Raw genomic sequence first — 144,179 nt, forward strand, 5'->3', positions numbered from 1 at the left:
TAAGTTTTCCCAAGGATACGAAACTAAAAAAGATTTCCATCCCATTATTAACCACACTACTTTTCATGAAGCGGTCGGGAAATGGGTCTATACTCCAAAATCAAGGTGATTGGAAGAATAGTGTGACGAGCTAGAAAACAAAGATTCTATCGATTGGGGGTGAACATCTCAATATATTTTAAATTGTTTGAGCCTGTTCTTTTTAAAATGACTAAAGTATGTGTCCTGGAAGCCATATTATAACCTTTGTCAGCGTCATGTTAGAATCACATTTGGCAGTGATTACAGCTGTGAGTGTTTAAGGGGTAAATCTCTAAGAGATTTGCATACCTGTATTGTACAATACTTTCCCATTACTCTTTTTTTAATTCTTTAAGCTCTGTCAAGTTGGTTGTTGGTCATTGCTAGACAGGCATTTTCAAGTCCTGTCATAGATTTTCAAGACGATTTAAGTCAAAACTGTAACTAGGCTATTTAGAAACATTCAATGTCATCTTGGTAAGCAACTCCAGCGTATATTTGTAATTTTAGGTTATTGTCCTGCTGAAAGGTGAATTTGACTCCCAGTGTCTGTTGGAAACTAAACTGAACCAGTTTGTCCTTTAGGATTTTGCCTGTGCTTAGATCTATTATGTTTCTTTTCATCCTAAATAACTCTGTAGTTCTTGACAATCACAAGCATAACCATAACCTGATGCAGCCACCACTATACTTGAAAATATGAAGAGTGGTACTCAGTGATGTGTTGTTGGATTTGCCATGACCATAACACTTTTTATTCAGGACAAAAAGTTAATTTCTTTGCCACATTTCTTGCAGCATTACTTTAGTGCCTTATTGCGAACAGGGTGCATGTTTCTGAATATTGTACAGGCTTCCTTCTTTTCACTCTGTCAATTGCATCAGTATTGTGGAGTAACTACAATGTTATTGATCCATCCTCAGTTTTCTGTCAGTTATTTAGGTTAGTATTGTGGAGCATTGATACACCATCCAAAGTGTAATGAATAACTTTACCATGCTCAAAGGGATATTCAGTGTCTGCTTTTTTAATTTTTCACCCTGTCTACCAATAGGTGCCTTTCTTTGCAAGGCATTGGACAACCTCCCTGGTCTTTGTGGTTAAATCTGTGTTTGAAATTCACGACTGAGGGACCTTACAAATAATGTTATGTGTGTGGTACAGAGATGGGGTAGTCATTAAAAAATCATGTTAACTACTATTACTGCACCCTGAGTGAGTCCATGAAATGTATTATGTGACTTGTTAAGCAAGTCTTGTTAGTCCTGTACTTACAGTGCCTTGCGAAAGTATTCGGCCCCCTTGAACTTTGCGACCTTTTGCCACATTTCAGGCTTCAAACATAAAGATATAAAACTGTATTTTTTTGTGAAGAATCAACAACAAGTGGGACACAATCATGAAGTGGAACGACATTTATTGGATATTTCAAACATTTTTAACAAATCAAAAACTGAAAAATTGGGCATGCAAGGAAACTTCCTTAATTTTGTTAACAAGTAGGTATGTTTGTGGCAACATCCAAACTTTTTTCCAACAGATATTATCAATAAAACCATTCCAATAAGGCATGACATAAGGTATAGATACAACATCCTGCTGAAACAAGGATCGTATCGCTCTGTTGTTGAATGGACCAAAAGAGAAACAAATCTTTCCTACTGATGAGTCAACAGGGTCAATAGAAGCTAGGTTCTGAGGGTCAGGTCTTGACATGTTCCTGAATAACATAGCAACACCTGAGGGAATGGCATCTAAAACAATTGCAAAATCTTTAGGTGTTACAGGGACCTTGTAAAGTGATAAGAATTCTTTATAACTGAGTAAAAGACCCTCTGCATTTACCAGTTGGCTCACCAATAGGATATTATTTCTGAACCAATATTCTAAAAACAGAGAGGTATTTTTATACAATATATCCCGATTATTCCATATATAATATCTGTGTGGAGAAAAATTGTGTTTATAAATTAAGGACCATGTCAAGAAAACCTGCTGATGAAAAGCAGAAAGTTTCACTGGAACTTTGTCAATATTATAATTGCAAAACAACATGAAGTTGAGGCCACCAAAAGTAGAGAAGACATGATGAGGAATAAAATTCCAGATAGAAGTGGGTTTTCTTAGGAATTGTTTTATCCAATTGATCTTGAAAGTATTATTTAAAGTAGTAAAATCCAGAAAATTCAGTCCACCATTCTCGTAAGTGTTCATTACAACAGTTTTCCTAATGTAATGGGTACGGTTTCTCCAAAGAAAGTTGAAAAGCATCTGGTCTATCTCCTTGCTTATTTTACGGTCAAGATATAAAGATAGAGCACCATATGTTAGTCTAGAGATACCTTCAGCCTTGGTTATTAGGACTCTACCTTTTAAAGATAAGTCCCTCTGTAGCCATTGATTTAGTTTCTTCTGGGTTTTTTTAATAAGAGGGTTCAAATTTAGTAAGCCTCTAGACTTCTGATCCTTTGTAATGGTTATGCCTAAATATATAAGTTCTTCTTTTACTGGAATACCATAATATGAAGGTGTCACACAATCTTTGACAGCCATGAGTTCACATTTATTAATGTTAAGATATAGACCAGACGCTTTGGAAAAGGATTGTATCACATTGATCGATATGGGAATTTGGTTAGCGTCTTTCAGAAAAAGTGTAGTATCGTCAGCCAGCTGGCTTATAATAATTTCTTTACCAGCTATGGAAATACCTTGTACAGGACTATTATTTAAAGAATTTGCAAGAAGTTGGGTGATTAATAAAAACAGGTATGGAGAGATAGGACAACCTTGCCTAATTCCTCTCTTTAACTCAAATCTAGGTGAGGTGCCATATTTCAATTTGATAGAGCTGTTACCATTTGCATAGAGAGTCTTAATAGCCTTACAGAAAAAATCCCCAAAGCCAAGTCTCTCAAGGGAGTGGAAGAGAAACTGATGCTCTACTGTGTCAAATGCTTTATAAAAATCTAAAAATAATATGAAGCTATCCTCAGTTATTAGGTCTGAGTAGTCAAGTACGTCTAATACTTGTCTGACATTGTTAGAAATATGTCTGTTCCTCATGAAGCCAGACTGTGTTTCATCAATGATTGCATCCAGAACTTCTTTAATTCTTCTTGCAAGTAGTGAGGCTAATATCTTATAGTCATTATTAAGAAGACAAATTGGACGCCAGTTATCGATGAGCAGCACTTCTTTTTTAGGCTTAGGTATCAGTGTTATTAACCCCTGACTCATTGTAGGAGGGAGAACATTGTTATTAATACTCTCTAAAAAGACTTCGAATAGGAAGGGAGCTACTTGTTCAGAAAATAATTTGTAAAATTCTGATGTAATTCCATCAACACCTGGTGATTTATTGTTCTTTAGATGTTTGATAGACTCTATAATCTCTTCAACTTTGATGGGTTCATCACACTGTTTAGATTCTATATCACTGATAGAGTGAACATTATTCAGTGAGTTAAAAAACATATCTGTGGATTCCTGACAGTACGTAGAGCTATACAATTATCTGTAAAAATTGCTGCAGTATTTAGCGATTAATTTTTGGTCATCTGTAATAACACCATCAATGTTTAACTTATGGATAGTGTTATTTTTAGAGTGAAATTTCTCAAGTCTAAAGAAATAGGATGAATTCTGTTCTCCCTCCTCAATCCATTTTTTCCTAGATCTAATAAAGGCTCCTTCTGCTTTTAATTTATATATATTATCCAGTTTATTTTGTAACTCAATTAGTTCCATCTTCTCCTCCCCCAAGAGGTCAGCTGGGGACCTCTGAGAAAGGGAAGTTATCTTAATGATCACCTTTTCCTCCTCAGCTCCTCTGGTCTTAGCAAGATTACTACCATATTTTCTAAGATATTTGGACACCTCAAATTTAAAGAGCTCCCAGTTCTTGCAATAAGATTTTTCTTCACAAGCCCTTTCCCAAAAGTGTGAGAGCAGATCTTTAACCTCAAATGTATATCATTATTTAATAATGAGCTATTTAGCTTCCAGTAGGATGCTCTACCAAGGTTTGTATCAGGGGTAAATATTTTGATATCAATGTAAATAGCCTTATGGTCTGTGAGGGGAGTAGTACAAATATTTGTAGTAACACACTCACTATCAATACATTTGGATATAAGCCAAAAATCTATTCTGGATTGTCTGGAGCCTGTTTTGTTACTCCAAGTGAATGATCTGTCGGCCGGAAACCTCTCTCTCCATATATCAGTAAGATCAACCCTGGAAACCATTGTGACGATGCACCTGGCATCAATTATTACGCGCACCTGCACTTTATCATGAGGCACACCTGGACTCCATTACCTCACTCATTACCTCCCCTTTATTTGGTACTCGGGACGCTACTCCTATGTTGTATTGTTCCATGTTCATTGTCGTATTAAACTTACCACCTGCACCTGCTTCTCGACTCAAGGCAAAAGGTGGTAACTATCCGTGGTTCTAAATCAATAGTAGTAGTCTATAATAGTAGTAGTCAATAGTAGTCTGAAAATGTCAAAAACATTAACTTGCTTGACCATGCTGTAGGTCATGTAACGGTTTGTTGCTTTTGGACTTCACTAGACAGAGGTTGTTCTCTGGTTTTGTGATGAGCCACTGTGTCTTATTGTCTCGGCCTTAGACGTTTATATACCTGTCGCAAGAGAACTGAACTAACAGGTTATAGAGCAAACACAATTATTACAACACATGGGCTGTAATATGACTTTTTCCCCTGGCTTCCCCAGTGATTTTACCTAAGCACCGCTACTGCTCATCAAGTGATCATATTTGTACCCATCAGACTATTCTCAATTTAATCCTGTCTTTACTAATATGTAAAATGAGTTTCAAACGGCCCGTTATGAAATGGGCAGGAACAGGGGCAGGGGAAAATAGACATGTCATCCGTATGCACTCAAATAGCGAATGGAGGCATTTTAAAATATTTTCATAATTAATTGGGTGACAGATTACCTTTAGATATACAAAATATCTCACCACCATGAGTTTCCATCTCCTCCTCTCTCTCCCATTTATTCATTTTACGAGCATGCAGAGGGGCTGTCAACAGTTTAGTGAAATATGTTTTGTTGCGAAAACATGTTACTATCGATGTTCCCGAACAGATTTCACTTGGTTTCCCAAATTAAGGGAAGCTACAGGAACAGGGTTGGAGAGCCCATGGCACACAGAGTTTGGGTGGATTATCACCTGTCCCTGGAACATATGCACTTGGTGTTAGGAAGCAGGTGCAGAAGGTATGTTTAATGAACAGAGAAGCAGGTAAACAAAACAGGAGAAATGTACTGAACATGAACAAAAACCAATACTGCCTAATGACAGACGCTACTGAACTCTAAATAAAGGGAGAGAAATAAAGGGAGAGTAATCAAGGTGATGATGAGGTCCAGGTGTGCGTAATGATGGGGAGCAGGTGTGCACAGTGATGGAGCCAGGGCTGGTGGTTATTAGACCTGCAGTAGGCATGACAGTCGTGCAATGAGCGCATGCTCCTTAAATAGCTATGGTTAATGCATGGAGTAAAATAAGTGTTCTAAGATTTATTTCTTAGCTGCTCATATTAAGCACAGCTCAGCTATAAAGCCGAAGTAGCCTATCCAGCATCTTTCCAGACAGTCCATTTTTCAAAGATGCGGGTCCATTTTGTTGTGTTGCGCTTTGAAACAACATCCACATCGACCATGTTTTACGCTCAGTTTCAACCTGCTGTTCAAATTTATCATCACAGTGTGGTGAGTTTTAAAGGCATGATACTGTTTTGATGATAAGTGACTGATGTGAATCCCGATTGCATTTGCATTGATGTCAGTGGTTAGAGGGACAATAGAGCCCTGAGTACCAGGCCATGAGGACTTGATGGTCGTTAGCAAGTTGGGTAATACCAACATATGTCCAGAGTGCATAAGAGGAGATTACCGGTAGGTGTGGCAGTAATACGATCCCGCAACAGCCTGAGGTGGGGCCTTACCCTAGATCAGCACTCCTACTCTTGTGGCGCATGTCCATACAGGATTTACCTCAATGTTTTATCCAAAAGGATTTTGATTATGCAAAGAACCACCGGCCAGGCTGTATCACATCCGGCCTTAATTGGGAGTCCCATAGGGCGGCCCACAATTGGCCCAGCGTCGTCCGGGTTTGCCGGAGTATGCCATCATTGTAAATAAGAATTTGTTCTTACCTGACTTGCCTAGTAAAATAAAGGTTAATTCTGCTTGAAAATCTATGGCAAGAGCTGAAAATGGTTGTCTAGCTATGATCAACAACCAATTTGACAGAGCTTGAATAATATTTTAAAGAATAATGGTATTGACTCGGGGGGTTGTGATAGATCGGTTAAATGAATAATTTTTCTATTTGATATTAATGGTAACAATTAATATTCAACTAATAGTAAGACAATTCTGTCCTACTAGTGTCTGTGTTTTCATGGACGCCACTTTAGTTCCATGCAGCTAATCTGGGCGTATGGTCACTGGAGATGGCTTGAGCTGACAAATGAGTTAAGTCAAAACTGTAACTCGGCTACTCAGGAACATTCACTGTCTTCTTGGTAATCAAGTCAACTGTAGATGTGGCCTAGTTTTTTTAGCTTATTGTCCTGATGAAAGGTGAATTTGTCTCCCACTATGATTTTGCCTGTGCTTAGCTCTATTCTGTTTCTTTTTATCCTAAAAAACTATCTAGTCCTTGCCAATGACAAGCATACCCATTACATGATGAAGCCACTATTATTTAGTGATGTTATATGTTGAATTTGCCCCAAACATAACACTTTGTATTCAGGACATTCATTTAATTTCGTTGGCACACTTTTGCAGTTTTACTTTAGTGTCGTATTGCAAACACGTCACATGATATTGAATATTTTTTATTCTGTACAGGCTTCCTTCTTTTGACTCTGTCATTTAGGTAGGTATTGTGGAGTAACTACAATGTCGTTGATCCAACCTCAGTTTTCTCCCATTAAATTATGTAACTGTTTTAACGTCACCATTGTCCTCATGGTGAAATCCATGAGCGGTTTCCTGCCTCTCCAGCAACTGAGTTAGGAAGGAGGACTGTAGCTTTGTAGTGACTGGGTGTACTGATACACTATCCAAAGTGTAATTAATATCTTCATCATGCTCAAATGGTAAAGTATGCTTTCAAAAAATAAATTACACATCTGTAACGTGTATGCTAGGAGTCGGGAAACAAATTTAATAAATAAACGAACATGGACAAAACAATAAACATGAGTAGCGTACAAACATGAAACACAGAAAAAATAACACCTAGGGAAAGAACCAAAGGGAGTGACATATATAGGGAAGGTAATCAGGCAGGTGATTGAGTCCAGGTGAGTCTGAGGCGCCGATGCACATAACGATGGTGACAGGTGTGCATAATAATGAGCAGCCTGATGACCTCGAGCGCCGGAGAGGGAGTATATGTGACAGTACCCCCTCCCTGATGTTCAGCTCCAGCTGCAGGACGCCGACCAGAGGGACGGTCCCGAGGACCAGGAGCGGGCCGGTCGCTTCTGCTGAGGCGTGGGGGCCTGACAAGCCGGCTGAGGCGCAGGGGCCTGATGAGGCTTGTTGCTTCCCTTTGGTGAGGCGTTATTGATCCTGTTCCAGTGTTATATGTCTGTACACTACTTGTGTTTCTTGTTTTGTTCCTTGTGTTATTTATTATTCCCTGAACTTGCTTCCTGACTCCCAGCGTACACGTTACAAAATAACACCTCACCAAAGGGGAGCATCAGGGAGTGTTTTTTTGTTTTTTGTTAGTGTATGTGACGTCAGGCCCGGGTGCCGCAACTGGGGATACCTCAGCTGGCTCGTCAGGCTTCCATGCCTCAGCCGGCTTGTCAGGTTTACAAGACCCGGTTGACCCATCAAAAGTCTGTTGCCGAGTCTACTGAGGATGCCTCAGCTAGCTCGTCAAGCTCCCATGCCTCAGCTGGTGTGACAGGCTTCCAAGACTTGTTTGGCTTGGCAGGCTCCCCATGCCTCAGCCGGTTCGTCAGGCTCCCCATGCCTCAGCCGGTTCATCAGACTCCCACGCCTCAGCGGGCTCGTCAGGTTCCTGCACCTCTGCCGGCTCGACAGGTTCCTGCTCCTCAGCAGAAGTGACTGGCCTGCAACTCGGGACCGTCCCTCTGGTTGGCAACCTGCGGCTGGTGCCACGCATCAGGGAGGGGTACTGTCACGTATACTCCTTCTCCGGCACTCAAGGTTGTCAGGCTGCTCATTATTACGCACACCTGTCACCATCGTTACGCGCATCAGCACCTCCTCAGACTTTCCCTAGGCTTTAAAGTCTGTGTTTCATGTCTGTACACTATTTGTGCTTTTTATTTATAATACCGCCGAAGGAGACGGCTGCCGTTTTATGATCCTGTAACCAATTATGCTATTGTGTATGTTTTCCACATTTTTTGTAACTTATTTTGTACATAATGTTTCTGCCACCATGTCTTATGACCGAAAAGAGCTTATTGATATCAGGGCAGCGATTACTCACCCCGTACTGGAGGAATTCTTCTTCAACGACTCGGACGGGAAAGATTTACTTAGGACGCCGACAGGGCCCTCATCCCCGCCATTCGCAAGAGGAAAAGATGGAGATATTGTGGACGACAGTCCGGGTGCCTTATAAGGACCCGTCGCTGAGAGGGAAATCTACCTTCACCATCGGTCCTATTAGCCAACATACAATCAATCAATAATAAAATAGACGAACTACGAGCATGTATATCCTGCCAACGGGACATTAACTGTAATATATATTGTTTCACCGAGTCGTGGCTGAACAGAACAGCAGGACAGAACAGCAGCCTCTGGTAAGACAAGGGGTGGCGGCCAATGTATAATTGTAAACAACTGGTGCATGAAATCTAATGAAGTCTCAAGGTTATGCTCACCTGAGGTAGAGTATCTCATGATAAGCTGTAGACCACACTATTTACCAAAATAATTTACATCTATATTTTTCGTAGCTGTCTATATACCACCGCAGACCAATGCTGGCACAAATACCGTACTCAGTGAGCTGTATACGGCCATAAGCAAACAGGAAAATAATCATCCAGAGGCAGCCATCCTAGTGGCTGGGGACTTTAATGCAGGAAAACTCAAATGCATTTTACCTCAACTCTACCAACATGTTAAATGTAAGAGGTAAATAAAAACTCTATACCACCTTTACTCCACACACAGAGACGTGTACAAAGTCTCCCTCGCCCTCCATTTGGCAAATCTGACCATAATTCTATCCTCCTGATTCCTGCTCACAAGCAAAAACTAAAGCTAGAAGCAACAGTGACTCGCTCAATGAGAAAGTGTTCAGATGAAGCAGATGCTAAGTTACAGCACTCTCTGGGATTCTTACGATGGCATTGACGTGTACACCACATCAGTCAATGGCTTCATCAATAAGTGCATTGAGGACGTCGTCCCCACAGTGATCGTATGTACATACCCCAACCAGAAGCCATGGATTACAGGCAACATCCGCACTGAGCTAAAGGGTAGAGCTGCCGCTTTCAAGGAGCAGGACTCTAACCCGGAAGCTTATCAGAAATCCCGCTCTACCCTCTGATGAACCATCAAAGAGGTAATGTGTCAATACAGGACTAAGATTGAATTGTACTACACCGGCTCCGACGGCCGTCGGATGTGGCAGGGCTTGCAAATTATTACAGACAACAAAGGGAAGCACAGCTGTGAGCTGCCCAGTAACACGAACCTACCAGATGAGCTAAATTACTTCTATGCTCGCTTCAAGGCAAGTAACACTGAAACATGCATGAGCGCACAAGCTGTACTGGACGACTTTGTTATCAAACTCTCAGTAGCCAATGTGAGTAAGACCTTTAAACAGGTCAACATTCACAAGGCCACAGGGCCAGGCAAATTACCAGGACGTGTACCCCGAGCATGCACTGACCAACTGGCAAGTGTCTTCACTGACATTTTTAACCAGTCCCTGACTGAGTCTGTAATACCAACATGTTTAAAACAGACCACCATAGTCCCTGTGCCCAATAACACTAAGGTAACCTGCCTAAATGACTAACAACCCGTAGCACTCACATCTGTAGTCTTGAAGTGCTTTGAAAGGCTGGTCATGGCTAACATCAACACCATTATCCCATAAACCCTAGACCCACTCCAATTTGCATACCGCCCCAACAGATCCGCAGATGATGCAATCTCTATTGCCCTCAAGACTGCCCTTTCCCACCAGGGCAAAAGCAACACCTATGTTAGAATGCTATTCATTGACTACAGCTCAGCATTCAACACCATAGTGCCCTCACAGCTCATCACTAAGCTAAAGACCCTGGGACTAAGCACATCCCTCTGCAAATGGATCCTGGATTTCCTGATGGCCCGCCCCCAGGTGGTTAAGGATAAGGAACAACACATCTGACATGCTGATCCTCAGCATGTGGGCCCCACAGGACTGCGTGCTCAGTCCCCTTCTGTACTCCCTGTTCACTCATCACTGCATGGCCAAGCACGACTGCAACACCAAGTTTGCAGAAGTCACAACAGTGGTAGGCCTGATCACCGGCAACGATGAGACATCCTATAGGGAGGAGGTCAGAGACCTGGCCATGTGGTGCCAGGACAACAACCTCTCCCTCAACGTGATCAAGACAAAGGAGATGATTGTGGACTACATGAAAAAGAGGACCGTGCACACCCCCATTCTCATTGACGGGGCTTTAGTGGAACAGGATGAGAGCTTCAAGTTCATTGGTTTCCACATCACCAACAAAGTATCATGGTCCAAACACACTAAGACAGTCGTTAAGAGGGCATAACAAAGCCTATTCCCCCTTAGGAGACTGAAAAGATTTGGCATGGGTCCTCAGATCCTCAAAAGGTTCTACATCTGCACCATTAAGAGCATCCTGACTGGTTGCATCACTGCCTGGTATGGCAACTGCTCGGCCACCGACTGCAAGGCACCACAGTGGGTAGTGCGTATGACCCAGTACATTACTGGTGCCAAGCTTCCTGCCATCCAGGACCTCTATACCAGGCGGTGTCAGAGGAAGGCCCTAAAAATTGTCCAAGACTCCAGCCACCCGAGTCATAGACTATTCTCTCTGCTACCTCATGACAAGCGGTACCGAAGCGCCAAGTCTAGGTCCAAAAGGCTTCATAACAGCTTCTACCCACAAGCAACTCCTGAACAGCTAATCAAAGGGCTACCCAGAGCCCTCTTTTATGCTGCTGCTACTCTCTGTTAATAATCTATGCATACTTTACCTCTACCTACATGTACATATTACCTCGACTAACCGGTGTCCCTGCACATTGACTCCGTACCGATACCTCCTGTATATATTTTACTGCTGCTTTTTAATTATTTAGAACATTCAATCAAAAATACCTTAAATAATTCCTCCCAAATTCAAAAATAAAGACTATTTACCTTTGTCCTGTAGTCTGGGAAAAGCAATGCCGGTTCGATTCCGTCACCTTCTCTATCGCCCTTAGATCATATACCGGCCTGTTTTAAAAAAAAACTCAATCCAGAGGCCAGGTCTTTAAATAACGAGTCCAGACCCGTCCGTGCACGGCTTTTGGCTTTCCCTTCGGACGACAGAGGCAGGTTTGTGGAATCCCGCTCGAAGGACCAATTGTTACTGTAATTTAATTATATCAATGTGTTTTCATTAATTGAATTCCCTTAATCTATTTTATGAGAATTTGTAAGATTCTTGTTTGCACAAAATAGACGGAGACCAGTCTTATCAATGATAGGTTACAGAATTTATTCTCGGAGCACGCTCCCACGTTACCACGAGCAATAGTTTATATACAATAACATGACGTCATTTCATTGCTTCTAGAATGAATCCCCTCCTCCCGACCAAGAATCAAGTGAGGTTAAAAGTTAATTCTAACTCACTAACACACTCACAGGTCACACAACATAACTGAATTAACTTTTGACCCCTCAACATTATCGATCACCACTTAGCTGACAGTTCTAATTAACAGAAAAGACAGTGAGTGCATTCCTAGGTTATCTAAAACACCCCAGAACTAAGTTTCGTCGGTTCAACCATAGGTTAACTACCTTATCTGTTTACTCATTAACTTTAATTACTCCTTGTCTGTGTCACACAATCCCTTCTTATGAACTCATATGGTTAATCAGATATAATAAAACAGAGTATAAGTTTACTTAGTTATAGTTCCATTTAAAATGATTTGTTCGGTCATTTAATCATAATTTTCCTAACACAAGTAATAATAGTTACAGAGAATAGGTTTGATAAAATTACAGTCTTCAGTTTAATGATGCCAAAGACACGTTGCATATAAATGATCAACTAAAGGCTTTTTCATTAACATTTTTAAGGGCAGCTCTGGCACAGCTTTTCCTTGAGGGCCGTACATCTCAGGCCTCGAATAAATTATCAGAATTGGTTAGGTTAGAGTTTGGGATTGGCTTAAGTTTACGCAAAAGGAAATCGATTGGCAACCGTGTGTTTACACACTCCAACATCACCCTTGAGCCATCTCCTTCTAAAGAAAAATGTCATTCATGATTATGTATTTTATTATAAAACAGCATTAAGAAGATGTTCTGCAGTTTATTATATTTCATAGATTGTTAGATATATAATATCTATGTTATATGTACAACCAGTGTAATCTATACTATTACTTCAACACAATACAAACATTATAGATAAATTGAGAAAAATGTACAATGGAAATCAAATCAACATCCTTGGCTACTGTATTGACAATATCCTTTTCTTATTATAACAAAGTTTCAACAGCTTCACTCTTATGGCTTGAATACTTAACCCATAGATTGCTGGATTAAGAATGGGAGGGAATATCAAAAAGTAAAGTGACATAAACACTTGAGTTCTGTAAGGTAAATGACTTGTGTCAAATCGGCTTTGCAATATTTCAAAGTAGCAACCCACAAAGTAGTTGATAATAGCGAACAGGTGTGGAGTGCAAGTTCGCAGTGCTTTGAGTTTGGATTCTTTGGAAGATAATGCACAGACTCTCAGGACATGTGCATATGAGTAAATTATCATAACTAACTGTGGTACACTATACAAAACCAGAGACATTAATCCTATTATGTTCACAACAGACGTATTTGTACAGGAGAGCTTTATAAGTGAGTAATTGATGCAGTATAATTTATTTATAGTTTTATCACAAAATCTCAGTTGAAGAGTTATAATGAAAAAAACGAGAAATGCTACCAAAGGGTAAATCCAGGTGAATGCTACAAGTTTATACACTTTTGTCAGAGACATGATGCTATGATACCGCAGTGGATGGCATATAGCAACATACCTATCATAAGACATCACTCCTAAAATTGTAAATTCAACAATAGCATATGTATGTATACAATAGATCTGTGTTTGACAGCCGGCTAGAGATACCTCACTAGGGTGGGAAGCTACATTTTTCAACAGTGCTGGCAGCAACGCAGTGCTACCATAGAGACCATTTGCTGCCAAGTTACACACCAGGAAATAAATTGGTTGATGCAATGTTTTCTCAGTGTAAATTACTCCAATTATAATGACATTTTCAGCAACAATTGCAATGTACAAAATAAGGAAAATGCTAAAGTACAAATACTTAAGATCCTCCATTCCAAAGTATGCAGACAGTATGATGGATGATACTGTTGATGAATTTTCCATAACCTGAAATGTATTTCTTCAAATACTGTAAGAAAATAAATGCTTAGATGTTAGAGGTAATGTCCTAAATTTAGCTAATTTTCCATCACCATAAATGGCTTGTTTTTAATTCTTTATTATATGCTATATGTGAAATGTCTATAATAAGTAAGGGAGACTGGAGACAATTGTTTCACAGGTCAGTTGTAACAGGCATACATAACTCAAATTAGAAACTACTGTTATTCAATAGTATGATCCATGGTTATATCTCTCATGCCTAAACATATTTGTATTTTTATTGTTAATCCATACATTTTGGGGGGTTTAATTGACAACATTTGAGGCTAAAAAAAAAAAAAAATCATGTGTGATCATTTTGTTAGGTATAGTTGATGACAATAATTATTGTTGTATATTCTCATGACTCTAAAAAGTAAAGGTTCCTATGCTTGTGTTAAATTGTAAGGTAGTGTTAGAATTTATAGTATATAGACACATTCACAGATTTATATCAAATTGCACTTGTTAACGTCAACAAACAAACAAAAAAACAATTTTAACATTTAAAACAAAATATAACATTTTGGCAACTCATTTTATTGCCAATACATGCCTAAACGATCATATGAAAATATTTTATGTCAATTTAATATATTTTCATCAAATATCAGTTTCAAATCATTTCATTGGTGAATTACCCTTCATGTACACCACTAAAGACAGTTACAACTGACTCCTATACTGTTACTATCTTATTGGGGTTATATGAGGTTTTTCAGACTTTGGGTCATAAGACAGAATTGTGACAAGTTCACATTCAGCATAGGTCTCTAAATGGTATTATTAGTTAGCAGACAAATCTACATTGTTTGTGTGAATATTAAACAGTGTGTGAGTGAGTATATAAAAAAATTCAGCTCTTGCAATTTCTACCCTGTAGCATAATTTTGTAGACAGAAATTAAACATGGGAAACATTTAAATCATTCACCTTGGTACTTGTATCTCCCCACCAGTTGTATGACCTGAATTGAAGAGCTTATGAACTCTTTAAATCTGATCTCCTGTCAAATCAGGTCAGGTGGTCTTCACGGCACACCAATGATGAGACGTGATGTTAAAATCCCTTTAAATTTCCTTAATCAGTGTGAAAACTGGAAGTTCTGTTTCGGTTTGAAACTGGAAAGAAAATCCTTAATACAATTTAATGGCAGTGAACCCCCACTGTTGATGAAAATGAAATGATCATAACTATATCAAACAGATAAAAAGGGAATACATCAACACAAATTCATCCAATGAAGGCCTTTTAAAATGAACTATTTCAGGAGAAAACAAACAGATATTCAGAATATTCATTCATAAATAAATAAAACATAATTGTTAATCTGATTTACCTGTTTCTGAGAGTCCCTATCTATCCAAGCCAAACACTCTTCTCCAGGTTGCCAGAAGTATAACATTATGATATTTTTGAGCACGGGCTTTTGTAGACTACATGATGGGAATCACAAGGTAAAAAACAACAACATGGTGATGTGCATGATGGGAGTATAAGGTCAGAACATGGTGATGTCACCTATTTGTCTTGCACATTTTACTGACATCAAGTACCATCCCACAGTACACCAGCTGTAATTTGCATGTCCCTCGACAGCCCGTGTCAATTACAATGGTTTTCCAAAACAAATTAACAAATGATGTGGGCAGGATTTGTTCAACATTTAACTGTGTAATACGTACAACAACACAGGCGTACCTTTTAGTTAGAGTTTAAGTAATTTGTTTCCTATATTTTTTTATCCTAGCTTGTTGCACAATTGTAAAAGAATTTGCACTGCTTTTATAGACATTTATTACAATCACATAAAAAGGGTCAATCTGCAATTGTTACATCCATTTTTGGACATTTATATTACTGATTATATATACCTTTTTTCTTTTGAAGAATATCACTTATAAATGCCTCATGAGCTTAGTTCAACTGTCTTACCCAATCAGAACCCATAACATGTTTTTTTTACTGCATTGTTTGTAAACAAACACTGTATTGCCTCAAAACAAGGTTCAAACTAAAATATTGATCTTATGGCTAGTCAGTCCTTGCATCCATAGCTCTGTCTATGAAATTGATCATTCTCCAGATGGAATTCCTCTGCTGTTTACCAAATCAGAAATGCGGTGACGGCTTTGTTATTGTTTGATCAGCAGACTGCCCCTTTTACGCAGAACCAGCGACAGAAATGATGCAGGTGACTTGCATTCATTTCTACCACGTGCAGTTTATGACCTACAGTCTGGTTTTCTAAAGTCCAACTCTATCGAATATGTTTCATAAAATGTACATTTCTGAACACTTACAGTGCATGTACATTTTAGCACAGCCAGAGCGACTTACAGGAGCAATTAGGGTTAAGTGCCTTGAAGATGTTCACCTAGTCGGCCTGGGGATTCGAACCAGTGACCTTTTGCTTCTTGCTGCCCCAATTGTTTGGGTGAGGTATGATATTTATTTCCTTAACTTTCTCACTCATCATTATTCACAATTAATTCATGATTATCCATAATCATGGCAGCATCCACATTAATGCAGAAATGTTTAGAAACATATTATATTCTTATTGACAATAAACGTGCCCCAAAATTACACAATATATTATATACCATTCATTTTTATTGGGCACAACATAATTCGAAACAAGCATGATGTAGTCATTGCGCAATATGGGATCAAAATTCAATACACTGAAAATGAATTTGTCCAAATACTTATGATACCTTCAAATGGGGGACATTCCCCAATAAACGGTAAAACAGATACTGTAACATCAAAGTATTCACACACCCTGACTTTTTCCAGATTTTGTGGTGCTACGAAGTGAGATTAACATTTATTTAATTGTCTTTTTTGTCAATGACCTACAGAAAATACTCTAATGTCAAAGTGGAAGAAAAATTTGAACATTTGGAAAAAAAATCATTAAAAAGTAACATATCTTGATTCAATAAGTATTCGACCCCCTGAGTCAATACATGTTATAATGACGCTTGGCAGCGATTACAAATCTGGGTAAGTCTCTAAGAGCTTTCTGTTACATTCGTTGGATGAACTAGACCAAGGTGCAGCGTGATAGGCGAACATCTTCCTTTATTTAAAAACGAACACCGAAAAACAACAAAATACAAAACAAACGTAAAGTTCTGCAGGCTACACAGCGATAGACAGCTGCCTCTGATTGGGAACCATACCAGGCCAAACAAAGAAATAGGAAAACTAGAATGCCCACCCAAATCAAACACCGACCTAACTAAATGGGGAAATAAAAAGGCTCTCTAAGGTCATGGCGTGACAGTACCACCCCTCCAAAGGTGCGGACTCAGGCCACAAAACCTGACTCCATGGTGGAGGGTCTGGGTGGGCATCTGGCCTCGGTGGCGGCTCCGGTTCGGGACGTAGACCCCGCTCCGCTCGCTGATCCCTCAGCTTCCGTGGAAACGGACCGTGGATCGTTGCCGGAGGCCTTGGACCGCAGACAGTCGCTGGAGGCTCTGGACTGCAGACAGTCGCTGAAGGCTCTGGACCGCAGACCGTCGCTGGAGGCTCTGGACCGCAGTCCGTCGCTAGAGGCTCTGGACCGCAGACCGTCGCTAGAGGCTCTGGACCGCAGACCGTCGCTAGAGGCTCTGGACCGCGGACCGTCGCTGGAGGCTCTGGACCGCGGACCGTCGCTGGAGGCTCTGGACTGTGGACCGTCGTTGGAGGCTCCGGACTGTGGACCGTAGTTGGAGGCTCCGGACTGTGGACCATCGTTGGAGGCTCCGGACTGTGGACCGTCGTTGGAGGCTTCGGACTGTGGACCGTCGTTGGAGGCTCCGGACTGTGGACCGTCGTTGGAGGCTCCGGACTGTGGAACTTCGTTGGAGGTGGGAACTGTCGCCGGAAGCTGTGGACTGGGAACTGTTGCCGGAAGCTTGGTGTGTGGCGCCGGCACTGGTGGTACCAGGCTGGTGCCAAGCACCTCCGGACGAGCGCGAGGAGCAGGCACATCCAGTGGATGCAAACTGGAGACACATTGCTTATCTCCGCAAACAAAATAAAATAAAATCAAATGTATTCGTCACATACACATGGATAGCAGATGTTAATGCGAGTGTAGCGAAATGCTTGTGCTTCTAGTTCCGACAATGCAGTAATAACCAAAAAGTAATCTAACCTAACAATTCCAAAACTACTACCTTGTACACACAAGTGTAAAGAGATAAAGAATATGTACATAAAGATGCATGAATGAGTGATGGTACAGAACGGCATAGGCAAGATGAAGTAGATGGTATCGAGTACAGTATGTACACATGAGATGAGAAATGTAGGGTATGTAAACAAAGTGGCATAGTTTAAATGAAGATTGATGTCAAATATCTACAAATTATGGTAATTTAATATATCAAAATATGAATTTTCTATTACATTGAAATTAATGTGTGCTGTGGGTGAAGAGCAGTTGGTCAGCTCGGGACAAAAACAGCTATGGGGAGTACGCTTACTGAAGAACATTAGAATCCCACCTGACAAGGCCAATGAACACTGAGTCAGGGATTTCTTCCTTCATTTCTTACGCTCTTCACCCACAGCTGACCAGAACAATTCATATGCATTTCTTAAAAAACAAACATTGTAAAAGCAGAATGTATCAGACTTTACTCCAACTTAACAGTCCCACTTAAGGAAGGTGTGCTCATCTTTCTGGATGTTGTGTGTTAAAGTTTGGTAACTAGTTTCGTGAAGTTCCTTACCAATTTTTTGTTATTCTTCTGCCTGTTTAACTTACTGGTTGTAAGGAAGATGACTAGCACGAACGAGTCGACGAAGGCTATGCCGGGTTCGTGTTCACAACCTTGACCACAGTCATGTGGTTTCACCATGCCTTTGAATCATACTCACAAGTGTAGTCTTGTATTTCTCGGCTGGGTGTATGGTCAGGCTTCCCTGGATCAAACCAGCTTGTGCGAACACAGTCGGCGGCTGCGTACAAGAGAGGTGTGTAGCCTTCCTTAGAAGGCTTGGTGGAACTGAAGTTTACTTTCCTCCCCTGGATGCCTGCATCTCGGCAGAATCTGAATTGCAGGATACGGGGGTGGATCTGGGCTTATGGTCGGATCACATCGAGCTATCCTCGCAGCATGGCAATATACTGTGGAGCTGTCTGATATCTCGGTCTCCTTCGTTATTACACAGGACTCAAGTTTGGATGACGATGTGGGCTCTATGTCCACTTGCCTTTTTTTTTTACAGACGACCTGGGCACAGCCGCATTCAGCCAAGCTGATGTTACATGGATATTCCCACTTCACATCAGTGTGAAGAAAAGACAGAGAAAAAGGGAAAGGAGGGCGGGATGCCTTGTAAGAATTTGCTGACGAGTAGGTAAACCAACACCACCCTCGGGATTATTGGCGTGCAATCATTTGAAAACAAACCAGATGATCTATGATTATTAAGACTATCCTACCAACGGAACATTATGAACTGTAATATCTTGTGTTTCACAGAGACGTGACTGAACGACGACATGGATAATATAGAGCTGGCTCGCTTCTCCATGTATCGGTAGGACAGAGCAGCTACGTCTGGGAAGACCAGGGGCGGGGGTGTGTGTCTATTTGTCAATAACTGCTGGTGCGCAATGTCTAATATTAAAGAAGTTTCGAAGTATTGCCTCAAATGAGGTAGAATACCTCATGATAAGCTGTAAACCACACTATCTGCCAAGAGAGTTCTCATCTATATTATTCGTAGCTGTCTATTTACCACCACAAACTGATGTTGACACTAAGACCGCACTTAACGAGCTGTATAAAGCCATAAGCAAAAAACAAAATGCTCATCCAGAAGCGGCGTTCCTAGTGGCAAGGGGACTTAATGCAGGCAAACTTAAATCTGTTATACCTCATTTCTACCAGCATATCACATGTGCAACCAGAGGGGAAAAAAATTCAAGACCACCTTTACTCCACACACAGAGACGCATACAAAGCTCGCCCTCGCCCTCCATTTGGCAAATCTGACCATAATTATATCCTCCTAATTTCTGCTTACAAGCAAAAACTAAAGCAGGAAGTTCCAGTGACTAGCTCAATACAGAAGTGGTCAGATGACATGGATGCCCCGCACCAGGACTGTTTTGCAAGCGCAAACTGGAATATGTTCCGGGATTCATCCAATGGCATTGTGGAGTATACCACTGCAGTCACCAGCTTCATCAATTAGTGCATCGACGATGTCGTCCCCAGAGTGAATGTACGTACATTTCCCAACCAGAAGCCATAGATTACAAGCAACATCCACACCAAGCTAAAGGCTAGAGCTGCCACTTTCAAGGACCGGGACACTAATCCGGATGTTTATAAGAAATCTCGCTATGCCCTCAGATGAACCAACAAACAGGCAAAGATTCAATACAGGACTAAGATTAAATCCTACTACATCAGCTCTGATGCTGGTCGGATGTGGCAGGGCTTGAAAACTATTACGGACTGCAAAGCAAAACCCAGCCGTGAACTGCCCAGTGACGGGAGTCAACCAGACGAGCTAAATGCCTTTTATGCTCGCTTCGAGGCAAGCAACATTGAAGTATGCATGAGAGCACCAGCTGTTCCGGACAACTGTGTGATCATCCACTCCGTAGCCTGTATGAGCAAGACCTTTAACCTCTTGAAACTCTGGGGGCAGTATTTCATTTTTGGATGAAAAACGTTCCCGTTTTAAACAAGATATTTTGTCATGACAAGATGCTTGACTATGCATATAATTGACAGCTTTAGAAAGAAAACACTCTGATGTTTCCGAAACTGCAAAGATATTGTCTGTGAATGCCCCAGAACTAATGCTACAGGCAAAACCAAGATGAAATTTCCTACAGGAAGTGAGCCAGCTTTTGGAGGCGCTGTGTTCCAATGTCTCCTTATATGGCTGTGAAGGCACAATGAATGAGCCTGCACTTTCTGTCGTTTCCCCAAGGTGTTTGCAGCATTGTGACGTATTTGTAGGCATCTCATTGGAAAATTGAGCATAAGAGACTACATTTACCAGGTGTCCGCTCGGTGTCCTCTGTCGAAACTATTGCGTAATCTCCAGGTGCGTGCATTTTTCCATTTTGAAGAGAGGAGAAACCAAACTGCAACGAGTGATTTATCATCGAATAGATATGTGAAAAACACCTTGAGGATTGATTCTAAACAACGTTTGCCATGTTTCTGTCGATTATTATGGAGTTAATTTGGAAAAAAGTTTGCGTTGTAATGACTGAATTTTTGGCTTAATGCTATGCTAGCTATCAATACTCTTACACAAATGCTTGTGTAGCTATGGTTGAAAAGCATTTTTTGAAAATCTGAGATGACAGTGTTGTTAACAAAAGGCTAAGCTTGTGAGCCAATATATTTATTTCATTTAATTTGCGATTTTCATGAATAGTTAACGTTGCGTTATGGTAATGAGCTTGAGGCTATAATTACGCTCCCGGATACGGGATTGCTCATCGCAACAGGTTAAACAGGTCAACATTCATAAAGCCGCGGAGCCAGACGGATTACGAGGATGTATACTAAAAGCATGCGTGGACCAACTGGCAAGTGTCTTCACTGACATTTTCAACCTCTCCCTGACCGAGTCTGTAATACCTACATGTTTCAAACAGACCACCATAGTCCCTGTGCCCAAGAAAGCGAAGGTAACCTTCATAGATTGTTACCGACGGTAGCCATGAAGTGCTTTAAAATACTGGTCATGGCTCACATCAACACCATCATGTTGGAAACCCTAGACCCACTCCAATTCACATACCACCCCAACAGATGACGTAATCGCTATTGCACTCCGCCTTGCCCTTTCCCACCTGGACAAAAGGAACACCTACGTGAGAATGCTATTCATTGACTACAGCTCAGTGTTCAACACCATAGTATCCACAAAGCTCATCACTAAGCTAAGGACCCTGGGACTAAACACCTCCCTGTACAACTGGATCCTGGTCTTCCCAACGGGCCACCCCCAGGTGGTAAGGGTAGGCAACAACACATCTGCCACTCTGATCCTCAACACGGGGGCCTCTCAAGGGTGGGTGCTTAGTCCCCTCCTGTACTCCCTGTTCACCCATGACTGCATGGTCAAGCACGACTCCAACACCATCATTAAGTTTGCTGACGACACAACAGTGTTAGGCCTGATCACCGACAACGATGAGACGAACTATAGGGAGGAGGTCAGATACGTGGCAGTGTGGTGCCAGGACAACAACCTCACCTTCAACATGAGCAAGACAAAGGAGCTGATCGTGGACTATAGGAAAAGGAGGGCCGAACAGGCCACCATTAACATGGAAAGGGCTGAATTGAAGTGGGTTGAGAGATTCAAGTTCCTTGGTGTCCACATCACCACCAAACTATCATGGTTCAAACACACCAAGACAGTTGTGAAGAGGGCACGACAACACCTTTTCCCCCTTCGGAGACTGAAAATATTTGGCATGGGTCCTCAGATCCTCAAAAGGTTCTGCAGCTGCACTATCGAGAGCATCCTGACCAGTTGTATCACCGCCTGGTATGGCAAATGCTCAGAATCTGACCGTAAGGCTCTACAGAGGGCGGTGCGTACGGCCCAGTACATCACTGGGGACACGCTTCCTGACATCCAGGACCTATGTACTAGGCAGTGTCAGAGGAAGGCCCAAAAAATTATCAAATACTCCAGTCACCCAAGTCATAGACAATTCTCTCTGCTACTGCACAGCAAGCAGTACCGGAGTGTCAAGTCTAGGACCAAAAGGCTCCTTAACAGTTTAAGACTGCTGAACAATTAATCAAACGGCCACCCGGACTATTTACATTGACCCTTCCCCACCGTTTTGTTTTTGTTTTTACACTGCTGCTACTCACTGTTTATTATCTATGCATAGTCACTTTATAAATTACCTCGACTAACCTGTACCCCCACACATTGACTCGATACCGGTACACCCTGTATATAGCCTCATTATTGTTATGTGAATTTCTTGTGTTACTATTTGATTTCATTGATTTTCAGCCATCAACCGCAAATCTGCTACGTTTTACTCTGGATTTACTCTGGCTAAAAATGTGTGGTGTCCGCTCAATGTACATGCATGGGCTCTTCCCCTGGCAGTGTGTGTGCCATCTCAGTTTGGTTTTGAGACCTACTGCGTCCACTTTGGAGTTGACTTTGGTGTTGGAGGTGTTCCGTGCGGCCCCCTTTGAACCAATGGAGTCTGTGGATCTGAAGATCATCTGTGGTGGCAGGGTAGCCTAGTGGTTAGAGTGTTGCACTAGTAACCGTTGCAAGTTCAAACCCCCGAGCTGACAAGGTAAAAATCTGTCGTTCTGCCCCTGAACAGGCAGTTAACCCACTGTTCCTAGGCCGTCATTGAAAATAAGAATTTGTTCTTAACTGACTTGCCTAGTTAAATAAAATGAAAATAAAAATCACCTCACTTAAGTTACACTGCAGAGATGACTCACTTCACAAAGCTACCTTTTTGTTAATTGTGCTTCTTTATAAACAAACACATGACTAACTCAAAACATAACTAGTACCGGTAAGTTTCATAATGAAAAAGCTTCATAATGAAAAATTATCTAACGGGCGAAATGATGAACGCAATATGCTTTATCTATTACCTGGTGCATAAGTTCGTCTCTGGCCTAACAATTAGCGTGCCAATATATTCTCCAAACTCCAGCTTCTTAGGCATTATCACTTAAATGTAAATTCTGTAGCTACCTCAATTACCTCGTACCCCTGCACATCGACTAGGTACTGGTTCTCCCTGTATGTAGCCATGTTATTACCTCGTACCCCTGCACATCGACTAGGTACTGGTTCTCCCTGTGTATAGCCATGTTGTTTTTTACTCGTTATTGTTATTCATTATTCACTGTGTATTTATTTCTTGTGTCACTTTATCTTTTCCTTTAACTCTGCATTGTTGGAAAAGGACCTGTAAGTAAGCATTTCACTGTTGTCTACACCTGTTGTTTTACGAAGCATGTGACAAATAACATTTGATTTGATTTGAATGACTTCAGCCTCCTGTTTTAATGGTTTAACTGTCTCTTCTTGAAAAATGTGTTGAAAAAATGATTTACGCTTAAATTCCTATTACTCACAATTCAAATAAGAACTTTTAATTATATATTTGTTTTACTTCATATTTATTTTGGAAATAACAGAGCTCTACCTGGTGGTTTGGAAATCAAGAGGTTCATACCAGCAATTACATATTTTATAGGTGGTTAACATTGTTAAATGAGGACTGATGTCATATTTTAACAAATGAATGTATGTCCATACATGAATATTCAATTACATTGAAATATATGCATTTTCAGGTGATGTATTGTGCAATGTCCCTGAAAATGGGGGCGACAAATGATTCATGTTCTTCCACAATGTTTCCCACCTGTTCCGACTACATTTGAGATAGTATGGCAAAGTGCAGTTTTGTATGACTATTTTAGGCATTATTTTATAGGCAACATTAGGTTTTTTCAGAGGGCTTCCTCTAGCAAACTTTTTTTTAACCTAAAAAGGTTCCTCCACAGTGGCAATCTTCTGAACCCAGAAAGGTTCTTTGAGGCTCCTTTACTTCTAAGAGTGTACAGTAGATTCAACGAAACTGTGCCTAAATGACAACGTATATCGGTAGGAAATGGGTGCAACAGAATTTCCTTTTGAAGTGCCAATGGAATTGCTAACTAGTTGGATATAGGGGGCGCTCTTTTAATTTTTTGGATGAAAAACTTTCTCGTATTTTCTATGTGAGTAAGCATTTCTCTGTTATTGAAATTAATTGACAGATGACATATAGACAGTATCATTATGAAGAGTGTCACTTTATAGTTAGAATTGGATAACAACATCTATAGTTTTAAAGTTCTATCTGATATTGTGGACATTCTGGAGTGTTCCCAGTACCTTCTGGGATATCGCTGACAAACTGCACATAACTGCACATGGGTAAACATGTTTATCAGAGGTCATAAACATGTCTATTAGAGGTCATTATCCACTTGATACTTTCATCCCCTGGAAAGCAATTAAAGGCCACACACTGATGAGACGCAAAGGACACTCCAACCCAAATGGAGCCCTCTGTGGCTGATGTCTGGGGGATAGTGTGAGCCGATGAGGACAGACCTGTAATGACCTACCGTCAGACAGCACTGATGTAACACTGATGAAACTGGAGGGATGGAACAAGGAGCCATGTGCCCTCTGTGTCCTCTGTAGCCATGGAAATGGTGGCAATTGAAGAGTTTGAGAGGGTATCTACTATATCTCTCTGACCTTTGCATCTAGCGTTACCTTCCTGGCTCGGGCCTTATTGTAGTTGAGAACTTAGGTCAACCAGTGACGGCTTCTTAGAGGAGTTCATTCAGCCTCAGTGAATTTCATGAAAATAAAAATGTGAAAATATTTTTAAAGTTATCCTTTTTAGATTAAACTATATTAAATATATTCGCGTAACCCAATAATTGACTAAAACACACTGTTTTGCAATGAAGGTCTACAGTAGCCTCAACAGCCCTCTGTAGGGTAGCACCATGGGGTAGCCGGAGGGCAGCTAGCTTCCGTCCCCTTGGTACATTGACTTCAATACAAAACCTAAGAGGCTCTTGGTTCTCACCCCCTTCCATAGACTTACAAAGTAATTATGACAACTTTTGGAGGATGTCCTCCAACCTATCAGAGCACTTGGGTGGACAACTGACATGTTGTCCACACAATCAAAGGATCAGAGAATGAATCTAGTACTGAAAGCATAACCTACAGCTAGCTAGCACTGCAGTGCATAAAATGTGGTGAGTAGTTGACTCGAGAGAGAAAGACAATAGTTGAATAGTTTTAAACAAATTAATTTCTTAGAAAATGAAGGAGAATCAAGAGTCATTTTTTTTTTTTTTTCACTTTCAGTTTCACTTAGCTAGCAAATGCAGCCTACTAAAAACCTTAGCATCCCTCTGTTTGAGTAGGCCAGCTATCTTTGCTAGTTGGCTATGACTGTCCAACACTGGAACTCTAGGTTAGCTTCAAGGTCAGCTTTTGGTTTTATTAATTTATTGCCACCGGTGTAACTGCCAAACTGCTTACTGACATATACACTGTAATGTTACTGCATGATTGTATTTGGTTTACTAATGCATAAGTTTTATTAGCTATATTGACTAGGACGTTACTTTAGCTAATATGGGGTCAACGATGTAGGCTGTGTGTGGCGGTTATGACATGGATTGGCTTGGAAAGGTTTTTTCGCCTGGTCACATTGAAATCCACAAACGAACGGAAAAGGTAAGAGGAGGAGAGGGCATTGATGCGAGAAGGAATAGAACGTGGCTGCTATGAAAGTAAATTGTGTTTACACGTGATCAGGGGTGCATCCATTCCACTGGTTCTGTTGAAAAAAGTTTCTTAAACGGAAGCAAACAAAATGGGGATAAAATACCTGAATTTGTCCAATAGAAACTCTTGTTTGCAAATGCTGGACAAATGATTACTTCCTAGATAAACTAGATGCAGGCAAGAGTGTGCAAGGCAATGTTTAATTTATTTTTTTACCTTTATTTAACTAGGCAAGTCAGTGAAGAACAAATTCTTATTTTCAATGACGGCCTAGGAACAGTGGGTTAACTGCCTGTTCAGGGGCAGAACGACAAATTAGTACTTTGTCAGCTCGGGGGTTTGAACTTACAACATTCCAGCTAGTCCAACGCTCTAACCACTAGGCTACCCTGCCGCCCCAAATTTATCACTGTCTGTCACCTCTAATTTCTTTCTCAACCTGTGTGTACCTATGTTGTAAACTTTAATTCATAGGCTAGTTTGTAACAACCTCATGATGGTGTCGTGATGTGACTTTCATTAATCTGATGACTGTTATTTATTTAATCCACTACCTATGTTTATTTTTTACACAATTTAAATAAATAATGTAACAATTAACTCATTAGGATTTGGGGCACCATGGAAGAAGTTGTATAACGAGTTACCATCTCCCGAATTAAACTCTAGAGGATATAGAAGTTATATATCTAACAGTCACTTATTAATCATATCAGTCTCATTCTGAACAGTCGTAACCTTCTTGGATCCACAAGAACCCCAACCTTGAGCCTTATTCAGTACTACACAAATGTATATAATTATTTATTTATTTACTAACTAACTAAATAATAACACAGAATACACATACACACTTACATGAGACAAAGGTCCCTAGTGGACTGACAAGATATTACGGCTTATTACACAGAGATGGAGAAGGGAGTGGGGGAAATGGCGAGAGAGAAAAAGGGACATTTATCGTTGTCACGCCCTGGTCTTAGTATTTTGTGTTTTCTTTATTTATTTGGTCAGGCCAGGGTGTGACATGGGTTTTGGTATGTGGTGTGTTTTTGTCTTGGGGTTTTTCACAGGTATTGGGATTGTAGCTTAGTGGGGTTTTCTAGCTTAGTCTATGGCTGTCTGAAGTGGTTCTCAATCAGAGGCAGGTGTTTATCGTTGTCTCTGATTGGGAGACAGCCGTATTCTGATTTAGGCAGCCGTATTCTTTGAGTGTGTTGTGGGTGATTGTCCTTGTTCCTGTCGCTGTGTTACTTTGCACCAGTATAGGCTGTTTCGGTTTTCGTGTTACGTTTCTTGTTTTGTAGTGTCTGTGTTTAGTTGTTTTATTAAACATGAATGTAAATAGCCACGCCGCAATTTGGTCCGACTCTCTTTCACATGAAGAAAACCGTTACAATCGTGGATACATTCTAGGACTATTTGATCCAAACTTGGAGTTGGGGTCCCATGTTGGGTCCCTGAGAAAAACTGTTAATGTAAACATCTCCCCATGGCCTAACTTCCCTATAGGCCTACATTACTGCAAACAATACAATTCTACAAATATACGTTTGTTTATATTAGTGGTTGTTTGTCTTATCTCGATTGCCTATTTTAGTTAGTTTACCCAATTAATCACTGTTTTTTCCCCCACTACATCACTGATTTTAATATGGAATCACAGGTAATATTCTAATAATTCATTTGAATGTGATAATACGATCATCTGTGGGCTCCAGTGAAAAAAAAAAATATATATAATCTTTAAAGAACCCTTCCACCACCCTGTGGAATGTTGTCTCACTCCTCTTCAATGGCTGTGCGAAGTTGCTGGATATAGGTGGGTACTGGAACACGCTGTTGTACACGTCAATCCAGAGCATCCCAAACATGCTCAATTGGTGACATGTCTGGTGAGTATGTATGCCATGGACATTTTCAGCTTCCAGGAATTGTGTACAGCTCCTTATGACATGGGGCTGTGCATTATCATGCTGAAACATGAGGTGATGGAGGTGGATGAATGGCACAGCAATGGACCTCATGTTCTCATCACGTTATCTCTGTGCATTCAAATGGCCATCAATAAAATGCAATTGTGTTCATTGTACGTAGATAATGCCTGCACATACCATAACCATAACCACACAGCCACCACAGGGCAATCTGTTCACAACTTTGACATCAACAAACTGCTAGCCCACACGATGCCATGCACGCTGTCGGCCATCTGCCTGGTACAGTTGAAATCGGGATTCATCCGTTAGGAGCACACTTCTCCAGATTGTAACTGGCTATCGAAGGTGAGAATTTTCCCACTGAAGTTGGTTACAACGCCGAACTGCAGTCAAGTCAAGACACTAGTGAGGACGATTAGCACACAGATGAACGTTCCTGCAGTCAGCATGCCAATCCCTTGTGGCGCAGTGGTCTAAGGCACTGCATCTCTCGGCTAGAGGCATCGCTACAGTCCCTGGTTTGATTCCAGGCTGCATCACAACCATAGAGCATGCATAATTGGCCCAGCGTCATCTGGGGTAGGCTGTCATTGTAAATATGAATTTGTTCTTAACTTGCCTAGTTAAATAAATAAAGGTTAGTTGGATTGATTATCTTGGCAGATGAGAAATGTTTACTAACAGGGAAGTAAACAAATTTGTGCACAAAATTAGAGAAATAATAAGGACATTTCTGGGATTTTTATCAGCTCATGAAACATGGGACCAACACTTTTTGTTCAGTATATACAGTATTTATAATTCTAATTTATTGCACTATTTTATAATAAATTGCACAGCGTTTCTGATACCTTTTGACAACTTGTCACGCTCTGACCTTAGATATCTCTGTTTTCTTTATATTTTGGTTAGGTCAGGATGTGACGAAGGTGGGTATGCTAGTTTATGTATTGTCTAGGGTTTTTGTATGTCTAGGGTTTTGTAGGTCTAGGTATTTGTATGTCTATGGTGGCCTGATATGGTTCCCAATCAGAGGCAGCTGTTTATCGTTGTCTCTGATTAGGGATCATATTTAGGTAGCCATTTTCCCTTTTATGTTTGTGGGTTCTTGTCTATGTGTAGTTCCCTGTCAGCACTCATTTGTATAATTTCACTTGTTTGTTATTTTGGTTAGTTTGTTCAGTGTTTATTCTTAATATAATAAAGAATGTACGTATAGCACGCTGCGCCTTGGTCCGATTCATTTGATGAACGTGACACAACCACATAAACAGAATACATTGTTAACGTAGGAGCAGCAACAGAAATTATGCAAGTTATTGGTATTCATTTCCACCACAGAAGTTTTGTGATAGACATTAAAGAAGACAATATTTTTTAGGACCTATTATTTTTAAGAGATTTCATTAGAAAGAAAAAAATGATGCCCTAAAAGTAAGAAAAACTATTCAAGAATTGACTACATTTTTTGTTACAAAAATGCTCTAAAAAATGTACTGGGTTAAAAAAATCCATGACATAGTGATATTGGATAATTCTCCGGTATAATGCTTAATTACACCAACAGAAAATATTCTTAGCGACAGAATATGGAAAATGAACAGAGCACATCTTCAAGTCCCTTAATGTGTTACATTTGTAAATTAAAACATAAAAACCTTTACAATTACAAATGTACAGTACCAGTCCAAAGGGTGGACACACATACTCATTCAAGAGTTTTTCTTTTTTTAAACTATTTTCCACATTGTAGAATAATAGTGAAGACATCAAAACTATGAAATCATGAGTCTATGAAATCTATGAGTCATCTATGAGTCATGTAGTAACCAATAAAAGTGTTAAACAAATCAAAATATATTTTAGATTTTAGATTCATCAATACAGCCACCCATTGTCTTGATGACAGCTTTGCACAATCTTGGCATTCTCTCAACCAGCTTCACCTGGAATGCTTTCCAAGTCTTGATGGAGTTCCCACATATGCTGAGCACTTGTTGGCTGTTTTTCCTTCACTCTGCTGGCCAACTCATCCCAAACCATCTCAATTGGGCTGACAGGTCATCTTATGCAGCACCCTCACACCTCCTCCTCCATGCTTTATGGTGGGAACCACACATGCAGAGATTCTCCGTTCACCTCTTCAGACCAAAAGACAGATTTCCACCGGACTAATGTAAATTTGCTCATGTTTCTTGGCCCAAGCAAGTCTCTTCTTATTGGTTTCTTTGCAGCAATTTAACCATGAAATCATGATTCAAGCAGTCTCCTCTGAACAGTTGATGTTGAGATGTGTCTGTTACTTGAACTATGTGAAGGATTTATTTGGGCAACAATTTCTGAGGCTGGAAACTGAACTTATCATCTGCAGCAGAGGTAACTCTGGGTCTTCATCATATCGCTTGATGGTTTTTGTGACTGCACTTGAAGACACTTTCAAAGTTTAAAACAATTTCTGAACTTAAAACACAAATATGATATTTTACAACTACAGGTTAGACTCAAATAAAGCACACTACTTAAAGGCAAATAAACCTGGCAAACATTTTGCAGCCCTCTCAAAACGAATACATGCCAAGTCAGTTATAATTTTAAAGGTTTAATAAATTGTGACAATGAAATAATAACAAAGCTCCTAAACAATAGAATGGCAAAACTCTTACAAGACTTGATACATATCAATCAAACAGGGTTCATTAAAAAGAAACACAAGATACAAGAACATGTTTCAGTTTAATACAATAAGCTAAAAAACAAGACATAGATTTATCAATAATGGTTGTTGATGCCGAAAAGGCTTTCGATCGCCTTGAAAGGCCTTTTCTATTCAAAACGTTGGAAGCTTTCAACTTTCAAAATGAATAATAAATGTAATACAAATATTATATAAATGTCTTTAAGTAAAAATTTACACAAATAATACATTATCTGATGAAAGTGATCAAGTGACACGAATAAGGGATTGATACTTTCACCTGGTCAGTCTATGTCATGGAATGAGTAGGTGTTCTTAATGTTTTATACACTCAGTGTATAGTTAAGTGCACTAAATTGGACAAATGGGTACATATTATTGAAGATGCACTTGCTCATCCCCAGAATCTTTACACGTGTCTATTTTCAAAGGAAAAAGCTAAGAATATTAACAACTTTATAGTTAAGAACACTATTTCAAAATGGATGAAAATTAAACGTATTCTACAAGAACTAATATCACTCCCTAAAAACAGAACCGATGGAACAATCCTTGGATAGCTTTTCAGAATTCGCCGATAAATTGGTCCATATGGAAAACTAAAGACATAGAAACCATAAATGACTTGGTAAGAGGAAATACATTTATTTCCATGAGAGAATTAAAAAGCCATTTTGGACTGACCAGTGTAGATATTTTCAAATACATGCAACTTAAAGGTTTTATCAAGAAATGTTGATTTGAAATCTTTTGGACATCAGAGCAATCTTGAGGGAATCCTATTTGAGTCAGAAAATGATATTCATATGATATTGTAGGTTCAATATACAAAACCTTGCAGAGAGCCTATCCAACTGACACTCTCTTAGAAAAAAAATGAATGTTGGAACATAACTAAAATAATTACAGTTAACAAAAATAATTCAGTGTAAACTAATGTAAAGAATTTATTACACAAGGGAAAAACTAAACAAATTATACAGCACAACGGCAGAGTCATGTCTTAAGTGTAAAACTAACACTTACTCAATAATCCATGCCTTCTGGGAATGCTATAAAGTCCAACAATTATTGGCGGAGTTAGAAGTTTGGCTGTCAGAAGTATTACAATGTACATTTATTTTAATCTGTCTGTCTGCATATTTCAAGACATCGCATATGGGGTCCAGTGAGATACCGGATGGGTTGGATGATACTCTTGTCGTCAATCATCCTGAAAAAAACATGTACTTAAAAAATGGAAATCAACCAATCCTCCCTCAATGTTAACACAATGGAAAAAAAAGCTTTATTTTCTACATGTTGAAAATGCGTGGGCGATGGTGAAAACGAAATGATGCAGTTTGAGGCCATGTTGCAGAGACTGATACGGGCGCTGGAGCTCAGTGTAGCATAGCAAACCAAACAAATCGATCTGCCATCATTTCTACCTTGTCACTCCCATGCACAAAAGCCATGCGCAAAAATGTAATAGCGTTTACAACCTGGACAGTAGGGTTTGGCTTGGACAGATAGGGACTCTCAGAAGCAAGTAAATCCGATGTACAATTGTGTTTTTAGTATATTTATTTCAGAATATCTCTCAGTTCATGTTTTCTCCTGAAATAGTTCATTTTCAATGCATTCATTGGATTCATTCCTGTTGATGCATTCGCTGTTGATCTGCTTGATGTAGTTATGATAATTTCATTTCAATCAACAACGGTGGTTCACTGGGGCCATAATGTTGTATCAATGATTTTCTTTCCAGTTTTGAAACTGAAACAGAACAGTTTTCACATTAATTAAGGCAATTTCAAGGGATTTTCATAACATCACGTCTCGTCATTGGTGTGCAGTGAAGATCACCTGACCTGATTTCATAGGACATCAGAATTAATCTCTATTATTTGATTTGGATCTTCATTAGCTGTTTCTGAACAGCAGCTAGTCTTCCTGGGGTCTACACAAAACATAAAACATGACATAATAGAGAACATTAAAGGGGCCGATGAGCACCGATACATTTTATCTATAATATATCTTCATAATTTATCTTCATATTTAATTATTTTTTTAAATTTTTATTTAACCTTTATTTAACCAGGTAGGCAAGTTGAGAACAAGTTCTCATAACTTCGACCTGGCCAAGATAGAGCAAAGCAGTTCGACAAATATAACAACACAGTTACACATGGAGTAAAACAAACATACAGTCAATAATACAGTAGAAAAAGAAGTATATATACAATGTGAGCAAATGAGGTGAGATAAGGGAGGTAAAGGCAATAAATAGGCCATGGTGGCGAAGTAAATACAATATAGCAAGTAAAACACTGGAATGGTAGATTTGACAGTAGATGAAATACTGGAGTGCAAAGGGGCAAAATAAATAAATAAATACAGTAGGGGAAGAGTTAGTTGTTTGGGCTATTTATAGATGGGCTATGTACAGGTGCAGTGATCTGTGAGCTGCTCTGACAGCTGGTGCTTAAAGCTAGTGAGGGAGATAAGTGTTTCCAGTTGCAGAGATTTTTGCAGTTCATTCCAGTCAGTGGCAGCAGAGAACTGGAAGGAGAGGCGGCCAAAAGAGGAATTGGCTTTGGGGGTGACAAGTGAGATATACCTGCTGAAACGCGTGCTACGGGTGGGTGCAGCTATGGTGACCAGCGAGCAGAGATAAGGCGGGACTTTACCTAGCAGGGTCTTGTAGATGACCTGGAACCAGTGGGTTTGGCGACGAGTATGAAGCGAGGGCCAGCCAACGAGAGTGTACAGGTCGCAATGGTGGGTAGTATATGGGGCTTTGGTGACAAAATGGATGGCACTGTGATAGACTGCATCAAATTTGTTGAGTAGGTGTTGGAGGCTATTTTGTGAATGACATCGCCAAAGTCGAGGATCGGTAAGATGGTCAGTTTTACGAGGGTATGTTTGGCAGCATGAATAAAGGATGCTTTATTGCGAAATAGGAAGCCAATTCTAGATTTAACTTTGGATTGGAGATGTTTTATGTGAGTCTGGAAGGAGAGTTTACAGTCTAACCATACACCTAGGTATTTGTAGTTGTCCACATATTCTAAGTCAGAACCGTCCAGAGTAGTGATGCTGGACGGGCGGGCAGGTGCAGGCAGCGATCGGTTGAAGAGCATGCATTTAGTTGTACTTGTATTTAAGAGCAGTTGGAGGCCACGGAAGGAGAGTTGTATAGCATTGAAGCTCGTTTGGAGGGTTTTTAACACAGTGTCCAAAGAAGGGCCAGAAGTATACAGAATGGTGTCGTCTGCGTAGAGGTGGATCAGAGACTCACCAGCAGCAAGAGCGACATCATTGATATATACAGAGAAGAGAGTCGGCCCAAGAATTGAACCCTGTGGCACCACCATAGAGACTGCGAGAGGCCCGGACAACAGGCCCTCAGATTTGACACACTGAACTCTGTAGGAGAAGTAGTTGGTGAACCAGGCGATGCAATCATTTGAGGCTGTTGAGTCTGCCGATGAGGATGTGGTGATTGACAGAGTCGAAAGCCTTGGCCGGGTCAATGAATACGGTGTCACACCCTGACCATAGTTTGCTTTGTATGTTTCTATGTTTTGTTTGGTCAGGGTGTGATATGAGTGGGCATTCTATGTTTCATGTCTAATTTGTCTAGTTCTATGTTTGGCCTGATATGGTTCTCAATCAGAGGCAGGTGTGAGTCATTGTCTCTGATTGGGAACCATATTTAGGTAGCCTGTTTGGTGTTGGGTTTGTGGGTGATTGTCCTTGTTCCTGTTGTTGTGTTAGTTTGCACCAGTTTAGGCTGTTTCGGTTTTCACGTTACGTTTATTGTTTTTGTATTGATTCGTGTTTCCTTTGTTTTATTAAACATGAATCTCAATAGCCACGCCGCATTTTGGTCCAACTCTCCTTCACATAAAGAAAGCCGTTACAGAATCACCCACCACAACAGGACCAAGCGGCGTGACAACAAGCAGCAGCAGCAGCAGCAGTGGGAGAGGCTGCATTATTTGGAAGACTGGACATGGGAGGATGAGTTGGACGGTAAAGGAGCCTGGGTACAGCCTGGAGAATATCGCCGCCCCAAAGAAGAGCTGGAGGCGGCGAAGGCGGAGAGGCGCTGGTATGAGGTGGCAGCATGGCAGCGTGGATGGAAGCCCGAGAGTCAGCCCCAAAAATGTATTGGGGGGGGGACTCACAGGACATATGGCGAAGCCAGGTAGGAGACCTGCGTCAACTTCCTGTGGTTACCGGGGGGCTAGAGAGACCGGCAGGCACCGTGTTATGCTGTGAAGCGCACGGTGTCCCCAGTGCGGGTGCATAGCCCGGTGTGATACATTCCAGCTCCGCGTATCGGCCGGGCCAGAGTGGGCATCGAGCCAAGTGCCATGAAGCCGGCTCTACGCATCTGGTCCCCAGTGCGTCTCCTTGGGCCGGCTTACATGGCACCAGCCTTGCGCATGGTGTCCCCGGTTCGCCTGCATAGCCCAGTGCGGGCTATTCCACCTCGCCACACTGGCAGGGCGACCGGGAGCATGCAACCAGGTAGGGATGGGCAGGCTGGGTGCTCAAGAGCTCCAGTGCGGCTGCACGGTCCGGTCTATCCATCACCACCTCCATGCACCAGCCCTCCGGTGGCAGCCCCACGCACCAGGCTGTCTCTCTGGCTCATCCGTACAGGTGCTCCCGCCTGTCCGGCGCTGCTGTCGGAGTCTCCGGCCTGTCCGGCGCTGCTGTCAGAGTCTCCCGCCTGTCCGGCACTGCTGTCGGAGTCTCCCGCCTGTCCGGCGCTGCTGTCGGAGTCTCCCGCCTGTCCGGCGCTGCTGTCGGAGTCTCCCGCCTGTCCGGCGCTGCTGTCGGAGTCTCCCGCCTGTCCGGCGCTGCTGCCGGAGTCTCCCGCCTGTCCGGCGCTGCTGCCGGAGTCTCCCGCCTGTCCGGCGCTGCTGCCGGAGTCTCCCGCCTGTCCGGCGCTGCTGCCGGAGTCTCCCGCCTGTCCGGCGCTGCTGCCGGAGTCTCCCGCCTGTCCGGCGCTGCTGCCGGAGTCTCCCGCCTGTCCGGCGCTGCTGCCGGAGTCTCCCGCCTGTCCGGCGCTGCTGCCGGAGTCTCCCGCCTGTCCGGCGCTGCTGCCGGAGTCTCCCGCCTGTCCGGCGCTGCTGCCGGAGTCTGAAGAGCCCCTCTGCCCAGGGCTGCCAGAGCCCCTCTGCCCAGAGCTGCCAGAGCCCCTCTGCCCAGAGCTGCCAGAGCCCCTCAGCCCAGAGGCGCCAGAGCCCCTCAGCCCAGAGCAGCTGTCCCTCTGTCCCGAGCAGCTGTCCCTCTGTCCCGAGCAGCTGTCCCTCTGTCCCGAGCAGCTGCCCCTCTGTCCCGAGCTGCCCCTCTGTCCCGAGCTGCCCCTCAATCCAGAGCCCCTCTGCCCAGAGCCCCTCTGCCCAGAGCTGCCAGAGCCCCTCAGCCCAGAGGTGCCAGAGCCCCTCAGCCCAGAGGCGCCAGAGCCCCTCTGCCCAGAGCTGCCAGAGCCCCTCAGCCCAGAGGCGCCAGAGCCCCTCAGCCCAGAGCAGCTGTCCCTCTGTCCCGAGCTGCCCCTCCCTCACCAACTTCAAACATCTGCTATCTGAGCAGCTAAACGATCGCTGCAGCTGTACATAGTCTATTGGTAAATAACCCACCCAATTTTACCTACCTCATCCCCATACTGTTTATATTTATTTACTTTTCTGCTCTTTTGCACACCAGTATCTCTACCTGTACATGACCATCTGATCATTTATCACTCCAGTGTTAATCTGCAAAATTGTAATTATTCGCCTACCTCCTCATGCCTTTTGCACACAATGTATATAGACTTTCTTTTTTTTCTACTGTGTTATTGACTTGTTAATTGTTTACTCCATGTGTAACTCTGTGTTGTCTGTTCACACTGCTATGCTTTATCTTGGCCAGGTCGCAGTTGTAAATGAGAACTTGTTCTCAACTAGCCTACCTGGTGAAATAAAGGTGAAAAAAATAAAAAATAAAAATTTAAGATGGTGAGGAAGGCATTTAAAAAAAATAACCAGGCATCCTCTACTGACGGGATGAGGTTGATATCCTTCCAGGATACCCGGGCCAGGTCGATTAGAAAGGCCTGCTCACTGAAGTGTTTCAGGGAGCGTTTGATAGTGATGAGTGGAGGTCGTTTGACCGCTGACCCATTACGAATGCAGGCAATGAGGCAGTCATTGCTGAGATCTTGGTTGAAAACAGCTGAGGTGTATTTCGAGGGCAAGTTGGTTAGGATGATATCTATGAGGGTGCCCGTGTTTACGGCTTTGGGGTTGTACCTGGTCATTGATAATTTGTGTGAGATTGAGGGCATCAAGCTTAGATTGTAGGATGGCCGGGGTGTTAAGCATGTCACAGTTCATGCTTACCTAGCAGCACGAGCTCTGAAGATAGATGGGGGGCAATCAGTTCAAATATTGTATCCAGAGCACAGCTGGGGGCAGAGGGTGGTCTATAGCAGGCAGCAACGGTAAGAGACTTGTTTGCAGAGAGGTGGATTTTTAAAAGTAGAAGTTAAAATTGTTTGGGTACAGACCTGGATAGTAGGACAGAACTCTGCAGGCTATCTCTGCAGTAGATTGCAACACCGCCCCCTTTGGCCGTTCTATCTTGTCTGAAAATGTTGTAGTCAGGGATGGAGATTTCAGAGCTATTGGTGGTCTTCCTAAGCCAGGATTCAGACACGGCTAAGACATCCGGGTTGGCAGAGTGTGCTAAAGCAGTAAATAAAACAAACTTAGGAAAATGTGACAAGGATTGAAAAGGATTTTCCAATACATTGTTGACTTGATTCTTGATGATGACTGCAAGCTGAGATTTAGAAAGTATGATGTCAGTCCAGTCAAAGATACTGTACATATAATGTGATTTGACGTCATTTTATCTGTAACCAATGACCTTGAGCCTTCTTGGATGGGCACTTCTAATGTAACTGTATTGCAGCACCCAACGGCTTGAATGTTAGAGCTCTCCCCTTAAATTTTGCAGTGACGTAGTGTCCCCATGTGTGACAGAACACTAAGTCAATCACAGCGCAACTAGAGAACATTACCAATCCCTACACTCTGTATTTTTCGCTGGTTAACACACCACCACAGAAAGCACTGAGCTAGGCTGGAACACATGCATTTCGGGGCTGCCTTACTCAAGAAAGCAAAAAAGAGTACGCAGCTTTATTAATTCAATGTTTGTTTGTTTTTTACATTGTTTGCAAACTGATATGTGTAACGTATTAATGCCAAAATAACATGGAAAACAGAGCCAGTTTTTTTAGCTGAACAGTGGCAACCCCTGAATGGCAGGGCCGATAATACAGGACTAGTAAAGGCCCAGTGCACTACTTTGTGAAAACATTTAAATGAAATGTACTTGAGTGTTTAATATCATTTGTATTTTGAGTCTGATAATTAGCAGTGGAGGATAGTAGGAGGAGCTATAGGAGGACAAGCTCAATTTAAGGGTTGTAATGGAATAAATGGAAAGGTATCAAACACATCAAACATAATATGGAAACCACGTTTGACTTCGTTCCATTTATTCCATACCAGCCACTACAATGAGCCCGTCCTCCTATAGCTCCTCCCACCAGCCTCCACTGGTCTACAGGTACAAACTTCTATACAATACAGTAATGTAAATGTACATTAAGTGGTTTGTAAGGTTGGTAAATTAATACTGCACAAAAAGTTTTCCATGTTATTTGAGCAGTAAAAATATTTAATTGATGTGGATGTTTTGTGTCTTTACCCATAACTTTGCGCATTTTTATGTAAATGTTTGAAGACAGGCTTTAGTTCTTTCTGGAAACCATTAGAATGACACTCGCAAAGAAATGGACAGGGCATCAACGCTCACAATTCAAACTATTGAATCCTGGAGATGCTATTCTTAATTATACAGCTACCAGAGATGCTGGGATTTTTTTTCTTTGCCTGTGCTATAGCCATCTATATTGGTCCGCTAATATCAGTGCACTACTTTTGTGAAAACATACATTTTTCAAAAAATATATATTTTTGTCATGTTTAAAAAATATATGTATATTATCATTTTTCAGGGGGTGCTGCACCCCTACTTCCCGCGGCTATGCCGGTACACATATGCATAGCTCATACAATTATATTTTGTTTGAGTCAATGACAATAAATGTTGCAGCGTAAATACGAGGGTCAAATATATCTCATTGCATTGCAAGCTACTGTATACAATCTCTAGTTGTATTATTTTGCAAAGGAAAGGGGAAAAACCCAGTGACCACTAGAGGTCCTCATATACCCATATTTAGATTAAATGCACTTGATTTTTCATCATTACTGTGTGAATGACAAGCCCATTCAATCTATTTTGTGGTATATAATCTATATTTTTTATACTCAGCAGGTAGGGGCCTAGGTAAATTTGTCTACATGAATGGTTTCATATGAGGTTGGTTGCATCCCCCATCCTAAAGTGTAAGAAGGCATTTGATACCACAAAGTCTGCTGTAATTCCATATATCCTAGAATGCCATTTCTTATTTAGTTAGTCCCACTTAACCTCAGAAATGCAGATCAGTTATCAAATCAGTTTACAGAGAAAATACATAGATGCATGTATATGTCTAACAGATCCATTAATTTTCTCAAAATTTTTCCAGACAAGTTAATATACAAATTATATGCAAAAGTTACATTTTACACCAGTGCAGCAAACTAGTTTGTCGACTCTATCAAGTACTGTTGAAATCAAATTAATCTGTGCGTATACGATGACACCTCGTGGTCATATGGTTAATTTCTCCCTAACCGTAATTTTTCTCTCCCCCTCGCTGTTCACTGTTTGTTGTGATCTGGTACGTCACTGAAAAATGTCTCCCCTTCTCCACTTCCTGTGCAAGAACGACGAGCCAGATGTCAGAATTTGTGGACTAATATGCAATGTATGAGATATTGTGTTGTATACATTTGTTATGCGATAACAAGATGTATAGCTAATGGAGATAACACATCTAGCTAGCTACTTTACAGTTTACAACATGCGAGCTCATAGCTATGTGAATGTATGTGTTCTGGCTGTTATTAACTAACGTTACGGCAATTAAAAAGATCATTGCATTGCATGAGAGCTGCATCTGTGTATGTGCCGGGAGTTTTGCATCCAATAGTACAGTCCGTCCTGGTTGTAATGTTGCCAACATCAGAGACGGTCTACCATCATTAACAACACTAGTCCTGCCATGCATGGTAAGTGAGCTAGCATCCTCTTTGATAATTTAGCTAGCTCCTCAAACTGTATTTTCTTTGCTATTTCTGCACGGTGGCACTTATTAGAGCCTTGAATCTCATGACTGAACCTCACTGTCGCCACTGGTCATCGAGCTAGCCATGTAGCCACCAGGGTTGCATCGGTTTAGATTGGACTTGACTAGAGCTTGCTAGATAGGTAGCTAACGTCGTCTATCTAGGTAACGAACACTAGCATTGCTAGCATGCTAATGTTAGCTATCTAATGACAATACACCATAGTCGTGGGTCCGCAAAAATAAGCAAATGGCACTGAACTCGTGAAATAAAACATGTTTTGACATTGCAGTTGCTATTGCTGTTTTTGTTGTTTGTTTTTTGCTTTGTGACATAACGAATATCGTATTTTTTACATTTAACTTTGATATAACTAGATGTATCTAATCTTTTTTGGAAATGATGACTAAAACGGATAGGGAACCTCAGAAATAAAAGATCCGGTCACGGATTAGGAGCCACTCCATTGAGAAAAAGGCATGGGACGTTTTGTGGGGTTTATGCAGTGTAACTACATTTAAAAAATACACAAAAACTGTTTTTCACCTTTATTTAACTAAGCAAGTAAGTTAAGAACTAATTCTTATTTTCAATGACAGCCTAGGAACAGTGGGTTAACTACCTTGTTCAGGGACAGAACAACATATTTTTACCTTGTCAGCTCAGGGATTTGATCGTGCAATGTTTTGGTTACTAGTCCAACGCTCTAACCACTAGGCTACATGATGCTATCATTAGATTCCGTTGAGAACAAAACAGTATATTTCTCTTTTGGGGTCAAGTTGTAGGTAAAATTATGCTTGTTTCTGTTGTCCCTGCTACAAGGACAATTTATTTGCAAACAAGTTATCTAGCTTGTTGGCTTCGTCTGCACTGTGTTTGTTTCTGGTGGCTGTAATGTTAGTTTGAATGTGACTTTCACTTCCTCTCCAGCTTCGTGAAAACACTACACAAGAAGTGGTGTGATATAGGGGCGCCCATGACCTGTGGATTTCTGCTTTAAACTTACTGTACTGGTTGTCTGTGCGGTTTCTCCTTCAGCTCCTAAAAATGCTAGACAAAATATCAAAAGGAAAGTATTTCTAGAGAGCTAGTAGGTAGAAGTTTACAAACACTAAGATTGGAGTCATTAAAACTAATTTTTCAACCACTCCAAATTTCTTGTTAACAAACTATAGTTTTGGCAAGTCGTTGAGGACATCTACTTTGTTCATGACACAAGTTATTTTTCCAACAATTGTTTACAGATGGATTATTTCACTTTTGTTATTTTTTTTTTTAATTTATCTGTTATTTTACCAGGTAAGTTGACTGAGAACACGTTCTCATTTGCAGCAACGACCTGGGGAATAGTTACAGGGGAGAGGGATGAATGAGCCAATTGTAAACTGGGGATTATTAGGTGACCGTGATGGTTTGAGGGCCAGATTGGGAATTTAGCCAGGACACCGGGGTTGACACCCCTACTCTTATGATAAGTGCCATGGGATCTTTAATGACCTCAGAGAGTCAGGACACCCGTTTAACATCCCATCCGAAAGATGGCACCCTACACAGAGCAGTGTCCCCAGTCACTGCCCTGGGGCATTGGGATATTTTCTTAGACCAGAGGAAAGAGTGCCTCCTACTGGCCCTCCAACACCACTTCCAGCAGCATCTGGTCTCCCATCCAGGACCAACTTTGCTTAGCTTCAGAAGCAAGCCAGCAGTGGTATGCAGGGTGGTATGCTGCTGGCATACCTGCTGGCATACTTATAATTCCCTGTATCACAATTCCAGTGGGTCAGACGTTTACACTAAGTTTACTGTGCCTTGGAAAATTACAGCTTGGAAAATTACAGAAAATGATATAATTTTAGAAGCTTCTGATAGGCTAATTGACATCAGTTGAGTCAATTGGATGTGTACCTGTGGATGTATTTCAAGGCCTACCTTCAAACTCAGTGCCTCTTTGCTTGACGTCATGGGAAAATCAAAAGAAATCAGCCAAGACCTCAGAAAAAAAATTTGTAGACTTCCACAAGTCTGGTTCATCCTTGGGAGCAATTTCCAAATGCCTGAAGATACCACATGCATCTGTATAAACAATAGTACGCAAGTATAAACACCATGGGACCACGCAGCCGTCATACCGCTCAGGAAGGAGACACGTTATATCTCCTAGAGATGAACGTACTTTGGTGCGAAAAGTGCAAATCAATCCCAGAACAACAGCAAAGGACCTTGTGAAGATGCTGGAGGAAACAGGTACAAAAGTAACTATACCCAGAGTAAAACGAGTCCTATATCGACATGACCTGAAAGGCCACTCAGCAAGGAAGAAGCCACTGCTCCAAAACTGCCATAAAAAAAGCCAGACTACGGTTTGCAACTGCACATGGGACAAAGAACAGACTTTTTGGAGAAATGTCCTCTGGTCTGATGAAACAAAAAGAGAACCGTTTGGCTATAATGACCATCGTTATGTTTGGAGTTAAAAGGGGGAGGCTTGCAAGCAGAAGAACACCATCCCAACCGTGAAACGGTTGTTGTGGGGGTGCTTTGCTGCAGGAGGGACTGGGGCACTTCACAAAATAGATAGCATTATGAGGGGGGGAAATTATGTGCATATATTGAAGAAACATCAAGACATCAGTCAGGAAGTTAAAGCTTGGTTGCAAATAGTATACAGATAATTTGTTGAGCATCTACAGATGGACTATACACTATAGTATATATGGACTATACACTACTATACACTATCATGTTGAAAATTAAGAGCTACACCGCTGAAATGCTACTGAAAGGTTAAAGTTATGCAGTTGACATATTACTGGTAGTCTGTATATAGTCTCTAGAGCAGGGGTGTCAAAGTCAAATGGACGGAGGGCCAAATAAAAAATTTAGCTACAAGCCGAGGGCCGGACTGTTCGAATGTTCATTGAAAATTTTTTAAATGACGCATATAGTCTAGTGAACCTAATTGAACCTACTGAAAACCTAACAAATATATTCCAATATGATCAGATAAATAAAGCAATATTTTCTTATGGCTCTGTCAGTAATCTTTAATTTTCAACAGACACAAAAGACAAATTTCCTTTATATAAAAATCCCCATAACATGAACATTAAATGAAAGAAACCGGTATTCAAGGCACCATCAGTAGCCTATATTTTCTATTTTAGCAAAAGTGGGCTAAATTTACTTCAAAGAAAAAAACAATAATAGCAATTTTCTATCATCCACTCAACTGAAATATTTTTAAAATATAATTGGATTGAAATACAATAAAATAAAGTGCAAAAATCTATTAATCAAAAACAACACTTTGTTTAAGGAGAAGTAACATGCAGTGAAAACAAATATTAAACTTTAACTTTTAAACTTGAACTGAGTAAAAACTCTAAATATGTGATTGCACAGTAATGTTCACTTGTTTGAGGTTGAGGGTGATACTTGGTGGTGTCCCATCTTTTCCACAAGTTCATCAATGTTCGGGGTAAGGCTCTGAGCTGAGGAAATCCTCAGAATTGAGTGGAGGTGTTCAGCAGTAAGTCGACTTCTGTGTGATGTTTTGTTCAGGTTCATCAAAGAAAAAAGTTGTTCACACAGGTATGTGCTGCCAAACATAGACAACGTTTGAGCAGCCTGGATGCGCAGCTGGGGCATTGTGTCGGGGAGGAAACGGGCGAACTCCGCAGCACCCACTGCCGCATATTTTGCCCTCAGTGCATCATTGCATTGGAGGTCAATCAACTCCATTTGGAGGTTTGGTGGTGAGCTTTCCACGTCAACAGCAAATGGGTTACCGAGCAGTTCCAACCTGCTTTTTTGTGCTTCAAAGTCAGCAAATCGGCGTCGAAAGTCAGCGGCAAGCATACCTATTTTATCAGCCAACTGTGCGCTCGGGAACGCACTGGTAGAGAGCTTCTCTTTCATGGTCTGGCAGCTGGGAAAGTGGCTCAAATTTTCTTTCTGCATCTGCGTCTCCCACAGAGTCAGTTTGGTTTTAAATGCCTTCACTGTACTGTACATATCAGAGATGACATGATCCCGACCCTGCAGCTGCAAGTTCATTGCATTCAGATGACTCGTAATGTCACACAGAAAAGCCATTTCACACAGAAACATTTCGTCTCGGAGTTGTGTTGTGTCTTTCCCTTTGCTGTCCAAGAACAGACAAATCTCCTCACGAAGCTCGAAACATCTTTGAAGCACCTTTCCCTGGCTTAGCCATCGCACCTCTGTGTGATAAGGCAAATCACCATGCTCCGTTTCTAACTCCGTCAGAAATGCCTTGAACTGGCGGTGATTCAAACCTTTGGCTCTGATAAAGTTAACTGTGCGCGTGATGATGCTCATTACATGCTCCATTTTCAAGGCTTTACCGCACAACGCTTCCTGGTGTATGATACAATGATAAGCTGTCAGCTCACCTGTCGCGTTTTCCTCTTGCATCTTTTCCCGTATCTTCGCCACCAGTCCGCTCCTGTGTCCACACATCGCAGGTGCTCCGTCGGTTGTCAAACCGACGAGTTTTTCCCAAGGCAGCTCCATCTCATTTACACATCTTGACACCTCTTCATACAAATCATGCCCCGTAGTTGTGCCATGCATAGGACGTAAAGCCAAAAACTCCTCTGTCACGCTTAGGCTGGAGTCCACTCCGCGGATGAAAATTGACAACTGGGCAATGTCAGAAATGTCGGTGCTCTCATCCACAGCCAAGGAATATGCAATGAAATCTTTTCCCTTTTTCACAAGCTGCTCTTTTAGATTGATGGACAACTGGTCTACTCTCTCGGCAATGGTGTTTCTGCTCAGACTCACATTTAAAAAGAGTTGCCTTTTTTCTGGGCAAACTTCGTCACAAACTTTAATCATGCAGTTTTTGATGAAATCCCCCTCCGTAAATGGCCGGGCTGATTTAGCGATCTCTTCTGCCAAAATAAAACTGGCCTTGACAGCAGCCTGGCCTTGTGATTTGGCTTTTTTGAACAGAGCCTGTCGAGATTTGAGGCCTCGTTTTAATTCCTCTGCCTTTTGTAGCCTTTGTTCCATGTCCATATTCTTGTTTTTGTCCGCGTGTTTCGTTTCATAATGTCGTCTCAGATTATACTCTTTCAGTACCGCCACACTTTCTCCACACAGAAGACACACAGGTTTTCCAGCTACCTCCGTGAACATATACTCCGACTCCCACCTTGTTTGAAACCCCGGTTCTCAGTGTCCACCTTCCGTTTTGCCATTTTTGATGGGTATCTGAAAGTTAATTTTACTGTGATGCTGACGACTGCTGTGCCAATAAATATTGAAATGAAGCAGCCTACTGCTCGGTGCGTCACCGTTGCATTGTGGGAAATGTAGTATTGGTGCGTGTAAAAGATCTGCGGGCTGCCGGCTTGCTGCGGTCTGCGGGCCGGTTCTAATAATAAATCAAGATCATCCCAGGGGCCGTAAAAAACCTTCTCGCGGGCCGGATGTGGCCCGCGGGCCTTGACTCTGACATATGTGCTCTAGAGCATTGACAGATAGGTTATTCAAATAAAGTTTTACCAAAAAATGTAAATGTATTCATAATTTTCACATTCCAATTTAGTATTTCAAATCACATTTATTTACATAGCCCTTCATACATCAGCTGATATCTCAAAGTGCTGTACAGAAACCCAGCCTAAAACCCCAAACAGCAAGCAATGCAGGTGTAGAAGCAAGGTGGCTAGGAAAAACTCCCTAGAAAGGCCAAAACCTAGAAAGAAACCTAGAGAGGAACCAGGCTATGTGGGGTGGCCAGTCCTCTTCTGGCTGTGCCGGGTGGAGATTATAACAGAACATGGCCAAGATGTTCAAATGTTCATAAATTACCAGCATGGTCAAATAATAATAATCACAGGCAGAACAGTTGAAACTGGAGCAGCAGAACGGCCAGGTGGACTGGGGACAGCAAGGAGTCATCATGTCAGGTAGTCCTGAGGCATGGTCCTAGGGCTCAGGTCCTCCGAGAGAGAAAAAGAAAGAGAGAGTTAGAGAGAGCATACTTAAATTCACACAGGACACCGGATAGGACAGGAGAAGTATTCCAGATATAACAAACTGACCCTAGCCCCCAGACACATAAACTACTGCAGCATAAATACTGGAGGCAGAGACAGGAGGGGTCAGGAGACACTGTGGCCCCATCCGAGGACACCCCGGACAGGGCCAAACAGGAAGGATATAACCCAACCCACTTTGCCAAAGCACAGCCCCCACACCACTAGAGGGATATATTCAACCACCAACTTACCATCCTGAGACAAGGCAGAGTATAGCCCACAAAGATCTCCGCCACGGCACAACCAAAGGGGGGGCGCCAACCCAGACAGGAATATCACATCAGTGACTCAACTCACTCAAGTGACGCACCCCTCCTAGGGACGGTATGAAAGAGCCCTGGTAAGCCAGTGACTCAGCCCCTGTGATAGGCAGAGAATCCCAGTGGAAAGAGGGGAACCTGCCAGGCAGAGACAGCAAGGGCGGTTCGTTGCTCCAGAGCGTTTCCGTTCACCTTCACACTCCTGGGCCAGACTACACTCAATCATATGTCCCACTGAAGAGATGAGTCTTCAGTAAAGACTTAAAGGTTGAGATCGAGTTTGCGTCTCTGACATGGGTAGGCAGACCATTCCATAAAAAATTGAGCTCTATAGGAGAAAGCCCTGCCTCCAGCTGTTTGCTTAGAAATTCTAGGGACAATTAGGAGGCCTGCGTCTTGTGACCGTAGCGTACGTGTAGGTATGTACGGCAGGACCAAATCAGAGAGATAGGTAGGAGCAAGCCCATGTAATGCTTTGTAGGTTAGCAGTAAAACCTTGAAATCAGCCCTTGCCTTGACAGGAAGCCAGAGTAGGGAGGCTAGCACTGGAGTAATATGATCATTTTTTTTAGTTCTAGTCAGGATTCTAGCAACTGTATTTAGCACTAACTGAAGTTTATTTAGTGCTTTATCTGGGTAGCCGGAAAGTAGAGCATTGCAGTAGTCTAACCTAGAAGTGACAAAAGCATGGATTCATTCTTCTGCATCATTTTTGGACAGAAAGTTTCTGATTTTTGCAATGTTACGTAGATGGAAAAAAACTATCCTTCAAACAGTCTTGATATGTTCTTGAAAAGAGAAATCAGGGTCCAGAGTAACGCCGAGGTCCTTCACAGTTTTATTTGAGCCGACTGTACAACCATTAAGATTGATTGTCAGATTCAACAGAAGATCTCTTTGTTTCTTGGGACCTAGAACAAGCATCTCTGTTTTGTCTGAGTTTAAAAGTAGAAAGTTTGCAGCCATCCACATCTTTATGTCTGAAACACATGCTTCTAGCGAGGGCAATTTTGGGGTTTCACCATGTTTCATTGAAACGTACAGCTGTGTGACATCCGAATGGCAGTGAAAGTTAACATTATGTTTTCGAATGACCTCCCCAAGAGGTAAAATATATAGTGAAAACAATAGTGAAAACAATAGGACAAACCATTCACAGAGACAAACATATCTTTCCGACAGATAAGATCTAAACCAGGCCAGAACTTGACCGTGTAGACCAATTTGGGCTTACAATCTCTCCAAAAGAATGTGGTGATCGATGGTATCAAAGCAGCACTAAGGTCTAGGAGCACGAGGAAAGATGCAGAGCCTCGGTCTGATGCCAATAAAACTGTTGTCAAAAACTGAAAAATTGGGCGTGCAAAATTATTCAGCCACTTTACTTTCAGTGCAGCAAACTCTCTCCAGACGTTCAGTGAGGATCTCTGAATGATCCAATGTTGACCTAAATGACTAATGATGATAAATACAATCCACCTGTGTGTAATCAAGTCTCCGTATAAATGCACCTGCACTGTGATAGTCTCAGAGGTCCGTTAAAAGCGCAGAGAGCATCATGAAGAACAAGGAACACACCAGGCAGGTCCGAGATACTGTTGTGAAGAAGTTTAAAGCCGGATTTGGATACAAAAAGATTTCCCAAGCTTTAAACATCCCAAGGAGCACTGTGCAAACGATAATATTGAAATGGAAGGAGTATCAGACCACTGCAAATCTACCAAGACCTGGCCGTCCCTCTAAACTTTCAGCTCATACAAGGAGAAGACTGATCAGAGATGCAGCCAAGAGGCCCATGATCACTCTGGATGAACTGCAGAGATCTACAGCTGAGGTGGGAGACTCTGTCCATAGGACAACAATTAGTCGTATATTGCACAAATCTGGCCTCTATGGAAGAGTGGCAAGAAGAAAGCCATTTCTTAAAGATATCCATAAAAAGTGTTGTTTAAAGTTTGCCACAAGCCACCTGGGAGACACACCAAACATGTGGAAGAAGGTGCTCTGGTCAGATGAAACCAAAATTGAACTTTTTGGCAACAATGCACAATGTTATGTTTGGCGTAGAAGCAACACAGCTCATCACCCTGAACACACCATACCCACTGTCAAACATGGTGGTGGCAGCATCATGGTTTGAGCCTGCTTTTCTTCAGCAGGGACAGGGAAGATGGTTAAAATTGATGGGAAGATGGATGGAGCCAAATACAGGACCATTCTGGAAGAAAACCTGATGGAGTCTGCAAAAGACCTGAGACTGGGCCGGAGATTTGTCTTCCAACAAGACAATGATCCAAAACATAAAGCAAAATCTACAATGGAATGGTTCAAAAATAAACATATCCAGGTGTTAGAATGGCCAAGTCAAAGTCCAGACCTGAATCCAATCGAGAATCTGTGGAAAGAACTGAAAACTGCTGTTCACAAATGCTCTCCATCCAACCTCACTGAGCTCGAGCTGTTTTGCAAGGAGGAATGGGAAAAAATTTCAGTCTCTCGATGTGCAAAACTGATAGAGACATACCCCAAGCGACTTACAGCTGTAATCGCAGCAAAAGGTGGCGCTACAAAGTATTAACTTAAAGGGGCTGAATAATTTTGCACGCCCAATTTTTCAGTTTTTGATTTGTTAAAAATGTTTGAAATATCCAATAAATGTCGTTCCACTTCATGATTGTGTCCCACTTGTTGTTGATTCTTCACAAAAAAATACAGTTTTATATCTTTATGTTTGAAGCCTGAAATGTGGCAAAAGGTCGCAAAGTTCAAGGGGGCCGAATACTTTCGCAAGGCACTGTATATACTGTACTCTATATCATCTACTGCATCTTTATGTAATACATGTATCACTAGCCACTCAATGCTACCCTACCTGTAAAACCCATTGAAGCAGACCTAAGTCATTTTTTAAATATTGTTGAGATGAGTAGAAATACTATACAAATTGCACTTTAAAAAAAAAGTTTTTCAAGAAAATAGAATTAAAGGATTAAACTGGAGGCTGCAGTCAAATAATATAATTGACTTGAAAGCCAATGTTGTATTATTCAATATTGCTATTAAAATAGTACTCATATAGGAATGGGTAATTGTTTACAAGTTGCTATCTGTCCAATAAAGCCATCGCCAAAAACAACATATTTTCATCTTCTTCTGAGTCTGGCAGCGCAACAAATCCAATGGCGAAATTTGAAGTGCTCTGGCACACGCCAGCAAAAAGGTTCCTCCAGGTACCCTTCGCTACATTGAAAAATTAAAGGTTACTACAAGAACCCCTCAACCAACCAAAGGTACATTGACTGCAATGGTTCTTCAGGGAACTCCAGGGTTCATTGAGAATGTCCAGGGTTCCCTGAGTCACCCCTAATTCTAAGTGTAAGGTGCAAAAAAGTGAACTATAACCTCTATTCAGCCAAACAGCATAACATAAATTATAGGATTATGTATTATGTTTCTTAAATATGCATTTTGCTCATTTGGTCATTGGAGTCGCAGTAGGATGTGGATGTACTTGATCTTGTCAGTCTTGATCTCGTGGCCACTCGAGACCACATAACTGTGGTCTTGTTCTCATCAGGGTCAAACTCAATGTTCCCAACTTGGGGACGTCTACGAGTTATGAATGCAACATGAATGAATGTTATGATCAGCAAGTAGTTTACTTAAGGATTAATCAATTCCCTCTTTTCTCACAGTAGCAATTAATTATGTATATTTTTTTAAGAGAATGAATTAGGGGTGTTCACATTTTCAGGGCTGGGTGAATCTTGGACAAATAGATTAATAATACTTGTTTTTACCCTCCTGGGATTTATTTTGACAATTGTTCTTAATTTGACCTTGATTGTGATTATAATTTTACACAGAACTCTCCATGAGCCCATGTATATTTTCTTGTGTAACTTGTGCATTAACGGGCTGTATGGATCCACTGGTTTCTACCCTGCATTCTTGTATACACTGACAGGATCAAATATGATCTCACTCAGTAACTGTGTTCTCCAGATATTTGTGATCATGACATATTCCTTATGTGAATTTACTAATTTAACTGTGATGGCTCTTGACAGGTACATGGCAATATGTAGACCTCTGCATTATCAAACTCTCATGACAAGAGTAACCATCTGCAAGTTGCTCATTTTCATTTGGCTGTTTCCCTGTGGTACAACAGGAGTGTCCATTTCAATAATGCTCAGGTATCCTCTTTGTGGATCACACATAGACCGACTCTTTTGTCAAAACTGGGCATTGATAGAAAGACTTGCTTGCCAAGAGGACCTTGTTAAACATATTGTCAATGGGTCTTTCTTTGTGTGGTTTAATTTACTGGTAGCATTTCTTATTTTCTCATATGTCAAAATTATTGTTGCTTGTTGGCATTCCCCAAAAAATCAACACAAATTTATGTCTACTTGTTCGCCTCATTTAATAGCCCTTGTCAACTTTATTATTTTAACAATATTTGATGCTATGGACTCTCTGTTTGGATCCAGGGATGGTCCAAAGGTATTAGGAAAGCTCATGTCATCCCTCCATTTATCAACCCCATTATATATGGTGTCAAACTAACTCCTATCAGGACCCAGATAAAAAAAACATTTTCAGCAGATACAGAGTTAAATACTTGTAGTGTTAAATTGATCATTAAACATGAATTGGTTATTGCTTATTAGTTCTATTCTTTGTTTTCTGTTTCTCCCTCACACCGTTAGTGAAGCTGTTAAAAACAATAGAATCAGAGCTAAAATAACACCGCCAAAAAACATGGATTGAAATTAGTAATGGAGTGATCTTAGTTGAGCTATTCTACCTCGAATCTGAAGTATTCTTGTAAAGAGTCAGCTTGTACAGCACTGCAAATGTAATAACAAATTTAAATGGGCCATTCTGGATGCATATTTAGTAGGGGAATTTGTTTTATTCAATAATACATTTTGCTCTGTTTCCACTTACTGTGTAAGGAACACAGGATCTACTTATCAGCCCATGTAAAAAGAAAACTGAGTTGATAAAAACAAAAGCTAGATGCCTAGACATGCTGGTTGCTAAGTGAACCTTTATTTAACTAGACAAGTCAGTTAAGAACAAATTATTATTTACAATGACGGCCTACCCCGGCCAAACCCGGACGACTCAAACCCAAGAGAAAACCTCAAACCATAAGAACAGCTCAAGAAGCAGAACTAGTACAATGCGGCCCTAGTAGTCCTACCTTCCATACAGGCATGGCTTTACAAACCTTAACTGTGTGATCCATCAGAAGGCAGCAAACATTTATGGAGGTTTACTGTAATGTGATAATGTTATGCATTATGCAAATTTCAGCGATGCAAAAAACTCACCTACAGTATGTAGAAGTTTGAACGTCTCTCACTGCCATTGAAAAATATGGCCTAGAAGGGCAGAGGTCAAAGACTTGTGAGACTATATATGTTCTGCAAATATAGAATAAGTATATTTGATATAAACAACATACATTGAAGATACGTGTGATTTCAGGCTAACATTGCTGCCTCTCACAGAGAGAAAAACATTCCCTGGAAATTGTTAACATATGGACTAAAGCATTTTTTAGATCAGGTGAAAACAATTTTTGCTCTCGAGCTCCTGTCCTGTGATGCTACTGCATCATGAGTAGCCTACTCTTTGCAGGGAAGCAGTTTTACTAAATGTGATTAGGAACAGTATGTCTATTCAGACATCCTCATAATTCCATCCTGAGCTTTTCTCACAGTGACCATAGCGTTCCTTATTAAAGTCACTCCTCCCTCAAGACCAACATACAAAAAAGGCCATGACTAAAGTTCAGTTCTGTGTTAAAGACGGAGTAGTAACATAATCCTCTTCAGCAGCTAGAATGTCTTGTCAACGTGTGCTCTTCCTGGTGCTACTGGTTTTCCTATCACTTAATAGTAAGTCTGGATTCAATTTGTGTTTACATGCCTAATGAAAATAGCACTTCTAAATTAAATGGTGATATGAATGCATTGGCATTCAATAGTTACATCTAAGTTGCATGTAATACAGTATATGCAATATGTTTTTCTTAAGTTTATTGTTTTATTGATTCCAATTTGTACTCCTTTTGGTTCTAACTATAGTTGTGCAGAATGAGGCTGCATCATTTCCCTTCTCTTGCCCCACCCTGAGTGGAGTCTGTCGAAAAGTTTGCCTACCAACAGAGATGTTCTTTGGACCACTTGGCTGTGGAAAGGGATTCTTGTAAGTTTATATTTCAACAGTTCCACATCAAGTAAATGTACTACATAATGGGACACACTTTCCTTTGGAATATGTGGATTTACTAATCCATTATTTTATTTTCAGGTGCTGTGTTTCTCATTTCTTATGACAACTGAGTAGTTCCTAGATCAGTTCTGATCATTAACACATGGGACATATGTGAATAAAGACATCCACCATCACAGTTTATGATATTTTCTTCTTATGTCCCTCCACCTGATATTGGGATTCTGTGGACTGTCTTCCATGACTTAACTGTGTATCCAACTTCCTGTATATTTATGTGTTGCACTTTTCCATTCGTAACACCTTCAACTGCAGGGGTTAATGTAATCACATTGGCAGTACTGAGTAAAGAAAAAACATTTAATTGCAAGAATCATATAGTAGAAAAGCAGCTTAGATGAAGGGGGTGGTGGGTGGGATGATAAATACACTGGGGAAACAATGCAGTAAATGTGTGTATTAGTGTTCTCCTGTGAGGAGTGGAGGTTAAAAAAAATTGTTATGTTACATTATGGTGGTATTATGTTATTCACCAGTCTTGTTTGGAAGAATTTATCAAACTTAAAAGAGGGCAATCTTGGATTGCAACATCCATTTCTTGACTATTAATTTCATGATACAGCTCCTAGTGAAAGTCTATAAATCCCTTGCACAGGGGGGGCAAATTTGTCTGCATCTAGCCCACAAATGCAATTGTATTTGTAACATGCCGAATACAACGTGTTCACCTTACCATGAAATGCTTACATACAAGCCCTTAACCAACAATGCAGGCATAGAGTTAAGAAAATATTTACTAAATAGAGTAAAAGTTGTAAAGAAATATATAATAATAAGTAAGACAAGAAAATTACATAACAATAACATGGCTATATACAGGACCAGGTTTATGCTCACTCTTTGGTGAGGTAGCCTTTCTGGGCTTTTGTTACTGCAAAAAAAAAATCAGTGTCTCTTGTACAACGTTCCTGCAGGATTTTTGCCTTTTTGCTCTTTGGTGCAATAAATAAATAAATAAAAACAATAAACTTAAATACGTCCTCCAGAGATTATTGAACATTTCCTGTTAAGCGATATCCCAAGTATAAATACATCAGTGTACACACACTAAAGAGTAAAAACATATGTTTTGCACAAATTTGTGTTTTTTTAGACTGCAAATTTCAAGGAGTTGGTTTGATGGTGCCCGCTGATGTCATCGGCCTCCCCCCATGCTTGAGGAGCAAACCTCCCCCCACTTGTGCCATAATGTCATGAGGCAACTGGACCACCTATTGAGATGTGCCTTTTATTAACTAAATCAGGTCATAAATTAGGTGAAAAAGAGACAGGAGTAGGACTTTAAACTCCTGGTGCCTCGAATCCCTTCTTCCACTCCACCAACACCTTCCAGTTGCCAGTGCCAGGTGTTTAAAGGTTGAAGCCCTAGGTCTCTTACTTACAGGTTTTCATGGCCCCTTTAGGATTGAGTCCCTATGTAGCTGATGGTAGCCTACTGCTGGTCTGGAGGCTGCTACAGCCTATTACATGTGTCCAGTGCTGGCGGGTGGTTCAAGTACCTAATGCAGAGGGGCTGTCCATTAGCCAGTTAGATAGCATTTAGGGTTCATGACCCTAAACCAGCGAGCTAATTCCCCACCCTTACACTTGCAACATTATTCACCTGTCAAAATCTTCCCAGTGGTTCTGATGTGTGTGAACTTGCAAGATAGTTTAGCCTTTACCTTTAACGAGGCCTAGGCATAGGCTACAACATGACATTTTATCAAAATACTTGCCAGCAATGACCTCATATTCTACTTCAAGTCAACTCATGCATGGGCTGACCCTTGAATCAAATCCAATTGTATTTGTCACATGCGCCGAATACAACAGGTGTAGGTAGACCTTACAGTGAAATGCTTACTTACAAGCCTTTAACCAACAATGCAGATTTAGAAAAAATGTGAAAATAAACTGAAGTTTAAAAAAACTACAAAAATAATATTAATAATAATTAAGGAGCATCAATAAAATAACAGTAGGCAAGCTATTTACAGGGAGTACCGGTACAGAGTCAATGTGCGGGGACACAGGTTAGTCAAGGTAATATGTGCATGTAGGTAGAGGTAAAGTGATTATGCAGGTAAAGTGATTTTATTAGCTGTTCATGAGTCTTATGGCTTGGGGGTAGAAGCTGTTAAGAAGTCTTTTGGACCTAGACTTGGCGTTCTGGTACCATTTGCCGTGCGGTAGCAGAGAGAACAGTCTATGACTTGGGTGGCTGGAGTATTTGGCAATTATTTGGCCTTCCTCTGACACCGCCTGGTATAGAGGTCCTGGATGGCAGGTTACTTGGCCCCAGTGATGAATTGGGCCGTACGCATTACCCTCTGTAGTGACTTGCTGTCGGAGGCAGAGCAGTTGCCATACCAGACGGTGATACAACCAGTCAGGATGCTCTCAATGGTGCAGCTGTAGAACTTTTTGAGGATCTGGGGACCCATGCCAAAGCTTTTCAGTCTCCTGAGGGGGAATAGGCATTGTAGTGCTCTCTTCACGACTGTCCTTGTGTGTTTGGACCATGATACTTTGTTGGTGATGTGGACACCAAGGAACTTGAAGCTCTCAACCTGCTCCACTACAGCCCCGTCAATGCGAATGGGGGCGTGCTCAGTCCTCCTATTTCTGTCGTTCACAATCATCTCCTTTGTCTTGGTCAAGTTGAGGGAGAGGTTGTTATCCTGGCACCACACTTGCAGGTCTCTGACCTCCTCCCTATAGGCTGTCTCATCGTTGCCAGTGATCAGGCCTACTACTGTTATGCCATCTGAAAAATGAATGATGGTGTTGAAGTTGTGTTTGGCCATGCAGTCATGGGTGAACAGGGAGTACATGAGGGGACTGAGCACACAACCCTGAGGGGCCCCTGGGTTGAGGATCAGCGTGGCAGATGTGTTGTTACCTACCCTTACCACCTGGGGGCAGCCCGTCAGGAAGTCCAGGATCCAGTTGTGCAGGGAGGTGTTTAGTGCCAGGGTCCATAGCTTAGTGATGAGCTTTGAGGGCACTATAGTGTTGAATGCTGAGCTGGAGTCAATTAATAGCATTCTCACATAGGTGTTCCTTTTGTCCAGGTGAGAAAGGGCAGCGTGGAGTGCAATAGAGATTGCATCATCTGTGGATAGGTTGGGGTGGTATGCAAATTGGAGTGGGTCTGGGGTTTCTAGGATAATGGTGTTGATGTGAGCCATGACCAGCCTTTCAAAGCACTTCATGGCGACAGACATGAGTGCTATGGGTCGGTAGTCATTTAGGCAGGTTGCCTTGGTGTTCTTGGGCACAGAGACTATGGTGGTCTGCTTGAAACATGTTGGTATTACAGACTCGGTCAGGGACTGATTGAAAATGTCAGTGAGACACTTGCCAGTTGGTCGGTGCATGCTCGGAGTACACGTCCTGGTAATCCGTCTGGCCCTGTGGCCTTGTGAATGTTGACCTGTTTAAAGGTCTTACTCACATCGGCTATGGAGAGCATGATCACACAGTCGTCCGGAACAGCTGATGCCCTCATGCATGCTTCAGTGTTGCTTGCCTCAAAGTGAGCATAGAAGTTATTTAGCTCGTCTGATAGGCTTGTGTAACTGGGCAGCTCGCGGCTGTGCTTCCCTTTGTAGTCTGTAATAGTTTGCAAACCCTTAATAAAGATCTACAAAACATTTGAAGCATTCTACCTTCAATCTAGGCAAGTTTAGATCAGTGAAGTAGGCAGTTGTCCGTTGATGGCAGGGCCAGCTAAAATGTAGGTGTGCCAAAATGTAGGCACTCAAATTATCATTCAATTATCATAAAAACATAGCCCACCCTAAACCATACTGTAATCGATTGCACACAACAAACCATCTAAAGTGATTCACTATCCAGACCAAATAGTATTTTAGGACTACATAAATCCAGCACTCTTGCATTTGACATGCGACTCACACAGAACTAAACATAATAAACCCATAGGCCTATAGCTTAAATTAATTGACTATGAGACTAGAACATAATGCCCTGATATGACACTAATTATCACATTAGACTTGGCAACCTCTCAGATCACTGTCTCAGAAACCATGAAATTCTAGGCTAGGTGGACACAAGTGTAACCATTAACATTAGGCAGGCCGAGAGCGTCATGTTGACTCAAAACAAATGTACTTTTTTAATTACTCTGCCATTTTTTAAGTCATGTCCCCCTGTCCTTGTCCTTTCCTGATGATGGGTTCTGACTTCTAAACTTGAAATATTTTTAGACATCAGGTATCCATCCTATGGAAAGGAGAAGGGCCAAAGTCTGGTTGTTACACCAGAAGTTAATGGTTATCTGTAGGAGGAATGTATATGGTGGAGGTCAGGTCACATTAAAGGAGAAGGAACAGTTTATTACCCACGTCCCTTAACTCCCTGACTAGCAATAAAGATGTAATGTTTAGAGGGAAGGAGTAGACTTGTGCTGGTGGTAACATGTCTTTGTCTGACCCATTGGGTAAATACACTTTGTTTGAGCTTTTCATAGTTGTCTGTGAGTTTTTACTCTGTTCATTTTAGAACCTAAACAACATGAGCCTAAATAAGTATATCTAACATACGGTTGTTGTTAGAATCTTAGTGCTGAACAATTAACATACATTTGGGATATTTTTCAGCAATTAACCAAAATAGCTATTTTTCTGTTTTTAAACTAATTCAATGACATCGGTACAATTATTTTAATTCAAATATTCTACCTAGTTTAGTGCTGAATATGTGGTAATTTACTACAATGACTATACTCAGAGAGTTATGTTTACTCTTTGCTATCCAAGGCAGCGGAGCCCACTGTAACGGCAGATCTCCTCTTCGTCTGAAGAGGAGTAAGGATCGGACCAAGATGCAGAGTGGTAAGTGTTCATGACGATTTATTAAAAAACGAACTGAACACTGAAATACAAAACAATAAATGATGTGATGACACGAAAACCGAAACAGTACCGTGTGGCGACAAACACTGACACGGAAACAAACACCCACCAACCAACAGAGAAACCCAGGCTACCTAAGGATGATTCTCAATCAGAGACAACTAACGACACCTGCCTCTGATTGAGAACCATACTAGGCTGAAACAGTAACCAAACATAGAAAAACAAACATAGACTGCCGACCTCAACTCACTCCCTGACCATACTAAATAAAGACAAAACAAAGGAAATAAAGGTCAGAACGTGACACCCGCCCCCAGCGCACAACACAGAAGTCAAAATGGGGGCCTCTGTCAACTCAGCCGGGTGAGATGAGATGGACGTGACAATTCGATGTAACCATTTCACTCAAACTTTAGTAACCACTGCTCGTACAACAAACAGAGATCGAACTACAGACGCCAATGCCACAAATCGTGAGATTCCTTTTTAGAGAACAGCACAATACACAACAAACCAATGGATAGGGGAGGAGACGAAACAGCAGAGTATAACCAGGAGAGGAAACAGGTGGGGGGAAATACGTGCAGGTACAATTCCAGACACAAACAACAAGACCTCCTTTCTCTAAAGCATCTTGAACCATCAGAAGTCTCCCTCCTTAATCATGGTTTGTCTTTTGTTCCTACAGCATCTATTAATAATTTGAAAATCTCTGTAGACCTTCAGAAATTCAGAACTATCAGATTATCTGAGTTTTTTTTCTTCCTCGAAGTGAGGCTCAATCCACCCGTCCAGAGGTGGTATAATTTAAGTCCCTTCATCCCTCCCAAACATAGAAATCATTCAGTAGAAACATACTGCCGCCTTGTGGGAAGATGGGGTTGAGGTTTGGTGGGAAAAGAATAAAAGAATGAAGAAACCCAGTTGAAGTCACGGGGTTGATGCTCACCAAATATTACTTCAAATGCTAATTCCTGCAGTGTAGCGGATGGCACCGAACCTAGCCAACCTGCACATCAAGTATGTTGAAAAAGTTCACATTCTAAAGAAGACGTTCAACCCTTTTTTGAGTGCCATTGTTTTTTTGAGTACATTTCTGTTCTGACCTAAACTCCCTGATGTCCTTTCACCAATTTGTGAATTCAATTGCAGGACTCCTGCGCTATGGGACATGATGAAGGAGGTCTGGACTTCCTGGACATACGCCTCACCAAATCAGGTACCTCCCTCTCATCTGCTCTATTCAGAAAGAGCACAAACAAATACAACTTCCTCCATGCTCAACGTTGTCACACCCGCCCTAAAGTCACCCTATAAGACAACTACATAGGGTCAACCACATCTGCTCCAGTGAAATCGCATTCGACAGAAGGATTAACTCTTAGAAAGATTCAGAGCAAATGGCTACAAAAATACATGGTTAAACCAAGCTGAAGATAAACTCACAGACGTTCCTAGAGCACAAGTACTGAGCAAGCCCAGAAGCCCTAGAGCTCCACCACAGATAGAACAATGAAACCGATATTTCACTGGATGTATAAATGTGAAGCAAATAGATTTTGCCTGACATTCTGATAATTGAATCATCGGTGAAACATTTGATGTCAGTATAGTTTTCTGTCTCCAGAACTACACTATGTTACGAACAGAGTGGACTAAGTAGACTTTACCCTTTGCCAAAGTTTTAAAACATTGTGTTGTTTAGAAGGAGAGCAAAGGCAAATTCAGTTATTGCACACGCGCACTCCAGAGTAGGAGTTCCCCAACAGAATCATGCTAATTTGTGTTATAACCTGCCAATAGGATCTCGCTAGCTCGTGCTTGGCTCAATCCACCTCCTTGCTTGTTCTACCCACTATGGCTCATTTGTTCCCATTTGAAACGACAGGCTGTGGTGTATCTTGGTTTAGTTCTAAAAGTCTTTGGCCAATAAAGGCAAAAATGTGGTACTCGTGAGTAGGGATGGGAGAATCTGTGGCCAGGAACAACAAAAACCAGAAATCATAATGGATTACAATGCAACAGAAGGAGGGGTGTACAATTTATACAAGCTAGTGACTGGCTACAGCTGCAAAAGAAGAACCCTAAGCTGGCCACTTGTGATATTGTTCAACATCTTGGAGATCTCGGCGTACAACGTGTTTGTCTTCTGGATGGCGTTGAACCCAGATTGGAACAGAGGGATGTTCCAGAGGAGATGGCTCTTTCTCTAAGAGCTGGGAAAGGCATTGGTAAGACCTCAAATCCAGAGGAGGCAACATATCCCAAGGACCACAGCTTCTGCAGCCATTGTGAGGAGGATTCAGGAGGAGGAAGCTGGTGCCTCATCCGTCAGACCCACAGAACCAACAACTCCAATACCGGAAGTAAGTGTGAGTGATGTTGTTACATGTGTGTGTGCCTGACTCTCTTACCTTGGCTTGCTGCAACTATGTGAGTGAGTGAGATGTTAGTAAATTTCCTGAACTAAGTGTTTTCATCATTATTGAATGCAGCAGGTAGCAACAAGAAGAAGCGCTGCGATGTGTGTGGACCCAAGATGGGAAGGAAGACACAGTACACATGCACCAAATGCAGAAAAATAGATTTGAAACACACACACAGTAAAACTGGGCCTGAGCGTCCAGCTTACTCCCTGGACCTTCCTTAGAGCCCTGCATGGGCATTAATTTGAATCCCTACCCATGCCCGCGACATTCTGTCCCTACCCTACCCAGGCCCCGATGGCGTCTGCCAAATTTAAAGGTAATGAACAGTCAAAATCATGTTTTTCATGAAATGTAATGATATTTTTTTATTTAACCTTTATTTAACTAGGCAAGTCAGTTAAGAACCAATCATTTTTTACAATGACAGCCTACCCCGGCCAAACCCTCCCCTAACCCAGACGGCGCTGCGCCAATTGTGCACAGCCCTATGGGACTTCAGATCACAGCTGGCTGTGATACAGCCTGGGATCAAACCAGGCTCTGTAGTGACGCGTCCATCACTGCGTTGCAGTGCCTTAGACCGCTGCACCACTATTGAGACATGTTTGGATGACAGCAGATCAAAGTATGATGCCTATCAGTTAAGAGCGTTGGGTCAGTAACCGAAAGGTCGCTGGTTTGAATCTCCGAGCTGGCAAAGTGGAGTAAAATCTGCTCCCTGGGTGCCAATGATGCTGGTTAAGGCAGCCCCCTGCACCTCTCTGATTCAGTTGAATACGGAAGACACATTTTGGTTGAATGCATTCAGATGTGCAACTGACTAGCTTTCCCTTTTCCAATGAAAAATGACTGTTGCTGATAAAGTTACTGGTCCCCTCCTCAATGTCAAACACTTGGATTGAGGAGGCGGGATTATTAAGGGGCTCACCTTAACTCTCATTTTATTACACCAATGGTAATATGATGTTCTCTTATCTAATTTATATAATTACCAAATCAAATCAAACTTTGTCACATGCGCCGAATGCCTTACAGTGAAATGCTTACAAGCCCTTAACCAACAATGCAGTTCAACAAAGAGTTAAGAAAATATTTACCAAATAAATTGAAGTTAAAAAAAATCTAAAAATTAACACAATACAATAACAATAACGAGGCTATATACAGGGGGTACCAGTATCGAGTCAATGTGAGGGGGTACAGGTTAGTCAAGGTCATTTGTACATGTAGGTAAGGGTAAAATGACTGTGTAAATAATAAACAGCCGTGTAAAAACAAATGGGGGGAGGGTCAATGTAAATAGTCTGGGTGGCCATTTTATTAATTGTTCAGCAGTCTTATCGCCTGTTAAGAAGTCTTTTGGTCCTAGACTTGGCACTCCGGTACTGTTTGCTGTGCGGTAGCAGAGAGAATAGTCTATACGACTTGGGTGACTGGAGTCTTTGACAATTTTTGGGGGTTTCCTCTGACATACCTACAGTATGTAGGTCCTGAATGGCAGGAAGCTTGGCCCCAGTTATGTACTGGGCCATACGCACTACCCTTTGTAGTGTCTAATGGTTAGATGCTGAGCAGTTGCCATACCAGGCAGTGATGCAACCGGTCAGGATGCTCTCGATGGTGCAGCTGTAGAACTTTTTGAGGATCTGGGGACCCATGCCAATTCTTTCAGTCTCCTGAGGGGGAAAGGTTGTTGTCGTGCCCTCTTCACAACTGTCTTGGTATGTTTGGACCATGATAGTTTGTTGGTGATGTGGGAACCAAGGTACTTGAAACTCTTGACCCGCTCCACTACAGCCCAGTTGATGTTAATGGGGGCCTGTTCGGCCTGCCTTTTTCTGTAGTCCCTTGATCAGCTCTTTTGCCTGGAGGCGACCGACCCTCTTGTACCTTTTAGTTCAGAGTTTCCCAAACTCGGTCATCGGTACCACAAGCAGTGCATGTTTAGTTGTTTTGTCCTAACACTACACAGCTAATTCCAATGATCAAAGCTTGATGATTAGTTGATTATTTGAATCAGCTGTGTAGAGCTAGGGCAAAAACAAAAAGGTTAGAATCCCGGGGACCAAATTTAGGAAACCTTGCTTTAGTTTAAGCTGCTGCAGAAAAACAGTTAGTTCTGCGTTATCTACAGAAATGCAGTAATGGGTACTGGGTGACTGTTGAGTACCATCAATTGTCTGTCCAATATCTAGTTCCGTAATGCCTGTATATCTAAGTTGCTCCTAATGGGGGCTGCTTTCCCCATTGTAGATGTAACATGCACCTTAATTGGGGAGAACGGGCTTGTGGTAATGACTGGAGCGGATTAGTGAAATGGTCTCCCCTCAGCAACCTCTTGTGATGCACGTCCCCAAACCTTGCTGGCCGTTTTCTGTTTTGGAAACTGGTAGCTAATAACCCAGTTGTGGAGTTAATTTCATCCATAAGCTTAAAGGGCTCCTGATTTGGCCTTTTTTCGTCAATGATCATTAAGAAACGCTAGCGACCATGACTGAAGGCAAACGAAGGTTTGTCTTGGGGGTGTGGTTTGATGTGAGTGTTTCTTGAGTGGGTCTTTGCCATTCAATCACAACCAGTGTTGCCATGTCCATGGTTTTACTGCAAATTGGGCTACTTTGAGAACTATGTTGTGGGTGAAAATGTATTGGTTATGGGTTTTGGGCTACTTCTAAATTGTTCCACGGCCACCATGGCATTTTTTTTATTTTTTTTATTTTTTTTACATGTATTAATTTCACTGTGACCTGCTGCAGACTATCAGGCAGTGAGGCAGGCTGTTGCTGAGTAAGTAAATGAGTAAGTGGTAGGGAGGGAGCTTAATATACAATCATTGGTAGGGAGGGGGAGGACCAGAGAGGTGTGTGTGTTGAGAGAGCTCTGCAGCAGGCACGTGAGATGAGAGCCGTACGAGCGCACATCATGACAAGTGATCTGAGATTCAACAACGAACAGCACAAGCTACACAACTGGGTAGGCAAGCAGGGCAAGGAGAAAAGGCCTAGAGGTCTCGATGTGGAGAGGAAAAATTGAATTATTGGGGGACACTTAGGCCCAGGGAAAGGGCATGTAGGCAGGCAGGCAGGGCCGAGAGTATAGCGCCTAGAAGCCTGGAGGTCTGTCATTCGTTACATACTTGAATGTTTTCGCAAATGTCTGGGTAGCCAGGCAAGTGTGGAGGGCTGGCTTAGGCCTACTACAGCTTGGGCTGGATGACTGGATGATTGACTCTGTCCTTCTGGAGGGGCATAGCAGGGTCGGTAGGATGGCCCCAGAACACCCTTCCCCTCTCCCCCCATCTACCTGGGGCATGGAGCTGGCTGGATGGAGTGGATGTGACATGCTGGTATAAATTAGGTAAATTGATTTTAGTTTACCTGCATTAAAGTCCCTGGCCACTAGGAGCTCCGCTTCTGGATGAGCATTTTTCTTGTTTGCCTATGGCTTTATACAGCTTTTTGAGTGCGGTCTTGGTGCCAGCATCGGTTTGTGTTGGTAAATAGATGGCTACGAATAATATAGAGGAAAACTCTCTTGGTAGAGACTGTGGGCTACAGCTTATCATGAGGCACTCTATCTCAGGCGAGCAACACCTTGAGACTTCTTTAATATTAGACATTGCGCACCAGCTGTTATTGACAAATAGAAACACAAACCCAGCCAGCTCTATATTATCCATGTCGTTGTTCAGCCAGAACTTGGTGAAACATAAAATATTACAGTTTTAATGTCCCATTGGTAGGATAGTCTCGACCGTAGATCATTCAATTTGTTTTCCAGTGATTGCATGTTGGTCAATAGAACGGATGGCATCAGTGGTTTAATCACTCGCCCACGAATTCTCACAAGGCAACCCGACCTTCTCCCCCTATATCCCCGTCCTTTCTTCACACGAATGACGGGGATTTGGGCCTGGTCTCAGGGAAGCAGTATATCCTTTGCGTCGGACTCATTAAAGAAAATATCTTTGTCCAGTTCGGGGTGAGAAATCGCTGTTCTGAAGTCCAGAAGCTCTTTTCGGTCATAAGAGACAGTAGCAGTAACTTTATGTACAAAATATGTTACAAACAATGCAAAAAAAAAAAAAAATAGCACAGTTGGTTAGGAGCCCATAGTGCTGAGCTAGTATTGTAACTTTAGCTAATGTTTCATCCCCTCTCGACTGAGGTGAATGAATACACTAGTGAGTAGATACCACAGCCAGGTCAGCTCTAGCCTCTAGTTATCTGTCAGATAACAATATGAGGTGGTTATTATTACTATGTAACTGCAGCTGTTTGTATGAAAATGTTTTGTAGCTTTTGTTTTGTCACATTACAGAAGTAAATAAACTTGGCAAGCTTTCACCGTTGATGAACCGTTACAGAGAGAGCTGGCCTAAAGTTGGCTTAGCTATTATTTTTTGCCTCAATCAAACTAGACCTGAATGAAATTATGAAACCATCTGCCAAACGATTGAAGATTGACATTTTGATGTTTTTTCAGTGCAATGTGAGTTATATTAGCCAGTATGTCAATGTAACGTTATTGATCTGTCAGTTTCCTTAGCTAAGTCCCTACTTTTCACTCTGACACAATAATAAACAGCTCTAAAGTGTTACAGGCTTCAGTGTCATGGTGCACAGTAGAGGTCTGCCGTGGACCGATTTCTTCATCCCGCTTCTGTCCAAGCTGGCTTTCTGTCCGACTCCCATCTGCTACTGCAAGGACTGGTCCCAAACCCAAGCGCAGTCCCACAATTTTAAGTTAGGCGTATGTGACGTAGCTCACTTGCCAGCCATGGTCCCAGAAATGTTGCTCCCTATAGGCAATATCAAATGCACAAAATAACTTAATTAATTAAGAAATAGGTTAAATTACCAGAGATTATCACATGGCCCTTATATTGTATTACTAGGGTATTTCAGTCAATATGCTAGATGTAGATTGAAAAGAGCAGAGTTGGAGAGATATGGGTGATCAATATTTAGGCCAATTTCTAGGCAACGTAGTGGGAGGACCCCCAGACCCCCTGCAAGTTATGTCCCCCTCTGCAGTTAGCACTGCTGGGTGATTTAAAAAGTAATAGTCAATCGAGCAATAATATAATAATACTCTTAGCAAAAATGTTTATCTTTAATTTACAATATGTAGAATGTATGAGAATAGAAAGGTTCAGAAATGTTGTGTAACATCACAGAACAGTTAAAAAAATATATGGCACATAGAAATCAAAACTGGATGTTGTTCAGAGATAGATGGGAGTGGTTAAGTGGAGCTTAAGGATGGGACAAAAAAACAAACAAAAGATAACTATTGTAAAATATACTGTGTGAAGAGGCGACTCCGGGATGCTGGCCTTCTAGGCAGAGTTCTTCTGTCCAGTGTCTGTGTTCTTTTCTTCAACTTTTATTTTTATTGGCCAGTCTGAGATATATATATTTTTTCTTTGCAACTCTGCCTAAAAGGCCAGCATCCCTGAGTCGACGCTTCACTGTTGATGTTGAGACTGGTGTTTTGCGGTTACTATTTAATGAAGCTGCCAGTTGAGGACTTGTGAGGTGTCTGTTTCTCAAACTAGACACTCTAATGTACTTGTCCTCTTGCTCAGTTGTGCACTGGGGTCAATGCTCTGCCTGACCAGAAAGCAAAGACCACCATCAACGCCATCACAAGGGGGATGTACAGCAGGTTTGACGCTGCAGAGTCCATTCACAGCGACCAAGGCAGAAACTTTGAGTCCTTTGTGTTTGCAACCATGTGTGAACGGCTGGGTATTCACAAGACCCGCGCCACTCCGTTTCCCCAATAGAGTGATGGCCTCATGGAGCATTTCAACAAAACGCTGGCCATCATCTCTGCCAGATACCAGCGTGACTGGGACAAGCACCTGCCCATGGTCCTCATGGCATGCTGCACCGCTGTCCAAGACTACACCTCCTGCATGCCTGCCTTACTCATGCTGGGGAGAGAGATCCACACTCCTGCAGAGATGGCATTTGGGCCGACCCCCTGATAGCCCTTCTGTTCCACTGGTGCCAGAATAAGCCAGGAGACTCCAGGACTGTCTTGAGACAGCCCACACCTACGTTAGGGAGAATCTGGGGAATTCAGATGTGAGGCAGAAAATAAACTACGTTGTGGACACCTAGGGAGGCACTTTGAGACATGGTCTGGGTCTACAGCCCCCTGAGGAAGAAAGGCTGTTGCCCCAAGTTCGACAGGCACTGGGTGGGGTCCTGCAGCGTCCTTGAGAGGATGGGGGAGGTGGTGTGCCAGGTCCAGCTGCCTCCCAGGGGGAGAAAGGTGGCACTGCACCGGGACAGGTTATCCCCATACAGAGGGGCCTCTTCGCCCACGGACACCCGGGGGACCTTAACCCCCTGTGTCACTGATAGGTCCCCTGTGGCCCCATCCTTTTCCCCCTGTCCCTGCCCTCATCTCCTGTGCACAAGCGGGACAGCCCCATGCCACAGACTGCACTCCCTTTGCCACGAGTGGACACTCTGTCCCCATCACGCCTGTGCAGACAAAGTAGACCTCAGAATCTTTGTTTGTTCTCCCTGCTGGTCAGTTATGTGTAACTGTTTATGAGTTTCTGGTCATGTTTATTTGTTTCGCAGGGTCTAGCATTTAGTTAATTTTATTTTTAATTTATTTCCCCTTTATTTAACCAGGTAGGCCAGTTGAGAACAAGTTCTCATTTAGAACTGCGACCTGGCCAAGATAAAGCAAAGCAGTGTGACACAAACAACAAGAGTTACACATGGGATAAACAAACGTATAGTCAATAACACAATAGTCCCCCTGCTGTCTGTCAATCAATGGAATACCTGGGATGTTCCAGTGCCAGGCGTCCTTGGGGTTGGTGGACAGCAACTCGAGAATTGTTGTGGACATTCGCTCATTTATGTTTTATTCTCAGTCATTACAATAAATGTGTATTTTAGTTTAAGTGTATTTCTTTAAACATAGCCTACACAATACATTTCAACATACCAGTATCTGTGTAAACTTTAAAATACATGTTGGTATAAATAATATTTAAAATTCTGTGAAAAACAGTTGTACTGCAATTGAGTGCAATATTCCCAACATGTAGTATGTCTTTGCTTGAGACTCTTATTTTGAAAACATAAAATCCACGATCGTGGTACCGCCATATTATCCTGCTGCTAGGAGAACGGTAATAACTTTATCGCAGTGAAGAATTGGACCAAACAAGACACTGACTGGTAAAATGATCACACCATTTTCCCCAGATAGCTAGCTAGATAGATATGTTTACATTTCCATAATTGAGACTGTTCTGATTGTCAGTATTGAGGAGCAGTCTGACATAAAATACTGTAACTTTCAGATAGCTAGTTACGATCTTAGAACATTAGCTAACGTTAGTTATCCGTGCCGTGGTAAATGAAATTCGTCTTTGTTGTTGTTAGCAGCAAACCTAATGTTACCTAGCTAACCTGAGATTGTTCAGCCAATAGCGAAGTAAACTAGTTAGCTAACAGAGTTATTAAGGAAAATAATAGTGTTGTCCACCGGACCGATTGTGTTATTTTTGTCCCCAAGCATTGATTCCAAAATGTTTAACGTCTTTTAGCTGTGTGTTAATTTAACGTTAGCGGGCTAGGTTGCTAGCTAGCTACGTATAAACTAGTTAGCTACTGTAGTTATCACTGACGAGTAACGTTAGCTAGCTACTGTATTGTATTTGTGTGTTGTATACAGGCACCAACATATCTAAACGTTGATCATAGAAACTATTAACGTTATACTGTGATTTTTTTCCCCCGTTTATTTGGACTGGTATAATAATTTATTATAATGGTATTAATCCCGTACGAAAAAAGATTGCAGTAAGAGAGCAGTATAATTAAGCAATAAGACCTGAGGGGGTGTGGTATATGGCTAATATACCACGGCTAAGAGCTGTTCTTAGGCACGACATAACGCGGAGTGCCTGGACACAGCCCTTAGTCTTGTTATATATGCCATATATCACAAGCCCCCGAGGTGCCTTATTGCTATTATAAACTGGTTACTAACGTGATTAGAGCAGTACAAATGTATGTTTTGTCATACCCATGGTATACTGTCTGATATACCACGGCTGTCGGCCAATCCGCATTCAGGGCTCGAACCTTCCAGTTTATTACTGCAGTTAGAGTGCAGTATAATTGCTGTAAATACTGCGTCCAAAATATAAAAATGTTTTACTGCAGTAATTTTGTAGTACACTGCAATTACTGCGTTCAAAATACCACAGTTGACTGCAGTTACTGCACATTTACTACAGTTTCAAAACTACAGTATTTTTTTGTAAGGGATTACTATAATCAAGGGATTATTTTCACTCCTCAGGCTGAGCTTCCCTGCTACCTTGCCGTACTCATCCCATTCTCCAAACAGACAGTGAGGCAGGATGTTGGGTCTGTGGTGCATGGATGCCCAACTGGGCCTTCTCACTCTGGTGCTGTGCTGCACACTGGCTCCCTTACCTGCGCACGCATACATCTATGCTGTGAGTCCTCATAATTGTAGAATTGTATGATCAAGTTTGTTGTGGATTTACAAGTGATGTTTGCCATTTGCATTTGTCATTAAAAAAATGCAGTTTACAGTCCCTGTGTGCTGGCATTGATTTTAAAACTTGTGTCTCTCTGTCTGGTAGCATTACAGCAATATGACTAACATGTTGTTTGAGGACCTGTCTGCCTTGTTTGGATCATCACTACCCAAAGAGGGACTTATGGTGAGAGGAGGGGAGGGGATAACATTCCCTTTTATCCAATGGATAAATTGGCTAAAATTACCTAATTTTCTTTCTCTTTGTCTTTAAGGGTGTGTTAGTAGAGTCCCGTCCACTCAACGGCTGCACTCCGTTAAAACCTCCACCACCACGGCCCACATCTAGTGATTCCAACACTACCACTACTAAGTACATAGTCCTCATCCGACGCTATGACTGCAATTTTGATATCAAGGTTAGTGTGTGTCGCTATGCTGTTGGGTTGCTTAGGACATATGGTGTTTTTCCATTTGAATTCAACCTATTTATTTATTGCAACATATTCAGTGTAAAACCACACTGCGTGTAGTGTTTACAATTATTATAGTGTGAATTATGATTTTGTATTTAACGCAGGTGCTGCATGCACAGCAAGCGGGATTCAGTGCAGCCATCGTTCATAACATGTACTCAGAGACTCTACTCAACATGAACTACAGCAATGGTGAGGATCCTGAAATCGTCTTCAACTTCCCTAAGCTGCCTTTTTCCATATCTGACAGAATCAGTTCCGTTAGTTAACTTCCCCTTAACCAGGTTGACTGATTTGTGTTCTCACTTCTCAAAACCTCAAGTAGTCTTTAACCAGTATGATCCTCCCAGGAAGTAAATACTTTGGTAATGCTGAGTGACAGTGCTCCCCTTTTTGTTTGTTTGTGTGTGTAGAAACCATTGCAGAGGAGATTGAGATCCCCTCAGTATTCACCAGCTACTACGCCTCCCAAATTCTCAGGACCTTCATCATTCCTGAACAAGGGTGATTTCCATTGATGTTCTATTATTTTTGTCAAGCGCAACTTCCATGACAACCTGTTCATGAGTGACATCACAGAGGTTCTTTCTAGCGCTATTCACAATGTTAGATGGGGGTACAACTTAAGTATCTGCTGATGAATTATGGTTGCTAATGTAACCATTCAACATGGGTTTGTATTGGCTCTTTGGTAATGGTCTTGCACCGTAATGAAGATGGGACCTTTATTGATTAGAGTTGCACTGAAATTCTTTCATATTCTTCACAACATCTTTGCACTCATCATGATGTCAGCCCCGCTGTGTGTCTGGTCCTATGTGGACGTCATCAGCATGTTGGTGATGGTATTGTCTGGCAGTGTTGTCCCTCTTAGTCATAGTCGCTTTTCTGAAAAATGCCCCCATACAAAGCTGATGGTGCTGTATTTGGTATGCAGGGCCTATGTGATCCTCAAGCCGGAATTTGCCTTTCCACTTTCATATTATCTCATCCCCTTCACCGGAGTGGTGGGCATGATCGTCCTTGTGATGGTTGTCTTCCTGGTAAGTGCCCTTGGGGAACAGCCTCATTTTGTAATGAATGTGGAATAGATATTAAAAGCCCTATGACTCATCCTTAGGTCTTGGTGTGGTCACTGGCTATGTCTGAAATCTGTCTTGCCTACTACTTACTAAAACAGCATGCTGTGTACTAATCGTACTACAAACTATTTAGAATGTATTGTTTAGTTAAATCAAATTCAGTGAGCAACACATATCAACATACTAGGCTCATCAATACTGGGAGTGCTTCATCTAGTGTGCAATTGCATTTATTCCCACCATTTGTTCATTCTGGTACAGGGCGTGACGAACTGATAATGTTGTCAAACACACGTGGCTCTTGAAAGGGATGCTTTTGTCAATAGGGTGCAGCGGATTCTACTAGATGAAAAGCCAGGATGTTGAAAAGCCAAAATGTGTAATGACATCCTGGCTTTTAAAGCATACTCATTTTTTGAAATGTCACATACTATAAAACTTTATATTTTAGCATCCCCAAATTGCCTACTGTTTAGAACTTAAGTATGGGTATCTGGACACAGCCTCTGTCTCTTCATTCCCTGTCTTGTCTTGGTTTAGATTGTGCGCTGTGTGCAGTACAGGAAAAGGATGAGGAAAAATAGGCTGACCAGGGAACAACTAAAGAGGATCCCCATTCACAAGTTCACTAAAGGTAACTAGGGGGAGTGTCCCACCACACATTAAAATGAGAATCAGTCACCAGTATAACTGGTCAAACACATTCTGGAACAGCAGTACTCTATTTCTTCGCTAGAATGTTGAGAAACCCGAATAACAAAAATACCAATCTGATTGTCTGCTCCTGCTATCATTCTGCTCCTGTTATCGTTACATTACAGTTAGCATTACAATGCATTTACACATACATGTGAATCTTATTCTTTTTCTAGGTGATGAATATGATGTTTGTGCTATTTGTCTGGATGAGTATGAAGAGGGAGACAAACTGCGAGTTTTGCCTTGCTCACACGGTAATTATAAATGATAATGTTTGTCCCTGTATAACTCTCAATTGTTTTTCTCACAGTTCCAAGGTCATGGTTGCAGTAACTGTTTTATTTCTGTCATCTCTTCAGCGTACCACAGCAAGTGTGTGGACCCCTGGCTTACAGGGACTAAGAAAACTTGCCCTGTGTGCAAACAACGTGTAACCCGGCCCAATCCGGAGTACTCTGAGTCCGAGTCTGAGGATGAGAGGGCACGTGGTGGAGACGAAGAGAGGGGGGAAGGCGAAGCTGACACCGAGCGAACCCCTCTCCTCCGCGCCTCCAACCCAGGCTTCCCCTCTGGCAATCCAGGGGCCTATTCTGCCACTGTCACCACAGTAACCACCGCGCAGTGCCTAGCCTCTCCCACTCACTGCGACTCGCCCATCCTGGAGTATAAGGGCTACTACTCCCCTCAGGAGGTGTCAGACTCTGATACTGAGGAGGGAGTGGTAGACTCCCACCCCTCAGACGATGACACTGCCCAGCTCATTGGTAGGGGCACAGTGGGGGTCTGAGAGCCTGGAGGTAGATGAGATGAAATTACTTTCTGCTAGCTGAAAAGGGTCAGTCTTGTCCCCCAGTGTGACACGAAAAGATAAACTGGTTTACGGAGCTGAGGCTATGAAGTTGTCTCAGTCATAGACTTTCTGGAACACTATTGTCACTCAATGTTGCTAGCTCTAAGATGGTAATATAAAGCCAAGATTCTGCTAGATTTTAGCAGTCCTTTTTAAATCTGTCTTCAACATGAGGCACACATTAAGTACAGTGAATCAGTTAAACATTTTGCTTTAAGTCTTTGCCAGTGCACTCTAACCCCCCACCCTCCTCCTAAACTTAATATTTTCACAAAATGATGTGACAGCCAGGTAGTCTCAATCTTAAAAGGTCATTTCTATATTTTTCAACTTCATATTCTTCTTCTCAAGCACCACCCCAACATCAACATGTGAAAATTGTGCGTTTCTATGTTCTGTAGTAAAACAAAATTGTTTCCAATGACATCATCGGTGTTTATTGTGTGATTTTAACCAATTATGAGTCGGCATTGCTTACTAATTGTCTACTAATTGGTTGATGATGTCATTGGAAACACACCACAAAACATAGAAACGTACCATTTTCACATACTGCATGTTGATGTTGGGGTGGTGCCGGAGATTATAAATATAACGTTGAAACATTTTGACATTTCTCTTTAACTGTAGGTGTTTGGTTGAAGAAATCCTGTCAATGCACTACTTGACAATTGACATACCCCAAATTCTTATTTTCAATGAACATACCAGGAGATAACCCACCTGAGATGATGGTAAAATCAATGTAGCATGATTTTCTTTGGTAGTGATTGAATAGAGACTCAACTCATTCACTAGAAAGGAAACTGCAGTGCTGCTGTCTCACAAATAACATATCTTCCCCATGCTAGTAGTATACTGTAACCTGTATGCATCTCTGTAACTGGTTTCTTTCATGATATTGTCGGTAAGTGGGAGTTAAATTTACTCTATGGTGAGTTTCATTCACTGTTTTATGGAGTTTTTTTCCCTCTCTGATGGATCTGTTGGACAGTTAATTTGCCCTGGACCAGTAATCATGTGGCATGTCAAAGGAGAATATATATATTGTAAACCCCACTGTAATACGTTTTTATTGTCCAGCATCGTTTCTTTTAACTACTTTTACTCCTTTTAAAAGGTCCGAATTTGTCCAATGTAATTTTATTTCAATCTCTTCTATAAAAAAAATTCTTAATGATGTAATATTTTTTTGGTTTTCTCTCTGTTTATTTTTGGTATAGCTGGTCCTGTGATATGGTGTCCTACAGTGCCAGTCAAAAGTTTGGACACCTCATTCAAGGGTTTTTCTTTATTTTTTACTATTTTCTACTATCTTCTACATTGTAGAACAATAATGAAGACAAACTATGAAATAACACATATGGAATCGTGTAGTAACCAAGTGTTAAACAAATCAAAATATGTTTGAGATTCTTCAAAGTAGCCACCCTTTGCCTTGATGATAGCTTTGCACACTCTTGGCATTCTCTCAACCAGCTTCACCTGGAATGCTTGTCCAACAGTCTTGAAGGAGTTCCCATATATGCTGAGCACTTGTTGGATACTTTTCCTTCACTCTCCTGTCCAACTCATCCCAAACAATCTCAATTGGGTTGAGGTCGGTTGATTGTGGAGGCCAGATCATCTGATGCAGCATTCCATCACTCTCCTTGGTCAAATAGCCCTTACACAGCCTTGAGGTGTGTTGGGTCAATGTCCTGTTGAAAAACTAATGATAGTCCCAGTAAGAGCAAAACAGATGGAATGGTGTATCACTGCAGAAGGCTGAGGTAGACATGCTGGTTAAGTGTGCCTTGAATTCTAAAGAAATCACTGACAATGTCACCAGCAAAGCACCATCACACCACCACCTCCATTCTTCACGGTGGGAACCACACATCTGTTCACCTACTCTGCGTCTCACAAAGACACGGCGGTTAGAATCAAAAATCTCAAATTTGGACTCATCAGACCAAAGGACAGATTTCCACCGGACTAATGTCCATTACTCGTGTTTCTTGGCCCAAGCAAGTCTCTTATTTCTATTCGTGTCCATTAGTGGTTTCTTTGCAGCAATTTTACCATGAAGGCCTGATTCATGCCTTCTCCTCTGAACAGTTGATGTTGAGATGTGTCTGTTGCTTGAACTCTGAAGCATTTATTGTGGCTGCAATTTCTGAAGCTGGTAACTAATTAACTAATTCAAAATCAAATCAAATTCTCTGCAGCAGAGGTAACTCCGGGTCTTGCATTCCTGTGGCGGTCCTCATGAGAGCCAGTTTCATCATAGCGCTTGATGGTTTTTGCAACTCCACTTGAAGAAACTTGAAAAGTTCTTGAAATTTCCCGTATTGACTGACATTCATGTCTTAAATTAATTTTGGACTGTAATTTCTCTTTGCTTATTTGAGCTGTTCTTGCCAAAATATGGACTTGGTCTTTTACCAAATAGGGCTATCTTCTGTATACCCAGTCTTACCTTGTCACAACAGAACTGATTGGCTCAAACGCATTAGGAAGGAAAGAAATTCCACAAATTAACTTTTAAGAAGGCACACCTGTTATTTAAAATGCATTCAAGGTGACTACCTCATGAAGCTGGTTGAGAGAAAGCTAAGAGTGTTCAAAGCTGTCATCAAGGTAAATATAAAATATATTTTGATTTGTTTTTGGTTACTACATGATTCCATATGTGTTATTTCATAGTTTTGATGTCTTCACTACTATTCTACAATGTAGAAAGTGTAGAATGTACAATGTACAATGTAAAAATGAAGAAAAACCCTTGAATGAGTAGGTGTTCTAAAACTTTGGACCGGTAGTGTGTGTGTATATATATATATATATATATATATATATATATATATATATATATATATATATATATATATATAATATATATATGTGTATATGTAGTTACACTTATAATATGTATATATAATATGGTCTCTTTAAAAGAGATTCTGTCTCCTTTCTGAAGAAGTTGAACAAACTCAGGAATAGGAACACGTTCACTCCTTATAGAATTGACATATCAGAATTCTTGGTTAAACTCTCCTTACATCATCCTTTGTCTACCTGTAGAAGTACATATTATTGTTAGGAGGATAGTGTGTATTTTAAGGGACTATTACCATGCATTGTTTATAACATTATAGGATCATATGCACATGCATCAAACTACACTCCCTGAAAAGAGCAGGAGAAGAGGGATACCAGTACTTAAAGTATTTTATATATTTATGGGTTGTCTCCATCACAGCTATGAATCTATTGCTTTCTGTATGCCTTTTATTGATTGTGTCTATACATTTCCTTCCTAGGAATACCAGAATACACAACTATTTGTTGAGAAATTATATTGTGAACTGTCCTCCCGTATGACATGATGTATATATTTGAAATCACTTGTGTTGGATGAAGGTATTTTGTCAAAATGTACTTTTAAGCACATAATCAAAACAATATTCACAGTAGTAATCATGGCTAAAAGCTTCTGTGGTGCTCATGCCAAGTATAGGGACCAAGTTTGAAGTTATATTTAACTATGTATGTCTTCTTCATTCATTTATTTTGTCATTGTTGTTTCATCTTTGATTTCTGCTTTTCCATAACCACCTTCCTCACTTTGCTGAACATTTCTGGAGTCTTGTGACATTTGAAGTTGGTGCCATAAAACTAAATTTACACACACAATCTGTTTTAGGTCTTGAGTTTCTATCAGCAAAGAATCAACTGCCTATTGACATTACAGTTAGAAAAGCATAGATACCCCTCCCCCTCCAGCAAACTACCATGAGTAACAGGAAGGGTGTATTGACCATCTGAGTTGGAAAGTGAAGAGTAACGGTCATATGATTCACAATGGTCTTTGAAATCAGAATAATCGTTGAAAAGCAATTTCTTGAAAGATAAATGTTCTGTTCATTACCAACTAACTGCAGATCTAGTGACTCATCCTGTACCATAAGCATGAATTTGCATCTATTACCCAGCCGTTTACCAGCCCTGCAGTTCCATTTCAGCCATGAATGGTTATGGTCAATGGATTGAAACAGTCACAATGCCTGAGTCGTTCCTATACTGTGTCAAAAACCCATTCATTAATTTAGAAGCATATGCCTCAGAGTACAGTCATTAGGCTAATTAACATCAGCGGTGGAAAAAGTACTAAATTGACATACTTGAGTAAAAGTTAAGATACCTTAATAGAAAATGACTCAAGTGAAAGTCACCCAGTAAAATGCTTCTTTAGTTAGTCTAAAAGTATTTGGTTTTAAATATACTTAAGTATCAAAGGTAAGTGGAATTGCTAAAAATGTACTAAAGTATCTAGAGTAAAAGTATAAACCATTTCAAATTCCTTATATTACACAAACCAGACGGAACAATTGTCTTTTTTTATTGACGGATAGCCAGGGGCACACTCCAACAAATGAAGCATGTGTTTAGTGAGTCCGCCAGATCAGAGGCAGTAGGGATGACCAGGGATATTCTCTTGATAAGTATGTGAATTGGACCATTTTCCTGTCAAAATGTAATGAGTACATTTGGGTGTCAGGAAAATAAATAATGAGTAAATAATGTACTATTTTCTTTAGGAATGCAGTGAAGTAAAAGTTGGCAAAAATGTAAAACAGTGAAGTACAGTACAGATACCACAAAAAACGACTTAAGTAGTATTTTAAATCACTGATTAACATGGAGCATAGCTCAACAAGTCTGGCTACAATATTCTCCGACTGTTTTTCTTTCAATAAGGCTCCCCCACACACTTTATTTTTTTACTTTGCATTTATAAAATACATTCAGTTAGTAAAAAAGGTGTAACACATCAGTTGTGTACTTGCCTTTTTTGAAAACGTTTCACGTCACTCTGAAAGCATACACAGTGCATTCGTAAAGTATTCAGACCCTTTGACTTTTTCCACATTTTGTTACAGCCTTATTCTAAAATGGATTCAATTGTTGTTTTTCTTCATCCATCTACACACAATACCCGTTAATGACAAAACAAAAACAGGTTTTTAGAAATGTTTGCTAATGTACTTTGCTCCGTTCATCTTTCCCTCGATGCTGACTAGTCTCCCAGTCCCTGAAAAACGTCCACAATGCATGATGCTGCCACCACCATGCTTCACCGTAGAGATTGTGCCAGGTTCCCTCCCGACGTGATGCTTGGCATTCAGGCTAAAGAGTTCAATATTGGTTTCATTAGACCAGAGAATCTTGTTTCTCATCTTTAGGTGCCTTTTGGCAAACTCCAAGCGGGCTGTCATGTGGCTTTTACTGAGGAGTGGCTTCCGTCTGGCCACTCTGCCATAATGGTGGAGTGCTGCAGAGATGGTTGTCCTTCTGGAAGGTTCTCCCCTCTCCACAGAGGAACTCTGGTGCTCTGTCAGAGTGACAATTGGGTTATTGGTCACCTCCCTGACCAAGGCCCTGCTCCTCCGATTGTGCAGTTTGGCTGGGCAGCCAGCTCTAGCAAGAGTCTTGGTGGTTCCAAACTTCTTCCATTTCAGAATGATGGAGGCCCCTGTGTTTTTGGGGACCTTCAATGCTGCAGACATTTTTTGGTTACCCTTCCCCAGATCTGTGCTTCGACACAATCCTGTCTCAGAGCTCTATGGACAATTCCTTCGACCGTATGACTTGCTTTTGCTCTGACATGTACTGTCAACTGTGGGACCTTATATAGTCAGGTGTGTGCCTTTCCAAATCATGTCCAATCAATTAAATTTACCACAGGTGGACTCCAATCCACCTGTGGATGGGCTAGTGGTAGTTGCGGAATGAGTATCAAACATGATTTCTACGTGTTTGATTCCATTCCATTTGCGCCGTTCCAGCCATTATTATGAGCCGTCTTCCCTTCAACAGCCTCCACTGATGTGAGTAGTAGATCTGTGCCAGCATAGAGGGATAGGCCAACGAGTGATATATGCTTCAGTAAGGTTGGCTTCTTGGCATTCATAGCAATGGTTATCAACTGTACCACAGACATGGAATGTAAATCACAGAATGTAGAGAAGTTTTTGGGCATACAGGATTTGACTTCAGAAGAGTTACAGGGTGTGTTGAGTGGGGGTCCTCCCAGGCCTTTGGATGATGCAAGAGCAGATATGGTCAAAGTAGTGGAATGTGGTAGTGGGTGTTTAGTGTATGGTTAGTTGGAAGGGTTTTACTTTGTGTATTATTATTATTATTATTGCTTTTAAATTTTTTCATTTTTCCTTTCTCATTTAGTATCACAAATTATAATGGATTTATATTATAGTCCAGTTGGGGGCGGTAATGTAACATATTGGATGCCATCCGTTGTTAAACTCAAAAGAAGAAACAACTGCTTCACAAGGAGATGTGAAGCAGCTCATGTGGGAGTGGAAGGGAACGAGGCAGTTGATGTACTGGCTAAACAAGCACGAAGTAGTGGGGATGTTGATGTGGTAGTTTCAATGAGCAAGGCAGAGGCAAAAAGCATGATATGGACAGTGATGGTGGAGAACTGGCAGGAGCAGTGGAATAGAGATACTAAGGGTTAGGCATTTATTTCAAGCACAGAGGAAAGTTGGGGAGGGGAGAGCAGCAGGAAGGAACAGAAGAGAGGAGGCTATATTTACAAGATTAAGGGTAAGACACAGCCAGTTTAATAAGACCTTACATGTGATAGGAAAGCATCCAACAGGAAAATGTGAGTATTGCCAGGAAAAAGAGACCGTGGAGAATGTATTGATACAGTGTGGACATTATTGGAGGGAAAGAGAGAGAATGACATCTAGTATGAGGGAGAAGGGGATACAGGAAATGAATTTAAAGAGTATATTGAATGAACGTCATTAGAGATATTCTCAAATATGTTGTTATCTTTTTTTAAAGCAACGGGGCCGGCAGGTGGGATTGAGTATCTCCCTGTCTCTGCCCCACACTCCAGTACAGTAGGCGGCGGTAATGCACCTTAACGTTGGATGCCAACCGCCGATAAATCCCACCGAAGAAGTAGAAGCCGTTTCGCCATTATACGCCTGGAAGAGAGGCCATAAAGGTTTGCTAAAAAACGGTTAAAAAAAATAGGTATATGCACATCTATAAAGTTTAATATCATGCTGTCAATTGATGTAGCTATACTAACGTTCATGTTACGTATAGGAAGTAACAGCATATTACGCTTTGTGGCACTTAAAATGTAACGGCATTCGGCCTGGGCCTAGTAAAAGCACCAACCTTGCTTTCTTTGCGTCTGCCGCTTTTAGTACAATAGTAACGGCTAACGGTAGTTGGCTAGCTATCTTAGCTACAGCGTTGGGTAAGGTAGCTAACGTTAGCCTACTACTCTGAAAATGTAAACTAAGATACTAGTAAATTGGAAGTACCTAATTAAGCTACAATTGGCTACCATTAAAAAAGAAGTATAATACCTAGCTAATTTCACTAAACCTACTTTGAAACTCCTATTCAAGCTAGCTAACGCGGCTCAAACACTAATGTTACTTAGCTAGCTAGAAACATAAACAGCTAAGTAGCTACACCATACTAAAGGTGGTTAGTTAGTATCTTTTTACCTACTTGAAATGTCATACAAGATGTTGGTTAGCTACTATAATTTGTCATGCAATTCCCAGTAGCAGCACTAGCAGAGATCAATCAGCAGGCAAATGCTTTGCGACACATTATAGTTAAGGACAAATTCATGTAGATGTTCATTTGACGATATTACTAGTTAAGGGCTGCCCAGTGTAACTTGATATATTTCATTTGCTTGGTACCTAGAAAGCTAACTACCATGTACCATTTGAACGTTTATGCTAATTTGTAGACTGACTTAAAATTTAGGGCGATGGCAGACAGTGATGATGAATATGATCGCAGAAGGAGAGACAAGTTTCGTCGTGAGAGGAGCGACAACTATGACCGCTCCCGAGAGAGAGAGGACAGGCGTAGGGATGACTGGAATGACAGGTGAGGAAGAGGGAATAGACTTTATTCGACATGGGAAGTGACTATATTCGAAATGAGAGAACATTTCCAATCAATTTCATGCATGGTATTTCACACGTATCTTTTTGCTTTTTCTGTTCACTGGCGCCCATCTGCCAGGGAGTGGGACAGGGGCAGGGAGCGTCGTAGCCGGGGGGAGTATCGGGACTACGAGAGGGGTCGAAGGGAGAGGTTCTCCCCACCCAGGCACGACATGAGTCCCCAACAAAAACGCATGAGGAGAGACTGGTGAGAATCAAATTAATCTACATCACTGTCTTCAAATCTAAAATGTTTGATCTAATCCTCCCTCTGTTTTGATCAGGGATGACCATGGAGGAGATCCTTACCATGGGGGGTATGACTTGGGTTATGGTGGTGGTGGAGGCCCCAGCTACGCTCCTCCACAGCCCTGGGGCCACCCTGACCTGCACCTCATGCAGCCTCACCATGGTATCCCCATCCAGGCAAGGTGAGGAGAGTAGACTGGGCACAACCAACCTGTTCATGCAGAGTAGCCGTTTAGTCGTATGTGGAAAGCAGATAACCATCAAATGGCACCATGTCCCTGACTGGTGCTGTGATTGCTCCAGTGTTAATTTGTCAACCACGACTGACAAAAAATATTTGTCTCTTGACTATTTTTCCTGACAAAACTATGATAACGAGACTAGATGCCCTGTAAAATAAATACAGTGGGACAAAAAGTATTTAGTCAGCCACCAATTGTGCAAGTTATCCCACTTAAAAAGATGAGAGGACTGTAATTTTCATCATAGGTACACTTCAACTATGACAGACAAAATGAGAAGAAAATAATCCAGAAAATCACATTGTAGGATTTTTAATGAATTTATTTGCAAATTATGGTGGAAAATAAGTATTTGGTCAATAACGAAAGTTTATCTCAATACTTTGTTATATACCCTTTGTTGGCAATGACAGAGGTCAAACGTTTTCTGTAAGTGTCCACAAGGTTTTCACACATTTGCTGGTATTTTGGCCCATTCCTCCATGCAGATCTCCTCTAGAGCAGTGATGTTTTGGGGCTGTTGCTGGGCAACACAGACTTTCAACTCCCTCCAAAGATTTTCTATGGGGTTGAGATCTGGAGACTGGCTAGGCCACTCCAGGACCTTGAAATGCTTCTTACGAAGCCCCTCCTTCGTTGCCCGGGCGGTGTGTTTGGGATCATTGTCATGCTGAAAGACCCAGCCACGTTTAATCTTCAATGCCCTTGCTGATGGAAGGAGGTTTTCACTCAAAATCTCATGATACATGGCCCCATTCATTCTTTCCTTTACACGGATCAGTCGTCCTGGTCCCTTTGCAGAACAACAGCCCCAAAGCATGATGTTTCCACCCCCATGATTCACAGTAGGTATGGTGTTATTTGGATGCAACTCAGCATTCTATGTCCTCCAAACACGACAAGTTGAGTTTTTACCAAAAAGTTAGATTTTGGTTTCATCTGACCATATGACATTCTCCCAATCTTCTTCTGGATCATCCAAATGCTCTCTAGCAAAGACGGGCCTGGGCATGTACTGGCTTAAGCAGGGGGACACGTCTGGCACTGCAGGATTTGAGTCCCTGGCGGCGTAGTGTGTTACTGATGGTAAGCTTTGTTACTTTGGTTCCAGCTCTCTGCAGGTCATTCACTAGGTCCCCCCATGTGGTTCTGGGATTTTTGCTCACTGTTCTTTTGATCATTTTGACCACACGGGGTGAGATCTTGCGTGGAGCCCCAGATCGAGGGAGATTATCAGTGGTCTTGTATGTCTTCCATTTCCTAATAATTGCTCCCACAGTTGATTTCTTCAAACGAAGCTGCTTACCTATTGCAGATTCAGTCTTCCCAGCCTGGTGCAGGTCTACAATTTTGTTTCTGGTGTCCTTTGACAGCTCTTTGGTCTTGGCCATAGTGGAGTTTGGAGTGTGACTGTTTGAGGTTGTGGACAGGTGTCTTTTATACTGATAACAAGTTCAAACAGGTGCCATTAATACAGGTAACGAGTGGAGGACAGAGGAGCTTCTTAAAGAAGAAGTTACAGGTCTGTGAGAGCCAGACATCTTGCTTGTTTGTAGGTGACCAAATACTTATTTTCCACCATAATTACCAATCCTACAATGTGATTTTCTAGATTTTTTTTCTCATTTTGTCTGTCATAGTTGAAGTGTACCTAGGATGAAAATGACAGGCCTCATCTTTTTAAGTGGGAGAACTTGCACAATTGGTGGCTGACTAAATACTTCTTTGCCCCACTGTATATATATACACTGCTCAAAAAAATAAAGTGAACACTAAAATAACACATCCTAGATCTGAATGAATTAAATATTCTTATTAAATACTTTTTTCTTTACATAGTTGAATGTGCTGACAACAAAATCACACAAATTATCATGGAAATCAAATGTATCAACCCATGGAGGTCTGGATTTGGAGTCACACTCAAAATTAAAGTGGAAAACCACACTACAGGCTGATCCAACTTTGATGTAATGTCCTTAAAACAAGTCAAAATGAGGCTCAGTAGTGTGTGTGGCCTCCACGTGCCTGTATAACCTCCCTACAACACCTGGACATGCTAACTCCTGGACAGTCTGTGGTGCAACGTGGCATTGGTGGATGGAGCGAGACATGATGTCCCAGATGTGCTCAATTGGATTCAGGTCTGGGGAACGGGCGGGACAGTCCATAGCATCAATGCCTTCCTCTTGCAGGAACTGCTGACACACTCCAGCCACATGAAATCTAGCATTGTCTTGTATTAGGAGGAACCCAGGGCCAACCGCGCCAGCATATGGTCTCACAAGGGGTCTGAGGAGCTCATCTCGGTACCTATTGGCAGTCAGGCTACCTCTGGCGAGCACATGGAGGGCTGTACGGCCCCCCAAAGAAATGCCACCCCACACCATGATTGACCCACCGCCAAACCAGTCATGCTGGAGGATGTTGCAGGCAGCAGAACATTCTTCACGGCGTCTCCAGACTCTCACATGTGCTCAGTGTGAACCTGCTTTCATCTGTGAAGAGCACAGGGCGCCAGTGGCGAATTTGCCAATCTTGGTGTTCTCTGGCAAATGCCAAACGTCCTGCACGGTGTTGGGCTGTAATCACAACACCCACCATTTGAGCAGACACATGCACATTTGTGGCCTGCTGCAGGTCATTTTGCAGGGCTCTGGCAGTGCTCCTCCTTGCACAAAGGCGGAGGTAGCGGTCCTGCTGCTGGGTTGTTGGCCTCCTCCATGTTTCCTGATGTACTGGCCTGTCTCCTGGTAGCGCCTCCATGCTCTGGACACTACGCTGACAGACACAGCAAACCTTCTTGCCACAGCTCGCATTGATGTGCCATCCTGGATGAGCTGCACTACCTGAGCCACTTGTGTGGGTTGTAGACTCCGTCTCATGCTACCACTAGAGTGAAAGCACCGCCAGCATTCAAAAGTGACCAAAACAACATCAGCCAGGAAGCATAGGAACTGAGAAGTGGTCTGTGGTCACCACCTGCAGAACCACTCCTTTATTGGGGGTGTCTTGCTAATTGCCTATAATTTCCACCTGTTGTCTATTCCATTTGCACAACAGCATGTGAAATTTATTGTCAATTAGTGTTGCTTCCTAAGTGGACAGTTTGATTTCACAGAAGTGTGATTGACTTGGAGTTACATTGTGTTGTTTTTATTTTTTTCCGTTCCATTTATTTTTTTGAGCTGTGTATGTGTGTGTATATATATATATTACTTTTCATTTTAGTCAATGAAAATGTGACAAGACGAGAATTTCATATGATACTAATGGAAACTTAATTTGACATGAATCTCCTTTTCTGTTTTGTCCAATCCTAAACATGTATGCATGCAGATTATTTAATTCAAACCTCTCATTGGCAGAATTTATATCTTTCAGTTGTGCGGTCTGATTGGGCTGATCTGCCTGGCTCTTAAATCAGTTTATTTGTTGCATTTGCAGACATTATTGCAGTTGCAGTGAATTGCTTGTGTTTCTAGCTCCAGCGGTGCAGTAATACCTAGCAATACATTTCCAAAACAAAACAATACACACATAATCCAGAAAAATTAAGACATTTCAGAAGGCGCAACGTCAGAGACCGGAATATAAATGTATACATATAATGTACTCTGAACAAAAATGTAAATGCAACAATTTCAAGTATTTTACTGAGTGACAGTTCATATGAAGAAATCAGTCAATTGTAATAAATCAATTAGGCCCTCATCTATGGATTTCACGACTTGGAATACAGACATGGTAGGGTTGTGGATTAAAAAAAACAGTCTCTGGTGTGACCACTTTTTGTCTCATGCAGCGCCACACATAGCCTTCACGTAGAGCTGATCAGGCTGTTGATTGTGGAATGTTGTCCCACTCTTCTTCAATGGCTGTGCAAAGTTGCTGGATATTGGCGGGAACTGGAACATGCTTTCGATCCAAAGCATCACATACATGCTCAGTGGATGACGTGTCTTGTAAGTATGCAGGACATGGAAGAACTGGGACATGTTCAGCTTCCAGAAATGATGTACAGATCCTTGCAACATGGGACCGTGCATCAGCAATCTGAAACGAGGTGGTGGTGGCGGATGAATGGCACAACAATGGGCCTCCAGGATCCCATCACGGTATCTCTGACCATTCAAATTGCCATTGATAAAATTCAATTGTGTTCGTTGTCCGTAGCTTATGCTTGCCCATACCATAACCCCACCGCCACCATGGGGCACTCTATTCACAATGTCTACCATCTGCCCAGTACAGTTAACTGGGATTTATCTGTGAAAAGTACACTTCTCCAGTGTGCCAATGGCCATCAAAGGTGGCTTACAAAGCCTAATTTCAGTCAGGTCAAGACCCTGGTGAGGATGATGAACACGCAGATTACTATTTTTGTTTAAAGATCATATCACTAGTTCTATTTTCCCCATGTGCGCTGTTATTCATTCCTCTGCGTTGCTGCTCCCGCGCTGGGGCCTTCAAATGTGAATTGAATATTAGGAGTATAGTAGTACTTCTGCGTTTTTGTAATGCTGAAACTCCTTTTCAAGGAAACTAATGTTATTTACCCCCTTGAGGGTTATGATGGGGAGAAAATCTGAGCTGTAAATTGTTTAACCTGGAGCCAAGGCTTTATTACCTATATGGTTAATTATGGCTGGCATTGGTTACAATCTGGCACCATCTCAATGTTTTCAGCTAAGGAATATGAGGGGATAGTATAAGCCTAGTTGGACAAGGCTATCTGAATGTGGACATGATGGAAGTTTGAGGTAGCCTATATATTCATTATTTAATATTGTGACCTGAAATGTCTGTCTAAAACTAGACTAAAATTGTCCAGCGTTTAGGCGATAATAACTCAAACTTAACGAAGGAAGATATGACTAAAAGGCAAAACTAACACGACTGTTCCACCAAATAGATTATCTTGCCCTCAGGTCAATGTTATTTCACACACTTTTTTTTTAACCCTGTCCTATGTTTTCTAGGCTAGGTAACATCCATGATATGGACCTGGGCCCACCGCCTCCAGTGATGAAGAGCTTTAAGGAGTTCCTGCTGTCCCTGGATGACTCTGTGGATGAGACTGAGGCAGTTAAGCGTTATAATGACTACAAGATAGACTTCCGACGGCAGCAGATGCAGGACTTCTTCCTTGCTCACAAAGATGAAGAGTGGTACGTTTATCAGAGCCTTTGCTGAACTATTAGTATTAATAATCAGTGTGCTGTGATTTAGACTGTCTACACTGACAACCGCTATTTACAGAAATTGTCTCTATCAAATAGATCTGATAGTTGAGATTGGAGCCTTTTGTTAATGGCTTGGTAAAGACAGTGTAATTTGTGGAAGATATTAGACCTTTATTTGACCGGGTGCAATATCAAGACATGTGAGAGTTGAGTCTAGTTGAAAAATGGTATGGACAAATTTGGGTATCTAAAGCATCCTGAACATAAATCATTATTTTCAAAATGACTTTGATCTGTTATTGATAGTGTTAAGAAAACCTAGTTTTTGGGGTAGGCTTATTATGCATACCATGCCACTTTTAGATAAGAATGGTGGGTTATTACAATGGTTGGGCACTATCATTGATGGTCAGTAAATAGCCTAGCTAATAAACAGGATATAAAGATTTAGCTCTGAAGTTAATCTGATTGGATTGTCAGTTGTCACAGTTGTAAATAGAATACGGTTGTCTCTGGTGCTTATCACCATTGTTTTTCACCGGTGTGTCCAGGGATCATACATTGTCAATGCTCCTATTTTAGTTTTCTTAACTTAACCAAACCTTCTTCCCTCCCACTCCTCCCCCGTCCTTCACAACAAGGTTTTTGAAGACGAGACACTGGAACTCTTCACAGGAATCGTTGTTAGACAGCTAGGGCTTGCACTGCGCACAATGCAGTTGCTCTTAGACGTACAGTACCAGGAATCTTAGCTAGACAGGCAAATAAACCACTTTGCGCGCATGGAAATATTTTTTCTTTTCTTTAGTATGTGATGCTTTTTTCCCCCATTTTTGTTTTTGTATTTGGATCAAAGCGAATCCCGAAAATGAAATTGTGTGCACACAAACACAGTAGGGGGGTGAAGTGGAGCGCATTTTTACAGAAGAGACCCCTCTCAGTATATATGTGTGTTGTTATACTGGGAGAAGAAAAGGTAAATTTAGTCCACACCATGGCAAATTTGCCCTTCTGAACTGTAAAATTCTGAACTGTTATGTTCTTTCTTTTTTTGTCCTTTTTGCCTTTCTGCCTTATTTTTGGTGAGTTAACCTAAAGCTTCCTGATATGTTTCACAAACAGCTATACCCACACACAAACATAACACCATGCAAACTTTGTGAAAAATCTACAGTAGCACCTCAAACCCCAGAAAGCACCTAGCATTTTCAGGCCCTGTTTCTTCATATGGCAGTCACTTGATTAGGCCTAGCTAGTTGCATTTAATTGATGGACATGCTGTTTTCCTCCCTAATAAAACATTGCAGGATTCAGGAAGGTTCAGAAAAACCAGGTGTCCTTAGTATTTTTTAAATTTAATGTTTGATTTACTGTTTGGGTATAGAACTGAAGTAGATAGGGCCCAGTTCAGTGCTGTAGGCCAGTTTATTTGGCCTGGCCATGCATACAAGTGCTTTCTTTAACATTCCTCCACTCCATCCCTGCCCGTCTCTCTCCTGTGCCTTTTTGGGGACATTGTTGTAAATGCAGGTTCCGATCCAAGTACCACCCAGATGAGGCGGGCCGGCGGAAGGCGGAGTCCCACAGTGCCCTGCAGAACCGGCTGAATGTCTACATGTTCCTAATGGAGAACAGCTGGTTCGACACGGTCTCGCTGGACATAGAGAAGGCCCAGGCTATCATGAAGGTCTTGGATGCAGGTAGAGTCGTGGGAGGGGAGGCTGTGGGAGGTGTCTCTAATGGCTTCATTCATCTTTCTGTTGGAGAGTATTTTGCTGTCAACCTTCGTTTTAAGCAGTGTCAGGAGGAGTGAAGTGTTTGTATTTGTTGGTGAATATTAGTAACCTCAACAGGTTCTATATCCTAACCCAGTTCTTTCCCCTGTCCTTTAGCTGTGATAAAGATGGAGGGAGGGACAGATTATGACCTGCGCATCCTGGAGCTTCCGTCTGAGGAGGAAGAGGAAAGAGGGAGAGCAGACAGGGCGGCAGCTGGGGGTCCGGGAACTGAGCCCCCCAAAAAAGAGGAGCCTAAGGATATGGACAATGACAGCAAACCCCCAGCTGACAAAGAGAAGGTATGCTGTCTCTTGTCGTATCCACTTCTTCTTTGTCCTGGCCTGCTCTACTCTTGCCCTTCAGAACAGGAATCCCTCTTGTCAGCTGGTCATTGATGTAAGCGAATTCTGCCACAGGGGGAGAATGATGCCTGCAGCATGGAGAAGGGTGCAAACGGTGGTGGTGAGGCAGCAGAAGGAGGGAGTGAGGGAGAAGAGGAGGAGGAAGGAGAAAAAGAGACGAAAAGCAAAGAGGTTGAACCTGAGCCTAAGAAGGTTAGTGTCTAGCACCCATGTGTCTTATTCGCTCTTTCTGTCTTTAGAATGAATGTGGTGTGCTTAAAGGGGCCGAATCCTAACTTGAGATCTGTGTGAACGTTTGTGTAGTCTTGTATTGATGACAATGAGAAATTTGTACAGGAGTTGAACACAGATCTTAAGTTAGGATTTGGGCTTATTGACATGGATTTATTGACCCTTACCACAACCTATTTTCCTTCACATGTGTTAGCTGAGTAAGAAGAGGAAGAGGAAGCACAGTGGAGACAGTGAAGATGAGGCCAGTGCCTCTGAGAGTGACTCAGACTCGGACTCCAACTCCCATCATTCCTCTGATAAACCTGCCGAGAGGGAGGAGGGTGAGGAAAAGGAGGATGAGGGTGAGGAAGGGGAGGACAAGGATGAAGAGGAGGAAGAAGAGTGTGAAGGTGAGCGACGACAGGACTGAGATGGGGTCACTTAAAAATATCTTTGAATATTAAAATGTTTTAAGTCTTTAAGTAATGCCTTCTCTGCACCCCACAAATTGTGTAGCTGACAGAAAAAAAATCAAAGACGAGAAACCAAAGGAAAGAGAGAGGGAGAAGGAAGAGAAGAAACCCAAGGAGGACCAGCCACCGAGACCCCGGCCTCTCCACAGGACCTGCTCTCTATTCATGAGGAGCATCGCCCCCACCATCTCCAAGGCAGAGATCATAGCTGTAAGTTCATTCAATCTGACTGTACAATCATACTGAACACTTGAACGGACTGTCAGAATTATTCTGGATTCCTGTATGAAAAGTTACATTGATGTGAAGGACTCCGATACAGCTGTACCCACACACACAATGACCTTAGGCATCCAAGAGGATGAACTAACCTATTGTTTCTGCCTCAGCTGTGTCGGAGATATCCTGGGTTCATGCGAGTGTGTTTGTCTGATCCCCAACCAGAGCGCAGGTTAGTTCCACTTCCATCTGACCATACCCACAGCCTGACCCCCTCTGCTGCTAATGGACTATAGTGGACTGTTAAAAATGGAACTTCTGTCATTCACCTCATGTTTGTATACCTTTAACCACCTCCGTCCAATGTCAGGTTCTTCCGTCGCTGCTGGGTGACGTTTGACCGTAGTGTCAACATCAAAGAGACCTGCTGGAACCTCCAGAACATCAGAGTGAGTTTAACAACCTCTAATCAAGACTACAACATTAGGTAGTTCTGGACCTGGAACCCGGTGATGAGCAAGATATTGCACTTGAGTCACACAGCTGGTTAGTGAGTGTTCTGACCCTGTATGTCCCCTCTCTGCTGCATGTAGCTGCGCGACTGTGAGCTGGCTCCGGGGGTCAACAGAGACCTGGCCCGGAGGGTCCGCAACATCAATGGTATCACTCAGCACAAACAGGTGCTGCGAAACGACATCAAGCTGTCAGCCAAACTCATCCACTCCCTGGACCACAGAGGCAGGCTGTGGAGCCACAAGTCCCGTGGAGAGGCAGTGTCTGCTGTGGAGGTACACACACAAGCAATTGGGTGTCTTTGCAATACATATGAGTTTCTTGTATGTTTAATATTGTATTATGTGGTATCAGGTGGCGGCCCAGAACCCCATCCTGAAGAACATCACTGACTACCTGATAGAGGAGGTGAGTGCTGAGGAGGAGGAGCTTCTGGGCAGTGTGGGTGGAGCTGACGCAGAGGAGGGCACCAAGGAGGGCTACCCAGCCGAGATCACTGTGGAAAGGGACGACAAGCTGGTCAAGGTCCGTCCATCTACCTTGGCTCACACTGACACACAGCCGCTTTACACGCTCTTTGTAGGTAGTGAACTGTGTGGGTTTTGTCTGACGCTAGTCAAATGGTCAAATTAAGAAGGAAAAAGTAAATTATCTAATGGTGACTTGATTTCCTTAATCTCTTCCCAGGTGTTGGACCGTCTGCTCTTGTACCTGCGCATTGTCCATTCCATCGACTACTACAACAACTGCGAGTACCCCAGCGAGGATGAGATGCCCAACCGTTGTGGCATGATCCATGTGCGTGGGCCCATCCCTCCCAATCGCATCGCACACGGGGAAGGTGAGCACCACACTACTGTATATTCAACACTGGCTGGGCATCATAAACTGACACTATTGACTGACTGTCTCCCCCTGTCATGCACCCAGTGTTGGAGTGGCAGAAGACATTTGAGGAGAGGCTGAGCCCCCTGTTCAGTGTGAAGGAGAAGCTATCGGAGGAGGAGGCAGGAAAAATGGGACGGAAGGACCCGGAGCAGGAGATGGAGAAGTTTGTGTTGGCCAACACCCAGGAGCTGGGCAAGGACAAGTGGCTCTGCCCCCTCAGTGGCAAGAAGTTCAAGGTACATCTTGTATTTGTGTGTCTGTGTTAGGATGGAAGTAAATTGGTCAAATAGTAAATATTGCATACCCAAAGAGCATTGAGCATGTACTGGTCTTTATCGCCTTGCCACGGTGTGGTGCAGATTAAAATGTGAATGAATTTGTTCCTTCTGCCTGGCCAGGGCCCAGAATTTGTGCGCAAGCACATCCTGAACAAACACGGGGACAAGATTGAGGAGGTGAAAAGGGAGGTGGTGTTTTTCAACAACTTTCTCATGGATGCCAAGCGACCTTCCCTCCCAGAGATGAAGCCCCCTCCTCCGCTCGGCCCAGGACAAGGTGAGGGACACGTTGCACATACAAATAGAATCAGTAGACCTGACACGATTCCCTGTTCTCTCTGACAGTCATATCTGTTCTACACCATCCAGTTTTATTTTAACGTTCTGTAACATTACATCTTCCTGAACAGGGCCCTAGTGCTTCTAGAATAGTTTAGGTGTAGGTGATGCTGTATCAGTGAATCCTTTTTGTCCATATTATTATTGCACTGACTTTGTCTCTCTCCATCTTTCTGTAGGAGTTCTCTCTCCAGGCATGCCCTTCCCTCCCCAAGGCCTCATGGGCTTTGGGCCCGGTCAGCCTCGTCCTCCTGTCATGGGTTATGGAGGTGAGCCTCTACCTCCCCACCTGTCATATTACCAATCACATTGTGTAAAAGGGACTTAATGAATCAATGGTGGAAAAGTACCCAATTGTCATGCTTGAGTAAAAGTATAGATACCTTTTTAATAGAAAGTTACTCAAGTAAAAGTAGAGGTCTCCCAGTAAAATACTACTTGAGTAAAAGACTAAAAGTATTAGGTTTTTAACATAAGTATCAAAAGTAAAAGTATAAATAATTTCAAATTCTCTATATTAAGCAAAGTAGACAGCACCAATTTTTTTTTTTTTTTTTTTTAATTTACGGATAGCCAGGGGCACACTCCAACACTCAGACATAATTTATAAAAGATGCTTTTGTTTTTAGTAAGTCTGCCAGATCAGTGGCAGTAGGGATGACCAGGGATGTTCTCTTGATAAGTGCTTGATTTGGCCCTGTCCTGCGAAGGATTCAAAATATAACGACTACTTTTGGGTGTCAAGGAAAATCCATGGAATAGAAAGTCATTCAAGTTGCCCAAAATATAAATAGTAAAGTACACACCCCAAAAAACTACTTTAGTACTTTAAAGTACCTTACACCACTGTTTTTACATTAGCACTTGTCCTGACATTTTGTTCAAAGGCAGTTTACAACTATGGAATTAATTTGGTTGCAGCTGTCAGGTGTTCTGACATGACACTACCTTTCTCTTCAAGGTGGACCTCCTTACCCACCAAACCAGTACGGAGGCGGCCGGGGTAACTATGACAACTTTCGTGGACAGGCTGGTGGTTACCCTGGTAAACCCCGCAACAACAGGTGAGACCTTGGTCAGTTATGGACAAACATAGCACCACTAGCTTCTCCTTTTCTGCAAATGACTTACTTGCATTTAGAAACCTCTGTTAATTTTTCTCTGTCCATTTCTATACTGTTCCCCTCCGCTCTGCATCCTGGCTGTTTCCTTCAGAATGTCCCGGGGAGATCCACGCAACATCATTGAATATCGTGACCTCGATGCACCTGATGACATCGACTTCTTCTAGACTATTAATTTTATTTATTTTGTTTTTAATCATTGTGTAATTTCCCTGTCTCATCCCCTTATGTAAAGTAATGATTCATTAGCATTTTTTTTATGTCTGCAGAGCCAAAGGCTCGGTGCAATTGGAACACACTTGAATTGTAAGAAATGTCCTCAATAAAAACTAATTTGACATTAGCACAATTTTTTACAAATATATATATATATTATATGCGTGTTTTAGATCAGGAATACAGCAAACCACATATTTGGCATGCAAAAATCAACAAACGTGACAATCAAATAGAAAACAGGACTTGCTTAATTCAAGCCAATCCTGTTAGTTATATTTCTAATCATAATGCCTAGAAATGTTTAGCTTTATTAGTTGGGTGCTGGTCTGGCTTTGCAGATGAATGTATAGGAAACGGTGCAGTGGTTGTCATTGAGTTTCCCAAATGTGATATGGGCACAGTCCTCTGTGCCCCCTATAGAATGCCCCGCCCAGTTATCAGGTTGGCCTGGCATCCATTTACTGCAAACACACAGTGAAAATACAGTTATTGTACTATTCAAGCACCCGACATAACAATGAGAACAGAAATTGTCCAACTCATAATGACTTGATTGTACTTGCCTCCGGTTCATGATGTAAGGACTCCCGTTGACCCACTCCCACTCTCCAGTCCTCTCATCTGACAGGCCAAGCCAAAAGGGGCGACCAACACTCATTCTGTTTACAAAGACCTGTTACAGCGGGAATGAGTGTCAGGACATGGTCTTCTAAAGCAATGTCTAAATGCATTTGTTGATCAGCAGAGGGCAGTGTAAAGCCCTCAAGAGTCCCGAATTACGCCAGTTCTGTATCTTCAGCGTCCATACTGAACCACTTTGAAAATGAACTAAATGCAACGAACAAATAAGTTCTAAGAACGGATGTAGGTGTGTGTAACTGACGCACCCACTCTTCTTCGTCAGTTAGGATGAGCAGTGTGGCATCCATAGACCTACAGGAGTTTCGGGCTGTGTACCATGAAGCCCGGTAAGCCGAGAAGAAGTAGCAGCTGGAGTTGTGAAGATTCCAGCCATCAGGACAGCCCACTTTAACATGTAGGAGAGATACGGATGGATACACTAACACTATATACAGTTAATTTGAAGAGTGTGACACATGAAGTTGACTATTATATAATACTGAGATTGAATAGGACTAATCTAGGGACCGGGGTTAAGAACGTGTCAGAAATCAAATCATAGTCATGATGACCATATTTTAATCAGAAAGTATCCCAAGCACTGCAGCTGACAAATCTGATACACTAATGTCCATGATAACCATTAACAAGAAATTGAAAATGGACCAACCTTTCTTCGGTAGTTTTGATGAGTGAAAGGACACACGTTCTGTCATATTTAATACTGATCTCTTCAAATCAGATAACTTCATCTCCAGACTACCAACTGCAGAAAATGGACGTGATGATAACACAAACATTGTCATATTCTGTATGGCCGATTAAACTCAACTCCACCATTTATGATGTAGCGTTAGTTGTGCGGCGACTAGTGTGGGCGGACTTGTGGTCCGACGTTAAATACAATAAGTTTTTATGAAAACTAGTGATTTCAACACCTAAAGAATAGCCCGCAATTACATATCTATGTAATAGCGTGCTATTATTTGGGTCCTGTCATCAATAGTTTCGGATAAAAACTACATTTTATGTGACGTCGGCGCTCGTCTACCCACAATAGGTGCGCTCAATTCCATCATAAATCCTTGTGTTTAGTCGGCTACCTTCTGTCCTGAACCATTGGATCGTAGACCATGGACTTGAACTGTTGTGTTGTTTCATGTTATACATTTGTGTTATATATTTTTTTCTCATTTCACTCCTGCTCCTGTAGCTATTGTTTTTAACTGCATAACAAGTTATGCTATCAGGTTCGTAGTGATGATTGTGTTCTATATATTTTAATCTAATCTATTCTGTTTCCTAAAAACTGTAACTGACAAGTAGGCTGAAAAAAAACATACAACAATGTCCAAGATAACCAATAATCAATAAGGATTTGAATATGGACCAACCTTTCTCATGTAGTTTTGATAAGTGAAGGGACACAGATTCAGTCAGATTTGACACGGATCTCTCCAAATCAGATAACTTTCTGTCCACACTGCCAACTACAGAAAATTCCCATGGTGTTGAACAGGTTAATAAAACAGGAAATGTTGATATAGATAGACAATATATGGGTAATAAAATGTAAATTTGTAATAGCTCATGTCCGGATTTGGGATATGCGCTGTTGGCTGGACGTCATTGAATTTGCGTAGGCTTAAACACTGGTATACACTGATTTATAAAGCCATATTGGGTAAAATGCCATTTTATCTCTGTTCTTTTTTAGTCAGGTCGGTAAATAGATATCAATTACGGTCCCATTCTCATTTGCTTCTAACAGTACCAAAAATTAGAACAGGTCATGGTAGAAATAGTTTTAGTTACTTAGCTCCGTGGTCCTGGAATTCTCTCCTGAACATTTTAAAATATTATGATCTAGTTTCGTTGGTGGAGTTTAAACACTTGATCGATGTATATTTCATACAAGAGTGTAATTGTTTTTAGTCAAGACTTTCGTGTTTTTTTTACATAAAATGTTTTTGTTGTACTGTATGTGTGTTTATAGTTTTGTTTAATGTTGTGTTAGTGTATGTAAGTTGTTTTGTCTGAAATGTTGTTCCCCCTGCTGCTATTGGACCAGGTCTCTCTTGGAAAAGAGATGTTATCTCAATGAGAAAAACCTGTATAAATATAGGTAAAATAAATGTAAAAAATTATAGATCCTTTATTTTTTGAGGAATCCTGTACAGTACTCACACCGACTTGGCATCAGGATGAGCAGAGACAAGGAGAGAGTGAGGGTAACACACAGTGCTGCACACAGGTACCACTGGGACCGGCCAGCAGACAGCAGATGAACGTACCCATGAGAGGATTCTGGAAACACATAAGATACATGAACTTTCATTTTGCCCTGGCCCATACATGGTGATGTTGTTGTTATATCTCCTGTCCCTTTTCTTGGCAATCCTGGAGTCACAAGGTTCCTATTCAATACATAGTATACAGTATATTTCCATACCTGGTCTCCACTGTGCTTTATCTTCATTTTCATCCATAGCGAATAGCTCTTGGAGCAATTATTTTGTGTCATTGATTGCTGCAACTGATAGAGAGGTTCAATGTTTGATTAGTCCTTATGTATCCTGTGAATTGAGGCTGGGTGGTGTGGGGTAGGGTGACGGTTGAAGTTTCAATTCCCTTATCATATTTCCTCAGAAAAGAATCGCTGACACAGGTCACTTGCACAGTATGTTAGTCAGCATGGGGTCATTATAGTCCCACTGGGCACATACGTCAGTTCAACGTCTAGTTTTGATTTACATTTCGTTGAGTTGTCAACCAACGTGAAATCAACCAAATTATTACTAAAGTGAAAGTCAATCAGTAAAATACTACTTGAGTACAAGTCTAAAAGTATTTGGTTTTAAATGTAAAAAAAAGTAAATGTAAAAGTATTCATCATTTCAAATTACTTATATTAGGCAATCCAAACAGCACAATTTTCATGTTTTTTTATTTTAATTTACGGATAGCCAGGGGCACACTCCAACACTCAGACATCATTTACAAATGAAGCATTTGTGTTTAGTGAGTCCGTCATATCAGAGGTAGTAGGGATGACCAGGGATGTTCTCTTGATAAGTGTGAATTGGACCATTTTCCCGTCCCGTTAAGCATTCAAAAAGCACTTTTGTGTGTCAGGGAAAATGCATGGAGTAAAAAGTACATTTGTTTATTTTAAATTTTGGAATGTAGTGAACTACAAGTAAAAGTAGTCAAAAATATAAATAATAAAGTACAGATACCACAAAACACTACTTACTGTAAGTACACCACAGGGTAAAAGTTGGGTGCAAAAAAGACAATGCCCTTATGAGGATTTCTTGCAAATCCAATCAGTTTTTCCACGTTGACAGTTTTTCTGGGTTGAAATTATATGGAAAAAACATTGATTCAACCAGTTTTGGCAGAGTGGGGTGTTTCCAGCCTTTATTTTTGTTGAATTTAAAGCTATTAGTTTAAATTCTGTTTTCTTACGATTAGAGACTTGGCAATGTCTGAAACTGAAACATTGCTATGCATGACCCCAAGTAGGTCTCTTCTTATTATTGGTGTCCTTTAGTAGTGGTTTCTTTGCGGAAATTCGACCATGAAGGCTTGATTCACGCATTCTCCTCTGAACAGTTGTGAGATGAGATGTGTCTGTTACTTGAACTCTGTGAAGCATTTATGGAAGCATTTATGGGCTGCAATCTTAGGGGCAGTTAACTCTAATGAACTTATCCTCTGCAGCAAAGGTAACTCTGGGTCTTCCTTTCCTGTGGCGGTCCTCCTGAGAGACAGTTTCATCATAGTGCTTGATGGTTTTTGCGACTACACATTTTCTGGATTGACTGACCTTCATGTCATAATGTAACGATGGCCTGTCATTTCTCTTTGCATATTTGTGCTTTTCTTGCCATAATATGGGCTTGGTCTTTTAACAAATAGGGCTATCTTCTGTATATCACACCTACCTTGTCACAACACAACTGATTGACTCAAACGCATTAAGAAGGAACGGAATTCCACTAATGAACTTTTAACAAGACACACCTGTTAATTGAAATGCATTCCAGGTGACTACCTCGTGAAGCTGGTTGAGAGAAGGCCAAGCATGTGCAAAGCTGTTATCAAGGCAAAGGGTGGATACTTTGAAGAATCTCAAATATAACATATATTTTGATTTGTTTAACACCTTTTTGCTATCTACATAATTCCATACAGTCAGGTCCATCAATATTTGGACACTGACCAAGTTATTATTATTTTAGCTGTCTACCACAGCATATTGGAGTTGCTGTGAGCTGAATGTGCAGACTTAAATTTACAGATTTACATCCAAAACAGGTGAACGGTGTGGGAATTACAGCACATTTATATGTGCCCCCCCCACCCCCTCAAAATTAATTGGACAATTGGCTGCTCAGCTTTTCCATAGCCAGGAGTGTGTGTTATTCCCTCATTAGTTCATTTACAAGTGTCACATAACAGTTTGCAAACAATGTAAAAAAATATATAAAAACATTGAGTTAATAAAGCCGCATACAAACATGATCTCTTTTTGCTTTTTTGAGGAAGGCAGCTCCAAACTGCAGGTGTTTCAGCCTAGCTCAGTGCTTTCTGTGGGGGTGGGGCAGCCAGCGGAAAATACGGAGCGTAGGGGTTGGTAATGATCTCTAGTTGCGCTGTGATTGGTTCAGTGTTCTGTTACTCATGGGGACACTATGTCACTGCCATATCTAAGGGTAGAGCTCGAAAATCCAAGCCCCTTGGATGCTGCCATAGAGTTACATTAGAAGTGCCCTCCAAGAAGGCTCAAGGTCATTGGCCACAGATAGAATTACATCTAATCACGTTATACAGTGGGGCAAAAAAGTATTTAGTCAGCCACCAATTGTGCAAGTTCTCCCACTTAAAAAGATGAGAGAGGCCTGTAATTTTCATCATAGGTACACTTCAACTATGACAGACAAAATGAGAATTTAAAAAATCCAGAAAATCACATTGTAGGATTTTTAATGAATTTATTTGTAAATTATGGTGGAAAATAAGTATTTGGTCACCTACAAACAAGCAAGATTTCTGGCTCTCAAAGAGGCTCCTCTGTCCTCCACTCGTTACCTGTATTAATGGCACCTGATTGAACTTGTTATCAGTATAAAAGACACCTGTCCACAACCTCAAACAGTCACACTCCAAACTCACAATGGCCAAGACCAAAGAGCTGTCAAAGGACACCAGAAACAAAATTGTAGACCTGTACCAGGCTGGGAAGACTGAATCTGCAACAGGTAAGCAGCTTGGTTTGAAGAAATCAACTGTGGGAGCAATTATTAGGAAATGGAAGACATACAAGACCACTGATAATCTCCCTCGATCTGGGGCTCCACGCAAGATCTCACCCCGTGGGGTCAAAATGATCACAAGAACGGTGAGCAAAAATCCCAGAACCACACGGGGGGACCTAGTGAATGACCTGCAGAAAGTTGGGACCAAAGTAACAAAGCCTACCATCAGTAACACACTACGCCGCCAGGGAATCAAATCCTGCAGTGCCAGACGTGTCCCCCTGCTTAAGCCAGTACTTGTCCAGGCCCGTCTGAAGTTTGCTAGAGAGCATTTGGATGATCCAGAAGAAGATTGGGAGAATGTCATATGGTCAGATGAAACCAAAATATAAGTTTTTGGTAAAAACTCAACTCATCGTGTTTGGAGGACAAAGAATGCTGAGCTGCATCCAAAGAACACCATACCTACTGTGAAACATGGGGGTGGAAACATCATGCTTTGGGGCTGTTTTTCTTGAAAGGGAATGGGGCCATGTATCGTGAGATTTTGAGTGAAAACCTCCTTCCATCAGCAAGGGCATTGAAGATGAAACGTGGCTGGGTCTTTCAGCATGACAATGATCCCAAACACACCACCCGGGCAACGAAGGAGGGGCTTCGTAAGAAGCATTTCAAGGTCCTGGAGTGGCCTAGCCAGTCTCCAGATCTCAACCCCATAGAAAATCTTTGGAGAGAGTTTAAAGTCTGTGTTGCCCAGCAACAGCCCCAAAACATCACTGCTCTAGAGGAGATCTGCATGGAGGAATGTGCCAAAATACCAGCAACAGTGTGTGAAAACCTTGTGAAGACTTACAGAAAACGTTTAAGCTCTGTCATTGCCAACAAAGGGTATATAACAAAATATTGAGATAAACTTTGGTTATTGACCAAATACTTATTTTCCACCATAATTTGCAAATAAATGTATTAAAAATCCTACAATGTGATTTTCCGGATTTTTTCTCTCATTTTGTCTGTCATAGTTGAAGTGTACCGATGATGAAAATTACAGGCCTCTCTCATATTTTTAAGTAGGAGAACTTGCACAATTGGTGGCTGACTAAATACTTTTTTGCCCCACTGTATCTACGGTAGCTTTGATTGGACTGATCATGTTAACATCATACTTTCAAAATCTTAGCTAGCAGTCATCATCATGAATCAAGTCGACAATCTACTGGCAAATCCTTTTTAATCCTTGTCATATGAAGATAAATAATTAAGAGAAAATATAGATAAAACGTATCGGTGCTCATTGGCCATTGGAAATAAACATTACACAACAAGTTGGAAATTGCAAGCTCAACAATGAGTGGATTGGAGGAAATCATTGGCTATCTGCCAGCATTGCAAAGCAATCACGAGGCTGCTATTCAGTGGAGTGAGTGTGTGGTCCCAAATCTGTGTTTAAGGGTCTCTTTTCCAAGCTTAAAAACATTCAACATTGGCCATGCTGTCAATCCAGCATGATTTCTGCCTCGCTCAAAACAACTGTTAACTTGGAACTGGGAAATCTGACTTCAGTGAGTTCAAGACAACTAGGAACTCGGGGAAAAAATGAGCTTGACTGGGAAAATATGTTTTGAATGGTCATCCAACTCGGCATTGTAAGTCGGGAACTCAGGCCTCTTACTAGAGCTACGACCTGAAGATCACTGAGGTTATCATGATTCGACGTTGTTTTTTTCAGAGTTCCCAGTTGTCTTGAAAGCACCATAAATCCAGATAATCCCAGACTTTGATGACAAGGTTTGATGAAAAATGTGCCCACAAAAGATCGCCGCGCCACCTTCCTGTTCAAGTGAGCACAGCACAACAAGGTGAGTCCAAAATGTCTTGTATGCTGCTGCATAAATGATGTAATATGCCAGGGAGATATGTATACTGTAACTAAGAAAGTAATACTAAGTGTGTGTTGTGTTCTAAGTTGTTAGTAGCCCATGTGCCTAACCCTAATAATTTGGTTTATTTTCCACTCTTAATTTTGCCTACTGTTCTGACTTGTTGGTGCACATGTAGCCTATAACCTGTTTTAAAGAAATGTAATCATTGAATATTGTAAGAGCTTTCATTGTCTGCTTATATGGCCCCTTTATTTATCCTATGGTTCTGACTTGGTGTACAGGGAGAACATTGTAAGAACAGCCCATTTTCTGATTTCTGTTGCTGAACATTTCGAAAGTGTTGAACAAATAGTAATATTGACTACGTCTGTCCTTGCTCGCTCATTAATGTCTTAATCGAAATTATGGATTGCCTCTTCCACTTTTCGTACCCTTATGCCATAGTTGTGTACATCTTAATTTTCAGTAGAAACCACGTTTGTTTAACCAAGTCAGCCATATCAGTTAAGTTTCCTTAAAATGCAGTAAATGAGGCTGAAGGAATTGTTTCACTGCCAGACAAGGCTCCGCTGATAGCCAGGTGTAGCATTGGGAAGATGTTGGGACTGCTGTTGGGACAGCTTTATTTAGGCCCTAACAGTTTGAGGGCACCGTTTGTCACTGTTATAGTGCAATTAACATATTGTTTAATGTTGTATAGTGTGTAGTGGCTTCGCTGGCATGCATCCCCAATTTTTTGTTTGCCCCACCAATATTTACATGCTAAAATCACTACTCGTAGCCGTACACACCAACAACCGTCGTTTTATATAATAACACAAGAATGATATGCGCCCCAGTACGATATATACAAGTCTAAAGGAAATGAAGCCGTACATTCATTTTTTTTTGCCAAACAACCAGTTACATGAAGGAAAACCAATGAATACATAATTCTGGCACGGCGGCCATGGCCATAAAGGTTGTAGCTTAGCATTTTGAAGAGTTGCAGCCTCCTCGATGCTATGTTGAACCTCATGAGAAGTTTCGGATTCCATTCTCCTTCCTGGTAAAATGTACTTGTCAGGTCCCTCACAAATGCCAGCTGGATAAGCTAGGCTTTTTGTTAATGTAACATGCTCTGTGTTCAGAGTACGTGTTCACTGAATACGTTCTTCAGGGTGGAGAACAAATTATCGCACATTGCTGTAGATGCCCCAAAAATGTTATTCATGTTTCAGTGCCAACAGCACAGTCGGCATTGTTGACAAAGGCCCTCCTTATCGTTGAAGAACACTGAGTGACTCTGCTTCCACTGGTTCGGTTTTGGTTAGATTCAACAGATCGTCAGGTGCTAGTGGCTAGGGTAATGGAGGTGCAGGTGCTTGTTGTGATGTTACCCTCGTGCTGCTGGTGCTAGGCCCTGGCTCTTCTCAATCTTGTTGGTCTGCAGGTGGTGTGGGGGATGGGAGTTTATTATATTTGCTGCTAGGCTCCTTACACACGCACTTCTGCTTTTTGTTCGTTATTATTTAATCCCAATTATATGTACTCTCTTAGCACCCCTGGTGTGTGTGTATGTGTGCACACACATGGATTCCACCTTACTCATCAATATATGTTAACAAATGCTGTATTTTTTACCATATTAAGTATGTTGTTTGCATAAAATAGTATAACATGTTGTATTCTAATTTCATAAATTGTTACAAACTCTCAGTTTTGAATAAAACATGAAGATTTGTTAATAGTATGACCACCCTACCTTCAATTACTTTAATTACTTAAATGACTGTAATTATGTATTCTGTAATTTGTATGCCTCATTTGCATTATATAGCATTTTAATTTAATACATTTTATTTGAATCATCATAACAGTATCACCACCCTATCCTGAGATATTGGACAAAACATGTTGTGTAAAAAAATCCAAACAGGTGCTATTGTTGAATAGTTTTTTAAAATGTATTTTATTTTAACTTTATTTAACTAGGCAAGTCAGTTTAATAAGAACAAATTCTTATTTACAATGACGGCCTACCTCGATCAAACCCTAAACCCGACTCGTGATTAACATGGACCTCTCCACAACTTTTTCCATTAATTTAAAAATAAGTTATCTCAGCAATGGTGACTCCAATCCTCATGAAATAGTGTTTGTGTTACTGCAAAGCTTCTTTATAACTTGTAATTTAAAGTATAACACTAAAAAAAAAATTAAATTTTGTTCCCTAACACCCTTCCACATGCAGTAGTATATGTAATGTAGGCCAATTTAGACTCGGCTAAATATTGAGTATTTATAATATTTAGACGACAGTAGATGGCTGTTGGGAAAATAGATCATGTTTACATGGAGATATCAGTAATTTTACATAAATAATATGCTTACTACAGTTGTTTTCAGTAATATGAGGGTTTTTTTACAATAGAAAACGCGTTATTATGGTCCAATAACAATAAAATGTCCCTCACGCCCACCGGTGAAATTATTATGCAGCGATGGTGGAGAAGAAAATAGCAGGTAATGTTTGGTGGTGTTTGTATTCTTAAACTGATTGATCTACTCTGCTGTTGGTGATCAATTAAAATGCAAAAAATACTCGCAGCATGTCCTTACGCTACCCTAGTGAGATCTCATTAGCACACTCTCCAACTAGATATCACAATGAAAATAAACGGCATATTACTCATCCTCCGCGCGCATCTCAAGATCAGTAACGTTAGTAACGGTCCGGGGCAAATTCAAAACCCACCATTGTAATTTGCAATACTTTATATATATATTGTACAGTGTCCTCTTAATTGATTACAACAATTCATACTAAATACGTTATTTTTGCAAATTCATATTTTGTTTCCTATCACATCCTTTTTTTTACAGTGCGATCCCAGGACCCAGGCCAGCGGCGCGTTTTGGACTGCGCTACGCGCCAGCGACGCTTAACCAGACAGCTAGAGGCACTTGAAAAGGACAATTTCCAGGATGATCCTCATGCCAGCCTACCCCAGCTGGCCAAGAGGCTCCCTCAGTTTGATGACAGCAATGAGTCTGGTAAAGGAAACATAATCAGATCAGAGATATAAAATTACTAATATTCCAAGACGTTTTGCAATGACTGCTCTGTCAATTCATGACTCACTCCACTCATATCTTCAGGCAAGAAGAGGAAGAAGACAAGAGGAGATCATTTCAAATTGAGATTTCGGAAGAACTTCCAGGCTCTACTGGAGGAAGAGGTAGGTCCATAAGTCAGCCCCCTCTGCAGCTATGCTTTCCTCCCCTCACTTCAATCATCTGCTCCTTCTCTTTACAATCCTTCTCAGTTTCATTCCCTCTCCCACCTGCTCCCTGTAGGAACTAAGTGGGAATGAGGGACCTAACTACCTGACTGCTTGTGCCGAGCCCTCCAAACTGCCGCAGCGCCACTTCTGTGCCGTGTGTGGCTTCCCGTCTCCCTACACCTGCATTTCCTGTGGGGCACGCTACTGCTGTGTCCGCTGCCTGGGCACACATCATGAAACCAGGTAAAACCACTGACGCTGTAGAGGGCTCTTCTCTTTTGGTTTAGTGTTGTTAGTGCTATGATGGGTAGAACTTGTGAGAGTTATTCCACTCTTAATTTAGCACCATTTTCCATGACTCCCTCTCTCTCTCCCTCCTTCTCTCACAGGTGTCTGAAGTGGACTGTGTGATGCTCTCAGCTGGTACGTGTGAATGGCTGCCTCATTTTATTGCTTGATCATATGTCGTCCTGTCATCAACTGAAGGACAGGTTTCTTTTTTTGTGCAGCATCAGAGTATCTGAATGAGCTGTATGACTCCCGTCCAGTCAGTCTGAATGAGCTGTATGACTCCCGTCCAGTCAGTCTGAATAATCTCTATGACTCCCATCCTGTCCGTCTGATTGAGCTATATGACTCTCATCCAGTGAGTCTGAATGAGTTGTTTGACTCCCAGTCAGTCTGAATGAGCAATATGACTTCCATCCAGTCAGTCTGAATGAGCTGTATGACTCATCCTGTCTGTCTGAATGAGCTGTATGACTCCCATCCTGTCCGTCTGATTGAGCTGTATGACTCCCGTCCAGTCCGTCTGAATGAACTATATTACTCTCGTCCAGTATGTCTGAATGAGCCATATGACACCCATCCAGTCAGTCTGAATGAGCTGTATGACTCCCTTCCATAGCACCAGACAGTGGCTGAATGGGGACAGTGCTGTTGCTATCGCAACAGGCATGTGGTGATCTAATGGGAGCCACTGCATGAGATAGCGATAACTCAGAAAGTGAATGGTGTTCACTCCGTAGTGTGCGTCTGCGCTTCAGCCTAGGCCTGAATTTGACAATCATACACTGAACAAAAATCAAAACGCAACATGCAACAATTTCAACCATTTTACTGAGTTAAAGTTCATAAAAGGAAAACAGTCAATTGAAATCAGGAAATTAGGCCCTAATCTATGGATTTTACATAACTGTGCAAGGGCACAGCCATCGGTGAGCCTGGGAGGACGTAGGCCCACCCACTTGGGAGCCAGGCCCTGCCAATCAGAATGAGTTTTTCCTCACAAAAGGACATTATTACAGACAGAAATACTCCTCAGTTTCATCAGCTGTCCGGGTGGCTGGTCTCAGATAATCGTGCAGTTGAAGAAGCTGGATGTGGAGGTCCTGGACTGGCGTGGTTACACGCGGTCTGCGGTTTTGTGGCCGGTTGGACGTACTGCCAAACTCTCTAAAATGACATTGGAGGCGGCTTATAGTAGTGAAATTAACATTCAGTTCTCTGGCAACAGCTCTGGTGGACATTCCTGCAGTCAGCATGCCAATTACATGCTCCCTCAAAATTTGTGGCATTGTGTTGTGTTTTATAGAGTGGCCTTTTATTGTCCCCAGCACAAAGTGCACCTGTGTAGTGATCATGCTGTTTAGTCAGCTTCTTGATATGCCACACCTGTCAGGTGGGTGGATTATCTTGGCAAAGGAGAAATGCTCACTAACAGGGATGTAAACAAAGTTGTGTACAAAATTAGAGCAAAATATTATTCATGTGCGTATGGCAAGTTTCGGGGATATTTTATTTCAGCTCATGAAACATCAGACCAACACTTTACATGGTGCGTTTATATTTCTGTTCAGTATAGATTCAAATCTGGATTTTATTAACAGGGCACCTTTGACGCCTCAGTGCGATTTTTTGATTTATCAACAACAACAACAAAAAATACCTTGTATGAGTGATATTTGTCTAAAAGCAAAAAAAGGACACTAATTATTAAAACCTTAAACCAGCACTTGGGCCATGAATATTTTTTAATAGAAAGACGATATATTTACAAACACTTTAGGCTGACTACTTTTGAGCAGTAGTCCAAAAACGAATTTCTGAACTTGTGGCAATATCCTGTGGTCTAAGTGGACCCTGACCACAAACCATATTTATTAACATGGATATCAGCAGTAAGTCATACTTTCAATATATTACTCTATTACAGATAGTCAGTACACGGCAGCTCTACTGCGGAAGTTATTCAAACAAAAGGTCAAATTATTATAAGTGAAAGAATGTTATGATCACAGATAAACTGATCAGATGCTGCAGGTTGGCTACAAAGTCTGATTGATTGTAATCAACATGTATGCACAATGTTTATTTTATTTTATAAATCCTTAGTCACACAATCGATCTCTGTTTGTTAGATAATGGAGAGTGCATCTTAGAGTTATTCAGATTCATGGCTAAGTTATTGCTACATATTAAGCACATGCAATGTTCCCTTGTAGTCATTCTTACAGTAAATTCAGTCAAAAACAAATTGCCTGACAGCTTTGTATATTCAGGAATCGATGATTGGGACATCACTGGATCAGATCCTTTGTTGGAATGCGTTCCTTTCATTCAAGTAGTCTCACTGTGGAGATTGGTAGGCTACAGTATCTGACTGATAGGGACAGAAGGGCATAATGACAAAGTACGTAATTCACATAGTCCTTGTGGGAGCAGTCTTAATGATTGGCCTTCATGCTCTGCAGCTCGTGGCTGTCTGAGAGTCCACAGCTGGCCTTGTGTCCATCCAAGAGCTTGGCTAGGGCCTCCATGTAGAGGTCATGATAGAGGTCCACTTCCTCCTGATTGGGGGAAGGCCATTTTGGCACTGGGATAGGACCACCCACTGAAGAGGAACACACAATGAAAAACTGGGTGAAGCAGAGTGAGATACTTAACACAATGTTGCTGTGCATACTGTATACCATAGAGAATGAGAGCATTTGTTCAAATCTACACAAGCACTGCGTTCTACAATCAGATTACTCAAAGCGTTTTTCTGTGAATATGTGAATTGCAAAGGTTTCTATCAACTTACTAAATTACTTCTGAAGCCACTACTTCTACACACTACCGTGTAACAGAAAAAAATAAACCTCAGTTACCGAAGGCAACTCTGTGGAAGAGATTGTGCATCATAAGACATTTTCAACATTACAAACAGTGGTGACAGGGCAGTGGTAAGAAATCCAGAACCAGTGTTCACCCATGAACAGACACTGGGCAAAGTCCATGATCTTCTTAAAGAGTTGCTGTATCCTCCAGCCCACATTGCCATCTGAGAAGATCACCTTGTGGAAGATATTGTTCTCCCCATACGAGTAGACAAGCATCAGATCAGCACTGATGAACAACGAGAGAGATTAGAACTGACCCGCTGAGTTATTATGGGTCTCTATCTAATAAATATACAAATAAGTAATTCATAAACCCAGCCTAAAGCAGTAAGCCAGGCAGCTTGGTGGACCGAGGGATCAATGATGTAGCTATGTGATGTATGGTTGTATTATTTTATAACTACAACATTGTGCTTTCTTGTGAATTTGTAGCCTTTCACTACAGGTCCATTCATAAAATAGATAACTCACCCAAACTCCAGAGCCACCCGGACAAAGCCTTTCCTCTGCTTCATAACCACAGTGTTGACCCCAAGCAGACTCAGAAGAGACTCAGCAGCGCCCCCTATCACAATCACTACCGCATTGCCTTTCTCACTTTTAGCACCAACTGAGCAGAGGCAAAGAGAGATACAGATTGAGGAATAGAAGCTGGGACATTAATGTGTAGAAACAGTGCTCAATGCTGTAAAATGAATAGAGGGGTGTTAAAAATGAATAGAGGGGTGTTAAAAATGAATAGAGGGGTGTTAAAAATGATTAAGACCAAAAATAATCCTGTCAGTTTAGAAAGTTTGGCACATTCACCATACATACACTATACATACAAAAGTATGTGGACACCCCTTCAAATTTGAGGATTCGGCTATTTCAGCCACACCCGTTGCTGACAGGTGTATAAAATCGAGCACGCAGCCATGCAATCTCCATAGACAAACATTGGCAGTTGAATTGCCCTGCTGAAGAGCTCAGTGACTTTCTGTCATAGGATGCCACCTTTCCAACAATTCAGTTCATCAGATTTCTGCCCTGCTAGAGCTGTCCCGGTCAACTATAAGTGCTATTTTTGTGAAGTGGAAACTTCTAGGAGCAACAACGGCTCAGCCGTTGGTCGACCACACAAGGTAATCTATAGGTGAAAGAAACGCAGGTGAGGTGCTGGCTAGCGGAGTGGACACTTTTAAAAAATAAAGGAGAGCTGCACACTCTAGGAGCTCAGATGCAAAAATAATATATATATATTTTTATGTCCAACATTTCGACAGACAAGCTATTTTCATCATACCCTGATAAAGACAGCTTGTCTGTCGAAACATTGGAACATTATTTTATTTTTTTGCATCTGAGCACCGAGAGTGTGCGGCTCTCCTTTATTTTTTAAAGTAGACCATACAAGATCACAGACTGACGAGTAAATATCATCTGTCCTCAGTTGCAACACACTACAGAGATCCAAACTGCCTCTGGAAACAACAAGCACAAGAACTGTTCGTCAGGAGCTTCATGAAAGGGGTTTCCATGGCCATGCAGCCGCACACAAGCCTAAATTCACCATCTGCAATGCCAAGCGTCGGCTGGAGTGGTGTAAAGCTCGATGCCACTGGACTTCGGAGCAATGGAAACGCGTTCTCTAGCAGTCCGACGGACACATCTGGGTTTGGCGTCTGCCAGGAGAACGCTACCTGTCCGAATGCATAGTGCCAACTGTACAGTTTAGTGGAGGAGAAATAATGGTCTGGGGCTGTTTTTCATGGTTCGTGCTAGGCCCCTTAGTTCTAGTGGAGGGAAATCTTAATGCTACAGCATACAATGACATTGTAGACGATTCTGTGCTTCCAACTTTGTGGCAACAGTTTGGGGAAGGCCCTTTGCTGTTTCAGTATGGCAATGCCCCAGTGCACAAAGCAAGGTCCATACAGAAATGATTTGTCGAGATCGGCGTGGAAGAACTTGATTGGCCTGCACAGAGCCCTGACCTCAACCACATCAAATACCTTTGGGATGAATTGGAATGCCGACTGCGATCCTAATCGCCCAACATCAGTGCCCGACCTCACTAATGCTCGTGTGGCTGAAGAGAAGCAAGTCCCTGCAGCAATGTTCCAACATCTAGTGGAAAGCCTTCCCAGATGAGTAGAGGCTATTATAGCAGCAAAGGGGGTACAAACTCCATATTAATGCCAATGTTTTTAGAATGAAATGTTCGACGAGGATGTTTCCACATACTTTTGGTCATGTAGTGTACCTTCATTGGGAAGTAGTCCCTAACATGCTTTGCTCTTTCCAGTTTCTCACAAATGCAGTTCTCCTCCCCCTGGTGGTGACAGTGCAGTACTGTCACAAAATCAAATAAAGTTACACACAATCAGGTATGAGATTTTTGTTTACTGTTTACTTGAGAGTTAAAGATGCAGTCCTGGATCTTAATTAAGCACAGCAAATTTGTAACATAAGCCCATTATTAGCAACCATCAATGGCATGTTGTGTTAGCTAATCCAAGTTTATCATTTTAAAAGGCTAATTGATTATTAGAAAACCATTTTGCAGCTGAAAACTGTTGTTCTGATTAAAGAAGCAATAACACTGGCCTTCATTAGACTAGTTGAGTATCTGAAGCATCAGCATTTGTGGGTTCGATTACAGGCTCAAAATGGCTCGAAACGAAGACCTTACTTCTGAAACCTGTCAGTCTATTCCTGTTCTGAGAAATTAAGGCTATTCCATGCGAGAAATTGCCAAGAAACTGAAGATCTCGTACAACGCTGTGTACGGTAGTGTATGTAAGTGTTCAGAAACATATTCTATGGAGTTGGACTTCGGAAAACAGACTGTAGATCATAAACTGCACGTGTTTGAAATTAATATCAGCCACCTTCATAGGTTCCGTCGCTGGTCCTGTGTTAGTGATCTGCTGTTCAAACAATAAAGCCGGCTGTGTACTACTCCCTTCACAGAACAGTGCAAACTGGCTCTAACCAGAATAGAAAGAGGAGTGGGAGGCCCCGGTGCACAACTGAGCAAGAGGATAAGTACATTAGAGTGTCTAGTTTGAGAAACAGACGCCTCACAAATTCTCAACTGGCAGCTTCATTAAATAGTACCCAGTCTCAATGTCAACAGTGAAGAGACGACTCTGGGATGCTGGCCTTCTAGCCAGAGTTGCAAAGAAAAATACATATCTCAGACGAGCCAATAAAAACAAAAGATCAGAAAGAACACAGATACTGGACAGAGGAAATCTGCCTAGAAGGCCAGCATCCCAGAGTCGCTCTTCACTGTTGACATTGAGACTGACGTTTTGCTGGTACTATTTAATGAAGCTGCCAGTTGAGGACTTGTGAGGCGTCTTTTTCTCAAACTAGACACTCGGAATTGTAGTTCACATGGAGCCAACCATGGTTAAATGTAACCGCTGAAAACCCCTATTTACCGAGAATGGTTTTTGAGAGCTAGGTATGTGCTTGCACCATTGAAGTCGAAAAACAGTATGAGAATGATAAGTTGTAGTTACATAGATGAAAGGAAAAGTGTGAGCGTTCTTCATATTTACTTAATAGGACTAGGACTGTATATAGGCCGTCCTAAATGATCTAACTTTTATCATATAAGCATCACCATATAATTAGTTCTAGCCTACGGAATATCAATAAAAAGATCAGGGAAATGTTTTAGGTCTATCTGTCATAACACAATGTCAAATTGATATTCTACCAAAAATTCTACTTGACAAACTAGAATGCACTTGGCCAAGCTGGTTAAATTGCATTTAATTGGAGTTGGTTTTTGTTCATGGCCGGACTAACATATTTGGGGCCGCAGGGCACTGACCTTCAGCTGGAGTGCTTGGCAAGTGTCATGTCAGTCACAATGTTTAAAGTATGTTCCAGTGTCAACGTGCGTTGAAATCTGACATGAATGGGTGCATTCCAGATACACATATCATTATATTATATTGATGTGGTTCATGAGACGTCAAATGCTTATCCTGACACTGAAATGATCTGATGCATGTCAGCTACACAAATTCCATACATGCCCTATATGTTTTCTGACTTTCTAGACCATGGGAGGATCCCTGTAGACCAGGGGTATTCAACCAGGGGTCCATGGAACCCTAGTACTGCAGGGGGTCTGCGAAAATCTCTATATACAGTGGGGAGAACAAGTATTTGATACACTGCTGATTTTGCAGGTTTTCCTACTTACAACGCACGTAGGTCTGTAATTTTTATCATAGGTACACTTCAACTGTGAGAGACGGAATCAAAAACAAAAATCCAGAAAATCACATTGTATGATTTTTAAGTAATTAATTTGCATTTTATTGCAAATTAAAAGTTAGCAAATGACACTTGTTGGAGCCAGTTACGCTCACTGGACGGTCTGACATAGGCTTTGAAAAAGCACCCACGAATAAGCTACCAGTGCAGCAGGTGCCGCTGGCAAGCTTTCTTAACTAGGATATGCATTTTTGCCAACACGTGGCTAACCTTTGTTTAACCTGCTAAACAACTGCTCTTAGTGTACCATAGAAAGCCCTTGTTTGTCTATGGTGTAGTAGGTCAGGGCATAACGAGGGGGTGTTCTAGTTTTACATTTCAATGTTGGTGTTTTGGTTTGGTTCCCAATTAGAGGCAGCTGGTAATCTTTACCTCTAATTGGGGATCATATTTAGGTAGCATTTGTCACACCTGTGTTTGTGGGATATTGATTGTTTGTTACTGTGTTTGGGCACTACATCCTCACGGTCTTTGTAAGTTTGTTATTTTGTTTTGTTAGTTTCACTTAAATAAATATGTGGAACTATATTCACACTGCGCCTTGGTCAGCTTATTTCCAAGATCGTGACATAGTGAAAATGTGTTTGGAGTTCCCTTTCTAGCTAATAAGCGATGTTAGAGTTTCTACTTTCTCTTCCAAATATAATTTGGAGGTCAAAATAATTAACTGTCTACCAACTATATTCATTTTAAAATGTTTATTACTTCTCCTTGCCATTATCATTCACCTGATGATAAAGACAAGATGTGAAGCACATTTTTTATTTTTTTGCTAGGGTCTGGGTCGCCGGTTTGCCTGGGAGGGGGTCCCTGGGCAAGAAAAGGTTGAAGACCCCTGCTGTAGGCCTACACCCTGTAGAGACAGAAGGGCGCTTCCACATCAGCCTTTCAGGGGTTGTGAAATATGAAAAACAAGGTGTAGACTTATCACCAAATATGAATACATTTTAAAAGGGACTCACTATATGCTACATTATCTTGGACATGATTCTCATTAATTTGACTACTCATTATCCTCTAACTCTGGCGCATTTCTCAAATAGGCAACTGGTGCTCTAAAGGCCTAGCGTCACCTGTCGCCCATCAAAGAGAATAAAGCACTAAAGGTAGGCCTATAACTATTTTATCTATCTAGAAAGGGTATTGCAATTATACCCTCAGCTTTCTCAAATTTCTTCCATCTCCCTGGTTTGGAGCTTAGCCATACACGGTACATAATGGATATGATTTCTCCAAGTGATATTTACACATAATCATAGAGAATCTATGGCTACATACAGACAATGAAAACACTTTTGAAAAATTATCAGGAGGAACCAGGTAAAGACTATTTTCTCTGGTCAAGACTTAGAAAACATGTAATGGACTGATGCCTTCATGACTGGAATCTGAGGCTGAGATTTTTTTCATTCTTACCATGCATAAGCCGTAAAACAATACAGGGTTTTAAAATGCTCCACTACATGACAGTGCCTTGATTACTTCTGGAAGTTTGTTTTGCACAAAGACTTTTCTGACATTGTTCACTATCCAGCATCAAATTATTTTTGTTCCATTTTTGTTACATTGCCAAGGCAGTAGCTACTCTTCCTGGGGTCTGGCAAAATTAAGGCAGTGATACAATTTTAAAAACATTACAATACAATCATTACAGATGTCACAACACACTAAGTGTGTGCCCTCAGGCCCATACACCACTACCACATATCTACAATGCAGAAATCCATGTGTACGTGTGTGTATAGTGCGTATGTTATCATGTGTCTGTGCCTATGTTTGTATTACTTCATAGTCCCAGCTGTTCCATAGTGTATTTTTACCTGCTTTTTAAATCTGATTCTACTGCTTGCATCAGTTACCTGATGTGGAATAGATTTCCATGTAGTCATGGCTCTATGTTGTACTGTGCACCTGGACTGTTCTGGACTTGGACTGTGAAGAGACCTCTGGTGGCATGTCTTGTGGGGTATGCATGGGTGTCCGAGCTGTGTGCTAGTATTTGTACCTTCAGCATGTCAACACCTCTTACAAAAACAAGTAATGATGAAGTCAATCTCTCTTCCACTTTGAGTCATGAGATTGACATGCATGTCATTAATGTTAGCTCTCAGTGTACTTTTACTTTTAAGCCCTGCTGCTCTGTTCTGAGCCAACTGCAATATTTCCAAGTCCCTCTTTGTGGCACCTGACCACACTACTGAACAGTAGTCCAGGTGCGACAAAACCAGGGCCCGTAGGACCTGCCTTGTTGATACTGTTGTAAAGAAGGTAGAAACCAGGGCCCGTAGACCTGCCTTGTTGATACTGTTGTTAAGAAGGCAGAGCAGCACTTTATTATGCACAGACTTCTCCCCATCTTAGCTAATGTTGTTTCAATATGTGTTGACCATGACAGCTTACAGTCCAGCGTTACCTCAAAGCAGTTTAGTCACCTCAACTTGCTTCATTTCCAAATTATTCAGTATGATATGTAGTTGAGGTATAGGGTTTAGTGAATGATTTGTCCCAAATACAATGCTTTTATTTTTGGAAATATTTAGGACTAACCTATTCCTTGCTGACCATTCCGAAACCAACTGCAGCTCTTTGTTAAGTGTTGCAGTCATTTCAGTCACTGTAGTAGCTGACGTGTATAGTGTTGAGTCATCCGCATACATAGACACACTGGCCTTACTAGTAAGGCTTGAAAAAGGGCAATACCCTGGGGGAATTCCTGCTTCTACCTGGATTATGTTTGAGAGGCTTCCATTAAAGAACATCCTCTGTGTTCTGTTAGACTAGTAGCTCTTTATCCACATTATCATATTGGGTGCAAAGCCATAACACATAAGTTTTTCCAGCAGCAGACTATGATCGATAACTTCAAAAGCTGCACTGAAGTCTAACAAGACAGCCCACACAATACTTTTATCGTCATTGATGTGCCCTACCGACTCACAAGCATTCAGAAAAATGGGCAGTTGCTAGTTCAGCTCAAAGAAAACAAGTTATTACCTATTCAGTAACACGGCAACTGAACAGGGCAGCGCCTAGGCCCACAAACATTCAGCAATATGGACAGTACCACGACCAGCATGAAATAAGGTAGCCTAAACATGAGACTTCCAGTTTATTCAGCACCACGGTCACTGAACAGCGCCTTGCCCTGACAGCTCATATAGCCAGAGAAGAAGAGTCGAAACAAGAGTGTTTACTCTGCCCCAAATCTGTCCACGAAAAGACGACCACGAGGTGAGAAATGTCTGTATGGTCAATGAGAATGTTAAATTTGGTCAACAACAGAAAATAATTCCTAACATGCTACGTGAGGCTTATTTTATCAAATATAAGTTTAGCAATGGTTAGGTTGTTATGAATGCACTTATATGAGTGGAAGCGCATGGCATTTCGGCAACTTTGAAAAAAACCCTACTTTATATTGAAAATCTGCCTGTTATTCACATGCCTATCTGCCCTCTCATTGGCTAGAATGGTCCCACATGATCTCTCCTCCTCCTGGTCACTCAACTATGTTATCAATATAATAGATAATTTTTGACAGCCTAATGAGTGAACCTCTTATTGCAGGCAGAAGGCAAGGAGGAACATGAATGGATTCAAATAATACCACCACGACAGACAGCCTAGAACTTGTAGCATAATAGGCAACTGTTATAAAGTGGTAATTGAATAGACATATCTGTTTTTCAAAATGATCGTGGAATGTAAAACAGTTTTTGGACAGTTCCACCGCGAATAAAATCCCAATTTAACTCACTCTGCTCACTATTTAGTTTGCAGTTCTCAATATGAAAACAGACCTAAAGGGGCGCAATAGGAAGAACCCAATGAAGTGATAGGGTGAATAACTATGTTTAACATAACTGCTCATAACATAAATGCCTATTCAGATAAATTGATGAATTGCTTAAGTCTTGAAGTGGTTGAATGTATCTCTGAATATTTTTTTTAAATCTGTCTGTTAGAGTTCAACCGGTAAACATTGTGCTTTTTCCAAGCCGCGTGTGATTGTATGTGTGAATTAATATATGTTGTAGCCTCTCTGTCATTTTAAAGCTAAAAAGATGTGCTGCTGTGAACCTCGGATATAAAAACCACACGCTGCCAGACTGCTTACGTCTGCAATGAGACCGCAGACGAAATTGTAAATACTACTCAACCTGCGTCGATAGAGAGAGGCGGGGAAAAGGGCAGACATAGAAATGTAGAAAACAAATACTTAGAAAATGTATACTCGGTAAGGCGGTCAGATATGTCGACTCGACAATTAAAAAAAACAGAGCGTCACATCGGTTGAGCGAGACGCGCATTATGGAATCTTCATAAACCTGCCTCGTTGCATCCGCTATTTGATCAACCAATGGCCTCCTCTGGAGAACAATTATTAATATTAATATAAATGCAAATATCTGGTAGCGCACCGCTTATGTTTATTTGTGCAGTTGTTCATTTTTTAAATTTAAGCCATCCATGTTTTATCGGATGGTTCAGATAACGTGCAGAATCTAGGAGCGTTCCATTACTTTATTTGTGAATGGGTTTTTTGGGGGGGAGAATAGCATTTTGTAACGTCGCAATGAACTGCACCATGGATTTCAATCAGAATTCTTAAAGGGTAGCCCATAGTGGCAATTTAATCGGTGAACAAATAGAAAGGCTGTGCATGTAAACAAGAGCCAGCAATCTTCTAAGATCCGCCCATTTCGATATTCTATCTTTCAGTATTTCTCGACACATCTGGAAAAAGTGTATTAATTTTACCGTTCTTCCAGGAAGACGGCAATGTCATCAACATCCCGGCGTGGTTTTGTTGTTGTCTGATTTTACTACTGGATATTGGCACTTACCCCTGCGCCAAGCCATACATCCGTTGCTTTACAAGGTAATGCCTTTACATTTATTTCCCTTAACATGTTATAGGAACAGCAAATGTTGCCTCTTATTTGAATAACCAAACGCCATCGATGAAATCATATTCCCTTGATATGCAATTGCATGTGATATAGCCTACGGTTTAATTGCATGAGAAGTCAATGTTTATAGGAGCGAGAGGTGTAAGTGTTTTTCCACAACAATTTACGTACTTTCTGCTGTAGCACAAGTAGCCTCGTCTACTAGAGGCCATATCGTGTGTTTGTAGGCGATGCAATTTTCCACAAAAACTGTAGACAGCATGTTTGCTTTATTTGCCACAGAAGTATAAAGATAACGCAGCCCAGGTCTTAAAGTCAGTAGTGGCTAGTGCTCGTAAATATTTCAGACGATAACAAGAAGTCGATCAGCTGACTTGTGATGATGGAGCCCATGCATGGCATCGTTTTAATCATATAAGCGGACCACTGTGTCAGAAAACCACTCGTCAGACGTTGTCGTCACGTAAAACATACCGATAGTTTCATTGGAATTCATAATAATTACATGGTTGATTTTGTTTATGTGGATAGATATTCTGGTGTAGACATTACGCACGCCTGTGCGCGTTGGCAGGTAAATTGGTTTGCCATATTTGGGCTGTTGGGTTGGGGATGTGCTCGTCTGGCTGGGATGATAATTTGTTTTCAGGAGTTCGTGAAGCTATTTTATATCATTGCTCCAGATAATATAATTTAATCTCAAATAAATGTAATGCCAACGTGAGAATGCATATGCTACATGTCATATCCATGGTCGTTGAATTGGACAAACATAGAGGTGGAGTCGTGCCGGGTTGTGTGTGTAGTAGCATTTCAGTGCTGGATACGGTCTCAAACGTGACTCCCGCTCACTTACACACACATACATTTTAGGCAGATTTTTTTTTATGTTGTTGAGACTGACAAATAAGTACCAAATGTAGACCTACTAAATTACAGGAAGGGGGTTGGTGGGATGGGGGATTTCAAGGCTTTTTGTGTGACTGCAGACATGTGTCCCCACCCTTGCAGAGCAATGTGTAGCATTTCTACACACACACACACACACACATTCTATGCAAATAATTATAAGCTTTTCATAAATAATAATCATAATTACATTTTATTTGGATGGGCGTAATGAGGAGGTTTAGTTAAGAAGCTCAACTCCACATGCGCAATGGTGTCTACACACATCTGTAGGCTAACAATTTATTTGACTGAATCCAATTCCCAACCTGGTCTCAGAACATTTCATATTATTCTTTGTGTAAATCGGAGATACTTCATTTAGTATATGTTACATTTCGTATGGTATATATTAATTTGTGCATGTCCATCATCCATTTCGTATGTATGATGTATGTACGTATGTATGATGATGATGATGTATTACGAATTACAATTAGTATGATATGTTATGAATTTACTAAATGTACAGTATGTTACGAATTTTCCAAATGTATGATATGTTTATGAATTCCAAATTGTTGTGGCTAATGTTAGCAAGGTGGCTAATACTAATGTTAGCTAGCTGACTAACGTTAGCTTGGCTAGGGGTTAGGGTTATAGGTTAAGGTTAGGGGAAGTGCTAGCTAACATGCTAAGTAGTTGAAAAGTTGATACAATTTTCAAGTTGTCCGTGATGAGATTCGAACAAGCAACCTTTGGGTTGCTAGACATCCGTATTATTATTATTCATTTTTGCCTTAAGTAGCCTTCTATCTTATGCACCATACCAAACATTACATATCATGCTAATTTGAGTGTGTCCCTTATTGGCATTTACTATGTTACGTCGAGTCTATGAGACCAGGCTGCAATTCCATATCCTGTCAAACACACTCAGGTTCACATACACTCCTGAACCTGAGTGTATGTGTGTAATATGTGTCCATTGAATTTCTGGTCAGTTGAATTTACTGCAACTTCCAGTGCAATACATGAATTGACTGGCATCTAGATGGCACCGCTCCTTACTCGCTTCTGTTTGTTTTATGATTTGCTTTTATAGTGAAAGCTTACTTACATAGTGGTATTATACTATAGATGTACGTGTATATGTTGGGGTTGGATCTTATTTCTGTTTGAAAATCAATCTCCATATAGAGATTTCTGTGTGTGTTTGCATCTCTGTTAGTGTCGGTGTGTCTATTAGAGAGTGCTTTAGGAACCAAGGTGTCCTACAATATTGTTTAAAACAGAAGTTAAAAGCATCAAGCATCATCATCCTCACCCAATGTCCCTGAACTCCTTCAAAGTTCAGTGATTATAGTAGACAGAGAATCTCAACTACTAGTGGTGGTGGACAAGAACACATCGCCAACGTCTTTCTCCTACTACAAAGGTGGCCAATGCAGTAGTAACGTACAAATTCCCACCGACCCCTTTCTCCCTGAAGGTCACACAATTCAGTGTTTTCATTGCTAATGCTATCTTCCATCTGAGAAAGGACAGTTGGTGCCAATGAACCCAATGAACCCTCTATATTTTGAGCAGCTTCTCACTCAGGAAACATGAATGAAAAACACACACGTTTCAGCAGCATTGTTGGAAACCTCACATATTTCTGGTATCCTTTATTTCAAGATATCAATGAGTAGGATGCAAACAGCAACACCGGTGTGGATAGGTGTGTAAGTGGGGATGATGACTAAAGGAGGGAAACGAGGGTCCACTGCAATGAACGAGAGAGGGAAAGAGAGAAAAGCAAACACTATCTAGCCATTTTCCTTTGATGAGGGCTAGTCATTCCAGACAAAGACGTGGTGGGATTCCAGAGATGACGAGTGATTGGAAGATGGAGGGATACTCAAATGAGCCCGACAGACAGGGGGCAAGAAAAGGCTTACAGAGGGCGAGAGAGAGACAGAGAGGGAAACGGAGGGAGGAACTGGCGAGTGTCAGACAGACATGGCAGATGCTCACGTTTAAAGCTCCTTTCTCCACTAGAATTCTGGCATTGCCGGGCTCCCGATCTGGCTGATCTGCGATCAATCTTTTACCGCAGCTTTCCTGTAAATCTCAAAATTGTATTTGACCGGACCAGAATGTGAGCAGTATGATTATATACAGTATGCTTTGGAGCCCTGTTTGTGGGGAGGGAGGGAGCAAGCGAGCGAGTGAGTGAGTGAGAGAGAGAGAGAGAGAGAGAGAGAGTGTCTCTGAGTGTGGGTTAAGGAACCAGAGCAGGTGCAGTAATATTAGACTGCAGAGTGACTGTGGAGTCCAGCTGTAGTACTCTAAAGCTGGGGATGGATGAGAGATGGAGCCTGGTGCTGGGTGCTCACAGGATGAAGACCTATCCCAGATTTGGTAGTAGATTAGTGCAATCTCCACAGTACCATGCATATGAACGTGATGAGACTGACAGCTTCTCTGAGCCAGGCAAATTCATGTATCAAGATCATTATAATGGATATATCCAAATGAATGGCAATAGAAATGAAGGTAAAACAAACTAAATTGCTGTCATTTCAGCTGCTTGATGCGTGTTAGATTTAGTTGGCTAGATAGCAAAGGAGAAGTAGCTAGCCTGCATAACTACATGGCAATTATTTGTTTACGCACAAACTTTGAGGAGTTTCTAAGGTTCTGGAAGTATAGATCAATCATAATAACCTACCATTATACAACTAATAAACACGACAGAGATGAGTGTTTCAATAAGATACTGTGCTGTGTGTGTGTCTCTTCTAACAGCCCTCTCATCTCCTCATAGTACTCAGCTTGTGTTGATGAGCTCCTCTCCATCTGATCGAAACTCACACATGAATTTACTAAACTCAAAAAAGGGGAAAACGTTAATCAAGGATTTATACTATAGTAAACAAGAGAGGGAGGGAGACAGAAGTAGAGAGTTGGATTTAGAATACAATCCCTGCTCATCAACAGAGGCGGTTGAAAGGAACAGAGTAGGACAGCGATAGGGGAAAAACAGATAAGCGACGTAAATGGTTCAAATAAGTGGTTTAACAGAACATGAATCATACACAACAGTGAGGGAGGGAAACAGCAGAGTAGCAGAGCTCCCTCCAGTAGCATCCCTCTCTTCCGCTGGCTGGCACAGAAACAGCAGAGCAGCAGAGCTCCCTCCAGTAGCATCCCTCTCTCCCCTCTTCCGCTGGCTGGCCCAGAAACAGCAGAGCAGCAGAGCTCCCTCCAGTAGCATCCCTCTCTCCTCTCTTCCACTGGCTGGCCCAGAAACAGCAGAGCAGCAGAGCTCCCTCCAGTAGCATCCCTCTCTCCTCTCTTCCACTGGCTGGCCCAGAAACAGCAGAGCAGCAGAGCTCCCTCCAGTAGCATCCCTCTCTCCTCTCTTCCGCTGGCTGGCCCAGAAACAGCAGAGCAGCAGAGCTCCCTCCAGTAGCATCCCTCTCTCCTCTCTTCCACTGGCTGGCCCAGAAACAGCAGAGCAGCAGAGCTCCCTCCAGTAGCATCCCTCTCTCCTCTCTTCCGCTGGCTGGCCCAGAAACAGCAGAGCAGCAGAGCTCCCTCCAGTAGCATCCCTCTCTCCTCTCTTCCACTGGCTGGCCCAGAAACAGCAGAGGTAAACATGTCAGACAGGCAGCTCCTTGCTGCTCGCTCCACTTCAGGGGCCTCATTTATCAAAGTGCGTAGGCAGAGAAAAGACTCTAAAACATGCGTGCGCCAGTTTTCCCGCAAAGGTTGTAGGTTGTTATCAATTTTGAACTTGTCTGGAAAGTGAGCATATCTCCACACAAAATCTCAGACCATGCGTACGCACAACTTCTAGTGGTTGATCAACTGTAATGCAAGCAAATATTGTTATTTTGAGGGAAATGGAGGTGTTTGATGCATGGGAATTATAATAATGGTAGACTAAAGAGAACCTTAAAACGAATAGGCCTAATGATAAAACTGATTCATTTGGCGTTGGCAAGGAGTTCACATAGCAGCATGTCTGTTAACCCTAATGTGTTTCTTTTGTATTATATAGGCCTACATCTTAATAATATTTCAGGACATGTCTCTCCTTTTCTGACATGACTGATGTATTCCTGCAACACAACAAATATTAGTCTACCATTTATCCATTGCTCATTACTCGAAAGTAAATAGACCGGTAGCCTATTTAAATGTGATAGTATTGGTAGGATAAAGTATTGCTGTGCGATTGGAGTGCACAACATAGCCTATTTTAAAGTAGCTGTCCAGTGTTTCCAGATTTCTATAAAATATAATCTATAATTAATTACAATATGAGTCAAATTGTTTTGCTTACAAAATATGGTAATAAACTCTTAAGTGTAACTAAATGTCACGCCCTGGTCTATATTTATTATGTTATTTTCATTTATTGGGTCAGGCCAGGGTGTGACATGGGTTTATTTGTAGTGTGTTTCGTCTTGGGGTTGTGTGGGGTGTATAGATTGGTCTGTGGCTGCCTGAGGCGGTTCTCAATCAGAGTCAGGTGATTATCGTTGTCTCTGATTGGGAACCATATTTAGGTAGCCTGGGTTTCACTGTGTGTTTGTGGGTGATTGTTCCTGTCTCTGTGTTTGTTGCACCAGTCAGGGCTGTTTCGGTTTTCGACGTTTGTTGTTTTGTATTGTTCGTGTTCTTCTTAATTAAAGATGTATTGAACGAACCACGTTGCATTTTGGTCCGATCCTTATTCCACCTCTTCGTCAGAGAAGGAGGTAGAAGAAAGCCGTTACAGAATCACCCACCACAAACGGACCAAGCAACGTGTCAACAGGCAGGAGCCACAGGAGAAGCAACAAAGGCAGCAACAGCGATCACAGGACTTCTGGAATTGGGAGGAGAAATTGTTTGGAGAAGGACCCTGGAGAATATCGCCGCCCCAAAGAAGAACTGGAGGCGGAGAGAGCTGAGAGGCGCCGGTATGAGGAGGCAGCGTGGCGACGCGGATGGAAGCCCGAGAGTCAGCCCCAAAAACTTCTTGGGGGGGGGGGGGGCTCAGGGAGAGTGTGGCAGAGTCAGGAGTCAGACCTGAGCCCACTCTCCCTGTTTATCGTGAGGAGCCAAGGAGGAGACCAGAACCGGTGTTGGAGGTGAGCGAAGCAGAGACTGTGAAGGAGTTAATGGGGAAATTGGAGGAGAGTGAAATGAGGGAGTTGCTGTGTTGGTGCTTTTTGCATGGAATTCGCCCGACGGAACGTGTCAGGGATTTGATGGCACCTGGGTCAGCGCTCCATACTCGTCCTGAGGTGCGTGTTAGTCGGCTGGTGAAATTGGTGCCAGCCTCACGCACCAGGCCTCCTGTGCACATCCCTAGCCTAGCACGTCCTGTGCCAACACTGCTCTCAAGATCTCCAGTACGCCTTCACGGTCTAGCCCATCCTGTGCCACCTCCACACACCAGCCCTCCGGTGGCAGCTCCCCGCACCAGGCTTCCTGTGCGTGTCCTCGGCCCAGTACCATCAGTGCCAGCACCACGCATCAGGCCTACAGTGCGCCTCGCCTCTCCTGTGCTGCCGGAGCCTCCTGCCCGTTTAGCGCAGCCAGAGCTGCCAGTCTGCATGGAGCAGCCAGAGCTGCCAGTCTGCATGGAGCAGCCAGTCTGCATGGAGCAGCCAGAGCTGCCAGTCTGCATGGAGCAGCCAGAGCTGTCAGTCTGCTTGGAGCAGCCAGAGCTGCCAGTCTGCTTGGAGCTGCCAGTCTGCTTGGAGCTGCCAGTCTGCTTGGAGCTGCCAGTCTGCATGGAGCTGCCAGTCTGCAGGGAGCTGCCAGTCTGCAAGGAGCTGCCAGTCTGCAAGGAGCTGCCAGTCTGCAAGGAGCTGCCAGTCTGCAAGAAGCCGCCAGAGCTGTCAATCTGCATGGAGCAGCCAGAGCCGCCAGTCAGCATGGAGCAGCCAGAGCCGTCAGTCAGCATGAAGCAGCCAGAGCCGTCAGTCTGCCAGGATCTGCCAGTCAGCCAGACTCTTCCAGATCTGCCAGTCAGCCAGACTCTTCCAGATCTGCCAGTCAGCCAGACTCTTCCAGATCTGCCAGTCAGCCAGACTCTTCCAGATCTGCCAGTCAGCCAGACTCTTCCAGATCTGCCAGACTCTTCCAGATCCGCCAGTCAACCAGACTCTTCCAGATCCGCCAGTCAGCCAGGATCTGCCAGAACTGCCAGCCAGCCAGAATCTGCCGGATTCAACTGCCTGGCTGGGCTTCCTCTCAGTGCTGGGCTTCCTCTGTCCCGAGCTGCCCCTCTGTCCCGAGCTGCCCCTCTGTCCCGAGCTGCCCCTCTGTCCCGAGCTGCCCCTCAGTCCAGTAGGGTTCTGGGTGAGGACTACTAGGCCATGGTCGGCGGCGAGGGTGGACAATCCTAGGACGCGAGGAGGGGGGAATAAGACATTCATAGAGTGGGTTCCACGTCCCGAGCCGGAACCGCCACCATGGACAGACGCCCACCCGGACCCTCCCTATTGTTTTTGTTGTGCGTCCGGGAGTCCGCACCTTAGGGGGGGGGGGTTCTGTCATGCCCTGGTCTATATTTATTATGTTATTTTCATTTATTGGGTCAGGCCAGGGTGTGACATGGGTTTATTTGTAGTGTGTTTCATCTTGGGGTTGTGTGGGGTGTATAGATTGGTCTGTGGCTGCCTGAGGCGGTTCTCAATCAGAGTCAGGTGATTATCGTTGTCTCTGATTGGGAACCATATTTAGGTAGCCTGGGTTTCACTGTGTGTTTGTGGGTGATTGTTCCTGTCTCTGTGTTTGTTGCACCAGTCAGGGCTGTTTCGGTTTTCGACGTTTGTTGTTTTGTATTGTTCGTGTTCTTCTTAATTAAAGATGTATCGAACGAACCACGTTGCATTTTGGTCCGATCCTTATTCCACCTCTTCGTCAGAGGAGGTAGAAGAAAGCCGTTACACTAAATGTAATCGAAAATGCAATCTACACAATACCCAAAAGTAATAATTTATTATGAGGGCCATAAACAATAACTAGTAATGCTGCATACTCCAAGAATGGTTAAAATCTCACCTTTCTGGTAGAAATAGTTATACATTTCTGAGGTGTCGTCCCTTTTGAGGACACAAGCTCAAGTACACAGTACAAAAATGATAAAATATGGAGTATTTTATATGATGTTTTTCCTATTGAACAAAACTGGTTGAATAAGGCTTGGAATGACTTATATTTGTTCTAAAGGTAGTATAATCAATTAACAAAACAACTAACTATAAGATTTCACCTTCCTTATAACTGTAAAATACATAAATGTGCATATTTTCTTAAGGTCTCTTAATCACAATGTCTGCCCCAGTCGCTGTGAACTTCAAACAGAGCTCTAGTTTGGCTTCATCCATGAAGAGCACACTTCTCCAGCGTGTCAGTGGCCATTGAAGGTGAGCATTTGCCAACTGATGTTGGTTACAATGCCGAACTGCAGTCAGGTCAAGACCCTGATGAGGATGACGAGCACGCAGATGAGCTTCCCTGAGACGGTTTCTGACAGTTTGTACAGAAATTCTTCAGTTGTGCACACCCACAGTTTCATCAGCTGTACGATTGGCTGGTCTCAGACCATCCCGCAGGTGAAGAAGCCAGATGTGGAGGTCCTGAGCTGGCGTGATTACACATGGTTTGTGGTTGTGAGGCCGGTTGGACGTACTGCCAAATTCTCTAAAACGAAGTATGAGGCGGCTTATGGTAGAGAAATGAACATAAAATTATCTGGCAACAGATCTGGTGGAGATTCCTGCAGTCAGCAAGACAATTGCATGCTTCCTCAACTTTAGACATCTGTGGCATTGTGTGACAAAACTGCACATTTTTGAGTGGCCTTTTATTGTTCTCAGCACATGGTGCACCTGTGTAATGATCATTCTGTTTAATAAGCAGGGGGATGGCTCTATCTTCTCCTTATACCATGCTAATTGTCATGGATCTCAATTGGGTTTGCAATACAGTATGTAAATATATTCCACTCAGTAATAGACCCCAACTACAGTATTTGTTGTCACTCTTAGACACTGTTGTCTTCTCAGACAAAATATGCGTTAGCAATTTGGGGAGATGCTAGACTACCATTATAAAGTTAAAGGGGTTGGTACACTCTGTCTCTCTACCACACCTGCCGTCTCGACCTCTGAATGCTATGAAAAGCCAACTGACATTTACTCCTGAGGTGCTGACCTGTTGCACCCTCTACAACCACTGTGATTATTATTTGACCCTGCTGGTCATCTATGAACGTTTGAATATCTTGAAGAACGATCTAGCCTTAACGTTCTTGTACTCCTATAATATCCCCCAGCACAGTAAGAAGAGGAGTGGCCACCCCTCAGAGCCTGGTTCCTCTCTAGGTGTCTTCCTAGGTTCCTGCCTTTCCAGGGAGTTTTTGCTAGCCACTGTGCTTCTACACCTGCATTGCTTGCTCTTTGGGGTTTTAGGCTGGGTTTCTGTACAGCACTTTGTGACATCTGCTGACGTAAAAAGGGCTTTATAAATACATTTGATCAATTGATGATTGTATTCATACAGTCCTGGTTCATTGCTTCATAATGCTACTAAATATCTTCAATGATATCAGAGGCATTGTAGGTTTGCCTAAAAATAAATGTGCTTATTTTATTGTCATGCAATTTTGTTTGCATATAAAACAAACCAATGCTCTGCATTATACAATAGAGGAGTTCAGAGCAACAAGGAGGGGGCAGGGCAATGTTGCAGGTTAATTTGCATAAAATACGAAAGGATAGTCAGATCCTGTTTAGAAAAGGATGCTGGCTTCGTGTTCTGGAGTGTGTGCGTCTTTAAGCTTCTGCCCCCTCCTCCCTGAGGAACTGCATTTTTCCCATTGTCATTACTGCTACTCTCCTCTCTCTCTCTCTCACGCACACACGCACACACGCACACACACACAAACACACCTTCCCTCTTTCTACACACACATGCCCTCTCTATTCCTCAGCTACCCAGAGGGGAGGGATGAACGCAGCAGCACAGACAGCACATGACAGTAGACAGACATAGCCAGCCAAGATGATCCCCAGAGATTTAGAAGTAGGAGGGATATCAGTGTGTGTTTTTGTTTGCATGATGTGTGCTGTTTTGTTTGTTTATTTGTGTGCGTGCATGTGAGTGAGTGATTGAGTTTGTGTGTGTGTGTCTGTCTGCCTTTCTGTCTATGACATGATGGTGGCTACCAAATTTCCCATGGCAACGCGGGACACCAGCAGCAGGTCATGCTGGCCTTTGCCGTTTAGAGTGTGTGTAAATTCAGGCTCACAGAGCCAGCCGAGGCAGAGTGCGTCTGTGTCTGTCCCTCGAGGGCAGGCTGTCCTGTTGGATGAGAGACTCAGCAGCAGCCCAATGGTATCACTGAGGAGTGTGGTGTGCTGCTGTGCTGCTCCTCTCATCATGGCGCGTATGCTGCACATACTGTACCACACATGCTGAGCTTCCAGTGCCGGTATATTCTCTCGCTCTCTCGCTCTCAAGCACAAACACACACGCAAAGCCGAGCTAAGGTATTGTCTGGGACTCCTTGCTGAGGGTGTTTGTCTGAGACGGTAGAGGTGGTTGTGTGTGTTTGGCCTCTCCTCCATTAAAAATGTTCTTGAGCATAAGGTGTGTGTGTGAATGCGCACATGCTTGTAAGTGTTTGTGTGTTCACGTGTGTGTTGTTAGCCCGTGAATGTTCATGTACTGAGTCACCTTGGTTACTGAAGATTCCAATCAGAGATGATGAAGCCAAGAGCAGGTTACTGAAGATTACAACCAGAGATGATGAGGCCAAGGGCAGGCTACTACAGATTCCAACCAGAGATGATGAAGCCAAGGGCAGGTTACTGCAGATTCCAACCAGAGATGATGAAGCCAAGGGCAGGTTACTGCAGGAGGGAGGGGGGGGGGGTGGAGGTCACTGAGTGCCTTTGTATGTTGACTGCACCATAGAAGACATCACAACTATGAAGTAACACATGGAATCATGTAGTAACCAAAAACGTAACCAAAAACAAATCAAAATATATTTTATATTTGAGATTCTTCAAAGTAGCCACCCTTTGCCTTGATGACAGCTTTGCACACTCTTGGCATTCTCTCAACCAGCTTCATGAGAAATTATTTTCCAACAGTCTTGAAGGAGTTCCCACATATGCTGAGCACTTGTTGACTGCTTTTTCTTCACTCTGCTGTCCAACTCATCCCAATCCATCTCAAATGGGGGTCCCAAGTGGCACAGCGGTCTAAGGCACTGCATCTCAGTACTAGAGACATCACTACAGACACCCTGGTTCAAATCTAGGTTGTATCACAACCAGCTGTGATTGGGCGGTGCACAGCTGGCCCGGATTTGGCCGGTGCAGGCCGTCATTGTAAATAAGAATTTCTTCTTAACTGACTTGCCTAGTTAAATAAAAGTTACATAAAAGTTGGGTTGAGGTCAAGTGATTGTGGAGGCCAGGTCATCTGATGCAGCACTCCATCACCCTCCTTCTTGGTTAAACAGCCTGGTGGATGTGTTTTGGATCATTGTCCTGTTGAAAAACAAATGATAGTCCCACTAAGCAAAAACCAGATGGGATGGCGTATCGCTGCAGAATGTTGTGGTAGCCATGCTGGTTAAGTGTGTTGAATTCTAAATAAATCACTGACAGTGTCACCAGCAAAGCACCCCCACACCATCACACCTCCTCCTCCATGCTTCATGATGGGAACCACACATGTGGAGATTATCTCTTCATCTACTCTGCGTTTCACAAAGACACGGTGGTTGGAAACAGAAATCTCAAATTTGGACTCATCAGAACTAAGGACAGATTTCCACCGGTCTAATGTCCATTGCTTGTGTTTCTTGGTCCAAGAAAGTACATTCTTCTTATTGGTGTCCTTTAGTAGTGGTTTCTTTGCAGCAATTCTACCATGAAGGCCTGATTCACACAGTCTCCTCTGAACAGTTGATGTTGAGATGTGTCTGTTACGTGAACTCTGTGAAGCATTTACTTTGGCTGAACATTCTGAGGCTGATAAATCTAATGAACTTATACTCTGCAGCAGAGGTAACTCTGGGTCTTCCTTTCCTGTGGTGGCCCTCATGAGATCCAGTTTCATCATAGCGCTTGATGGTTTTTTGCGACTGCACTTGAAGAAAGTTTCAAAGTTCTTGATATTTTCCGCATTGATTGACCTCCATGTCTTAAAGTAATGATGGGCTGTTGTTTCTCTTTGTTTATTTGAGCTGTTCTTGCCATAATATGGACTTGGTCTTTTACCAAATATGTCTATCTTCTGTACACCACCCCTACATTGTCACAACACAACTGATTGGCTCAAACACACACCTTAACAAGGCACACCTGATAATTGAAATGTATTCCAGGTGACTACCTCATGAACTGGTTGAGAGAATGCAAAGAGTGTGCAAGGCTGTCATCAAGGCAAAGGGTGGCTACTTTGAAGAATCTCAAATATAAAATATATTTTGATTTGTTTAACACTTTTATGGTTACTACATTTTTCAATGTGTTATTTCATAGTTTTGATGTCTTCACTACTATTCTACAATGTCGAAAATAGTATAAAAGTCCAAACTTTTGACTGGTACTGTATATGTAGCATATTAATGTGTTATTGACAGAATACTCATCACATAAATTAAAGTTAGCCATATTATCATCCTCCATTAGCTGCTGCCAATCAGTTATGTGTGCTAGTGGAACAGAAAGCCAGTGGTACGGCCGGGTGAGAGGAGGAAAGAGGACGTTTATTTGGAGTATATTTTCTGTTCCAACTCCAAGAAAGATTCATTGGTCACTCAGTTTGAACAATGCAGAGGAAGAGGAGCAGCCAATGCAGGGTGGAAGAGGGAATATACCAATCAAGGAGGGTGTACTACATGTGTGCAGTGTGTTTATCTGTATGTGTGCATGCGCATGCACGTGTATTTGCGTGTGTATGTGTGTTCACTGTTAACATTTTAAAATATGAGACACCAAACCCATTCACAGGGATGGTTAACTCTCGAGGTTCCACTAGTCCGTACCGATCTGGATAAATCCACCTTCAGTTTAGTGCCCCCCATTTTTGGATAGAGGACAAATCTCCCTACATTTTGACTCTCTGGTGCCTCTATGACAGTTTAGGACTTTAATGTTAAATTAATTTAATGAGAATTGCAGCGATTTGGATTGAATGTAAATCATTGTACTTGTGGTGTTTGAAACTGTAGTATTGATTCTGTAATTTGGTGAAGATTTTTAATTCTTGTACTGCTGTCCTCGGGGCACCTTTGTAAATGAGACCCTGATCTTAATGGGTTCCACTGAATAAATACAAATGCCTGTCACATGCATTCATTTTTCTTTTGGAGAAACCCAATACCACTCTATTTCCCAAGCGTTGCATGATTGAATGCTTTTTTCTCGGTCTTTGAATTCATTTGTTTTGGTGTAAGCAGCCCAGTGGTTGGCAGTAATTCCATGTGGTATCCCAGTAGGGTTCCTCTTTGACCATACATTACATCACAGTGACTCAACAACACACTGTATTCTCTTGCATTGTTCTGTCACAAGAAAGGTACATTATCGATTCTTATAGCCAAACAACAACAACAAAAACAACAACAACCATACACACCAAATACAGCATGGTAACCAAGGTTGCTCCCAATCTAATTTCATAGTAGGCCTATATGGATTTCCATAATGCATGTTTGTGTGATTGGCTGGTAGCCTAAGAGCTGACTGTGATTATCTGGAGAATATATAAGAATGGCGTCTATTTGTTACAGATATACCATGACAATTAAGACACGATGTAGGTGTACACAGAAATACTAATTAAGCAGGGTAAAATTGGATCCGTAGCATGTTAACTTTCCCATTCAGATAATAATGAACGACAGCGCTAACATCCCCCTTTGTGAATATTTAGTAGATGGAGAGAGACACATGCAGACAGTGTTGCTAGGAGACCACACACTCAGTGACTGGCGTGAGAGACTGGCTGGTTTCACAGGCAGCCCTCCCCCAATTCTTACAGTCCAGCTTCTTCTCCCTTTTCACTGTTTGTCTATCGTCTCCTCTTTTCTCCCTTTTTTCTCCATTTACGTATCCCCTCTCTCCCTTCCTCCATTTCGATATCTATCTATCTATCTATCTATCTATCTATCTATCTATCTATCTATCTATCTATCTATCTATCTATCTATCTATCTATCTATCTATCTATCTATCTATCTATCTATCTATCTATCTATCTATCTATCTATCTATCTATCTATCTATCTATCTATCTATCTATCTATCTATCTATCTATCTATCTATCTATCTATCTATCTATCTATCTATCTATCTATCTATCTATCTATCTATCTATCTATCTATCTATCTATCTATCTATCTATCTATCTATCTATCTATCTATCTATCTATCTATCTATCTATCTATCTATCTATCTATCTATCTATCTATCTATCTATCTCCATCCCCTTTCTCCCTCTTATCCTCCCTCTCCCTCCCTCCTTCCCAGTCCTTCTCTCCCAGACTTATTGGCTGCAGCGTGTCGGACTGCCACGGCGTACAGTCGGGCTTGTTAGAGTGTGGTGAGGGTGACAGTGTGGATGCGTGCGGCGCGGGGTCAAGCCATGATAGCATACAGTGCGGTGCTGTACAGTGTGGCGGTGTGGTGGTGCCCCGTAACAGGCCAGCACTGTGGCGTGACAGACAGCAGCAGACGGCCTGACAGCCAGGTGCTCTCTCTGCCACCACTGGGAGGCAGGGTAGGAAAGGAGGGAGGGGAGGAGTTGCAGGGGAAGACCGAGAGGGATGAGGCAGGGAACGAGGGGAGAAGGGGGAGACAGGGAGGGATGAGGGAGGAAATGAGGGGAGACAGGGAGGGATGAGGGAGGGAACAAGGGGAGAAAGGGGAGACAGGGAGGGATGAGGGAAGGAACGAGGGGAGAAGGGGGAGACAGGGAGGGATGAGGGAGGGAACGAGGGGAGAAGGGGGAGACAGGGAGGGATGAGGGAAGGAACGAGGGGAGACAGGGAGGGATGAGGGAAGGAACGAGGGGAGAAAGGGGAGACAGGGAGGGAACGAGGGGAGAAGGGGGAGACAGGGAGGGATGAGAGAGGGGAGAAGGGGGGGACAGCGAGGGAATGAGGGGAGACAGGGATCGGGAGATGGGAAGGGGGAGTTTATATAGGGCTCATTGTCCGTCTCCCACAAACAACCCAGATGGCAGCGAATGCGAAGCGTGGATTCAGAAGTCATCCAAGGTTGAGTTTAAATAGGAGATGTAGAAACAGCCACAGACACAGTCCTTTGACACCACAGATCCTCAATATACTGTAAGCCTGTAAGGTTAGCCACTCCCTTTTTACAACCAGAGATGATTCTCACAGTAATTATTGTTTGATTAGGTCAAACTGTGGGCATATCTCATTTTCAGATTTTTTCCACATAATTTACTGTTTCAGTTCTCTACCTTGTAATCAGTGAGCATTTGAGGTTATAGCTCGAAGGGTTTTGTGTGTGTCCATGTGTCAGTCAGTGCAGTGTGTGTGTCCATGTGTCAGTGTGTGTGTCCATGTTTCAGTTTGTGTGTCCATGTGTCAGTGTGTGTTTTGTTTGCTCATGTGCCTGAATGGCTAAATTATCTGCAGCCTTGCATGCAGATCCAGTTATGTGAATCACACCTCCATCTGTCTCCATCTACCTCCATCTGTCTCCATCTGTCTCCATCTTCCTCCACCTGTCTCCATTTGCCTCCACCTGTCTCCATTTGCCTCCATCTGTCTCCATCTGCCTCCATCTGCCTCCTAGCTCCAATGAGGTGGATTTAAATTACTTCTGACCCTGTAAATGCCTCTTAAACCGATTTTAAAATCCCCAAATTGCTGCTTTAATGTGTCAGTGTGTGGGCTTTGGTTGCATATATAAATTGTGGGCTGCATACACAATATAGCCTATAATGTGTGTGTGTGTGTGTGAGCACAAGTGAGTGTCCGTACATGTGTGTGCGTGCCGTGTGCTTATACTGAAGCACGTGTAAGAGCTGAATAAGACTGCATGTGAGTGCTGCTTTTGCCTCCACGTCCATCTAGGCTCTGATAAGAACATGCACTAGGAGGACATGGTGTGTATGGTGTGCTGCTGTATGGTGAGTGGTGAACCTGATGAACCATCTCCCATGCAGTGTCCTAATCCTCAGCAGCCTGGGTACTTGCACACTTCTCAACAGCTGTAATGCGACAATTGCAGGGCTGCCTGCTCAGCCACCAAATCCTGGAAGCCCAACTCAGTGGCCCTGTTAACAGAAGGCCGACCTCCACTTTCTCAGCTCACTAACCTAATTAACACTGAGTCACACAGCACACCACACCATACTACGCCACACCACGGAGGGTAGCCAGGCCGCAGCATGCAGCGGGGCATTGTGGGTAGGGAGGCCAGGGCTCTGGACAGCAGGGCCATCTCAGAACCATGATGGGATGACACCGCTCTCTGTATGATCTCTCCAAACAAAATGTAGTTGTTTCAACTTATTACGATTTAAGTAACTGGTTCCACAGACTTTTTTTGTTTACTCAACTTTTCATTCAAATGTTAACTAAACTTAAAATTTGTAGTTGGCCCAAACTTATCACGGCTCAGGAGACGACCCTGATGCAGACAGTTCAAAGTAACAAAGGTTTATTATAAAAACAGGGGACAGGCAAACGACAGGTCAAGGGCAGGCAGAGGTCAGTGATCCAGAGCAGAGTCCGAAAGGTACAGAACGACAGGGTCAGGGTCAGGGTCAGGGCAGCTCAAAATTGAGAAAACGTAGGCAAAAATTGAGTCAACTTAAAATGATTTGTTTGCGCAACTTATTTCATATGTTCATTCAAATAGAAATTATTATTATTATTATTACTTTTTTATTAACTAAAAAAGTCTGTGCAACTGGTTACACACATAAACAGTGCTTTTAACATACACTGTTTTCAACATACATAATTACATTGTGCATGTTCATTTTTACAGTAGTCATTATTCAACATGCAATCTACTTGGGATTTGAACTCCCAACCTTGTGGTTCATGGCATTCCGATCTTCTATTAATCTGACTATTCTCTAAATCTTACAGTCCAGCTTCTCCCTTTTCACTGTTTATCTATTGCCTCCTTTTTCTCCAGTTACTTATCCCCACTCCTTTTCTCTCTATCAATCTGCCCCCACTTCGTTTTTTGTCTATTCATGTTTATCTCTACCCTGCTCTCTTTATCGGCTTCCCTCATCTTTCCCAATACCTCCTCTCCTCTCTCCCTCGAGCTCCTGCCTGAGCTGTCTTCCTCCCTCCCTTTCCCTCCCCTTTCCTCTCTCCCTGTCTTTCTATGCATCTCTATCCATCCTACTCTTGAGGACAGTTTATCTCTTCCCTCCTCCCCACCTGTATTTCTCTCCCTCTCTCCCATGCCCACTCCTCCCTTTCTCACTCTCTATATCTCTTGCTATCTGTGCCAATTATCAGTTAATGTGACTATTCTCTCCTGATTGATTTGATTTACTTATTTCAGCATTTATGGTTTTCTGTATTAGTTGTGTAATGTTGGTGGGCATATTACTTTGTTTTAATTTGACTCCTTAATCACTATAATAAATACAATTGTTTTACTTTAGAGGACTTTTAACAAAGTTGAGATTTACTTTGGATTGAAAGTACATTTGGAATCAGTCGTTGACACAGACATGGTGGCGTAGCAGGAAGAATGATATGCCATGAACCAAGAGTTTGCAAGTTAAAATCCCAGGTGGTGACATGTTAAATAAGAATTACTGTATAATGAACATGCACAATGTATTCATGCATGTCAAATATGTATGTTGAAAGTGTTATATGTCAAAAGCAGTGCATGAGTAGCTAGTTCCACAGCCTCTTTTAGTAAAGATACCCAAATAATAATTTCTATTTGAATCAACATATGAGACAAGTTGAGCAAACATATCATTTTAAGTTGTCTGAATTTTCTCAATATTTTTTTTTTTACAGTGCATACAGTATATGGCTCTACAATATGGCTTTACTGTAATCGGATTGAGGTTGAGATTTATAAGACATTAAATTGGCTATCCCAACCTGTAACAAAAAACATGTAACAAGTCCAACATGAACAACAATGTACAGAGACAGACGTAAAATAAGTTATGTATGATCTAATGGAGTATATTTTGTTTAATTCCCTGTGCCGTTGGAAAAGGGTTGATACAGTTATGTGTGGGTGGATTCCTTGAGTGGTATATTAAATGTGTACTAGTCGACCATTATTGATTTTGTCCACATTGGATGTTGGCATACTTTTGATCCAGTGTGATGCTTCTCAAACTAAAAACAATAGCAAGGAAAGAGTCCCGTGCAGTATAAGTAAAACCACCAAAAGCCCCTGAACTCTCACACTGACAGCTGTGCTTTTCATAGCCAATTGCAACACTGTGCTTGCATACTCCAATGCACACCACACTGTTGGGCATCCAAATATCTGCCTCACAACAAGCCTGACTCCTCATGTCATGTGCACGAAGCCTTGTGTGCGCTACATATGACCAACCACATTACTGCCTGGGTAGCTGACAGCTTTAGTCAGGCAACCCCAAGGCCCCCAGTCAGAGAGCAACACAGCAGTTGAGTTACCATGCTTACTCAGATAGTCATAATTGGATAATGAACATATACTGTGAATAGTGTTTTCATGTGATCCACTGTAGGTTGGGCATTGGCGTAAACAACACAGTGGCTGAGTAAACATACAGTACCTGTGCCGTACTGTCTGGCTGCCTGGGTGCCTGGCCCAATGCACAGTTTGTTTTAGCCTGGAGGACAGGATATCCACCATGACACAAGGAGCCTTATTAGCAACGTTTCCTGCATTGCAGCATCCGTTTGTCTGGATGCTTTCCCATGTTTTGGTCAGGTATTTTGTCAGACATAGTTTATAATGCTGCGTCTCATCTCTGTTTTAACTTTCCCTCCTGATCATAACTCCTACCCTGAATCCCTCCTGGTCAGTCCACCTGTATGGAAGACCCCAACCTGGTCTCGGAGTATTTCATTTTATTCTATATGTAAATCTGAGACACTCCATTTAGTATTAATTTGTGGATGACATTTCGTATGACATGTTATGAATTACAACTCATATTATATGTTATAGATTTGCAAAACGTGCAATATGTTACGAATTTGTAAAACGTATGATTAATTACGAATACTAGCTAGTTGGCTAGGTGGCTAACGTTAGCTAGCTGGCTAACGTTAGCTAGGCTAGGGTTAGGGTTAAGGTTAAGGTTAGGGTTAGATAAAAGGGTTAAGGTTATGGTTAAGGTTAGGTAAAGGGTTAGCTAACATACTAAGTAGTTGCAAAGTAGCTAAAAAGTAGTAAGTAGTTGAAAAGTTTCTAATTAGCTAAAATGCTAAAGTTGTCTATGATGAGATTTGAACTCATTCGAACTGTTGTGGTTGCTAGACGTTCGCGTTATACGCCTACCCATCCACCATAACCAACCATCCTACTTTAATTTTAAGTAGCCATCTGTCTTAAGTAGCCATACCAAATGTAACATATCATACTAATTTGAGTGTCCCGGATTTACATTTACTATGTTACGTCTAGTCTATGAGACAAGGCTGATGAGCCAGGTACTATAATCGTGCTGTGACTGCTACTGCCCTACATACAGCATGTCGACATGAGAGCTGTGTAACTGTGTAGGGGTGCTGTGTAAAAGGAGAACTGGAAGTGACTGTCATGTCAGCTCAACATGTAGTAGATGACTATTAACAATGCCACTGTCTCCATCTCCTCTGTGTCTAGGTGATTGAAGTGTGGCCTGCAGTGACATCCATCCCCTTCTCCCTTTTGGTCTTCTATACCATGAGCTCTGGCTCCGCCCAGGATGTGGCGGTGGAGCATTTCTTGCGTGACATAGAGAGGCGGGGCAAGCGGCTACATTGTGCTGTGATTGGTTGTGAGGAGCAGCGTCCCCGCGGCGACATGAACCTGCTGTATCGTAAGAGCCGGCTGGACTGGAGGCACAAGGACCAGGATGGCAATAAGAAGAGGTGAGGAGAGGTGAACTGATCTCAACTCACAGTAGCATGCTGGACTGGAGTGATGGAATGTGATTATTCAGTTGAGTTGAGTTGTAAATCTCTGAGCTGAAGTGGAAAGAGTTTTCTCGTTCATATTTTATGTGTAACCATGTCGAAAGGAAGTAGAGAAACAAGAGAAGAGAGGATCAGAAGGGAGGAGTTTTATTGCCTTCATTATAGGGACAATGTGGCCCATTGGTGCCTATGTAGATTATGGCAAGCGTACACACACTTACACACCCGCAGGCACACACACACACACACAGAGCTCTGCTCTTGGCTTTTCTTCACGTAATGGAATGAGACAGAAAACAGTTGCATCTTTGTTCTCCATGATGAACAGGCTCAGTGCTGTTTTCGCTGCCTGCACTAGCTTCCCCCCCTCTCAATAGGAAGGTGTACAATGACATTGTCTCCCTGCTGGTTCACTGCTTCATAAGGGAGGATGGCAGAGTTAAGGCACATCAGTAGGACAAGACTACTCATTGTGACCTATAAACAAGGCATTTAGATGTGTGTAGTTTGTTACGTTTTATCGCTCTTGCTTCCTCTTCCTCAAACAAACATGGCAACCTGCACTCAGGGATCATTCACAGGCAATAACCTCCTAAATGAGGCCTCTGATTGCATGCTCGGAAGCAAAACATCTCTTCCTTCTCTCATCACACACGAAGAGACCCAGTTTACCACTCTCTCTCTCTCTCTCTCTCTCTCTCTCTCTCTCTCTCTCTCTCTCTCTCTCTCTCTTTCTCTTTTCTCTCTCTCTCCTTCTCTTTCTTTCTCTTTCTCTCTCTCTCTTTTTCTCTCTCTTTCTCTTTTCTCTCTCTCTCCTTCTCTTTCTTTCTCTTTCTCTCTCTCTCCTTCTCTTTCTTTCTCTTTCTCTCTCTCTTTCTCTCTCTCTCTTTCTCTCATTCTAATACACACACACACACATCAGACACACACATATGTGTGCACCCACGCACTCAGTTCCCAGTCTTTCCCAGCAGGGAAACAAAAGGTGGTCGTAGCCTCCAGCTCCATTCCTCCGGTCCTGCTAGGAAAGGCAGATCTGACCCATTCATCCCCTTGTTCCTTCCTCACCATGGCTACCTCTCCCCTCCTTTTCCTCACCATGGCTACCCCTCCTCTCCTTTCCTCACCATGGCTACCTCTCCTCTCCTTTCCTCACCATGGCTACCTCTCCCCTCCTTTCCTCACCATGGCTACCTCTCCTCTTCTTTCCTCACCATGGCTACCTCTCCCCTCCTTTCCTCACCATGGCTACCTCTCCCCTCCCTTCCTCACCATGGCTACCTCTCCTCTCGTTTCCTCACCATGGCTACCTATCCTCTCCTTTCCTCACCATGGCTACCTCTCCCCTCCTTTCCTCACCATGGCAACCTCTCCTCTCCTTTCCTCACCATGGCTACCTCTCCTCTCCTTTCCTCACCATGGCTACCTCTCCCCTCCTTTCCTCACCATGGCTACCTCTCCTCTCCTTTCCTCACCATGGCTACCTCTCCCCTCCTTTCCTCACCATGGCTACCTCTCCTTTCCTTTCCTCTCGGAATGGTCTTGGAATCGGAGAGACAGGTTGAAATGGTGATGATCCATAGTTGACACACTAAGTAGAGGCTTTTTATATACTGTGCTATACAGCCAATATATCCCTTCTAGGCGGTTGTAGTGAAGAACGGTTTCATTTTAGGTCTTTTCATGGTAATTGCTGCGTAGTGTTTTTCTACTGATTTCAGCCACTGTTCATATGGCTGAGTCACCTCTATAAAGGTTCATTTACGGAGCTGTACCGTATATTCTATATGTAATTACTCCAGATTTGGACCATGTCAGCTGCGACTCCCCATCCCATTGAATTGGCCATTAAGGTACACCGTTGTATGTGTATTCTGCTCAAATGTAATCCATCATTAGCTTGATTGGTGAGATATTGATTTTGGTTTCTGCTATTAGGAAAAACCAAAGATGTTCTGAATCTGTGGCATTCCTGCAAGATGGCAGTTTGGATGAGGTCATGATGACCTTCAAAAGATCTTCAGGGATGATCCATTTGACGTTTTTGGCTTTAGAAAGCAATTAAGAATTAAGTTGTCTGTTTAATCAAAGGAACAGTACAGTAGTTCATACATTAAATTCTGACGTATTCACTTTTCGTCAAGGAAACTCCAGTTGAGATTTGATGCTGCACTGCCACACCTTTCTGCAGGCACTAAACAGCCCTCACACATTATATGTTTTAAGGGGGCTTTTTCCTTTGTGCTCTTGTTTGTAGTATGTTTAGTACTTTGGCAAGCAATACCATGTGCATTTTCTCAGGTTTCAGACAAACCACTAAACAAATAAACAGGCAAACCAGTTGCCATGGAAACAGATACAATACTTGGCAGAGGTCATGGTGAGTGTAGTAAAAGGACAATGAAATAAAACAGATAAAGTATTAGTTAGAGAAACCCAGTAACACGGTGACGTACACACAGGAGGATTATAGTCAGAAAGGAGCAGCTAGATTTGGGAGGGCTGGGTTTTAGGGGAAGCAATTTCCTAATTGAATGTGTTTGTGATCTAAGGGAGCAGATGTGGAGGGATAGAAATGGAAGGATAGAAGAGTTCTGAAGAGGGAGGGGCCTCCCCCCCCCTCACATGCAGATACCGGCATGCACAGCTGCTGCACTGCCTCGCCCAATCTCTCATCACTCACTCTCTAACGGGAAACTACGCTCCCCGTGCCACCCATGCACGAGGAGCTGTGTGTGTGTGTGTGTGTTAGTGAGAGAGAGAGAGAGGCAGAGGAGTAGGGGGAGCCGTAGGACTGCAGATTCAATTGAATGTAAGCTATGTAGAGACCATTTTTTAACAGAAAAAGAAAAAAGGAGAGAGGCAGAAAAGGGGAAGGCAACACAATGGGAAAATAAATGAACGTCCTTCAATAGGACGTGATTAACTGCTGAATGAGGGAATGTTGTTCTTCCTGTGTTGTTCAGCTCCAGCCAGAAGGACCCCTCCTCAGCCACGGTGGGCAAGGTCCGTGACTTGGCATCCTTCCGGCGCCACTTCCGCATGGGCTTCATGACCATGCCTGCCTCCCAGGACCTGTCCCCTCACTCCTGTGCCTCCGCCATGGCTCCCCGCTCCCAGTCCTGCCACGCCGTGGGCGCTGGAGATACAGGTCTGGAGAATGGGGAAGATTACTCTGACACCCAGTCACAGCACGGCGGGCGCTGCCCCCCTGCTAAACCCAAACGCCATCCCAGCACCCGTCTCAGCTCCTCCTCGGATCCCAGAGCACCTCACGCCCCTCCGGACGCCCCTCCGCCACCCCCGCCCACTCACCCGCAGGCCAAACACTCAGAGAAGAAGAACGGTAGGCTATGGAAACAGTAATGAGGGCAGTGAAGTGTGAAAATGTGTGTTCATATTATTTTCCCTGTTGTAATTATTGAATTATCTCTCATTCATTGCTCTCTCCCTTTCCCCTGCAGCCATGAAGAAGTCTGACTCAGGGGACATGTCCAAAAAGGTGCCGCCTTTGAAACCCAAACGAAGCCCAAGTACTCAGCTCTCGTTTGAGCCCCCAACTCCCTGTGTGCCCCCTCTTACCACGCCCATCCAGGGGGGTGAGGGTCAGCCTCAGGGGGACGATGAGCCCGTCTACATAGAGATGGTGGGCCAAGTGTTCACCAGGGAGAGCCAGACTGCCACCCCTCACCCTGTCACGCCCGTAGCCACCACGCCTGATTCAGACTCAGACCAGAGCGAGGCCATCTATGAGGAGATGAAGTACCCACTGCGAGAGGACAGAGAGGGACACAAACGCCTCCCCTCTCAAACACGAGAGACTCAAATCCTCCAAACACCACCACTCCTCCTCTGGCACGTCCGCCCATCTACCTCGCCCCTCCTCCTCCCCCTCCTGCTCCAAACCTAAAGCCACAGTGTCCATCTCCCACTCATCGCCCCTCCCCTCCTCCACCTCCTCCACCCCTGTCCCCCAGCCCCTCTCCTCCAGTCCGCACCCCCCACGAGCCGCTACGCCCTACCTCCTCCAGGGAAACAAATCAGAGACAGAGTCCAACAGTAAGATCCCAGCCCCCTTCCCCAACCTGCTGCAGCACCGACCCCCGCTGCTCGCCTTCCCCCAGCCTGCTGCTGCCTCCAGTGGGGTCGGGGTCCAACACAAGGCTGCTTCTGCCAAACTGGGGACCATCAGCATTCAGACCTCCTCCAGTATGACAGCTCCGTCTAGCACCTCCTCCTCCTCCACCACCCCCTCCTCTAACCTCCCTGTGCCCCTGTCAGGCTCTAAGGAGTCTAAGGACAGAGACAGAGACAGCCAGCTCGGCCCTGCACCAGGGCTAAGGGCCAGGAGCCACTCCACACCCCTGCCCCCTTCCTCTAAGTCCACCTCCCCCTATTCCCACCACCACCACCACCATCCCCACCCTCACCACCGCCCCTCACACTACCACCACTACCGCAAGCCAGAAAGAGGAGACTCGCCCAACCCCAACACCAACAACAAGAATGGCTCGGAGACCTTCTCCAAGTCCATTGCCCAGACCCAGACCCAGGGCTCGGGCAAGGAGGGAAAGTCTGTGAGCTTCTGCTTGAAGTTAGACAAAGCAGAGAGGGACAGGGACAGAGAGAGGGATAAGGACAGAGAGAGGGACAGAGACAGAGACAGAGACAGTGACAGAGAGCGACACAGGGAGAGAGACAGAGAAGCAGGGTTCCACTCTACCTCCTCTCAGGCTGAGAGCACCACAAACAACCTTTCATCCCAGACCAGTGCCAGTTCAGCCACAACCTCGTCCTCCTCCTCTTCCTCCCACTCTCGCCCTCACTCTCGCTCCCAACTCCACCGCTACCACACCCCCCACGGCCTACCCGCCTACAAGCCCCCCTCCTCAGACAGCCCCCTGCTCTGGACCTACCCCTCGGTGGGCTTCCGGAGACCCCCGGCGTACGACAGCCTGCGAGGAGGGTCTCATCTGCCCTCCTTGCACCACCAGGGTCACGGTGATGTGGCCTCTAAAAGCAGCACGGTGCCTGGGCCCGTCCAGGGGAAGGCTGGGTTCATGCCCTGGGACAACAGTGGATTTGGAGACGACGGGTCTTACTTGCCCATGCAGAGGAAACTGTCCTTCAGCCAAGGCAGCAGAGAGACAGAGAGAGAGAGTAAGTTAACATGTGCTGGATGGCATCGTGGGTTTGAATTGAGTATTGAAATGTATCAGACCATTCCTCAGATCCCTGGGATAATCAGACTATTAGACTGTAGCTAAGTGACATCTGTCACTACACTATACTTTGTCAATAGACGATTATTCCATGTTTACTCAACAATTCCCTCTGACATTCCCCTCTCAGAGGATGAAGGGCGGGCGTGGAATGGCAGTGCCGATGCCCTCCTGAGGATAGACAAGGAGGACCTGGGCCCTGGACGTCGAGGAGGAGGAGGCCACTCCGGGATCCCAGTACGCTTCACTGGAGGGAGGGGGCTGGGCCACAGTGAGTCCCTGGCTGGGATGGAGGGGGGGTCCTTGGGGTTCCGAGCCCTGCCTAGAGGGGGTCTCCCCCTCCCGTGCCAAACCTTTCCAGCCTGCCGCAATGGAGGTAAGCACTAAGACACTCAGCACAGACTCCTTCACCCAGAATATTTTCAAGGAAAGGGGTATGTCTAGGATTTCACGAGCACACAAACATCGCTCTAGAAAAGAGACGACATCAGCAGATTTATCTGAAGATCCTATTACGTGCATTTCTTAAATCCACAGTCGCATCATCATGGTGTTATGGGTTAAGATCATCAGTGGCAGCATATGTAGTACCAGAGCTATATATGCACACAGACAGTCAGGCACATCATACCTCCCCCCACATGTAAGCATCGTTGCACATAGATACATGACATAATGCAATCCATTTTATACGCACAGCCATTCTCCCTGATAACATGAACAGCACAGTTGATTTGTGGTTATAGACAGCTATATGAACAGTGCTTGTTTTTTTCTGTTCCAGAACTGGGTCGATTGAGCCGCTCATCATCCACCTCTGGGGTGAGACAGGTGGGTGGAAGCGACGTTCAGCGGCAGAGCAGCCTGCCCCATCGAGAGGTACTGAATCAGGTGAATAATACCTATTATTATAAAGACGATGATTATTATAATGACGATGATCTTTGGTATTACTGTGATTACTGTCATCTGTACAAGTAGTAGTATTGGAATTATTCTGAAGAATATGGCCATTCTTATTGTTCCCTGTGCTGATAGCAACAACACTCCTCCTGAGCTATTTATAGTGTGGAGATATGTTCAGTGAGCAGAATAAGGTTGCGCCTTAAAGAATAAGTCCAGGGGAGAGCGATGCTCTAATTGACGCATGCAGAGACGCGTGGATGTATGAAGTATGCTTCTCTACAGTGTTTTGGGGCAGTGAGACACTGTCCAATAGCGTTGCATTTTGCCCAGTCACTTGGCTGCATCTCAAATGCTGACGCAGTTCGAGTGTGCTGTGCTGCAGAGACTGTTGGCGTGTTGCTGCGTAACCCTCCCTTGCACGCCACGGGAGCTACAGGCTCTAATATGGTGTCACGTTGCCACCTGGTGGCAGGCTTGGGTGCAACATGTTCTTATGGCTGTTGTGGTTGCTGGGCTTGGTCTTCAGTGCTACAACAGAGATTCAGTGTTTACAGCAGGGATGGGCAACTTTGATGGGGTTGGAGGCCACAAAAAAATCTCAACTCATCATGGCCCGCAGTGGCTCACGGGTCTACGTACCCACATCCATACCCACATATGCAGGCTACTGATTTGTGCAGTTAAACTACTTAACTCTCTTAACTAAATGCTTTATGCCATTAGCCAAGGCCAGCCCTAGCGTTTTGGGGCCCCTAAAAGAGATTTGGTTGGGGGCCACCTACCCCTTGAGGGCAAAACATTTTACTGGCCCCGTCGTGACGTCGTGACAATATATGTACATTTTCTAGCACATTTCTAACACATTTCATGCAATTCTACTCATTTTGACATAACTTATGTCATGTTATTATGATATCTGAGTGAGAGTAACTAACAAAATCAATGGGACACATGCCCTGCATGCCAGATTGCTATTTGGCCATGATTACTACAAGTTTAGATAGCTGGCTTGACTTAACCTTTTACTGCAGTGGGCTTAATCAGGGTCACACAGAGTGTTTCTTGGTCGTCTTAAACAAAAGTATACACCTCACACACATTGTTATGGGCTTAATAAAATACATGTCAGATATAGAGTTGAAAGTATAACATGTTGAGTTTCCATCCCAATATTAGTCTTTATATACATCACAGAAGACTGAAATAGAACTTAAAAGAGTGTGACATAGTAACACCAGATTTTCGGTGTGTTTTGTTTTTTTAAATTAACATTCCACCCATGATGTCACTAGAGGGAGATTTGGTTAATTTACCTCACCAATCAAAATATTGTTAGCTCACATGGCTAATTGAGTGACTGTCAGTGACTGACATAACATGTAACACACTGTGGCAAACTGTATTCATGCATACCCCACATTAGATTTTAGGTAAAAAAAGATTTATTTAACTCCTCTCCTGCCACCCTCCCTGCCCCTCTCTCTGTCCAGTTGCATGGGCTGTCCCAATCCTCCCAAACGCCCTGCAGTCCTATCCTGTCCAGACAGCAGCAGCAGCTCCAGCTCCATCAGCAGCAGCTGCAGTTACAGCAACAGCTCCAGCTGCTGCAGCAGCAGCACCACCTCCAGCTGCAGTTCCAACACCTGGCCCAGCTGGCCCAGGGACAGCCTCCCACCACCGGGGGCGCTGCCACGTCCGCAGCCCAAACCCAGAGGGATGGCAAGCTGCTGGAGGTCATTGAGAGGAAGCGCTGCCTATGCAAAGAGATCAAGGCCCACCGCCGCCCAGAAAAGAACCTGTGTAAGCAGGACAGCATGCCCATCCTGCCCAGCTGGAGACGGACCCCTGAGCCCCGGAAGACAGGCACGCCCCCCTGTCAGAGGCCCCAGGCCGTGGTGTGGGACACAGCTATCTGAGTGGGGGGTTGTTGGGGCAGCGGAGGTACAGTAGAAAAACAAGGGAAAGTAAATAAGTACTATTGGGTACGATTGTGGTGAGAATCAAGATGTTTACACATGGAGAGAGATGGTGACAATCCCTCTCTGCAAAGGGAAAGAGGATGGAGGACTATTTCCTCTCTTAGGAGTGACAGTGTGATTACCACCGACCTCCACTGAAGGGTGAAAATGTACATGAGAGTAAGATGAGAGTTTTGTGCTCTCACATAGTAAGATAAACTTTATTTGGAGCTGATACAAGGTCTACAAGGTTAATGAGATTTTTTGAGGTGTGTGGGACAGAGAGATAATGAACTGAAACATGCATTGTTATTTTGCCAAGAGTGATCAACTCTACTTTGTAGAGATATACAAAGATTGGGAAGATTCAGTTGAGGGATATACCAATCCAATTTGAAACCAAGAAGAGCCATATGTACAATCTTTCAGTACAGTGTGATTTCTTACACTTTAGTTTTAGTATTGTACAAGCCCTTCCTTGATTCTTTATTAATTTCATAAACACCAGTCAACTCAGACTTTGTTGAATCAAAAAAAGGGGAGAATTTAACCTATAAGAGCAATGCTGGTTTAAATAATTAGGCCTAATTTCCCCTAACTTAACTGCAGCTGACATTAATTTTCTCTCCCTCCACTGTCACAACTGGCTGTTGGTAGGGAGAGTTTGAATGAGACTTCAGGTTGATCCTCAGCAAGACACATCTTATACAAACTTATGTTCAAGCACATGGACACAGACACTTTAAACACACACACACACACACACACACACACACACACACACACACACACACACACAGAATTGTACAGCTAACCTTGTGGGGACACACAATTTAGGCACATTCAAAATCCTATTTTCCCTAACTCCTAACCCTAATCTTACCCTAACT

At 42.4% G+C, this 144,179-nt stretch overlaps 8 protein-coding genes across 12 annotated transcripts in view; 5 read left to right on the forward strand and 3 right to left on the reverse strand.

Moving 5' to 3' along the window:
• Window positions 1-12,797: 12,797 nt before the first annotated feature.
• LOC135547854 (olfactory receptor 4B13-like) lies at window positions 12,798-13,742 on the reverse strand. The gene has a single exon (XM_064977078.1). It carries the CDS (start codon window positions 13,740-13,742, stop codon window positions 12,798-12,800), a length of 945 nt encoding a protein of 314 aa, XP_064833150.1.
• A 3,380-nt stretch (window positions 13,743-17,122) lies between these two features.
• On the forward strand, window positions 17,123-66,013 carry LOC135547855 (olfactory receptor 2G3-like). Its single transcript, XM_064977079.1, is given in 6 exon segments — window positions 17,123-17,468; window positions 50,164-50,931; window positions 50,934-51,027; window positions 58,742-58,808; window positions 65,609-65,743; window positions 65,810-66,013. Coding segments are annotated over 6 exon segments (1,614 nt in total).
• Window positions 66,014-67,154: 1,141 nt separating this feature from the next.
• Window positions 67,155-75,353, forward strand: LOC135548506 (E3 ubiquitin-protein ligase RNF167-like). Of its 2 annotated transcripts, none has more exons than XM_064978187.1 (10): window positions 67,155-67,232; window positions 68,365-68,524; window positions 68,675-68,755; window positions 68,844-68,987; window positions 69,149-69,236; window positions 69,458-69,548; window positions 69,982-70,087; window positions 70,667-70,760; window positions 70,999-71,079; window positions 71,185-75,353. In XM_064978187.1, exons 2-10 carry the CDS (start codon window positions 68,426-68,428, stop codon window positions 71,610-71,612), a joined length of 1,212 nt encoding a protein of 403 aa, XP_064834259.1. In that variant the 5' UTR covers window positions 67,155-67,232; window positions 68,365-68,425; the 3' UTR covers window positions 71,613-75,353. The 2 variants fall into 2 exon arrangements, with proteins under 2 accessions (XP_064834259.1, XP_064834260.1); XM_064978188.1 differs by lacking the exon at window positions 67,155-67,232 and adding an exon at window positions 67,244-67,409.
• A 3,237-nt stretch (window positions 75,354-78,590) lies between these two features.
• Window positions 78,591-91,879, forward strand: LOC135548507 (serrate RNA effector molecule homolog). Of its 3 annotated transcripts, none has more exons than XM_064978191.1 (20): window positions 78,591-78,699; window positions 79,488-79,612; window positions 79,736-79,880; window positions 79,957-80,103; window positions 85,146-85,334; window positions 86,880-87,049; window positions 87,242-87,426; window positions 87,544-87,681; window positions 87,917-88,112; window positions 88,219-88,385; window positions 88,565-88,626; window positions 88,765-88,843; window positions 88,988-89,182; window positions 89,262-89,432; window positions 89,595-89,748; window positions 89,838-90,031; window positions 90,194-90,350; window positions 90,592-90,681; window positions 91,374-91,476; window positions 91,628-91,879. In XM_064978191.1, exons 2-20 carry the CDS (start codon window positions 79,492-79,494, stop codon window positions 91,701-91,703), a joined length of 2,739 nt encoding a protein of 912 aa, XP_064834263.1. In that variant the 5' UTR covers window positions 78,591-78,699; window positions 79,488-79,491; the 3' UTR covers window positions 91,704-91,879. The 3 variants fall into 3 exon arrangements, with proteins under 3 accessions (XP_064834263.1, XP_064834264.1, XP_064834262.1); XM_064978192.1 differs by having other exon boundaries at window positions 78,623-78,728; window positions 79,488-79,613; window positions 79,752-79,880; XM_064978190.1 differs by having other exon boundaries at window positions 78,623-78,728.
• Window positions 91,880-91,881: 2 nt separating this feature from the next.
• LOC135548508 (asialoglycoprotein receptor 1-like) lies at window positions 91,882-94,961 on the reverse strand. Of its 2 annotated transcripts, XM_064978193.1 has the most exons (7): window positions 94,829-94,960; window positions 94,564-94,683; window positions 93,771-93,866; window positions 93,047-93,142; window positions 92,643-92,782; window positions 92,319-92,428; window positions 91,882-92,216 (listed from the first exon to the last, which is right to left on the reverse strand). In XM_064978193.1, exons 1-7 carry the CDS (start codon window positions 94,863-94,865, stop codon window positions 92,066-92,068), a joined length of 750 nt encoding a protein of 249 aa, XP_064834265.1. In that variant the 5' UTR covers window positions 94,866-94,960; the 3' UTR covers window positions 91,882-92,065. The 2 variants fall into 2 exon arrangements, with proteins under 2 accessions (XP_064834265.1, XP_064834266.1); XM_064978194.1 differs by lacking the exon at window positions 93,047-93,142 and having other exon boundaries at window positions 94,829-94,961.
• A 7,045-nt stretch (window positions 94,962-102,006) lies between these two features.
• On the forward strand, window positions 102,007-104,800 carry znhit1 (zinc finger, HIT-type containing 1). Its single transcript, XM_064977080.1, has 5 exons — window positions 102,007-102,028; window positions 102,389-102,559; window positions 102,665-102,744; window positions 102,863-103,032; window positions 103,179-104,800. The coding sequence occupies exons 1-5, from the start codon at window positions 102,007-102,009 to the stop codon at window positions 103,198-103,200; spliced, it is 465 nt and encodes a 154-aa protein (XP_064833152.1). The 3' UTR covers window positions 103,201-104,800.
• Window positions 104,801-105,515: 715 nt separating this feature from the next.
• On the reverse strand, window positions 105,516-131,532 carry LOC135547857 (diacylglycerol O-acyltransferase 2-like). The gene is made up of 5 exons (XM_064977081.1): window positions 131,441-131,532; window positions 125,768-125,943; window positions 106,425-106,563; window positions 105,995-106,179; window positions 105,516-105,682 (listed from the first exon to the last, which is right to left on the reverse strand). Exons 1-5 carry the CDS (start codon window positions 131,530-131,532, stop codon window positions 105,516-105,518), a joined length of 759 nt encoding a protein of 252 aa, XP_064833153.1.
• A 3,391-nt stretch (window positions 131,533-134,923) lies between these two features.
• The window catches only part of LOC135548509 (neuronal tyrosine-phosphorylated phosphoinositide-3-kinase adapter 1-like), a 12,133-nt gene continuing 2,877 nt past the window's right edge, over window positions 134,924-144,179 (forward strand). The window contains 7 exon segments of the mRNA XM_064978195.1: window positions 134,924-135,158; window positions 138,170-138,549; window positions 138,668-139,005; window positions 139,007-140,363; window positions 140,556-140,801; window positions 141,210-141,316; window positions 142,822-144,179. The exon segment at window positions 142,822-144,179 is cut by the window's right edge and continues 2,877 nt beyond it. Coding sequence (XP_064834267.1) covers window positions 134,971-135,158; window positions 138,170-138,549; window positions 138,668-139,005; window positions 139,007-140,363; window positions 140,556-140,801; window positions 141,210-141,316; window positions 142,822-143,247 — 3,042 coding nt within the window. The 5' untranslated portion in view covers window positions 134,924-134,970 and the 3' untranslated portion in view covers window positions 143,248-144,179.

This window comes from Oncorhynchus masou, chromosome 11, assembly GCF_036934945.1.
Source record: "Oncorhynchus masou masou isolate Uvic2021 chromosome 11, UVic_Omas_1.1, whole genome shotgun sequence".
Classification (NCBI taxonomy): Eukaryota; Metazoa; Chordata; class Actinopteri; order Salmoniformes; family Salmonidae; genus Oncorhynchus; species Oncorhynchus masou.

Coding starts and splice junctions, on each gene's coding strand:
- znhit1 (XM_064977080.1), top strand. CDS start 102,007: ATGGTGGAGAAGAAAATAGCAG. Junction 102,029..102,388: donor GGTGGAGAAGAAAATAGCAG/GTAATGTTTGGT, acceptor TTTTTTTTACAG/TGCGATCCCAGGACCCAGGC. Junction 102,745..102,862: donor AGGCTCTACTGGAGGAAGAG/GTAGGTCCATAA, acceptor TGCTCCCTGTAG/GAACTAAGTGGGAATGAGGG.
- LOC135548507 (XM_064978191.1), top strand. CDS start 79,492: ATGGCAGACAGTGATGATGAATATGATCGCAGAAGGAGAGACAAGTTT. Junction 80,104..85,145: donor GGTATCCCCATCCAGGCAAG/GTGAGGAGAGTA, acceptor TATGTTTTCTAG/GCTAGGTAACATCCATGATA. Junction 88,627..88,764: donor GATCCCCAACCAGAGCGCAG/GTTAGTTCCACT, acceptor GTCCAATGTCAG/GTTCTTCCGTCGCTGCTGGG.
- LOC135548506 (XM_064978187.1), top strand. CDS start 68,426: ATGTTGGGTCTGTGGTGCATGGATGCCCAACTGGGCCTTCTCACTCTG. Junction 68,525..68,674: donor CGCACGCATACATCTATGCT/GTGAGTCCTCAT, acceptor TCTGTCTGGTAG/CATTACAGCAATATGACTAA. Junction 69,549..69,981: donor TTCATCATTCCTGAACAAGG/GTGATTTCCATT, acceptor TTTGGTATGCAG/GGCCTATGTGATCCTCAAGC.
- LOC135548508 (XM_064978193.1), bottom strand. CDS start 94,865: ATGGATGAAAATGAAGATAAAGCACAGTGGAGACCAG. Junction 94,684..94,828: donor TAAAGCACAGTGGAGACCAG/GTATGGAAATAT, acceptor ATGTGTTTCCAG/AATCCTCTCATGGGTACGTT. Junction 92,783..93,046: donor ATCAAAACTACCGAAGAAAG/GTTGGTCCATTT, acceptor TACATGTTAAAG/TGGGCTGTCCTGATGGCTGG.
- LOC135547857 (XM_064977081.1), bottom strand. CDS start 131,532: ATGGCCCTGCTGTCCAGAGCCCTGGCCTCCCTACCCACAATGCCCCGC. Junction 106,564..125,767: donor TGGAATCTTCAGTAACCAAG/GTGACTCAGTAC, acceptor GCCTCTGCTCAG/TTGGTGCTAAAAGTGAGAAA. Junction 105,683..105,994: donor CTGCCCTGTCACCACTGTTT/GTAATGTTGAAA, acceptor GTTCCTCTTCAG/TGGGTGGTCCTATCCCAGTG.
- LOC135547854 (XM_064977078.1), bottom strand. CDS start 13,742: ATGGAAAATTCATCAACAGTATCATCCATCATACTGTCTGCATACTTT.